Source organism: Phodopus roborovskii, unplaced genomic scaffold, assembly GCF_943737965.1.
Source record: "Phodopus roborovskii unplaced genomic scaffold, PHOROB, whole genome shotgun sequence".
NCBI classification, from domain to species: Eukaryota; Metazoa; Chordata; class Mammalia; order Rodentia; family Cricetidae; genus Phodopus; species Phodopus roborovskii.
The window spans coordinates 37280534-37424712 of record NW_026126433.1 but is presented as its reverse complement, the minus strand read 5'-3'; the positions used below and the strand labels follow the sequence as shown (position 1 = coordinate 37424712).

The 144179-nt window shown below is 41.7% G+C and overlaps 2 protein-coding genes and 1 pseudogene across 2 annotated transcripts; 2 read left to right on the top strand and 1 right to left on the bottom strand.

Annotated features, from left to right (window-relative positions):
• Positions 1–44577: 44577 nt before the first annotated feature.
• Positions 44578–98731, bottom strand: Ildr2 (immunoglobulin like domain containing receptor 2; the record flags this gene model as incomplete). Its single annotated transcript, XM_051185755.1, has 10 exons — positions 44578–45014; positions 46246–46921; positions 47763–47976; positions 52155–52268; positions 60560–60736; positions 61724–61870; positions 64676–64732; positions 81803–81922; positions 82851–83183; positions 98341–98731. Coding segments are annotated over 10 exons (2265 nt in total), but the record flags the coding sequence as incomplete, so codon positions are not given.
• A 2276-nt stretch (positions 98732–101007) lies between these two features.
• LOC127223241 (AKT-interacting protein-like) lies at positions 101008–102028 on the top strand (annotated as a pseudogene).
• A 14793-nt stretch (positions 102029–116821) lies between these two features.
• Positions 116822–143931, top strand: Mael (maelstrom spermatogenic transposon silencer). The gene is made up of 12 exons (XM_051186184.1): positions 116822–117115; positions 117289–117381; positions 118447–118546; positions 119975–120130; positions 121393–121434; positions 128081–128205; positions 128977–129031; positions 129139–129280; positions 139790–139852; positions 140897–141029; positions 143017–143092; positions 143575–143931. Exons 1-12 carry the CDS (start codon positions 116984–116986, stop codon positions 143760–143762), a joined length of 1305 nt encoding a protein of 434 aa, XP_051042141.1. The 5' UTR covers positions 116822–116983; the 3' UTR covers positions 143763–143931.
• The last annotated feature ends 248 nt before the right edge of the window (positions 143932–144179 follow it).

The following is a 144179-nucleotide window of genomic DNA, read 5'->3' as shown; positions in this document are numbered from 1 at the left end:
AAAATTTAAAGTAATCCTACAGTTAGCCAAAAGCAAGTCCCAATTTAAACCCACCAGCCTTTCATGTGCTTGCAAAATTGGTTGGGCTGCCCACTTTTGTTCAGGTGCATTAAATGGCTGCTGCCATGTACCTGTCACATATTCTCTGTCATCAGGATGGGTAATTGGAAGCTGATAATATTATTCTTACATATTTCCACTGACCAATACAATACAAAGTTTACCATGGTTTTGTTTGTTTGTTTGTTTGTTTGTTTGCATGTGTATGTGTATTGGGATTTGAGGGCCACAGCATGTATGAGGTCAAAAGACAACTTGCAGGACTCAGTTCTGCCATTCAACCATGTACATTCCAGCAACTGAACTCATGTGATCAGGCTTGGCGACAAGCACCTTTACCCAGTGAGCCATTTCACTGACCGATTTCTATAGCTATTTTACTTACACAGTCATAAAAGCTTGACCTCTGCTGATTTCTCAGTTTTTGGCATTTTATACAGCATTTTGGTTTGGCCATTGTTTTTATTTTTGTTTTATAAGAATGCAACATGAGATCAACTCTTACAACAAAATTTTTAAGTGTGCGTTACTGACTGTGTGCATAGCAGTGTACAGCAAACCTCTAGAGTCTGTTCATCTTGCTGGATTGAAGCTATGACTACTGCCTCCCTATTTCTCCTTCACTTAGTCCCTACTAACCTTTGACTCTATGAATTTGACTATTTTATATATCTCCCATGAATGGAATTGTGGCATACTTGTGCTTTTTATGATTGTGTCTTTATTTCACATCGTAGATACTCAAGATTCAACTGTGTTGTCATACTTTGTCCTGCTTTTTCAAGGCTAAGTATTTTGATATATATACAGACCTTGTTCACCTGTCAACAAACTCTTAGGTTGGGCCTCATCCCAACTATTGCAACTAGTTACTTTCAGGCTGGTTTACATCCTAACTGTTGTAAGGTGTTTTATCTCTCTTTGAGTTCTCTATCACATCAGTTCTTTTGGATAAATGCCCAGAAGTCAGATCCTTTAACAGGATGCTATTTCTATATTTAAGGTTTTGTGGAATTTCCAGCTTCTCAAGTGGCTACATCATGTTTGTATTCTCACTGAAAGACTGGGATTCCAGTTACTCCATATCCTCACCGACAGACACTTGCCTTGTATTTGCTGTGATGAATTTGTGAGCTGGCCCAGCTGTGAAGTGTGTCAATTATTCTTTCTCCAAGAAAGGCTACATGGTTCCTTAGGCCTCATGAGAAACCATTGCCCCTTTACAGTGCCTGGTAGAGGAGAGGCACCAACTCCCCCACTTCAATATCAGTTTAGTGCACCTGACTGGCCATCTTCTCTGTACATTGTCACTAAGTGTGTGGGTTATTTCCATTTCAGACATCAGCAGCTCTGTTCTGCAGGAGGGACCCTGACCAATCAGTAATGATGTTTCATTTTCCTGGCAAATTCACTGTGTTGTTACTTGTCATTGGAAAGACTTACACAGTATGCTACAGCACATATGGCACATGCACATGTGAACTAAACTTATGATGTTTATATATAAGGCTGCATGGTGTTATCAGTGACTCATACTTAATATAAATGCCCAGTAAAAACCAAATACCTTAGAGCAGTCTGTATAATGTCCTTCCCCATATGACTGTATCAAGCAATAATACTAGTATTTATAGACTTGGGTTACATTGGAGCCTAGTAAAATTTTTGGTTTAAAACAAGTTGTGAGACATACCAACACCACAGAAAGAGGTCAGAGGGGGTTTTTTGTTTTGTTTTTGTCTGGTTTTTTGTTTGGGTTTGCACCATGAACCTTAAGGGCAGTGTGATGATGGTTTTGAAGTCATTCTAAGAATAATGTTTTTAAATGCCTACATACATATGTTTACACTTAACACGGTTTTATTGAAATAAAGTCCTATCTACAGAGCCTTTAGAGGCTGTTTATTCTATAAAGTTTGCAGACCCTTGTCTTGCTCTGCTTAGGCCGCTCGCCAGAATCCCATGTGGCTTCAATACTGAAACTGGCTAGGAGCAGGGAGGGAATGAGGCAAGGACAGACACAACACACAAAAAAGCCTGGATCAGGTTGGGGGTCTCATGCTTTTGAAGGCTCGAAGCCCTAATACTCACCCTGCTAGTAAATTCCCTTCCCCCCTGTGCCCAGCCTTTCCCTAGTGAGCTCTCAAGATGAGAGAAAAACAGAAGTCTCTGGTACTTGCCCTTGTAAGGGCACTGTGCTGGTGGTTGGCTTTTGTCAGCTTACAACACACCTAGACATATCTGGGGAGAGGAACCTCCATTGAGAAAATGTCTTCATCAGATTTCCTGGACAAGTTTTCTAATTAATGGTTGATGTAGGTGGGAGGTCTCAACCCCCTGTGGGCAGTGCCACTCCTGGGCAGGTGGCTCTTGGTAGTATAAGAAAGTGGGCTGACAGCTAAACACTGAGCCAAATGAACTCCTGGAATCTAGTTGCAGAGAGGGAGGAGTGATGAGCAAAAGGATCAAGACCAGGATGGAGAAACCCACAGAAACAGCTGACCTGAACAAGCAGGAGCTTGTGGGCCCCAGACTGATAGCTGGGAAACCAGCATAGGACTGACCCAGACGCCCTGAGTGTGGGTGTTATTTAGGAGGTCTGGGCAGTCTATGGGGCCTCTGGTAGTGGATCAGTATTTATCCCTAGTATACGAATGGACTTTGGGAGCCCATTCCACATAAAGGGATACTCTCTCAGCCTAAACACACAGGAGGGCCTAGGCCCTGCTCCAAATGATGTGACAGACTTTGAAGATCCCCCATGGAAGGCTTCATCCTCCCTGGGGAGCAGAAAAGGAGTGGGATGGGGGTTGGGAGGAGAACAGAGGAGGAGGGGAGGGTGAGGGAACTGAGATTAACATGTAAAAAAAAGCTTGTTTCTAATTTAAATATTAAAAAAAAAAGTTGGGTGGTGGTGGTGGCATACACCTTTAACCCCAGCACTCGGGAGGCAGAAGCAAATGGATCTCTGTAAATTCAAGGCCAGCCTGGTCTACAGAGCTAATTCCAGGACAGGCTCCAAAGCAATACAGAGAAACCCTGTCTCAAATAAATAAATAAATAAATAAATAAATAAATAAATAAATAAGAAAAGAAGTGGGATAAGCAAGCCATGAGAAGCAAGCCAATATGCAGCATTCCTCCATGGCTTCTGCGTCATTTCTTGTAGGAGGCATGGGGTCTTTGGCCTCACAAATAAGCACTAAAAGAACCTATAATATTAAGCACACAAGGTTGCTCCTTCAAAGGAAAGAATGCAATGCCTGTTGCCCACCCAGAAGACTGTACATGTTTACTATCTTAGTAACCTTGGCTCTACTGTGTGATTAGAGACTTTAATAGCACCAGACCCTCCCCAGGATCCTTATCATAACTTTGTTTTTCCGCAGTCAACCCACAGAACCTGCTTTATGGGCTTGACAAAGAGTTACATCACAGTTACATCTGATCTATATTTAGTTTACTTTGTTCCTCTAAGATCCGTACATATATTTTGTTGAGAGCATGGGGTTGAGTTATTTATCAGAAGAATAAGTTTTTTTTATCAAACTGTGCTGTGCTTAAATATGCCTAAAATAGACTCTCAAGATTGCACCAACAACTGAGCTGTGTTGACTGGAACTCACCAAATTGCCTTTTTGCCTCTCCAAAGATTATCCTCTGCAGGCCTTGAAGACAGCATCCCCACCCCACCCCTCCCAGCAAGTTCCTGACTCCAATTCCTGTCTTGAGTTCCTGCCCTGACTTGCCTTCATGATGGACTACAACTTTCTGAAATAAACCCTCTCCTCCCCACTTTGCTTTTGGTCAAGGTGTTTTATCACAGCATTGTAAAGCAAACGAAGACAGACACTAATCCCAACATATTAGAGACCCATCACAATGACCTCAGGTAACCTTACCTACCTTTTTAGAGGCCCCATCTCCAAATATAGCCATGCAGAGGGTTAGAGCTCCAACATCTATGTGGGGAGCATGCATTGAGTCTATGACAAAAATGACTGCAGGTTTGATTTCCTTTTCTCAGACACTCTCGGAGACCAGTTTCTAGTACTGAGAAATGGAAGCCACCTAGGGATTTATAGAATAAAATACTACACAATCCCCAGCACTGAAAAGTAGGCCTGTCTTCCAGATCTGTCTCGTTACTGTTGTGGTTGTAGTTTGATCAAAGCATCTTTTTTCCTGGATTTGTGAGTCTTAAAATAAAGAGAAAGGCATTTAGGGAATCGAAGTCCAAGGTATGATCTTCATGTTGAGATTATTGGAAGTCAACCAAGCAATCCTCATACACTCAAAAAAAAAAAAAAAAAAAAAATGAAAGAACATTACAAATGTTAGGTTAGTCTTTTCTGTGTTCTTTAAGATATCATATGGAGTTTTCCCTTCCAGCTGGTGGAAGGGAAGCTGGTATGCACTGACGTTTTCTCAGCTAATGGGGGAGAATGTGGGTGAGCTGGGAGGCTAAGTATCTGAGGAAAGACTAGCTAACTGCAGCACTTGGGGCTAAGCATCCCCAGGGGGCCCACATGTTGGAGGTTTAGTCCCCAGCTTCATGCTACTGGGAAACAGTAGAACCTCTTAGACAGGAGCCTTGTGAGAAGTATTAGGTCACTGAGTGTGTACCCTTAGAAGGGATTTAGGGTACCCAGCCCCATCTTTATCCTTTTTGTTCTCAACCAAGAACAGTTTTGCTCTACCATGAACCTTGAACCACCCTTCCTGTTAGCCCAAATGTAATGGATCAATTGAGGAAACAGTAAACAATGTCGCACTGCTCACCATGTGGGTGACAGCTACAAGGTGCTCAAACATACTCTGTGTGGTGATAGTGTCAGTCACTGGGAAGATGTCTGGCACTCTGGCAGGGGGATGTCCCAAGCTTTCAAACTGCCATGGAGATTGCTCTCTACGTGGAGAGACTCTGCTGGAAGTGGAATGAGCTTCTAAAATCACCAAGATGAACTGCTACCTTGGGGAAGGAACATGGTAAATGGATTTTACAAGATTTGCTCAAGGCTCATTGGCCCAAATCAGGGAAGTATTTTGCTGCCTGGAATTATAGCTGTGAGTATAAGAACAGCATTACCATCCACCTGCTACAGAGTTCACTGTGTCTGGGAGCTAGGACTTCCCCAAGACAAGAAAGTCTCTTACATATCTGGCTTCCTGCCTAATTTCTTTTTGAAAAATTTGAATATTTCTATAAAGACATCTTGTCTGCTACTTTCCTCCTGGTATGGTGCCCGCTTTATTTTGTTAGAGTACTGGAATGTAATGAGGGAAACCGTACATAGTGTTAAGTTCTTCCTATGTTTACTGCTACTTAATCACTCAATTTCCACATCCACAGAATGGAAATCATAATATTGCTTACCTGAGGGTTGTTGTAAGAAATTATTTTGACAGATAAGCATTTGTGAAAGTCCTGGGTGCTATATCAGGCACAAAATAAGAATCAACCTATGGGACCTGCAAGATGGTTCAGCAAGAAAAGGTGCTTGCCACTAGATCTTTGGACCTAGGTTCGATTCCTGAGTCCCACACGGTGAAAGAAATTAGACTCCCACAAATTGTCCTTTGACCTTCACACAAACACAAGGGCACTCATACACCTACACAGATGCACGTTAAGGCACGCATAAAATAAATAAAATGTAAGTTTTTTAAAAGGAGTCTTTTATCCTAGAAGGTCTTCTGCGATGTTTTATGTGGTTTGTAATATTGTCTGCCAAAAAGAAAAGCCCGTCCTGTAGTGGGAGTTCCGGGTTTGCAACTATTTCTTAGAAGGGAAGGCCAAGACTCAGACCTTGTTTCCTGGCCCACAGTCCAGTGCTGACAGGACACTACAGGCCCCCTGCTCCAATTTGGCTAGCTGGTGTCTCCGAGGCGGCCACCAGAGGGCGCTGCTTCTTCACCTTTGCTCCAGCATGCTCAGATCCTGGTGCGGACCACAGCTTTCCATCCACCTCCAGACCCAGGATGGCCCCAATGGCCTGCAGATGTCTCAGGTGAGACTCCAGGAAGCCCGGATCTTTGGACTGACACACCAGGCAATCCAAAGATGAATTTTTGTCAATCTCTCCAAAAATAACATATCTAGATTTTAAATCAAAACTGAATTCTACAGGAAGAAATTAAGTAATTACTCGTATTTGGGACAACCTGTAAGAGGCTTTTCCCACCTTATGGTGGGAAATAGCAGAAGCCGTTGAGAGCACTCTTTTTCATCCTGCCCTACATATTGAGTGTCTACCTAATGTCAGGGCAACCACATCACTCCCATGAACCCAAACTGTACAACACTGGGGTTTAAACTTCTGTTAACTCCATGTCATAGATGCCCAAGATTGCACATCGAGTGACAGGAGTGAGCTGGGGAAACAGAGTCCAAGTGACACCATAGTCCAAGCGAACAATGGATCATATCTGCCAAGCAGTACACTGAATACAGTCATCCCTCAGATTCCAGGATTCCCACGGAAACCAAAACTGGGAATAATGTCCTTTACATAGGGTGGAGTCATATTCCTATGTAACTTACACACAGTCACCAAATAAACTTTAAATCTGGATTCCTTATAAGATACAATATAATGGAAATACTATGTACATAGTTTTCCTACTATATTGTTTAGGGGATAAAAATAATAAAATGGCTGTTTTTCGTGGCGCCTCCTAGGCGGTCAGCTGTGTTAAGATGAAGCTGAATGTCTTCTTCCCCGCCATCGGCTGGTTGCCAGAAACTCATCGAAGTGGACGATGAACACAAACTTAGTATGTTCTATGAGAAGCGCATGGCCACAGAAGTAGCTGTTGATGCTCTGAGTGAAGAGTGGAAGGGTTATATCGTCGAATCAGTAGAGGGAATGACAAACAAGGCGTTTTGATCCATGGCAGAGTGCACCTGCTGTTGAGTGAGGGGCTTTCTTGTTATAGACCAAAGAGAACTGGAGAGAGGAAGCTCAAGTCTGTTCAAGGATGCATCGTGAGTGTTCTCAACTTGGTCATTGTAAAGAGGTGGGGGGGATATTCCTGGACTGACAGATACTACTGTTCCTTGTCGTTTGGGATGTGAAAGAGCTAGCAGAATCTAAAAGCTTTTAAATCACTCTGAAGAAGATGATATCCGCCCATATGTTGTGCGAAAGCCTTTAAACCACGAAGGTAAAAAGCCCAGGACCAAAGTGCCCAAGATTCAGAGTCTTGTTGCTCCACATGTAAGACTGAGCATGCTTGTCTTCTGAGTCTGTCTCACTTCACTGTACATAGTGATTTTCAGCCCCATTTATCTCCCTGAAAATGTCATGACTTTATTTTTCTTTACAGTGCATAAAATTCCATTGTGTACATGGACCGCATTTCCTTTATTCATTCATCTGTTATCAAAGCTGATTCAATTTCCTGGCTATTGTGGACAATGCAGCAGTAAGCAAGGGGTGTGCAAGTCTCTGTATTGTATTGACATTGAGACCTTCTGGCATGTGCCCCCAAAGAAGTGCAGGTGTGTCACGTGACAGACCTATTTCCAGTTTTCTTCAGGAACCACAATTTCCATGATGACTGTGGTAGTTTACATCCCCCCATCCCCCCCAACCCCCCATTTCCCTACTCCTCCACTTCCCTTTCCCCTACCCCCACCCCCCACCCCCTTCAATAGTAAGTAAGGGTCCCTTTCCCCCTACACCCTCACCAGCATTTGTAGTCAGCTGGTTTGGTTTGGCTTGGGTTTGTTTGGTTTCTGATAGCCTTTCAGACTGGGCTGAGATGGAATCTCACAGCAGTTTGCATTGTGTTTCCCTGATAACAAAGGATGTTGAACACTTTTTAAAGTACATAATTAGCCATTTATATTTATTCTTTCCAGGATTGCCTGTAGTAAGCATTACAGCTCAGATGAAAAGGTATCCTGGCAGCCGGGAGCCAAAGATTGCCATGAAGGCACACTACACAACAAACTTCACACAAGACATTTATTGGGAGGGGGAACAGCAGGGGTGGGGGTGGTTTCCTCTGCTCAGGCAAGAAATAGCAGCAAACTGAACAGGATCCAGGGCTTAGATACAGTTTCTTGGGAATTTCACATCAGAGATTGGGTTTTTTACTCTGCAGTTGTAGGGGCAGGGCCCAATACTTAGGGCAGTTATGTACTGTGAGTGAAACCTGGCACTTAGAGGTCCTGGGGGAGGGGAGGGGCCTCTCTTGTGGATCAAGGAGCTTACTCTGCCCATTCAGATCATTAACCATTCAATGACTGGCTCACTTGCAATTCATTATCTAGGCAGAGCTTTGGATATGTGGTTGGTGAAGACTCCTATCAGGAAACATTTAGACTTGACGACACTACTCTACTGGCTCTCTTGACTCTGGTGACTATTTTCTTCACCGTGCTGAAGCTTTTTAATTTCATGTCACACTGATTGTTAATTCTTGGGTTTGAAGTCCTCACCTATGCCTGTATCTTCAGCTGTTTTTGTGTGTGTTGTCTCCCCTTCAAAGTTCCAGGTCTTCTATTAAGGGTTTTGATCCATTTTGAACTGATTTTTTGGAAGACTGAGAGATGGGTCTTTCACTCTTCTACATATAGAAATGCAGTTTTCCCAGTACAATTTATTCAGTAGATTGTCTTTTCTCAAATAAATGTTTTAATTTTTTTTTTTTTTTTTTTTTTTTTTGGTCAAAAAAAAAATTGCTCAGGGCTGAAGAGATGGCTCAGTGGTTAAGAATAACCAGAGAACTTGGGTTTGATTCCAAGCACCCACATGGTTGGCCCACAACTGTCTGCAACTCCTGGTCCAGGAGATTCAATGCCTTCTTCTGGCCCCCAAGGCCCCAAGCATGAACACGATGCATGGATATGTGTAGGCAAAAAACACACATAAAAGTGATTTTAGAAAATAGGTTGTTATAATTCTGAGTCCTCTGTTCTATTCTCTTGCTCTATGTGCTTTTGTACTAATGCCATGATAGTTCTGTCACTGTGGCTCTGTAATATAATTTGAGATCAGATATTTAAGGGACCAGGCCCCTGCTTTAGCAGCCATGACAGGCTACAGAAAAGACTCATCATGTGCTTGCCTGACCTTGCCCTTACACTGTCCTATAAGTCCCTACCTTTTAGTTTTTCAGGTCCTTCTCCTGCCATCCACTGTGATGAATGGACAAAGGGCCCGAGTTAATGCAGTTAGCTCATTAAACAACAATAAAAGACTCATTGCTTTTGCCTCAGAATGGGTCTCTTGGTGATTTGGGGGTTCAGATATTGGGCACAACAATATAACAGCTGTATTGTCCTTTCTGCTAAGGAATGTGTTGGCTGTCTAGGACACTTAGTGTTTTCATAAGAATATTAGGATTGTCCTCTCTGATTCAGTAAAGAATGCAAATGAGACTTTGATGGTGATTACACCAGATGTGTAAATTGCTTTTGATACTATAGCCATTTTCATGACATTAATTCTGCCTACCATTGAGCATGGAATATCTTTTCCGGTGACTTCTTCAGGTTCATTTTTTAAAGCATCTTGAAGATTTCATTGAACAGATCTTTCACCTCCTTGACTAACTTTACTCCTAGCAATTTATTTTTTAAAGCTATTGTGGATGGAATTTATTTTTTTTTCTGATTTCTTTCTCACATGTTCATTATTGGTGCATAGAAAACCTACTCATTTTGTGTGTATTGTTTTTGTAGCCTGCTACTTAGTTGAAAGTGTTTTGTAGACCTAAGAGTTTTCTGAGTCTTTAGACCAATTTCCCTGGCTGATCTAGACACAAAACTTCTCAGTAAGAATCTGACAAACCAAATTCAAAAACACATTAAGATTATACATACACTAACACCCAGTGGTGAACTGCTACTCTTATTTTGCTAAATGGGAACAATATCAAATTTCCCCTTAAATTTATATTTCTAAACCAATAGCTTAGTGTAGCTCCCAGACCTCACTAGAGACGTGTTTGTGAAGTAGATGAACAGAGAAACTCATGACTGGTCAAAGTGCAGAGAATAGGTGTCTGTGGTATGCTCAGCTACAAATGGGACTTCTATACCATACCTCCTCATTCCAAGACCCAAGGACCATTGTGACAGTAGGGGAAGAAACTGTAAGAGTGAGAGGTCAGAGGTCAGAGGTCAGATACAGTGTCGTCTGGGTATAGCAGGATACTGTACTCATGAACTCAACAGCAGTTGTGGTTGCCCACACAATAGCAAGGCAGTCAGTACCCTAGCAAATAGTGAGGAGGACTCGTGAGCCTCCACCCTAGCTGAGGTGCTATTGACAGCTGGCTTTGCAGGAAGAAGAGTCAGGGCAGGTCTAAGTGTGAGCTTACGAGAGAGGAGCATCGATGGCACCCAGGCTGACACAGCAGCTGGACAGTATGGGGACAGGCCAGCAGTGACCACAGGGACAAGCAGGGAGCAAGGCCTAGAACATGAAGTGCAGAAGTACTGTCTGAGACTGACAGTGCCTGTGTGAATCCCCTCTGTCCTGGAGTTGACCAAACCCCCAGTGACCCCCAAAGTGAGGTTGGAAGTCTTAAGTGAAGGGAGGGGATATGGTAAGGGGCAAAAGATATTATTTGGACGTGACTAATGCGACTTCACTTGTATTTGTAAGAAAAGAAATCTGTCACCTAACAGAATAACCATCTGCATGTGCAGCCTGTAGGCCAGGGGCTGCTGTGACCCAAGGATAACTGTGAATGTGACCCAATAAATTTGTAGGTGGTGATGTGTTTTTGCAATGTCAAAATGTTGACCATTCCCACTAACTCAAATCCTGATCAAATTCACCGTTGAAACCAAACAGTACATGTAAATGTGTCCATTTCCCTTTGGCTTTAAGTGTTGGACAGACATCTTTATGGTTGCTGTAGGAAGAAAATGTGGCACACATCTTTAATCCCAACACATGGGAGGCAGAGGCAGCCAGATGTCAGCAGAGGCCAGCCTGGTCTACAGAGTGAGTTCTAGAATAGCCAGGGCTACACAAGAGAAACCCTGTCTAAACAAACAAACAAAAAGTCCTAGGTTCTCCAATGAGCAGCATAACCCAGGCTTCAGGGCACAAGGACACTACATATGTACTGTTATTGTGTTATAGTGCATGATGATTCCTATTTGCTGTTCCCTAGCTGAGACAATCATGAGAAGCAATGACTTTGTAAAGTTCACACCTGCTTTTAATCTGAATAGTTTGTCTTTAGTTTTCCCAAAAGAAAACACTAAGGAAAGGGGAAATAATAACCCCAGTTTGGCAAATACAAGCATAATTTTGAAGCATCTACAGCATGTCTGTGTACCTCTATCAAAATCCTCAGCAACAATGTCACACTATCTCTCCAGTCATACTTTCAAGCCACTGTACCTCCACAGTGATGGTTCGGGCTCTCGTTGTCATGGTGATTGTTCTGCAGTCTAAAACACTTTCCATCAGTGCTTCTCCGCCTTCTAATTACCATTGTCAGTTCTTGAATCTGGGCTTGTATTATGTCATCAGGACCTAGCACTGGACTTGATAAATTATAGGTGGTCAGTGTACTGAATAGAAACGTCTATTAAAGTAGCCTGCTCTTTCTATCTCCAGACTTCATCTTTTGTGTCATAATGCCTTATTGTCTTTTTTGATTTACTGGAATTTTTAAATCATAGAAGCAAATGCACACCTATTTTAGAAAACTCAGACTATCTATAAAAATGCCTACAAAGTTAAAAGTAAATGTTTCTCTCCCCACTAAAATCGGTGCTTGGCAGATTAATGATTTAAGCTTAAAAGACTTTAAATCACAAAAATTTATCCTCTGTGGTGAAAAAATTGTTTTACATTAAGAACAAAATCAGAAGTCATAAAATTATAATCAATGTATTTGCTCATATTTTACTTTAAAAAGCTGCATAAGAAAATGCCACAAAGCCAAAAGACTAATGACAAACTGGAACATTGTATCTACAAAATAAATGACAAGCTGTTGAACCTTTTCAGTTATCAAAGAACCTTTGCAAGTTACTGTAATAAGGACAGCCAATCCAGGAAGCGCATGTCCTTAAAATTAAATGAAACTATAAAGAGAAGGATTTTTTTTTCTTCCTTCTCAGATTGACAAACACAGCTCCAAGATGCTGCCCAGTGCTGCAAATCCAAAGCAAGTGCTCCCACAAATTGCTGGTGGAAATGTGTTCTGATGTGATCTTTTTGGAGAATTTGGTAATGTGTGTCAGAGTATAAAATGCACATCTCCTTCTACTGATGATCCCTTTGACAGAAGTTTACCTGACACATATAGCTGGATATAATTAGCAATATATATATATACATATATGTATGTATGTATGTATGTATGTATGTATGTATGTATTCACAAGAATGATTTTGCTTTATTGCTTTTGTAAAAGTGAATTCCTGGTAACATCCAATTTTCATTAGTAGGGACAACTCGACTAACAGAAAATTCAAATGGTGGACTCATGATACCTCTGTGAGGACAATAAGGTAACTCAGAATTCTCAAGAGGAAAAGGAATCAGTTCCAACACAGTGAAGAGCGACAGGTGAATAGATTCATATATGAGGTGGCTGTATGCATCGTAAGAGCTTCTGAAATGAACTACAGGAAACAGTTATCAGTGAGATGGAAGCTGGTATGAAGAAAAGGGCAGGGACGTTATTGTCATTTTGTATCTTTCATTCATTAATATCTTATAGAGGTGTCCATGCACAGCATGCTGGGATCTGCCAGCAGAGGGTTCCTTTTCTTTACTGCAATGGCCAGAGATAGTCTTTGCATTCAGCTTTTTCCCTCTGTGTATATAATAAAGATGCAAATATGCATCTTTATGCATAACTATAATTTTCATTTCTGCAAAAATTGAACCATCAATAGTTCTGGAAATTGCTTTTTCTGGTTTACACCATTTATATCTCTCCATGTAAATACATCACAAAAATTCCATAGTAAGAATATGTTATAACTTCATAATTATTCACCTTTCTTTTGGTTTTCTAAATGTTTACCTCTACAATAAATTGTGCAATAACTATATTTTATATAATGTCTTTATAATTTCTTTGTGTAGCTATGTTTCAACCCATGTTAATGTTATGTTGAATACCAGTATGGAACTCTAGTTAAAAACATAGATAATGCAACCCAAGGATGTCAAACCAAACCACAAACAACATCAAAAACTTCAATTCTTACCTCACCTTACATCTTACACTTTTTAATCTCACATTATATAGCACATGTTATTTTACAAACCCAAGGTCAATAGCTTAGGGAATCACATTGTCAGCCATTCATCTATGGCAAGGGCAGGGAAGGAAGGAAGACTTTGGGGTATATAATATAATCTAACTTCTTTTTTCTTTTCTTTCTTTTTTAAACGAAATCCTTAGTTGGATGATTCTTTTCAATAATCTATTTATTTTTATTTTATGTGTGCTGCTGTTTTGCCTGCATGTATATCTATGTGAGGCTGTCAGATTCCCTGGAACTGGAGTTATAGACAATATTGAGCTGTCATGTGGGTGCTGGGAATTGAACCCTGGTCGTCTAGAAGAGCAGTCAGTGCTCTAACCACTGAGTAATCTCTCAAGCCCCAGTTTCCTTTTTCGTTAATGACATTAAACTAATGTTCTTGTTGTCTGTGATAATTTGAATAAGAATGGCTCCCATAGTCTCATATATTTGAATACTTGGTCCCCAGTTAGTGGGTCTGTTTGGGAAGGATTAAGAGGTGTGGCATTGTTGGACTTCTCCAGCACCATGTGTTATGGTCACAGACTAACCTTCTGAAGCTTTAAGCAGGTCCCCAGTTAAATGTTTTACTCTATAAGTTTCCTTGGTCTCTGTGTCTCTTCACAGCAATAGAACAGTAACTAATACAGTGCCTTACTTGTACCCTTATTCTTTTCCTCTACAGGCTATGCTCACCATGAACCCCCATGACTTTCTTCAAGAATTAAAATAACTAGTTGGAGGATGAGCATAACATGCTGGAGAGTCCATGCCCTCAGAAGCAGTTTTTAACCAAACATAGGAGAGAGAAACAGGGGGTACTGGAGAAGTAAGTTCAGATTCCTCCCTTACTTCTCAATCAGGGATTCATTCTCACAGTCTCAAAAACAAACAAGCAAACAATTCCCTGCTGGGATTGAGTTGCAACTGTGAGAAATGGTTTTAATCAGTTGATGACAAACTCTTCCATGCTTCCCTTCTGCTCCTTGATCCACACTCCACTCCCCAGTACCGTCTCTCCCTAAAACATACTTCATCCTCACATTCCTATTTCAGGATATGTGTTGTGGGAAGCTGTGGTAGTTAGAATAAGAAATGCTCTCCCAGAGGCTCATGTGTGAACACCTGGTCCATAGTTGGTACCACTGATTGTGGAGGTTATCGAGGGTCTGGGAGATAGAGACTATCTGCAAGAAATATGCCACTGGTGGCAGGCTTTGAGATTTTATAACCTCATCCCACTCCTCGTTGGCTCTCTGATATCTGAGTACTGATGAAGAAGTGATCTCCCAACTTCCTGCTTCCACAAAGACCCTCAGCTATGCACTCTCTTCTAGAACCATAAGCCCAAATAAACTCTTTTTTTTCTTAGGTTGCATTTGGTCATGGTATCTTACCACATTAATAAAATAATACAGGATCCAAACTAAGACAACCGAAAATATTCATGTTAATCCCTATGTGTTGAGATTTGCTATAAAACCACTCATAACTAAGGGTGGCTAGTTTATTTGAGTACATCAAGAATAGAGAAAAAACTGAGTACCTTTATTTTTTTAAAAAAAATCCCAGATGATTATAATGTACTTGACCTATATTTCCTTTTTAGGGATGATGCAGAATTCAAAAATGTCCTTTTAAAAAATGTTAATAACCCATTTTATTTTCACACAAAACTATAACAAATAAGCTCTAAGGAATGACTTTGTAAAAGTGGACTAAACTTAAGGTGGTCCCTTCCTTGGAGAAAAGCATGAAGTTTATTCATTCCCATGATACCTGGCTTATATTCTTTTTAAATTTTTTGAAGTTATAATATAATTGAATCATTTCCCCTTCTTTTTTCTTCCTCCAAACCCTCTATTATACCTCTCCTTACTTTATTTTTCAAATTATTGTCTTAGGAGCAATGCTGGATAGCTCACCCAGCAACCACTTAGGACCAGAACCAGGGTTATGAGTTGGTCCATCCCAACATCCACTCCATCTGTGATGCACTAGAGTCCATGAAGAGCTCAGTCCTGCAGACCCAAAGCTGCAGGGTCTCCATGACACATGACAACAACAGGATATCCGAGAGAAGTCCCAGTGAGAGTCCAGTCAGTAGTCATAGTGTAGCAGAAACCAGAGGCCTCAAGCCAGCCCAGTGACTCATTGCAGCGAACACTTGCACATAAAGATGTATGGACAAAAGGGCATACTGTGTGACTCACTGTGTTACACTACAGCTTCATGTGAGGTTTTCCTTTTTCTTCTAAATTTTATTTTATTTTGTCTTGGTTGGGGGAGGTTGCAAGGGCAGGAGGTAGAGTGGGGTTGAAATGCATGATGTGAATTTCACAAATAATCAATAAAAAGTTAAGTTAGGGAAAAAAAGTTAGGAAAAGTTTTTAAAAAAAAGAGAGAGAGAGAGAGAGAGAACTGTGACTGGAGAGGAAATTGTGACCCCTGAAAAATGTCTGACATCTGGTGCTTGGTACCTGCAAATATGTGATTATTTAGAAAGAAGGTCTTTTAAATGTATTTAGATCTAAAATGGTATCATCTTGGATTTAAGGTTGACACAGCTAGAGATTTGGATTTTGGTTTTGAGAGGGTTTTGTGTTTGTCTTATGATGGGAATCTCACTACATAAGCAGGTCTTCAAACTCCTGATTTCAAGTGATCCTCCTGCCTCAGCCTCAGTATAGTTTGACCACAACTATACTGTGAATAGGCAGGACTGGTGATCTTATAAGAGAAGGAAAAGGATATTTGATACACTGACGCACACAGGGAAGAGAACTCTGAAAATGAAGGCAGAGATTGATGTCTACCTGCCAAGGACTGCTGGAGGTTACCAACAGCCACCAGGAGCTTAGGGACATGGGATGGAGTCTCCATGAAAGCCTCCAGGAAGAGCCAAAAATCATTAACAGCTTGATCTCCAGTTTCTGATCTCAAGATGTGTTCCTATTGTTTTAAGGCACCTAATTTGTGGTAATTGGGTACGATAGCCCTAGGGGGCCAATATAGTGGGGAAGGCCGGGGAAGACATGCTCTGACTTCTGCTGGACCCCAACAGCAGGGAACACAGAAGCGGCCTAAGAGAAAGGCACACAGTGGTGGTGGGGGGCACACTGAGCACTGTGCTGAAATAAAAATCATTGCCCATGACAATTGGTGTAAACAGGGTGATGAAAGGAAACAGTAGAGATAGCTGATGATGCCTTGTTTCAGAGAAGGTACAGACATTGACATCTGAAAGCAATCCCTTTGCTGTGGGGTTTTACTAAGTCACAATGGCAAGGAGGACACAGATATCACCATGCCAAGTGTGTGCTCATTCTCTTCACAAAGAAGCAGTTTACCTACACTTGCAGATCTGCTCACTTCTACTCATTCCGAGAGTTAAAGAACTAACCCTGATGCAAATCCTCATTGTTTAGTGTAATACTTCATTCTTTCCAGAAAGACTCCCACCAGTCAGGCCACTCTATCCTAGTGTATAATTTCTCCATTCTACACTATCTCTAGGAAAAGGGCTCTCACCCATCATGGAAAAACTCAACACAATCCAGGCATCATGCCCCATCTTCATGATTGAACACATCACCTGGAGAAGAAGGCAGAGGGTGAGCCCTCATGAGTACACTGACCATGGCTTACCAAGTCAGGCTGGAGTCAAGCAACCTACCTGGCAATCAATCAGTTGCCACATGTTGCGATTCACTTATTATAGACATGGGCAGTCAGCACCACCAAATGCCAGGCCTTGTGCCAGGCAATGAGGATTCAATGCTTTTGGGGATGCAGTAAGTGAGCCTGGCTAGGGACTCAGGCAGTTTTCTGGGTGATGGAGATGGCTGCTTTTCCTCACTCACCGCAGATGTTTACAGACAGGTGCTGTTCTCATTACATACTGTTTGCTTCTATTTTTAGTAGTCTTTATGTTTTGAGGAGTTTTTGGAGTTCCCACTTGTCCATATACAAACAACTACCCCACTGCCATTCTCTCGCAGCAGAGTGGCACATTTGTTGCAATAGAACCTACAAACTAAAGTTCATAGTCTATATTAGTGTTCATTCTGTGGACTTGGGCAAATGTGTAATGATAGTATCCACCATCATCTTACAAAATGCCTTCACTGCCTTAAAAGGTCCTCTGTACCTGCCATTCATCCCTCATTCCACTGGTAGCCACTGATATAGGTGGTCTTTGTAGTTTTGCCTTTTTCAAAAATGTTGAATTGTTAGACTCTTACTGTATGTAGCCTTCCAACCTGGCTTCTTTTTCTTACATCATTTATGTGTCCTCTATGTCTTAATCACTTACATACGGAATTGTCTAAATGTACTATGGCTTTCTTATTCATTTACCTACTGACAGCATCCTGGTTGCTTCCAGATTTGGGCAATTATGAATAAAGTCGGTATAAACATCCATGTGCAGGTTTTTGTGTGGATATGTTTTCATCTCATTTTCGTAAATACCAAGGAATGTGATTTCTGGATCATATGGTAAAGTATGTTTAGTTTTGTAAGAAACAGCCAAACCATCTTCCAATGTGGCTATACTATCACACATTTTTTAAATGATTTAATCTTGTACCAAAAAGCACCTATATGAGGTATGCTTTGACTGACTCCAGAAAAGCTCTCTACTCTGCCAAGTTCTTCCCTCTTATCGGACGATAGCTCTTCCGGTAAGCCTTTGAATGCTTGTCAAAGTGAAAGCCTTGTGTGGTTGGTAATCATTCTCGTGATCATCAACTGTGTATATCTCAAAGAGAAATTAACAGTGTAAGAGTACCTGGGGACAAATGGAGGGAAGGCTAATAGGAACACATTGGGTATATAGCTGGTCTATGTACTACTTCCCCCAGAAGTGTCTGCTGCAACCACGGTAAGGTTACGTGTAATACAGTGAGACAAGAGCATCATAGGGGCTGGGGAGAGATGGCTTGGCAGGTACTGTGCTTACTGCTTACATGACAACCTGGGTCCAGATCCCTAGCAACTATGTAAAAAGCCAGACATGACCAAATGCCCTCATACCACAGCACTGGGGATGGAGACAAGCAGATCTCAGGCAGGTGGATTCTGGAGGCTCGTTGGTCAATCAGTCTAGGGGAAATGACAGATTCCAGGCTCAATTAATGACCTTGTCTCAAAACGAGACAGAGAGAGAGAGAGAGAGAGAGAGAGAGAGAGAGAGAGAGAGAGGAATGACTAAGGACAACCTGACACCAATCTCTAGCCTTCACACATGTCCACAAGGAAAGTGCTCCTCTCCCACACCCATGTGCACATGAATGTAGCACACACATATATGTACATGGATATAGCACACACATATGTGCATAAGAATATCGCACACATATGCACATGAATCATATACACATACACAGTCAGTTACAAAACTAAAACATGGGATTTGAAGATGCAGAAGAACAGATTTGTCCTGAAGAAGCTCACCACCCAGGTATGTACAAACACAATTCAATATAACATGCTAAGTACTATAATCACAAGACCACTTTTCTGAGATTCTCAAATAGTCTTTCTAACTGTCATTTATGATGTCAAGTCATGTGTTGCAATCTTTGATGCAGAAAAAGCAGCTTGCTATAACAAGGCACTGAAGTTTGGTGGGAGCTCAGAGGTAACTCTGATGGACATAGCCTGTAGGACTGGGATGTGGTCACAGAATGATAAATCTTGGATTTAATGCCATTCAAGATAGCATTTCCAATTTAGTCTCAGAGTTGAGGGTCCTTTAATGATAGAAAGCAAGAGGGAAAACAGCTAGCTAGGCATGGTAGCATATGTCATTAATCTTAGCCCTGGGAAAGCAGAGATGGGCAGATCTTTGCAAATTTGAGACCAGTCTGGTTTACATAGTAAGCTACAGGCTAGCCAGGACTATATAGTGAGACCCTGTCATGTAGAGAGGATTTTTAATGTAAGTTTTATGGTCATGAAATTTTAGAAATAAAAGAAAGGCTTAAGGAACAAAGTGTACTTTTATGTTTAGATTTGATGACAAGTAGAGAGTTGAGAAATATGATTGGAAAATAAGATGGTATGATCTAATGATGATGAACAAGGAGAGACTTAGCAAGGCCTGTTCAGGTTCTCCTGTACGTGTCTGTATGTGTGTCTGTGGTGTGTGTGTGTGTGTGTGTGTGTGTGTGTGTGTGTGTGTGTGTGTGTGTGTGTGTTGGTCCTCTTTGGATCACTGTGATGTAACACCTGACATAAATAACTTAAAAGAAGAGAAACTTTGGTTAGGTTCATGATTTCAGAACTCTTAGTCCATAGTCAGTGAACCCTGTGGTGTGGTAGCCAGCAGATTTGACAGGTTTCTGTTACTACACATGAATTCCCTCCTGTGGATATGCCTCAAGTCCAATCACAAAACAGTTGGTTGCCCCAATAATCTTCACATCACTATTGTACCAGTGGCCAATGTCACCTGGCAGGTCAGTATTACAGCATGCTGGCTCCAGCACTGTGTAAAAACATTGACAAATTTTCTTCCCCAGTAGCCTTACATGGCACCTTCTGGCACTAGAAAGCTAAATATCAGGGAAGAAGTTCCCCAGTTGGTTCCAGACTGATCTCTCTATATCCTGCAAAATGTGTGGTATCTTCAGCAATAGGGTTTACTATCCAGTTGTGGTGGGCAACTAAGAACGATAGCAAGAACCTGTATCATTTGAGAGCTTCTGGGGTCTTCCTACCCAATAATTCATAGGGAGATATCCCATGTCTGGCCCTGAGATTCTCATTCAGTATCCCATGTGATCCGGGAGCAGCATTGTCTACCCATGCTCATCTACTGAGGATATCATGAGACCAGCTGCCTCAAACTCCCACCACTTCAATTTCCCTAGAATGATGAACTACAACCTTGAATTGTATGCTAAAATAAACCATTTTCCCCCTAAGTTACTTTTTATCACAGCAAAGAAAAGGTCTCTAACTTACCTAAATGCACTGAGTTGTTTGGTGGGTAGTTCTAGGTTACAATCACTCATCTTTAAAATTCCTAAATTCTTTATTTAAAAAAAATTATTTTATTTGGGTGATGGTGGTGCATGCCTTTAATCACAGCACTTGGGAGGCAGAGACTGGTGGACCTCTGTGAGTTTGAGGCCAGCTTGGTCCTCAAGAGCTAGTTCCAGGATGGTTAGGGCTACACAGAGAAACCCTGTCTCAAAAGAACAAACAAAAAAATTATTTTAGCTGGGTGGTGGTGGCACACGCCTTTAATCCTAGCACCTGGGAAGCAGAAGCAGACAGATCTCTGTGAGTTTGAGACCAGCCTTGTCTACAGAATGAGTTCCAGAACAGCCAGGACTGTTATACAGATAAATTCTATCTCAAAACATCATTTTAATTAAATGTATGTGTGTGGATATGGAGACCATGCTGGTCAGAGGTTGCAGTCCACCATGGCCTGACAGCTCTCTCCAAGTCTGATAACATGGAACATTCCCTCCCTCCAGAAGAAGGCGCCCTGTTCACTCCCTGACTTTATTTGGAGACTTTTTTCTAAGTCGGGATGCCTGATTTATCTTTAGTATGACCCTTGATGCAGTTCCCTGCAGAAGCTTTCCCCATGCTGCCTATATGGGTAATTAGACATTGTGCTTTACAAGAGGACTATGCTTCCACATATGATAGATAACTAAGACTTCTACTAGGAGTCTTATCATAGTGGTTTGCCATTTAATGCAAATTAGGTGATAGCCCAGCCACTGCCCCATCCTTTACACCTCCCATCACTCTGGAATAAAGTTGAGCTGACTCACTGAAGCTGTCTCCCAGAGAGCTATCTCTGCCCTGTTCACAGGCTGTGTACAAAGCTCTCTATAACTGTCCTCATGGACTGGTGGCCAACAGACCACAAGGAAAAGAGATCCCCATACTTGTGGCATATGGCATACAAAATGTAGAGGTACAGATGGTTGTGAGCCACCCAACTTGGGTATAGGGAACCGAACTGGGGACCTGTACGAGAGCGTTACCTGGTCTTATCCCTACAGCCATGTCTCCAAATCCATAATTCCCTAGTTATTTTTAAATGATATTTTTTAATTGCCAACTTGCCATTTTCTATTTTCTTTGTTCTATCTTCATAACAATTAACCCTGATGTTTGATTTTATTTTATTTTGTAATGGGAAGGTGCATTTTATAATGCAGGCATAGGACTACTAAAATGTTCTTCAGTGAGAAAGGCCAGGCTGAACTCTTGCTTCTGTCTTTTTTAATTTCAATACTCAACTCTTCCTGAGGGAAGACAAAGCACGCATTTCTTTTTCTGAGCATTTGGCTACTACCCATCTTGGAACTAACAGAAGTTCAGATTCTGCATATCTGATGGAAGCTAATTGAATAGTATCCTAAATGTTCTGTGCCTGAGTTTTCCTGTCAGGAACATCCACAGTGGAATAAACTGCTCCCTTCCTCTTAAGCTAAAACCATAACCGTGACCCATATCAACCTGAAGTCATTTGATGCTCTGAGACCATCATGAAAGATGACTGACCCCTTCATATCTGTGACTCCAACAGTAAACAATTTTGAATAGCTTTCTTATTCATACAATGACAAGCAAGAAAGGTGCCCAGCCGGGGGACCATCCCCCTGGCAGAGCAGTGAGGCTTTTGATGGCCTGTCACATTGCTGGCTATTTCTTCTCACCTCCCTCATCCTGCCTGGACCAATGTTTCCTTTGCCCTCAATGGCACTGTCCCAATTTGGTTTTTATAGCCAAGGTCTGATTTCTCAAAATGTCACAGAGCTGACTTACAAAAGGGAAACAGTTTTAGAAACCTTTGTGATCAGTCTTCGGCACACCAAAGGCCTGCATTTCTATAGCTCAAAGACTAAGACCAGCAAGATTTTTTATTTTCCTACCTTCTGCGCTGGTTCCCTGAAGAGTCACCCAGACTCATCAGTCACAGACAACACACCTGTGTCACCAAACATAGTCACCAGCTCACACTGGCTCACCTAGATTGCACTCTTGCAATTTGGGTCTCCTTATTGTTACCAGTGAAATTGGGGAAGGGTTAGTTTTTCTTCTGACAAAATCTCCCTGTGTTCCTTCACCTCTACCATGTTCATGCATATATCCCTTTCTCAGACTGAGTCAAACATAGATCACTCCAGCGCTGGGAAAATGAAACAGGAAAACTGGTAATCAAGGATCAACCTAGGCTACCAGTGAGAAGCTCCCTCAACAAACATTGTCTTACCTTGGAATCATTCCCAGCATTCTACAAATCAAAAGGAAAACCAGCAAAACCTACATAAACTTATAGTTGAGTGTATGAGTAGAAGTGTCTATGTGTATGTGTGAGTGTGAGAGCATGAGACTGAATGTGTCTGTGTGTGTGTATTGTCTGAGTTTGTGAGTGTGTGGGCATGTGAGTAACTATGGATATGTGTTCATGAGTGTGTCCAAGTGTGTGAGTGTGAATGTGTGTCTGAGGATGAGTCTATGTGAGTGTTTAAATGTGAGTGAGTGTGTGATGTTGTGTATGTGAGTATTTGAGTGTATGAATGTTTGTGTGCAAATGAGTGTGTGTTAATGTGTGATGGTGAGTGTCTGAATGTGGGTACGTGAATATGAGAGTGTTGTGGTATATGTAATTGTGGGTGTGAGTGAGATAATGTATATGTAATGTGTAAATGTGTATATGGTTGAGTCTGAGTGTGAGATTTTGTATGGAAGTGTGAAAACATGTGTAAGTATGATTATAGACATAATCATAAATTTGAGTATGTGTAAGGGTATTCATGTGAGTGCCTGAGAGTTTGCGAGTATGTATGGAACTGTGTTTGAGTGTGGGAGAGTGTGAGTCAGAGTTGGAGACTGTATGAATGTGAGTGTGTCTATGTGTGTTTGAGTTTGTGTGTATATGTCACAGTGTGAATGTGTGAGTTTGAGTGTGAAAGAGTATAAGTCAGAGCTGGTGACTTTATAAGTGTGAGTATATACATTTGTGTGTTTGAATCTGTGAGTGTATATATGTGACAGTGTGAATGTGTGACCTTATATGTGTTTTGGTGTGTATATGAGTGAGTGTGAGGGATTTTGGGTGTGTGAATGTATCTGAGTGTGTGAATATGTATAATTGTTGGAGACTATGATTACAAGTTCAGTGGATGTGAGGTTGTGAGTATGGGGGTTTGTGGAAGTGTGTGTGTTTGTGATGCTGTAAGTCTGCAAGTGTGTTGTTTTATATGTGGGTGTGTGAATGTGTGGAAGTGTAGATAAGTATGAATGTTGGTCAGTGTGGGTGTGTTTGAATAGGAAAGTGTGAGTGTGTTTATATGTGTGAGTTAGAGCTGAGTGAAAGTGTGTCTGGATGTACATAAGTGTGCAAGTGTATGTATCTTCAAGTGTATGAATGTAGGCAAGTGTCTGTGAAAGTGCACACATGAAGGTTTGAACATGGATATGTGAGTATGAGTGTTGGTTTTGTGTGTGTCTGTGAATGTGTGTGTGTAACAGTGCGATGTGAGCACATAGGTGTTTTGTGTGAGCCTGTGAGCATGAGTATGAATGTGTATAAGTGTGATAAACTGAAAGCATGGGAGTTTGAACACCAGCGTGTGTGACATACTGAGACTTTATGTGAATGTGTTACCAAGTAAGTGGTTGCATGTGATTGTGAATCTGATAGTGTCTGATTCAGTGTGTGTGCATGTGTGTTCAAATGTCTGGTGAGTTTTAGTGTGTGAATGTGAGTGAGTGTGAATGGCATGTGTCAGGGTATGGAGTGTGTCTGAGAAGTGTGGAGTGTAAGAATATATATGGAGAAGTTTATATTTGTATTGTGGTGAGATGTGTCAATATGTCTGTATAAGTGTGTCAGTGTGCTTTTGAGCGTGAGTATGTGTGAGTGTTTGAATGTGTAAGAGTGAATGTGAGGTGTGTCTGTGATGGTGTGACTACGTGAGTATGTGTTTACATGTCTGCATGTGTGTGCTAGTACATGAGCATGTGTGTGCACATGAGTGTGAAGACGCAAGGCTGACACCAGGACCCTATTTATTGTTCACTTTATTTGGGTGAGTAGCAGGGTCTCAAGTGAACTTGGAGCTCACAGACAGGGCGAATCCAGCTACCCAGCTTCTCTCCTTACTGTTTGTGCCAGTTTATGCCCAGTTTTAGGAGATTTTTGCAACATCACATTCCCTGTTCTCCTGCACTTGGTTTTCTACACTTCAGAAAATTCCACCACAGTCTCAGCAGTCAAAGTTTTTTTTTCCTTTCCTTTCCCCTCCAAAAATTAATAAATCAGCAAGCCTAGTTGTTCCACTACCAAAAGCACTCATATTCTATCTGGTATCTCCTCCTCTACCTCTACCACCGCATCCCATGCTCTCACACAGCACCCTCCTTCCCCTGCTGGCTTCCTGCAATCTGCTCTCTACACAGGAGTCAGAAGAATCTTTTTTAAAGCACAGGACCCAGCAGTCCTCTTGCTTGAATGTTTCTAGCAGCTTCCAGCTTCAAGAAGGACAAATGTCTCATCAATTTAATTATAGCAAGAGCTACATTGTTGTAATAAAGGCCTCAAAATACCGGAGTTTAAATAAGATAATTTATTTCTCTCTCACCTAACAGCCCCGCCTGGTGTTCTATTTTCATTTCTGTTGCTATGATGAAATACCCTGACAACGAGCAGCTTGGGGGAGGACAAGGTTTATTTGGCTTATGATTCCAAGTTGCAGTCCATCATTTTGGAGAAGTCAAGGCAGGAATTCAAGCAGCTAGTCCCATCACACCCATGGTCAAGAGCAGAGAGTGCACAGGCATCCTTGCTTGCTCACTTGCTGCTAGCTTTCTCTAGTTGTTTACATGTTTAATATATTTTTATTTTATGTGTATGACTGTTTTCCTGCATGTATGTCTGTGAAATATATGCATGCAGTGCCCACAGATGCCAGCAGAGGATATCAGATACTCTGCAACTGGCAATGTAGACAGCTGCGAGCTGCCATGTGGATGCTAGAAATCAAAGCCAAGACCTCTGCAAGGGCAGCGCATGCTCATAAACACTGAGCCATCTCTCCACCCCAGTTTTCTTTACTCTTAGGCGGTTCATGGCCCAGCCCATGAAGTAGTGCTGCCCGTGATAGGTGGGTTTGCCATCTAAACCAGACAATCCTCAAGGCTCTCCTCTCAGACGACTCTAGCTTGTGGCATGCTGACATTTAAAATTAACCACCACACCTGGTGGGATAGTTCTGTACAGTCCTTTGGGCCTGAAGTTCCTCCCATTTTGTCCTCCATCCCTCCAACCAGTACATTTTCTTTATTTGAAAGGTTGTCACTCAAAGAAGGAAGAAGAAAGGAAGTTAAACATAAACAATTGCCCTTCAATCAAACGCAGGGGCTACTACATCCCATCTTTCCTGCTCACACTCCACTGGTAATGACTTTTGTCATGTGCTTTCACCCCACTGCAAGGAACGATGGGAAATTCGGTATGTAAATGCCTCTTCTTTTACTTCGGAAGGAAAGAAGAACTGATTTGGGATGAGTGGCCAGTAGTGTGCCATCACAGCCCAATTACCCAGACTCTGAAATCCCTCTGACACCTATGTCTTTCTTCTGTCACAGATTCTGAGGCACAGTGGCTTCCTTTCTGCTCCGTGCACACTCCGAGGCCGTGCCTACTGTAAGCATCTTGCGCTCACCTTGGAATGCCGCCCAGTGGTCCTTAACAATCCTCATTTTTCTTTCCTTCAGGTAACAGCTTGAAAATGTCTCCTCTTCAGAGAGGTCTTCTCTGATGGCCCTCCTCACATCATCCTATTCCTTGTGAGCCAATGTCTTCAGTGTAACCTCACTTGATTTTTTTATTGGCACTAGCTTTTATGAAAGTATTCATTTATTAGCTAACTCCTCACTGTGGGCTGAGGTCTGTGCAGGGAGTCTTTGTCTAATTCTTATTCACTGCTGTAACTTGATTGCCATGAACATTGCACATATCAACTGTCCAACAAATACTTGTTAAGACAAGTTAAACAAAAGGATTCTGACCAATATATCCCCATCTCGTCCTTGTACAATTTTCTTGTAGATCAAAATATCAGACAGCCTTGATACCCCCAGTTTCACTCTGATCATTGTTCTAGTCTCTAGATCTCTCTTGGATTCGATTCTGGCTTGGTCCACTACCTGTGGACTAGCAGGTCCTCCCCATATCTCTCACTCGTTGGCAGTTTGTGGTGAGTCAAAAGGTGTGCATGGTGCTATGCTTCTTTAATCGCCGCTTCTTGTTTACAGAACAGCCTCTCAAATGAACCTCTATAACCCCTGTATCTGTACATAACACAAATTAAGTGCAAGGCAGTTAAGCAACAAAGGGTCGGGAGATGTAGCACTGAAAATATAATATAATAAACTAAGCTTAAAAACAGCACCACTTGGAGGCTGGAGAAATGGCTCAGTGGTTAAGAGCTGCTCTTCCCAAGGACCCAGGTTCAATTCCCAGCACCCATATGGCAGCTCACAACTGTCTAACTGCCAGATCTGACATCCTCACACAGACATCCATGTAGGCAAAACACCAATGTGAGCTTGCCCACACACACACACACACACACACACACACACACACACACACACTCCTCCTCTGTCTCTCTCTCTCTCACACACACACACACACACACTCACACACACACATACACGCAGACACACACAGGAGCAAGTTACTCTCCTGTTTGTGGTCTTGATGTTCTCATCTGTAAAGCAGAGATGGCCCCTCACTCTGCTTTCCTTGTAGACTGGTCCTGAAGATCAGGTGACAGTGTATGTGAATATTCTGAGGAGTATTGAAATAGGAGGGGTAGTTTCAGACAGAGCCAGGTAGAGCTGGAGGGATGTGGAGAGCACCTGCTGAAGCCTGTTTCCAAAACTAGCAATGCCCATCGCTGTACACAATAGAGCATCCTGGCTCCCTCCCTTGGTTTTGATGCTGAGCACAGACACCTCTTCAGAGAAGCTGTGAAAGGAAAATAAATCCTTTTGAGCTAAATGGGAGGATACAGGCCTTCCCGAGGAAGGGGTGTTTTTAAACGCTGTTACAATCAGTTTAACACAAGTATTTCATCCTGACAGTCTCTCAAAAACGCCTGAGAGTGTGGCATTCACAACAAACAAACCCTTAAAATCCTCTACTATATCTCTCAAAACCCACATACATAAATGATGTTTACGCCTCAAAGATGCCTGTTCTTTTCATCTCCCAAATCTCCTGATCCAGGCCTCACTCTCCTCTCTCCTACACTCTGCTGTCCCCGAGTCGATCAAGTCAGACCAGACACATCTGGTCTGTCCCTTTCCTCTTTACTTAATTTACAGCATGGATAACAAGTGCTGGGCAGGCTACTGCTCATCTTTTCTACTTACCACCTAGATTTGTTGCCTTTCATATGGAAAGAAATTGAGCCTCAGAGATGATGGAGGAAAGAAGTGCAGACTCTATGTCTGCCTGAGGCTGAGTATCATTTATTTATTCTTTCATTCATTTACTTGTTTCTGCAGTGTCTCAGTGCCTCCCCTGTGTCATGATATGTCTCAGATTCTCCTGCGTTGTCTAACCCTGATGTCTTGAGTGAATAGCTTTTACTCTTTTGTGGTTCTCTGGAGATAGGAGATTTAGGGATAGTAGTTACTAGTCTAGGTGCTGATTAAAACACACACACACACACACACACACACACACACACACACAGAGAGAGAGAGAGAGAGAGAGAGAGAGAGAGAGAGAGAGAGAGAGCGAGCTAGCTGGCTATTTGTCTCTGAATTGGTTGTGTGCTCTATACCATCACAGTACAAGATGGTCAGTTTTAATTGTCAGCTTGTCACATTCTAGAGCCATTTGGTCAGGGAGTCTCAGTGAGGGATAGTGCAGATCAGGTAGGCCTGTGGGCATGTGTGGAGTCTTCTTAATTGGGTTAATTGATGTGAGAAGCTGCACCATGAATGTGGGCTAGGCCATAAACTAACTGCATAAGAGTGAAAGGTGGGGCTGTCAGAGAAGTGTGCGTGCATCCATTTCTCTCTGCCCCAGACTGGAGATGGCATGTGACTAGCTGTTTCAGGTTCTCACTGCCTTGACTTCCCTGCTATGATGCGGGACGATCACCTGGCGTTATGAAATTAAACAACCCTTCTCTCTCCTCCCCCCCAAAAGCTTGTTGGGGGGGTAATTTGTGTTTATCACAGCAACAGAAATGAAGCTAAAACAAAATAGGGTTACTTTTGGAACCATGAGTACATAAACAGAAAAAGAGTTTTGAGTTCATGTGTTGAACGTGGTGACAGAACACACACTGATGTGGAAACACGGTGCTGGGACTTTTAGCTGAGTCTTAGTTAGGTTTGCATTGCTGTGAAGAGACGCCAAGCCTATGGCAACTCATAAAAGAAGCCATTTAACAGTTTCCGAGGTTCAGTCCAGTACCATGCCGCCAGGGAGCGTGGCGGCATGGAAGCAGACATGGTCCTGGAGCTGAGAGTGCTACATCTTGATTCAGGAGGCAACAACAAGAAGATGACAGGCTGTCACACCGAGGGAAGCTGCAGCAAAAGAGACCTCAGAGCCCACCCCCACAGTGACACACCTCCTCCAGTAAGGTCACATCTCCTAATAGTGCCATTTTCTTTCAAACCACCACAGCACTCGAGCACGCCAAAGATGGCGCAGAAGGCACAAAAACTATGCAGTGCGTTCAAGTGCTGTAAGAGGCCCCGTGGTGCAGCACAGCCAGGAACTGGGAAAGAAGGATGGATGTAGGAACTGGCACCAAGCTGTGAGCGCAAGCTCAGATCACAGAGAGCCTTGGGTGCACCCTAAGTCACTGGAGTGTTTCCAACAGGCTGAAGAGGCCCAGGAGGCTTGCAGACAGACAGTGACAAATCCAGCTTAGTACTGGCCAGAAAATTTACTGTCAATTGAACTACTGGTTATTTTAGTTTTCAGTTTTGTGTATAGGAAATATTTTCGTGTGTGTGTGTGTGTGTGTGTGTGTGTGTGTGTGTGTGTGTCATGAAAATCAGTTTGTAGACCAGGCTGGTCTCATACTCACATAGATCACCTGCCTCTGCCTGAGATTTTAAGGTGTGTGCTGCCAACGCTGTCTTTTGCATCTTGAGTGTCATCACTGAGGGAAATTACGGTATGACATGGTTGTATGTGACGTTAGGGCATGCCCTCCTGGGTGATGTGTGTGGCCACTACTTTCTCACCAGCATCCAGTGGGCCCAGTTACCCCATCAAGTCAGGGCCATCACCTCCTAAGTGCCCAGAGCTTGAGTCTACTCACTGTGCAAGTGCTGTCCACTGCTGGCCTCACTGGTAAATGCTGTTCACTGCTGGCCTCCTTCTGCTATAATCTATTTCTAAGGAGCTTCTATCCTTCAGCCTCTTACAGTGCTGGTCAAGTCTTCTTTTTTAAAACATGAGGGACACTTGGCAACTTTATCAGAATGCTTTCTCCTTAAATAAAACATGTAAAGCATTCAATTTCATTTTTAACTTCCCCAAGAATCTGGGGAAAGGTATTGATTAAGTGCCTTGGTGCGAGAGATGCATTTACCGTGAGGAAGAGCTGTTTGTCAGTTCTCAGAGCTATTTTCTCTCTGAAGCACTGAAGGTGCACACAGCCCTCAATGTCTAGAGAAGCCGTATCAGTTGAAGACTCCCGGGCCTGCTCTGAGGGCCTTGAGTTTGTCTCATTATGAAAACCCACTTCATTTCTTAGTCATTTAAATCCAAAGAGTCACCAAGGGAAAACGTAGGCTCTCCAGGCTCTTGTGTGGAGATTGCCTTGAGCACAGAATTCACTTCTCTTAATAAATGGCATTTTCCCAGAAGATTTTATTGCTATAGATTTGTTAAAAAATGCCCAAAGTGTTGTTTGAATTTCTATGTCAAATGCTAGAGTGGAAAGAAAATGTAGTTATGGAAAGCATTGGTTAGATTAGTTTGAGGATTTGTTTACGTGGAGAAAATTTAATAGTCACATCTAGTTTAGAAGTCATATAAGTGAAAAGATATATACATGTACAATTCACAAATTAAATCATGTGAGTTCAATTATAATTTGTAAGTTAAGTCACATATGTAAGTTCAGTTATAATTTGTAAGTTAAGTCATACATGTGAGTTCAGTTATAATTTACCAGTTCAATGAGAGGGAGCTCACGGTTGGATAAATCCCTTCCCAATATAAGGTTTCTCATAACCATGTTAGAGAAAGATGCTTTGGTCTAAAGCTGAGACACACAGGAAGAATTCTGCCCAAGCGTGTTCTTCGCATGAGAAAAGGAAACACAAAGGTGTCTTTCATCTCTGAAAATTAAAAATAAAAGGATATGGAGCCAGAGAGGGGAATATGGAGTGCAGGGTCACTTGCTTTGACACTGGAGTGTAGCACAACAAACCTGACACTCTCATGAATTCAGGATGCCTTTCCTATGTGTGCAGAAGACTACATTGGTGGGTAGCTGTATTTGTCATTCAAGGTTGCTGTATCAAAAATGTCACAGATTCTATGTCCTCAACTTTGTAAACTTATTTCCCACACTTTTATAACCTAGAAAATCCAGGGCAAAAAATGTCAGTGCATCCATTTCTGGTGAAGGATCTTTTTCCTGGATTGTAGATGGATGTTCTATTGCTGAGTTCTCCTGTGACAAAGAGACAATAACTTGTCTGTCTCCACCATTGTGACTTAGTTACCTCCTATCCTGGCTAGCTTTAATGGTCAACTTGACCAGACAAGGAATCAGAGTGGTCTGGGAGCAAGTCTGTGGGGAATTGTCTTGGTGGTTAGTTGATGTAGGCGGGCCCACCCACTGTGGGCATCACCACGACTTGGTTGGGTGGTCCTGGGTTGTATAAGAAAGGTAGCATGATCCCGAAAGTAATCCCCCAAAAAACGTGTTACTCCATAGTTTCTATCTCCAAGTTCCTCTTTTGAGTCCCTTCCCTGACTTCCCTCAGGGATGGACTATGATCTGGAAGTATGAGCAAAATAAACCCGTTCCCTCCCCAAGTTGCTTTTGGTCTGAGGGCTTTATCACAATAGCAGAAGGGAACTACAACACCTCTCAAAGGTCTATACATCCAAAGACCATAATCATGGCATCCAGGATTAGAGTTCCAACATATGAACAGAGGACCAGGGCTGGGGTCACAAACCATTCAAAGAAGCAAAGATTCCCGTTTGGAGGACCTGGGAAGGCAGAAGGCACCTTGCCCAACACCCAGCATTTGTCTAAAATTTTCTGGCAACACAATAGAAAATAAATAGGTAGGAAATGGAGCCTGGGGTGGGAGAGGAGAAATGTAAACACCAGAACAATGAAGAGAAGAGACTAAAGGTCTCTCCTGACTAAGGTGGTGCAGACAGGTTTCCAAGGTCAGAGTAAGCTGAGTAGAACCCCAGATGGTGGGTGGATGTGTGGAAGGCTTTGGTGGGATGTGTCACTGAGCTGCAGGGAAAAACAGTCTCCCTGAAGCTCTGGTGTGGATGCCGTTCTTCCTGAGAAGTCTGGCAGCAGGAGTACTTTTTCACGCTTTATGACCACAGGAGAATGTGAATACAGAGTGGACAACTGTTATCACACATGTGTTGTGTCTTTCCCTTTCCTATTAATATCCTTTACCTCCTTTAGACAAGTGTTCATATCCCACTATGCTAGTTAGATTATCATCACTATAATGAAAATGCTAGTAATTATGGACTTATAAAAAGTAAAGGTTTACTAGGCTCATACTTTTGGAAGTTTCAGCCCATAGTTAATTGGTCCCTTTTCTTTGAGGACCAGCACATCATGATAGGAACAAATGGCTGTGCAAAAACTGCCTACATCACGAGCCAGGAAGCAAAGAAATGCTAAGCACCCACAATACCCTTAAAGGAAAGACCCCTAATGATCAAAAGACCTTTCCCAGAAGACACTGTTTCCCAGAGTTCCAGTTCCAAAAGCATTTGATACTGGGGTCTTTGGGTGATGTCCCTGATCGTAAGTGGATTTGCCTCTTTCTGATCACTATAATCAGAATATGAACATATGACTCAGTATGGGTAGATCGATCACAGTTTGGGATTGCTCTCTTAAGTAAAGTTCTTCTGTCTGGTTAAATACATTGGCAAAATGTTTCTCTTGAACTGCTAGTAACCACATTCCTGCCTTGTACAGAAAGACTATCTCCCTGGAGGAAAGCATAGATGCAGAGACAGGCAATGATGACACCCTCTGTAAGAGTCACACCCGGCTCCTACAGACCTTCCATTCCTCAAGTTAGTTCAAGATCTTTCTAATGAGCCGCTTCCCACCCTTCTGTTAAAAAAAAAAATTAGTCTGAATTGGCTTTCTATCCATGTGTAACCAAATGGATTTTTAAAAAATATATCATTCTCTTTTAATTGAAAGTTTTTCATACAATATATCTGGTTATGATTTCCTTTCCCCCAACTCTTCCTAGATTCTCTCTACTACCTCACCTAACAAAATCAACCCCCCTCCTCTCTTATTAGAAAACAAACAGGCATCTAAGAAAATAATAAAATAAAAAACAAACCAGAAGTGGACACGACAAACAAACAGAAAAAAAGAAGCAAAGAAAAAGCACAAGAAATGTATAGAGATGCAGAACCACACACACTCATACACAGAGAAATTTCATATAAGACAGAACCAGACTTTGATCCCAACCCTCGGGAGCAGAGGCAGGCAGATCTCTGTGAGTTCGAGGTCAGCCTGGTTTACAAAGCAAGTTCCAGGACAGCCAGAGCTGCTACATGGAGAAATCCTGTCTTATAAAAACAACAAACAAAAAAAATAATGTGTGTGTGTGTGTGTGTGTGTGTGCGTGCAAAGACTGTATAGTTTAAAAATAAACCTCTCAGACAAAGCATTATTAGACCAAAAAAAAAAAAAAAAAGCCCACACAATTCCACTGACTTTGTTTGCATTGGCCATCTACTGCAGGGTGTGGGGCCTGACCTTCAGTGTGGGAATACCCAGTGAGATCTCAGATTCCACAGAAGAATATTCATTTTCCCCTGGAGAGCGGTTGCTAGTTGGAGCTAGCTTCTGGGTTAGGGATGGGGCTTCTGTCCACATCCCCTCTCAGCATGGGGACCCCATCTGGCTCAGACCTGTGCAGGTCCTGTGCATCATCAGCCCTGTTGTGTCTCGAAGGCCTCGTTTCTTTCCATGTCTTCCATCACCACTGGGTCTCACAATATTTAGTGGCCTGATCCCGGAGGGGAGGGATTTACAGGGAACATCCCATTTAAGACTGGGTGCTCCAGGTTCTCTCATTTTCTGCACATTGTCCAGGCTGGTCTCTGCTCTGTTCCCATCTGATTGGGCAGGAGTGGGGGTGTGGGGGTGGGGGGGAGCTTTTCTGATGATCACCCAGCAAGGCACTAATCTGTGAGCATAGCAGAATGTCTTTAGTCATTTTGTTGATGTGTTTCTTTAGCAGAAAAGTAGTATTTGATTTTCCTCTTGGTCCTTGGCCTTTCTAGTCTCAGGTTCTTGGTCACCTGAGCAGTCAGTGTCAGAGTTAGCAAAGACTTTCTGAACAGAACACCAATAGCACAGGCACTAAAACCAGCAATTAATAAATAGAACCTCATGGAACTGAGAAGCTTCTGCATGGCAAAGGACACCATAATTTGGATAAAGTGGCAGCCTACAGAATGGGAAATGATTTCTACCAACTACATATAGGATAGAGGGCTAATATCTAAAACATATATAAAGATCTAAAAAATGGGCATCAAGAAGACAAATAACCCAATTTAAAATAGGGTACAGACCTAAACCAAGAATTCTAAAAGGATGAAACATAAATAGCAGAGAAATACGTAATGTTCAACATCCTTAGTCATCAGGGAAATGCAAATCAAAAACTACTTTGAGATTTTACCTTATACCAGTCAGAATGGCTAAGGTCAATATGGCATCTCATGCTGGTGAGGATGCAGAGTAAGGGATACATTCATCCACTACTCGTAAAATGAAAACTTATATAGCCATTATAAGAAGCAGTGTGGCAGTTCCTTGGGAAGCTGGAAATAGACCTACCTCAAGATTTGGCTATACCACTCTTGGGAATATACCGTGAAGATTCTACATCTTACCACAGAGACATTTGTTTGCCTGTGTTCATTGCTGGTGTATTCATAATAGCCAGAAATTGGAAACAGCCTAGATGCCTGTCAATGGATGACTATATTTTTTAAAATGTGGTACATTTACACAGAATATTTACACAGAAGAGAATATTACTTGGCCACTGAAAGGAAAGAAGAAAGGAAGGAGGAAAGGAAGAAGGAACAAATGAATGAATAAATGAATGAATGAATGAATGAATGAATGAAATTCTCAGGCAAATAAATGGAGCTAGGGAAAAAACATCCTGAGTGAGGTAACCCACATCCCAAAAGACAAATATGGTATTGCCTTAGTCAGTGTTCTATTGCTGTTAAGAGACACCATGACCACAGTAACACTTATAAAGGAAAACATTTAATTGAGAATTGCTTACAGTTTCAGAGATTTAGTTCATTATCATCATAGTGGAAGCATGACAGCATGCAGACAGACAGGATGCAGGAGAAGGAGCTAAGAATTCTACATCTGGATCCACAGGCAGAAGGAAGAGATACTTCGAAACCTCAAAGCCCATCCCCAGTGGCACATTTCCCCCAACAAGACTGCAGCAGCCCAATATGGCCACATTTCCTAATCCCTTCCAAGTAGTGCCACTTCCTAATGACTAAGCTTTCAAACATATGAACCTGTGGGGGGCATTTATATTCAAATTAACACACACACACACACACACACACACACACATTGGAGACTGGACTGGGAGAATCAAGTGAGGAGGAGAAGAAAGAAAGGAGTAGGGAGGAAGACAGCTAAAACTAAGGACTATCCAAAGAGCCAATTGGAAACATATATATATATATATATATATATATATATATATATATATATATGAAATAATATATACATACGTGAAATAAATCTAAATGGAAACACTAAATAGGGGCTATGGATTCCCAACTGGATGTCTCTCATCACCAAATGAAGCTTCCAGTACTGCGAAGATGTAACTAGTGTTACAACTAATCAAATTGTTGGCCATGGAAACCCCAAACAACCCAGGCTATTGCTAAGGCTATTGGTTGCACTTCACAAACTGAAGGTAAGGCTCTATTGCTGAAGACAATACTTATATAATATGGTTATTGAATATGGAGAAGAAGTCGAGCTGGTGCCTACCTAGAACCTTGAGTTCTACAGTCTAGTAGTATTCATGGTACTGGAAGATGCTCCTCATGCTTCAAGAGAAGGGTAAAAGCCAACCCAACTACAAACCCTGCAATCTATAAATGATGCTCTGCCTGCAGGATGTGCTGTGGTACCTGGATGCATGTGAATATGCGCAATGCCAAATGGGCTCGGTAGTTTTATATACCTGTGTGCATGTGTGTGTATGACAACAGTAATTGGAGATCATGAATTTGGGAGAGGGGAAGGGAACATGGGAGGAGGGAGGAGGAGGAGGAGTGATGTATGTACAATGCTCATGTATGAAGTTCTTAAATTTTTTAAATAAAATTTTAAGGAACACATGTGAATTAACTTTTGGCAATCATTTTGTGTGTACCAGGAGCTATCCATGTGGAGGTGGTAAGCTTTGTTGTGTGGTTTCTGGGTTCAGAATTTTCCATATTATGTTTTTAAAGTACTCTTCAAGGTGTGAGGGAAAACTAAGCTCTTGTGATTAGACATCCCATGTGGGAGCCTGTACCTGGTGGAAACCAATTCTCCCTCTCCCAGTAGCCACTGGGGACTTGTAGCTCTTCATCTAAGGATGGTTCATGTACAGCTTTTTGAGAACATACCTCTTGAGTAGCATCATTGCCTCTGTCCAGCACATTGACTCCTGGAAAGTTAAGAGATTCGGGCTTTTTGGTGAATGTATGCCACTAGATGGCGAGTCAACCTAACTCAACTCCCTTGTCTGGACTTCCCAGCTCTTCTACTCCTGCCATATTGGGTGAGTTTTCTAAGACCACCTGAAAGGCATTCAGGAAATCCTTAAAACCAATTCAGCAAAGAATGGAAATTTCACCTACATGGTATGATAAGAATTAGAATGTCTCTGCCAGGAGAATCTGAAATCAGCCTACTTTTTATTTCTTTGAATTCAAAGTACATAAAAATTTGGAATGGATTTAGCCAAAGTAAAGTAAAATAGATGATTGTGTCTCCCTTCATTCTATCTCATATGATAGGTCTACGATAAGTCAACTCTTTCCTTACTTTGTTGCTGTTATTGTTGTCGTTGTTTTGAAGACAGGGTTTCTCTGTGTAACAGTTCTGGCTGTCCTGGAACTTGCTTTGTAGATCAGTCTGGCTTTGAACTCAGAGATCTGCCTGTCTCTGCCTCCAAAGTGCTAGGATTAAAGGCATGTTCCTATTTAAGTAACCATTCTCTTACAAAGATTCAATTCTGAACCACATGTCAAGTTTCTTTATTGGCTTAACAGAAATATGAATACTTTATTTTTTTTCTGCCTGGCATGTCTTTACTTAGTTGTCCCTTAGTTTTAGGCTTCCTGGTTGCTGTGTATATATAGAAAGGTCTTCCTTGATTGATACTAACATATTATGATATTTCATCACATATGTTCACAAATAAAAAGAAAAACACAGGAAATCATGAGCAACAGTTAAAATCAAAATCACAAACATTGCAGGTATTGAAATATGAGCTGTACAATGTAGATGGATAGTTGCAAAGAAATAAAAGGGAACTATGCATAAGAATAAGATATGACACTATGAAAATGACCATGTAGATTTGTAAAAAGAACGAAGTTGAACACCCAAAACTGGAAAGCCCATTAGAATTGCAACTAAATCAGCCAATGAGAAAATCAGTGAATTGTAATATAAACACGAAGAAATGACCCAGAATAGAGAGCAGAAGACAAAGAAAGAGAAAACACACGAACTATATTAAGAAATACAGAGAGTAGAACAAAAAGATGTTATCATTTAATTGGATTTGTCAAAAGAGAGTTTGAAGATGAAATATTTGATGTGTTAATAGCTTAAAGTTTTCTATATTTGACAAAAAACCATCCCACAGACTGGAGGAGCACAAGTCCCAATGTGAATAAATAAGAAATCCACAGTGATGCGTTCATTAAAACCTAAGAACGCTACAGACTAAGGGGAAAGTTTAAAAGCGGCCGGAAGCAGGAAGCAGGAAGGCTCCCAGTGAGGGCCCAGCATCGATGGTGCCTGGTGCCGCAGAACCTGGCGGGGAGGGGGGAGGAGAGATGGGGAGCTCAAACCAGACAAGTGACTCACTGTGATGGACATGTGCACGTAGAGACTATGGATAAAGGCGGTTACTACGTGACTCACCCCATCACACTGCAGCTTCCATGATGAGAGTTTCCCTTTCTTCCACTTACTCCCTTTTTTTCTCTTAAATTTTACTTTGTTTTATTTGGGGTTGGGGAAGGGAGATGGGTGGGATTGGGAGACATGAGGAAGAAGAGGAGAAGAATAAATAAGAAAGTTTATTTGTTTTGTTTTGTTTTTAATAGCCAGAAGAACAAGGTAGGTTGCTGACAAAGGAAGAAAAACTGAGTGGGTGAGTGGTCCCTGAAAAGCCACTGTGGGAGTCAGGAGGAAGATGGTGATGGAAAGTAACTCATAAGTGAGATTCTCTGTCAGGCAGGATAACAAAACACTTTGACGGAGATCAACAAAGACCAACAGCATATCCTACCAAGGGACCAGCACAAAAAGAAAACTCCCTTCAGGAAGAAAAACAGTTCACGATGAAATCTAAAATGCAGCCAGAAAAGATGTGTGGGGCAAAGGCGGAGGGGTGATTCTAAACATACTGGAGACATTAAACACACACACACACACACACACACACACACACACACACACATTTTACAAGGGCTGGAAAAATCAAGATGGAGTTAAAACATTAACCAAATAGCAAGGAAGTCCAGAAGAGGTATAAGAGCTTAACTGCTTTAGAATCTAATTTTAAATTACATCTACATGGAAATATTTTTAACAGAATTACTAAAAGAAAAGAGTTAAGCCCAAATGTTTTAATCAAGGATGGGTTTTCTGAAATCCCTTGACAGATCCTGGCCATCAAAAGGATTAATAGCTCCCCAAGGTACTTACCCTTATGTATGTTCACAAAGGGTTTTAATTGCCTTCCCTTAATTATGGTGCTGTGGCATTTCTCCAATCTCATTATACATGAAAATGTCCTTCCACAAATGGGTTCCCTCCTCCCTTCCCCAAAGGTTAAGTTCTATCAGGCAAATGCTGACTCTCTTGAAAATGAGTCAGATATTGTCCAACTACCACGTCTACTCTGTGTCCTGAATATTACGGCAGTGAGTGTCAATAGTTAACCTGGCCCATAGCTCATTGGAATCTATTAGAACACACAGTAGCTGCCTGTGTCCACCTCTACAGAATAGTACTTAGACCATTCTCTGGAGAGTGGGTACTGTATTACTATTAGGTTATCAGTAATGAGTACCTAGCTTCATAATTCCATTTCCACACATTGTGACTTTGTATGATTCTTTATCTTGGAGAGAAAACTTACTATGAGATTACAGCAAACCATAATTACGTTGAGTATAACAAAAGTAGATGAAAATGCTTTATTAACTTTAAAACATTACAATCGAATGCACTTTGTATGTTTGACATAGGGGGAAAATCATGAGCAACGGTGACACAAACATTTCAGTTTTGATGTCACAGACAAGGCACAGAAACAACTGGGCAGGTGACTCTCGTGGAGTAGGTGTCTTCTCTTCATCTCACTGATTTAATGGCACGTTCTTTATTTTCACAAGGAAATGTCTCATGGAGTGGTGTCTAACACCTTTGTTAATATATGTGGCAGGAGACAAGATAAGGGCATCTTTCTCAGCCTTCTAGGTAAAAAGAACAAGACCACATATACCCCCTGTCCAGTCAGCCCCACCAAAAACTCTAAACAAGACTTTTAGCTTAACTGCTACAACTCTCTCCTCTCTCTCCTTCTTTGTCTTCCTCTAGATATGGACCTCAGTTTCACCTTTAAAAACCCTAAAAATATAGTGAAGATGATGGCTCCTGCCCTCAACCCTGGAATTCTGAGCTGGAATGAACCTGTAGCTTGGCTTAGAAATTCATCAGAGCCTTATCCCCATTAAAGCACGGTGCTCAGCATGAAACTCTCCCAGCAAAGATGCCTCCCCCCATCAGGGCAGACTTCTAGGAGCAGCATGCCCATATATGAAGTGGCAAATGCCTGTCATCATGGCTCCTCTTCACCACTGAATCCAGGACTCTCCTCACCACACATCGGGTTGCAAGTACTATACTTGTTAGGAAGAACCCTAGACAGTCAGAAGGCCATCTAAAGAGTCTAAAAGCCTTTATTAGTCAATAGGAGAGTCACTTGGCATAGCCAGCTTCAGCTCCACATTTTGAACAATGGGGAACACTTGCCCTGCCTCTATCACAGGGCTCTCTGTGATGAACAAATGAGAATGCTTGTGGAAGTGGTCTGTAAACTGCAATGTATCATAAAAGTAATGCACATAGCATTAAAAACCAACCTCGGTGCTAACCTCAGTTGCTTGAAGCAACTCAACTTCTCCCTACTTTAGGGAAGTAGGGTCCTGGCAAGGAAAACTAGGCACTATTTTGCTTCTAGGACCTTGGATGGTTTCTAAACTCTACACATCACTTCTAAACTCCCATAAGATTCTGGCAACAATTAAGCCTGACTTTGGAAGGGGTACTGTTGTATATTTTATTATTTTTCTCCATCCCGCTTTTGATCCTAACATGAAAATTATGTTATTAGGGAGGCTGTTAATTTGTACCTTTTAAAAATGATTTACATTTGCCATTTTCCCTGATGTTTCCTTTCTTTCTATTCAGGATCCAAGTTTTATTCAGGATGGCATCAAGGGAATAAGAAAATTACCTGTAATTCCTGTTGTCTGATCTGAGCCTGTCACAACAGATCACTATTGTGGGGGTTGGAACTTTTCAAGCAGATTCCTGGGGAGGGCTTCCAACTCTCTCCCTGCTGGACTGTGGTGAGCCAGTCTCCATTGTCATAGCCAGACTGCTGGGTGCCTTATCAGTGCCAGTCCCAAGGGAGTCAGAGGAACCTCACCTTAATATTTGAAAATATCACAGCCCAAACAAAACTTACAGCCAGGAGTTAGAGGCGCAGCTGAGGTACGATTCAGGATAATATTACCCAAAGGCATCTATTACAAGGCTCTCAGAAAGTACATGTTCAGAGTACAAATCTTTACTCCAGATCCACCCATCCATCCTCCAAAGCATAGCCCTACAACAGTTTTTGACAGTGGCAGTGAAGTCATCTTTGTGTTTTTTGTTTGTTTGTTTTTATTTATTATTGTTTGGTTCTTTAAGTACTATGTGGCCCAGGCTGGCCTTGAACTCACTATGTAGCCAAGGATAACCTTGAATTTCTAACCTCCTGCCTCTATCTCCCAACTGTTGGGATTACAGACATGCATTGCTGCTCCTAGTTCATAGTGTTGGGTATTGAACCCTGGCTTCATGCATACTAAGTAAGTACTACCAACTATGATCACATTCCCAGCTCTCCAGGCAAGTCATTATTTTACCAAGTATTTTTAAATGCTTTACTTCTTTTTTATGGGTGTATTTTACCTGCATGTGTCTGTGTGCACCATGTGTGTGCAGTACCTGTGGAAACCAGAAGAGGGTATTGGATCCCCTAGAACTGGAGCTGGGAGGCACCAGGTGCTGGGAAATGAATGTGGGTCCTCTGGAAGAGCAGCCAGTACTCTTAACCACAGATTCATCTCTCCAGCCCCCTTTCTTAATTTTTAAGAATGTATTTATTTTTATGTTGCAAGTATTTTGCCTACATGTACATGCACCATGTGAATATAGTGCTCCCAGATGCTCTAAGAGATCATTTGGTCCCCTGGAATTGGGGTTACAGACAGCTGGGAGCCGTCATGAAGGTGCTGGGAACCAAACTCGAGTTCTCTGCTAATTCAAGTAATTCTTATAGCCAGATAATTTTGAGGAACACAGGTCCAGCAGGAAAAACCTAAAGATTGGGAATCTAAAGGTTGAACAGGTTTGTGAGTTCATTTATGGGAGTGATGGTTTATCTGTCTATTTGAAAAGGGATAGGGTGTGAATAAACTAAAGCATCATTGGTTGCCTCATTCCTCACAAAGACTGCTTAGGATCTAACCAGATTTTATATTTAGTGCCAGCCCCTGCTCATCCTGGTGTGCCTAGCCCCACACCAAGCACAAAGTGGGAATCTTAAGAAGTGAGGCAAGATGCCAGGCCCGTGTGAGACTTCTTGCATTTGTGAAAGTACTGCACCTCCAGCTGTAGATAGGAGGGCCTGGAGAACCAGATGCTGAGCTCCCTTTGGGCTTGGCTTGGATGGAAAAACTGTCCTCAGTCTCCTAATGAGTCGATACATGGCCTAGAGAAGAACTCAGAGTGCATCACGACACCTCCCGCCACCTGCTTCCACACGCCCTCCTCCAGCCTGGGCCTGACTCAGCTGTGACTCATAGGCAAAGACAGGAGCCCTAGCACCAGCCCTCCAGGGCCCTTGCCATTCTCCCTCTCCATTCTCCTTCACCTCTTTTCAGTTTAGATATTTACAGCCTGGCTTTGCAGATCACTGAGTATGTCCCCCCAAAACTGGGATGGATAGACAAATACAACACTTAAATATCAAAATATTCCCATTTAAGTTTTTAAAAAATTTAAATCTCTGGGTTTATTATAATTTTTTCCATAGCACTATTTCCTATCATATGCATAAAATATCCTATCCTTTCTTGGGCATGTCTTAGCTTCCTTATTAAATTGTAGGGACTCAAGTGGATGGAGATTGCATCTTATACCAGACTTGCTTTATGCCCTAGAAAGACAGAAAAAGAACCAATATATATATAGGCACTTCCTATGCAGGATACACTATTTGGAGAAAAAACCTAAGAGATGTGTAAAGAAAAGTCAAGGGCACAGAGGACAGCCAGATTTGCTTCTCCATTCAGCATTATCTCCTATCCACATACCCAGAAACAACTGCTTTCTCTCTCAACTGAAGGCCTGGAAGCCCAAATGATTCATGCAAACCCACAAAGAGCAACCTGTGCCCTTGCTCCCCACTTATTTCAAAAGCCTGTTATCATCTTTGATTTGACTTTTTTTTTTTTTTAAATTGTCATCCTATAGTCTTGTTGCCTTTGGAACTTCATGTTCCCCTCAGTTTTCACCAAGCTCATACATGCCTCTGGCTTTACAAAGCAATATATTTGGTCTCTGTAGCCTGTGCTATGGGGCTCTTTGGTGGTAAGAAGCCTGACACAGTGCTCAGTATAACAATAGCTACAGCAGCTACCAAATATTCTTCAAAAGGCCTGAGCAAGTTGAAATCAAAAGCTGGTGATTAAGAAATGATGTTTCTGTCATATTGTTTTACAGTCCAAACAGACAGACCAGACCTAGGCTTTCTGAGGCCAGGGACACTAGCAAGTTTAAAACTCAGCACCAGGGTTATGGCTTCTTCTTCCAGCCCTTGGAAGTGCCAGCACTGGTCTGAAGTATCTTCCTGTTCCATCTAAGGGCAGGCCGAAGCAACTGTGACATCCTTTGGCAGGCCAGTTCTTCTTCAGGCAATGATATTAGCGTATCCCTCCAACCTTCACCCAGCAGCTTCCTACATTACACACATGAGACAATGGGACAGTTTTGGAAATGTCATGAAGAACAATGGATGCTAGTAGAACAGACTCCGGAATTCCAGTCAAGTGACCCTGGAAATTCTGGTCAACCTTCTTCAGAGGCTACACATAGATCAGTAAGTAGAGAATAGACTACCACTGGACTATGGGGTGGCAAGCATCATCTTCCTTCAGTCATTTCACCCAATTATATCTTGCCACAATAAGGCAGACTGCAAAGTCTGTCAAAGAAAGTGAAGGCTGTAAGACACCTAAGGTTGGGTGAGTTCTGACAAGAGAGAGGTTTATCCTTGATGATAAATGGACACATAGGAGTACCAAACTTCTCTCAAGGGGGAACCCCCAGTTTGGGCTCGGCTCAGCTAGGCAGTTCTTTTGTTGGTTGTGGCTAGATGCTCTTCTGTGTCTGCTGAGTTGACAATAGTGGCCAGGCTCTACTCTCACCATTTAGGATAGATAGTTCAGGTACATTTGATAGGGTCAGTGAGCAGCAAGAAAGGACAAACTCCATGCACAGGAACTTGAGAAGGGAAGAACTCGTGGCCACTTTGGCAGTTTACCCACATTACAAAGTCCAGAGCCTTCTCAATTTGGGATTTAGGCAAAACCAATTATTTTTGCAAGGGTAGGAAGAGGAAGTGCTTTGTGCCGAGAAATCAGTGTCCTTCTTATCTCCAAAGCATCTATGGTGGCAGACCAGTGAGGCCAAGGGAAGGGGACACCATATCCCTGGTGCCCTGCAGTGGCAGAATCAGGATGGCAGAAATAATCTTTAAATGTAGTACAAATTAAAAAAACTGAGTGTTTGTGGGAAAACAACCCACAGTCAAGACATAATGGAACTATATGTTATTTTTCTCAGATGCTTTCCCAGTTTCTATCTGGCGTCACTGCCTTCTCCTTTTGTCCTCCTCTTTCATGTGTGTGTTTTAAACAACTGTCAAGGGCACCCGATGACAAGCTATTCACCCTGCAGAGTGGAGTGGGACATTCTCAGATGCACCTGCCCCTGAAAAGTTCAGTGGAGGAGAGGGAGAGAAAGAGGCCTTAGGGGTTCAAGGCTTGGATTTCACCGTGCACAACAGAAAGATGAAAGGCAGCCAATGTCTTCCAAATGGAAAAGGAAAGACCACTTAGACAGAGTTTCAAAGTACTAGCCTCTGTTTGTCCTAGCCACTTAAGAATTGTGAGTCAGAGCAGCAAATTGAAGTCATTTCAGTGATTGCCCAGGAGGTCACTGCCACTCAGCTCACCAAAGGCCTTCTGATTTTAGCATAGCAAGACTCATTGACCAATGATTGGAAGTGATGGGGATAAAAGGTACATTTTACCTTTAAGTTATCTCTTTTGTGAGCAGAAGGGCTTCTAATGATATAATAAATTCTTCTGCCTCTAAGCACAGAACAAACAGCACTTGTAGAAAAACAACCACAGGCATAGGTAATTTCTAGAAGTCAGGGGTCCAAAACTACCTGTTTCAGAACTGGACACAGAGTCTTGATTCTGCTAAGGAAATGGGGGGGGGTTAGGCAAGGTTATTATGTGGTATATTCTCACACATCATTGTTTTCTCGGTAAGTTTCTCAAGCTAGATGAGCACTAGGATTTGGAATTAGCCTCCTTACAGGGTGCCTCCTATTCCTTGCCAGAGCAGAGATCAGCAAATCTTCCAAGGTGGTTGCTGGCCAGAGAAGGTCCTAGGCTTGCTGGCTCTCAGATTTGTGTCTCTTCCCGAAGTCTGTGTCTGATTTCTAGTGATCCAGAGATGTGTCTTGAAACCATCAGACCACAAGGGACATCCTGGTTGGAAAGTCATTCTAGGGAAAAGCAGAGAGAGCCCCACATTAAACCACTGACCCATAGAGCAACAGACACAACTGATGGCTAACTGGGAGAGTGGGGCACCTGCTCAAACCCAGGCACACCTTAACTTTGTTAGACATGTGACAGTTATTCCAAAGCCCAGAAAATGCCAAAGCCAATATACCTCAGACGGAACTTGGTTCCATGGCCAATAAGTAACTTTCCATTGTCTGAAGAATAATGACAGTGAGAACTCTACAATACTAGGTGTGGGTGGTGTACCATTAACCTGAAGTCACCTGAAAGTTTCTTCCTCGATCATAGTGCCTTGGTTATGGCATTTCTGTAGTTCAAGAACAGCAAAAGACACTTAGTTTCTTGGGGGTTAATAATAATGCCAAACACCTTTTTCCTGTACATTGTCCTCTCCATATTGCATACTCAAAAAAGACCCCTGAGCTGAGGATAGTGGTAGAATGTTTGTCTAGGGCAGGCAGAGCCCTGGGTTTGAGATGAAGGTGGGTAGGCAGGGCAGCCCAGCTTAGGATGGAGAAAACAAAATGCCAAGGAGGCAGGTTACCTGATGAACAGAAATTCTTGGACATGGAGAGTGATATCCAAAGCACAGTGTGTGTGTGTGTGTGTGTGTGTGTGTGTGTGTGTGTGTGTGTGTGTGTGTGTGTGTTGGGAGTGGCAGGTGGGGGAGGGTGGGGGTATGGGGTAGGGATAGGTGGGGATCAGAAGTACTTTGGTGTCCCACTGTGACTATTTCCCAATGTTTCTGAAGTCCACAGCCCACTTTCAGGGGCTGAAGGAAGTGCAGACTGCTCTATGTAAGTCCATTTACAAGAGAACCGAGTGGAGGAAAAGGCTTCCATCACATATGCAAGGCACTTAGGGTACCCTGCAGACACTATCAAAGGTATCCTTTGTCTCTGGGAAAGAAGAATGCCCGCATAAGCATGCATGGGATATTTTGCAAGAAGACCACAAAAACCTAGGTAAAGGGCAGTGGGGACAATTTTGAAGGTCTTTCCTACAATAACCTACTCATTATCTACTTTTAAATAATAAGTTTTTTTGCTGCTGTTGTCTCTTGAGGGTCCCACCCTTATTTCCTCTACCTGATTCTGGATAGAGTGAAGTTGATGACTTGGTGCCTCTCCTGGGCTTCCAACACCGTATTTCCCGCCCTGCACCCCACAACCTCCTCCCAGTTCCGTAGGATTTTGGGTGCACTCTCACGGTTTTCTTGGCGGGCTCCTTTTTCCTCCTCTTTTCTGAGTTGCTGTGGAAGGGCAGGTCGCGGCTGCGGTAGGAAGGTCCCCGGCTCAGCTCCAGCTCGCTGTAGGGTGGCAGTGCATCATCATCTGCGGCTTCGTCATCATCTTCACCCTCGCTGGTCCCCGGCTTGTAAGTGGCAGGCGGCGACCAAGCATAGTAGGACGCACTGCGCGGACCGAGCTGAGCCCCCAACTTGGATGGTGTCTCCAGGCTGCCACCGCGGCTGGTGTTCTCGGCTCGCCCCTGACGCTCCAGCATGCTGCTCAGGTACGAATGGTCGTACTTGGGCGCGGTGCCCGGGGTCCGGCTCACCAGGCGCGGCAACGGAGCATCCTCGGGCGGCCGGCGACGCGCAGGACTGTAAGCCCAGCCGCGTTCCCCGTCTCCCGGAGGTTCGCGACTCCGCCCGCGCCCGTAGTACTCGTCCAGCGAACCATCTTGGTAGAAGGTGCCATGGGCCCGCGACTCCGAGCGCTCGAAGCGGCTGCCCGCCCGCGCCTCGTGGTTGTTGCCATTGGCACGTCGCGACCGCTGGCCGTAGGAGTCTGCGAAGGCTGCCAACTCGTCCATTGACACAGCTGGCACGCCTGTGGCAAAGTTCTTCCGTGACAGCATCTCGGATTTGGAGCGCGGCTGGCTGCAGGCAGATGGTCACTGGTTACTATGTCTGCAGGGAAACCTTGCAGGATACCCACAGCGTTCCAGAGGCCCAGTTTCTGTCCTCCAGCCAGGATGAGTCAGTCACCAGGCACCTTTCACACCGCATGTCCCGCAAGAGCATAGATCAGACTAGAGTGTTATATTTGAAAATACTTGTGATCTGTGTAGTGCTAAAACAGATCACTTTTTGATCAGGATGAGACCCTTGGTTGACAGCCACGCACTTCACCCACCCTCAACAGCCCACAGCAAATAGTAACACATGGCTCTGGTCCCAGGAGACAGGAATATTTGATGACATAGAGGACATAGAGAGGACTGTTCCTCTCTCAGAGCCAAGGACCAAGTTACCTATTAAGCCAGGAAGTCAAAGAGACCTCTGCAGTGGGTAAAAGAAAGATGTTGTCTACTCTCCTTCAATGGCAAATGATGGGTAAAGGTGCCAGTTAGGGAGGAAGGTGTCACACAAATTGTTAAAGGTTGACTGGGCTTATCACCCTGGGCAAATTCCTTAGTGCCTGGATTAATTACAAGGATGTTAATAGGATGGGTGACAATGGAGACAATGGGTGGGAATCTTTAAAGGTCATAGGATAAAACTATGAACAAAGCAATGTCTGAATTCATTAAGGGGCCTAAGTCACACAGTTCAAAAAGCATTAAATGATTACTTCTCACACAGTTCACAAGGATATATATATATATATATATATATATATATATATATATATATGAAAGAGATATTCTATATCCATAGACAGAGATGTGGGAGAATAATATAGGACAGAAGGTGGACCCTGCCCACTGCCGGACATCACCTGTGCCTGAAGCTCTCTCGGTCCTCTTTGTTATATTCCAGGGCTGGCCCCCGGTTGGTCCCACTGTTGCCTCCCATGACACCTGACCAATAATCAGGGTTGCTCTCCAAGTCCCCGGATATGGGGAACTGCTTGCTCCGCATCTGGTGGTAAGACTGACGGAAATTGTTGTCATCATCATGCAGGGAGCTGAGTTCTGAGATGGTGTTGTTATCTGCAGGGACAGAAGCAAGCATTACAGTTTTCTACATGTTAGAAAGGGAATGCTGTTAAGGGCTGAGATTGAACACTCCAGAAACTCCTGCCTGGGGCCTTGGTCCTTACTAGTATGTGCTGTAGATCTGCAGGGGTGGTATTTGTGTTCCTAGCTCAGCAGGAATTGGCTGCAGCTCAACACCAACTTGCTTACAGAGAGGGAGGCTTCCTACATGCAGTTCTTGGAACAGGAGGACAATTGTCTCTGTTGCACCTAAGGCAGGCTTCCCAGAACTCAGGCTGTCTGCAGCTGGCCTCCTAGTACATCATCCTTGTTCAAATGTTTTCCTCTGTCCTATATAATTTCTGTGATGAACTTTGATGGTCCCAGCCATGTTGGCTCAAAAGAGACAAAAAGGGAGAAAACGCTATCATTCATAGCATCTTCCCTACTGCTGATCCAGTCCCAAGAAAGGGGCTTAGTATCACCACCATACTTTAGAAGAAGCCCTGTTCTACTCTCCTTCCACCATTCCATTCCCCAAAGAGCTCAAAGTATGCCTGATTTCAGTAAGCTTGCCTTTTAGACCATGCTCATGCAGAAACCTATAATATCATGCCCAAGTAGCATCAGATCTACTTCTAAGGTCTGTTTCCCTCCCTTCCATGTGCATGTGGTCACGAGTGGCCTGGCTACAAGTTTGGAGATAAGGAGAATGGACTTCACCTTTCTGTCCACTGGGCTGTAGCTTGAACTCTGGCCCCAGCCTAAAAATGTAAGAAAGGTGCCTAGTCACAGCTTTTTTGCTTCCTAAGTGGCTTTGTGCAAAAACATTTATAAACAAGGACCACAATTTTATGAACTAGGCTGAAAAAAAAAACCCTGAGAAGCTGATTATTTATAGAACTTAGAAATATATTGAATTTCATTTTATCTAAAAAACAAATCTAGTGAACCTATTTGCAGTGTAACTGGATCCACTTGTTTTTTAAATCTTTTCATTGAGACTTCAAAAATATTATTTAAAACAACATTTACTGGTTTAAAGTCCTTGCTGCCAAGTGAAAGGTAAGCCAAGATTAGATTCGGGAATGCAGCAATGTGTATCTCAGGTTCCCTCTGCTTTCCCTCCATCCCAAGTGATACTGGGAGAAGAGGAATTCTGCACAATAGCAGGACCTCCTACTCTTGTTTTACCAACAACACACAGGAATAGAATTTACTCATGGAACCATTTTGAATTATAATAAAATTTAAACTTATCTACATCTCAAAGAAATAAAGTGTGTGTGTGTGTGTGTGTGTGTGTGTGTGTGTGTGTGTGTGTGTGTGTGTGTGTGTGGTGCATGCCTATGTGTATGTATATGGAAGCCAGAGGACTTTTTGTGTTCACCTTATTTTCACACCAAATCTGGAGCTAGGCTGGTGGCCACCAAGCCCCAATGACCCTCTTGCCTCTGCCTCCTTAGAGCTGGAGTTACTGGAAACTGCAACCATATCCACCTTTTGATATAGATATCTGGATCCAAACTGAGGTCCTCATGCCTGCACAGCAAGCACTCTTACCCTCTTGGGCCATCTCTCCAGCCATTATGCCTATTTTAAAAGTAAACAGCAAACAGCTCATGGATCACTGGCTAAAATCTAGAACATTCCCTCACAATTCCATGAATTCCAATTCCCTCAGAAACATACAAAAAAAGAAAAAAAAAAAAAAAAGCTTTAGAACACATTTGATGCAAAACAATGTTGTTGGCTCAGAACGTCCTGCAAATTTCAGGTAATACTTGACATTTTCATTTCTCCAGACTGTAAGTGCTATCATTACCTCACTACCCCTAGTAACAAGCTGTCCAGGTTATATGCTACACTAAAATTTTTGCCAAGGTGGACACAAACATCAATGTACCCTTTGACAGACATCTAATAATGCCAGTTTAGGACAAGGGCACACATTTTCAGTAAAGGACCAAGCAGGGAATTTTAGGCTTTTTGAGCCATACCAGCTATAACCATTCAGTTCCACCATTCAACAAGAAGTTATAGAAGATACATAAGCGAATTAGCCTGGCTGTATTCCAATAAAACTTTTAAAAAACAGAAATTGAAATGCCTGTGCCCAGGAGATACTGTTTACAGACTCCTGCTCTAGACATTCCAAGAATGTAAACATCCATGAGCAACTACCACTTACAAGGGTAACACAAAGGAGAATCACAGTGGCCAACAAATTCATGAACCTGGACCTCAAACCCCCAATTCTTACCGAATCTGTGAAACCAAGATACCTATTTTATAATGAGATTTTCTAGACTAACCATTCCATGACCTGCTCTGGGGCTTTCTCAGATCTTCAGGATAGAACCAACCTCTAAAATGAACTATATTTTGAGTCATTCAACAACAGTTGTAGTGACAATCTGGAGGCAGTAGGTGATCTGGGTTCTAGTCTTGGCACTGGTTATTTTCTCTCCCTGGATCATTTCCTCGTCCATAGGAAATGAAGTCAATAATCACCTCAAGGTCTCAACATTCAACCACCATAGTCTCAACATGTATCATGCTAGCAGGCCAATCTTGGCTTAGCTCAAAAGTTTTTATATATAAGTCACAAGACTGGGAACCATCTAAATTCTTCTAAATCCATTACTACACTCCAACCCCTCTGCTGCCTCAGCTGGGCAGTGCACAGGTTGGCATGGACCTTTTCTAAGGCCTCTTTCAACTCTAAGATTCCACTATGTTGAGACCAGCCAGTTTTTGAACACCATTTGGATTCAGGTGGTCAAGCCCAGAGACATCACCACATATACTCAAGTCCATCTTTTACTTTTGATCCTAGTTATTTACTTTTTGTCTAAGCCATGATACAGGTAAATTTCTTGCCCCAGCTTCTCCTTGATCTAGGATCTCTCTCACTGTCCGCTTACAGAGATCTATGACAACACTGTTACAATGAGCTTGTCAAGTGCAGTGACATCTGCATTCTTGACATTCCAATCTGGAGATGGTCTTTTTATAGTCAGTTTGGTGGGAGGACGCAGCAATGGCTGCAACACAGACAGGATGAATTTAGAATTGTAAACTGGGTGGAATATGTTGTCCTTAATCTGAATAAAGTTCCTCTAGTCTGGGACTGTTTTCCCAACAGCTCCATCAAGTCTGTTGTTGGTTCCAAGAAGAAGAGGGTTCAAAGAAAGTGCCTAGTGACCTCACTGCCAGGGTTGCCAGCATCCTCTTGATAATTAGCCCATCCAAGTCAGACCTGCACTGTTCTGCCTTCCCTGACAGACAGTAATTTGGAACCCACTCTAAAGAATCAGCAGTGTCAGCTGCAGTCTCCAGGGCTGTGGATAAGTTAAGGGTTGGGGCCCTGCCACCAACAGACTTAGTAATTAAAACGTTCTTTGACAAGAGGCACAGACTCTTGCTCACTCCACAATCTTTGTGGTTGGGTGTCTCAGAGGACTGCCAGCCTCTTTCTCCTAGATTTATTTACCAGAGTTCATTGCAGCCTCCACATGGCAAGTCGGCATGTGGGTTGTTCCATACTAGGGTCCCTCGGGCTGGAGATAGAAGATGCTGAATATTCACATCTTGCATGTGCATGCGTGTCTGTGCAGATGTGCGTGGGAGGATGCTCGCCTATGTAAATGAATGAAGTCGACACAATAGCTTCTGTGATACTCTCCACCTTACTTTTTGGAAAGGTTCTTTTACTGAACCTGGAGTTCAGTGACTGGCTAGAATGGGTGCCCATTGAGCTCCAGGGATTGGCTTGTCTCTGCCAGCTTGGGGTTAGGGTTATAGATGTGATCTGTTTACTCAGCTTTTTGACATGGGTGCTGGAAATCTGAGCATGGGTCCTCACACTTGCTCAAGCAATGAGTTCACTGACTGAGCCATCCCTTATCTTAAGTGACCATTTTCAGTATTACTTAAAGGGGGCTGTAAGGGGGACTATTCTAACAAAGCACTTTAAACCCAGGGTCACAAAAGCACAGCAATCAACACACAACATGAACCACATGTGACTGTCCCATCCTTCCCACAGAAGCCCTCCTATTCCCTTTTGTGTACGTAGAGGTATTTTCTGTGGTGGTGTCACAGAGCTTCAAATCTGGTGGCCCCCATGTCCTCTTTAGCTACCAAATCCTGAATGAAGCACAGGCCACATGAAGCTAACAGATGCTCACATCTGCCTCTCATCCTTCTGGCTGGGTCAAACTGAGCCAGCTCCTTCTCGACATAGTACAGGACCTTCATGGAGTCTCTCTCTTTGTCAGCTTGGATCCGGTAACCTTTGCGAACTGTTGAGGGAAGCACAGGACAGTGAGCTAAAACAGAACAGCAAGAAAGGGGGGGTCTCCATTCATCTCACCAAGCAGAAAACATGGTTCACAATTAGAACAACGCTTTTGGAATCACCCAGAAATGATAAACTACAATTTGTACAAGGAAGGCACACTTGAGAGGTCTACCAGAAGGTGTCACTGGAACGCAGGACCTGGAACTCAACAACCAAACCCCATACAGTGTCCTCTTAGTCAGTTGTTACACTTTCCTTCCAGTGGCCTGACCTCCTACAGCTATACTGAGGGCTCACCTCTGCATAGCTTCTGAATTCCACTGGAGGAGTAAGCCCACACTAAAAAAAGAGAAAAATATCCCTTTTCCAGTTTAGAGCACATGTTACTCTCCAGCATGAGGGTCACACTGTCACTTGGTAGAAGTGCACATAACTTTAAGGCAGATTCCCAAGCATCACAGACCTTCACAAAGGCAGACTGAAAGCTTCTAGTTGCCTGGGAGATGGGAAAAAATCCCTTAAGCTGGGTGGTGCATGCCTGAGAGCTAATATTAGATTCTAGACTACATACACTGTAGCATAAAGCAAGCTGCACAACACATGGATTTCTAATCACACTTCCATTTTATTTCCTTAGCATTTTCCTTTTAGGAAAAGGAGTGCCATATTTTAGATGTGACTAATTTAATTCAACCTGCTGCTTTGTGGTTAGAGACAGGTGTTATTTTCAGAGCTTAATAAAAAACAAAACTAAATCAGAGGAAATAATACCATCTCCATCACTCACATTGTCAGAGACAAAGGCTGTTCACGCCCCATATCCCTTAGTCTATCCCCACATCAGCCCAAAAGGTGATAGGACAACAAGAGGCACAATGGACAGATGGCGGTGGGGGAAATGAAGATGAGAAAGGGACACTGGGGACAATAGACATTACTTACTGGACACTGACAATCTGCCAGGCACGATGCTGAATGTTTACAAGCATGTTTATTCCTCACAGCCATGCACGTAAGGACTGCTGTCAGTCACATTTTGTGGTTGAAAAACTTTGGCTAAGGAGGATTTTGGAACAAGACCAGAAATATTTGGCTAGGCAGCACCAGGCATGGAATCATGTGGTCTCATTGACTGAAGCTTAACTGGATTAGAGCATCATAGCTCTCTAAAGTATAGAAGGAGATACAGGGTTCGGTTTTGTTTGTTTTCAAAGGGACAGATGAAGAAGACAAGATAGTAAAACCCAAAGTGGGCAGCAGTCTTGGGTATCCCAGTCTTGGGTATCCCAGAGAGTGTACGGTCTGAAGTACGGCCCTACCTTCTAGCCAGTAGGAATGTAAAATGGTAGCAAACCAACATTCCTGGTTCCCAAAGTGGGTGCACATAACAAAAATAAGGAAACCACAGAAATGTGTATACATCCAATAAAAGTGATGCTTTATGTCTCTGGATGCATTACTCTGTGGACAAAGCCCACCCCCCTCCAGCTATTTACATGGAAAATTAAAATATAAAATTCTACAGGGCTCCAATCACAACCCAGGCACTGAAGAAGAAGGCCACCCACACACCCATTTGCAGGTGCACAGATTTTTCTGTGTGAGAAAACACTGGGCAGGCCATGTCCATCTCAAATTGTAAAATGACTTAGAAAACGATTAATAAGTCCTCAGCACATATTTGCAGTGGCAAGGTGAGGTACGTTCATAAGCCCTATGCAGAAGGAATTTCTAGCATAAATGATTTTATTTATCAAGCCAAACACACTCTTCCATTTCTGCAGAGGCGTTTACAGAGAAGTACAGACTGTTCAATTAAAATGCAATTATCCCACAGAACTGTTATGTCTGTACCAAGGCAGTTATGTCTGATGGATGAGGTGCAGGGCTGAAAAACAGGGGTCTAGTCATCTTACAGGCATGCTGACACTGGTTTACTGAGGGACCTCCAGAGAATGAAGACCCATCAGGTCTTCAAGAGAAGACAACTAAAAGCTAATTAGTGGAGCACTTGGGTGCTCTGTAATGAATCGGGGTATCTTAAATGCCACCTCATCTGAAGAGTTTCCTTTGGTTCTTATAATTCTCCCTCTTTATGTTTCAGTCTTTTTCCTAACTTAAAAATCATTTGATTTGAATTTGTATTATAGGCCTTAATATATTCTAATTCATTCCATATTCTTTATATAGATAAGTATAATATTCTTAAAAATTTCTGAAGGTGTTATGATTTAAGATTTACATGTGCCTAAGACTGTGTTTTACATATATAGAGTACTAAATGTTGAATTATTACCAGCCTAGGAATGGAAAGGGTTCATGTCTTCTTTGGAAAGTGTATTCTTTGTAAGCATTAATCCAGAGGTCATAACCTCCCAGAAGACAATCACTGGATTTCTCTGGTCACCTATGTATCTCCAGCATCTAGCACAGAGCCTGGCACATTTTAGACACTCAAAGCATGCACATTCAAATGAATGAATGAAGGCATGAATAAACTGGGACTAGCAAGTAGATTTTGTGGGTTACAAAGTGTGGCATAGGAAGATATGTGGGTGATTTACTGGAGAATTTTCCATGAAGGGAAGAGCTTGAATGGTAGCCCAAGGCAGCAAGAAGGTTTTGTGGTTCTCATTACTGATGATCATTTTCTAAAGAAAGAACATCAGCATGGCTGTGGGCATTAGGAAGGGGTTCGCGCTACCTGCAGCCCTGGCTCTGCCCACGTCTTCTTCATATGGGAAGCACTTTTATGGCAAATCTTCATTGTCACCAAAATAAAGGCCACCAATTATGGAGGGCTGTTGCTATTTGTAACTTAGGTACCAGCTGTCCCCCAACAGAGAGGAGGGAGAGAGAGAGAGACAGGCAGAGAGAAAAAGACAGAGACAGAGAACAGCTATGCTTAGCAACAGCTGGAGGAACTTGGACTAGAGCTTAGATTGTCTTTGGTGTCATTAGAAAAAGTTGCACTGCTCATTATGATACAGATTAGATTGTGCACATGAGTTATCAGTCTCTGAGAAGTTACAATAACTATAGCCTTGGGGGAAGACGATAGTTTGAGCTTTCAATATTGCATCATAAAGAGATGCAGCAGAATTCACTGCAGCAGAATACTTCCGCTTTGACTTCTCCATCACAGCAGCCCGGAGCCTTCAGATTTCAGTTCTTCTAATTTGTCAAAACCAGAGGCTAACTACTGCTCGTCAGACTTTAGAAGCACCATCCGTTTGGTTTTAGTTGCTAAAAATCAAGACAATTCTCTCTTTAAAGGGTGTGGGTATTTTTATATAAGATTATAAGCTGCAAGTTTGATTGTATGGCACACTAAATTCTTCCCTCATTTCCATAGAATCTGGCTCTGTGTCACATATGTGCTCAAGAGCTATGAATCACCAGAGAACCTTTTCTGATCCTCTCCAACAGCATGATTTGCTTTCTGACTGCATTACAGTCTTTCTATATACTGTTCTGTATTTCTTACCCATTTCATTTCCATCACCAAGCCTCCAGCAACCATGTTGTTAGGCTATAACTTTCTAATTTCTTTGAGAGCAGGGGAAATTTGTAAATTTTTTGAGATGGTGGGCTTTGAACTCGCTATGCAGTCCAGGTTGGTCTCAAATTTGTGGTTCTTCTTGCCTATATCTCCTGAGTGGTGGGGTTGTAAGTGTGTGCCACCAGTCCCAGTTACAAATTATCCCCTGATTTGAAAACACGTAGAGTCACATGTGGGACACATGCCTATGATCCCAGAATATGTGAAACCGAGGCCACAGGATTGCCCTGAGTTGGAGCTAGCCTGAACTAAATAACACATTTGAAGGCATCCAAGGTCTTATAGAGAAAAAAATATATTTACTTAATATACTATATTTTATACTTTTTATAGAGTAAGAGTATGCATGCATGTATGTATGTATGTATGTATATATGATGCCCCAAACCAACCAACCAAAAACCCACATGAAATGGTGTCAGGTTGGTTTTTGTCTATAATTTAAAGGCAAGAAATCTGTTTGAAGTGTGGTGATATTTTAGCAAGAAATGTCCTAGACTGTGGGCCAAAGTCCAGCATATTTGGAAAATGGCTTTCCCTAGAGATGTTTCAGCTCAGGGTCACTGGTGATTTATTCTGTTTTCCAGTTCAGCCTGGTCCAAGTCCTTTGGTTTGCATGGTTCTTCATACTTCAGCCCCTCTCTTATTTGTCTTCTAACTTTAACTTTACTAGAGATAGAACATGGAAAACTCCCAGTATATAATCTAAACAAACAAAGAAATAAACAAAAACAAAAAAACTTATTATTATTTTGACCTAAATAAAACTGTGTTATTTTTCAATCAACTTCCCCATTTATAGCCAAAATCCAACTTAGAAAACCTGCACAAGCTATCTCCACAGTGTACTTCCATGTCTTCTTCCTGTCTATCCTAATGAGCTCAGTAAGGCTGTTTGTGGATGAGGGAACAACTGCCAAATTCCACCCCCAAGGTGACAGCAGCTCAATTGTGGGAGAAATTATTCTTAAAATTTGTATATTCTGTGTACATACAATGGAGTATATATATACAATATATATATATATATATTATATATATATATATATTATATATATATATATATATGCACACATCTCCATTAATTGTAAAGTGACATTTCGAAAGTCTACTCGTCTACTTTCTGCCAGAATGGTGAATGCAGTCCAGGTATATTGAGATAAAATGGACTAAAGCAAGGCAACAAACAGTAGGGGTAGAAGCCAGTTTCCCTAAGCAAGGTCATGCAGTAAGGACTGAGATAGTTACAGCAGAGATGGAGGAAAACAAAAACAGTTCAAGGCTAAAGTATAATCTAAAGGCCTTGGTGACCAATAGACAAAAGAAGTGAAGAATAAGGGAGAAGAGTGGCATTCCTGCTTCTGACTTGAGCTGCTAGGCAGGCAACGATGCCACCCACTAAAATAAGTTATATAGACTCCAGTTTGAAGCAGAAAGCAAAAAATATTTTTGGAAACAGTAGACTGGATTCCTAGAGGCTAAGGTTTAAATGCCTGTAAGACATCCAGCTGGGGATATTTAGAAACAGTTGGCTATATGGTACTTAGCAGCAGAAGAGAAGTCAGAACAAATCATGCCTGGGAAGCATCAGCATATGGATGATGGATGAAGCCATAAGAGTAGATAGGATTTGCCAGAGAATGGACAGCAGACCACAGACAAAGCAGGAACACCAATGTCGGGAAGATGTACACAGGGAGAAAGCAGCATAGGGCAGAACAGCTAGGGAAACAAGCAAGGAAGAATGATTGGGTTAGGGATAGCCAGCATTTTAGAGAAGTCAAGGATTGTGATGTAGCATCAGGTTTAGCAATCAGGCAATTGGTAGGAGTGAGACGGCAATTAGTTGAGTTAAAAGCACATTCAAGAAGTTTGGCTGCAAGGAGCAGAGACCAAATGGAGAAGCAAAACCAGGGTGTCCTACTAAAATGGCTGCATTTCAATGGGAGAGTTCTGACCGTGTTCTGAGTGCTAAAAGGAAAGGGTCACTAAGACAGAAGGTTAGGGCTGTGAGTTGGAAAACGAATGAAGTATGGATATTCAGCATAGACTCAAAGGAGATGGATCCAGAGCCCAGGAGAAGCCCATTTTTTTTTTGTCATGGTAACAGAGAAGGGCTTGAGTAGCCCTATAAATGATGGAAAAACGAATCAGGGTACCCCTTTATCTTCTCCCATTTGGTAACTAACAGACTCTTTTTTACATATCTCATCACAGATGCCTTTCCTAACTAATGTTCAAAAAAGTGTTTTGTACAAATACAACCTGAAAATTACTGTGGCTAGATGATTACAGTAATATGTATGAAGCAGCATATAGATATATAAAGGTGGAATTCATAACTTTATAAATTGACATTTATTAACATTTTTAGTGTTCCTTAAAGAATAATCTATATTGGCCCAATCTACCTTCATTCAATGGAAACTGCCCAAACATCATCACTAATGCTGCCCATGACTTTAGGAACGTGCTCCTGGGAACTATAAAGAACTCTGTCCAGATGCCACAATACACATATGCCATGATGTGCCAGAAACATGGTTTCTGACTAGCTCTGGTCAGTGTTGGTTGCCACCTTTCCTCTGTTTCCTAGATAACAGAATGGAGTCTGAATTTTCTCACTTCCAAAACAGATAGTTGTTTAGGCCTGACAGGTGGGTCTTTGTGAGCTCAAGCACATCTGGCTTAGGAATGGGCATGTGTCAATTTGTTTTCATATGAAACTGCTGGAAAAGGGCTTTCTAGAAGAGGGAAGAGTTCCTGGGAAACATTTTCTCACTTTGAGGAAAGTGGCACAAAGAAAAAACACACCTTTTTATCTCTCCAAAGTTATCTAATGCCCAGAACTACTGCTGTCATCAAGGGAGCCACCCAATAGGGACAAAGCCTGTGCTAAAGAGGACACCATGAAAGACTGAACTCTATCCTGCATGAATGCCACCAACTGTGAGCAGCCAAATCAGCAACTACAGTGCCCTGGGATGTGTGTCAATTCATTTTCCTGCTTCTAATTTCAGCTGGTTAATATAAGGGGACAAATAATTAAAACTACAGCAAGCAGTAATGGAGAAAAGATGAAGGCCAGCCTGATCTACATAGCAAGTTCCAGGCTACCCAGAGCTACACAGTGAGCCCCTGAGTCCCTGTCTCAAAAGTGGGGGGAATACTTTAATACTTGCTAGTTTATTAATAAAACTTATTTTATTGTGCTAATCCATTAAATAAAGAGTAAGGCGAAGGAGTTCTGGTCAGACAGGAAAAAGAAACAGGGGCACAAAGAGAAACTAGCAACTGAAAGCATGTGTGAAGTTCCACTGGGTTTCTTTTGCCCACTCCTTCCTTCAGGGAAATGGACTATGCTTCCCTTATCTCTTGCTTTCCCTGCACATCCTTTATCATTAGCTTTTCCTTCTCAGTTTGTGACTCATTTTCAGCCTCAGACGTCAGAATTCTACTAATAGTTCCAGGGAAGAGATAAACATAAATACCAAGTACTCACTGAGGATATCCACTCCTGCCACAGCCAAGTATTGGGGGTTCATTACATGAGCTGGGTACCCCATCTCACCTCCCACATATACAGATTGAAGTCATTTAAATCAACAATGCTTACAGTGTTAACCTTCATAGCTTGCAATCCTGTTCAAAGGCCTCCAGGAAAGCTGTGTTTCAACATCTCTCTACCCCCCCCCACACACACACACTTTTCACCTTGGCTTCTACTTGCACAGACTCATCTTACCCTGAATAAAGCTGATTGCCCCTCTAATCAGCCCTCTTTGTCAGTCATCTAATGTCTGGCAACTTGGGCTCATCCTGAAGTCTTCCTTTGCTTCGTTGCTCGTTGCTTGCCATCTCATTTCTTTCAAAATATTTCTCAGATTTAACTTGGCATTTAACTCCCACTGTCTCCAACATAAACCAGATGCTCATATAACATACCTGCACACTGTAGCCAGAGCTTTGTTCTCTGCCTCTGAGCTCCTCTCTCCCACCTTACCACCTGCTATCTCTCCACTTAGCAATCTGCCATGGTGGTTCTCACTTGTTTGCCTCACTAAGCCCCAGCTCTTTCAGAGAGGTTATCACGGCCTTCTCTAATTGCCATTGAATCCTTCTATCTTCTTCCAGGCAGCCCGACCAGCAAGACACGGGCATGTTCACATCTGTGCTCTGGGGTTTGACTGTACTACCAACCAACCTTCCTCCTCAGCAGCCCCACAGTTTTCCTGAATCTTCCTCCTCCTTCTTGGCCCAATTCAGAACTTCATCTCCTCCATGAAGACTGTAATAGCTCCAGCTCCTTCATCTTTGGACTCTGAGAACCATGTTCTTTAGCATCTAATTGCCTTAATAATAGCACTTTCCCTCATTTGATAAGCTATATTCTACAGTCTGCTGTCCCTCACAGTGCCTAGTATACACCTGAACCAAGGGGGATGAGGTCACTATTTAACCACGTGACCACAGTTTAAGTAGCAAACTCCTTTCCGTTGTAGTTTCAGTTAAAAATGAAAGTGGGGGTCAGAGGTCTGTCCTGTAGCCCTTGGAAACCCTGATATGCACTCCAAAAGACACCTGCCTCAGCTGGAAGGGTCCTATATTTGGAATGGAGATCACTGTTTCCCAAGGCTACAATCACCGAAGAACTGACTGTGCCTATCAGCAAGGAATGAGGGAGGGGCCCAAGCCAAGCATGGGGTAGGGCAGTCTGGAACTACATTTACCACTGTGGCTTCCTCCAGTGGGGTCACTTGGTGCCAAGGGAGGTGGATGCGGCTTGTCCATCAGCATGCCAGAAGAGGGGGCTCCTCCCAAAGGGACAGAGGGGATGGAGTAAGGGCCTGGGACACCGGAGACAGAGGGAGGGTACCCGGACTTGGCAGCTTTCCCTGCTTCATACACTGCGGAGGGAGATGAAGAGCAAGAGAAATTATGTAGTCCCACCCTCCACAACCCTCAATATCCCAAATCCCTGAGGTTCTTTGAAAGGTGTGCCTAGACAGTGAAAATTCATTCTTCCAAGACTGAACTAGTTCACTAGACTCACCAAAACCATTTTCCCTTGGATTCCTCTGGCTCCATGAAAAGGGCAGAAAGATGAAGAACTACAGTGTTTAGAATATGGCAACTGAGCAACCCTGAAATGGATCTCAGAGCCGTCACAGCAGCATCCCCACTTGGAACCATCCTGTCTATAAGATAAGCTACCACGGTCCCTCCAGAGGGGGCTAGCAAAGGGTCATTCAGGGATGCTTCCAGGGGGAACAAAGAACACTGTGTTTGTACATGACCCCGTCTGTGTTTGCAAAAGCAAAGTCAGTAACTGAATTCTTTCCAACACTGTTTCATGGAGTATACCTCTCTTTCAAGATGTATTTAATTTAGTTTATGGTTGGATGTCAAACTCAATGCCTTCATGGGCTTGGCTAGTAGGCTAAACCTGTGAATCTTCAAATGAGAACTGGTCTCTATTGTGCCATTTTCATCATATGAGTAAAGGAAACATGTGGGCGCCTACCGGATGGTACCCAAAAGTCAGTTTTTACACTCTACTTATAAAAAGAGGGTGTTCCCCACATCAAAGGAGAAGAACCAGTGCAGGTTTTCTCTGCTTGCACGCTCTGTGGATGGGGTGCAGCTTAACCCCACAGTTCAACCATTCTGATCCTGCCCTTCCTTTAGTCTACAGTGTCCATGAGCATTAGGAATGCATGATAGGTATGGATAAACAGCATGCAGATATGCATGGAGGCGAGCAGGGAAACAAGAATGGTCTTCCGTGAACCCAGAGGCAAGAGGCAGAGGAGGAACTCGGGGTACACGGCTGTCAGATGGAGAGATGACATTTCTTCCGATCACTCCACATCTCCCCACAGATCCATACTCACAGGCCTGAGGGCAGCAGCAGGAATCTGGGCAGCACGGGCATCGGACATAGCAGCAGCAGCTGTGAGGGCAGCATTGACACCAGCAGATCCCCACCAGCACGAAGAAGAGGAAGATCCCCAGGATCACCAGGCCGACAAACACCCACTCTGGAAGGATGCACAAAGAAATCTGCTCGAGGTAGCCCCCTTTCAGGCCACGGCATACACAGATGGGTGTCTCCCTGCAAAAGAGGTGAGTGGAAAGGACCTGGGGAAGAAAGGACATCTAACCAGGATGGAGGGGCCCCAGACTCACAAAGAACTCACAGTGAGAAATGCCCTAGCACAGAGAAAAGAGAGTCAGGTGACCTGTATCTCTTGAGGCACACCTTGTAGCCAGCCTGAGACTGGAGATTTTGGGGTTCCTGACTGGAGAAAAAGGTTCAACCACTGACTGAATAAAGGTGGGACAAAAGCTGGGGATGGGGTCTCATGTGATGAGCTCCTAACTGGTGGAGTCTGTAAATGCTTATCTTTTATAAGTTTTGTTTACAAGCTAAACGTTCTTGCCTTACATGATGCTTATAGTTCAGCATTCAGAAGGCTGAGACAGAAAAATAAAATCAGCCTGCACTACAATGTGAGACCTCAAACAAACAAAATCTGTAAATCTAAGTCTTGAGGGGCAGGGAGGCTATGGGCCTCCATGGCCTGGGTAGATCATCTTTATGTGGTCCAGGTTCAGTGTGTATTCATCTGTTTCCCTGGGACACCTTTCCTGTCACTAACACCAGGGCAGAGATCCAAATCTCTTGTACCTCAATATCGATCCACAGTTAATGAGAAAGAGTGTGGGGGGGGGGTTATAGTTTTAGATAGGAAGACACAACTCCCATCCCCAAGGTATGGGTTTGGTTTGATCACACTCAAGATAACTATGCCAGCCAGCCAGCATAGCCAAGAATTAAGTGGCTTAGGGTGCAGATGAATGGCAAAGCTGATACACAGCTAATGTGTTTGTCAACTTCTATAATTTCCACAGCTCTGTCTGAGGCTGAACATGAATTTTCTTTAATTTGCTCATCCAAAAGATTTAAAAGGAAGTGAATTCTATCTGGCTTACATAAAAGTGACTGTTACTCTCAGGTGACTTGTCTCAATGTTATGCTATTCGGCTTGGGAAGAGTCCACCTTGTCCCTGGAGATCCGGACAAACTGGTGTGACCCATGCTTTTCTTTAAAAGCTTTTAGCATTTAGGTCTTTTAGACCTAAATGACTGAAAGCCATCCATCCAAAATCCCTTTATAATGAATTTTGGTATACAATGTCTTCATTAAAGTGGGTTATTAACTATCCCTTCCATTAAATGAATTGTTCATTTGGGAACTTGAGAATGTGACTTTTACATGTAAAGACTTTTATGACAGTGGTTGAATCATTTGACCTTTGGTTGGGACATCACCTCCTCAGAGAGAAAACCAACAGCTCATGTTTTCTGAGTGTCCCCCACTTATCCATCAGAAAGTCCAGGCTAAGTTTGATTCAGCTATGGACTGAGAAGGCTTTGTGTCTGACTTCAACTGTGTGGAGAATGTTCTTGCTGAGGATAACAGATAACATGAGGCTTCAGACAGGGCCTTATAAGCAATGTAACTTAAGAAGGTGGGTGTTTATCTCTCAGGTGATTTAGGTCAACTGCAGGGAATAGAAGCAGTTAAGGATAAAAGGCCAGCAGGTTATATTTCAGAAACAAAGGAATGCTATCTGAGCCTGGTTTGGTAGAGCATGCCTATAATCCCGACACTTGGAAGGCTGATGAAAGATGATTAATACGAATTAAAGGCTAGCCTGAGACACACAGTAGATACCTGATGAGCCAAGCCTATAGCAGCAAGAGCCCATCTCAATAAATGAATAGGTAAATAAATAAATCAGTGAGAGTGTTCTTGGAGTCAACCAGAAGGAAACTGACGTGAACAGGACTGGATGTAAAATACAGAAAATCTTTTACATTGAAACATTACATGCAACATTTTTATCTGTGTAAATACATGCTTACAAATTGAGGGAACTTTTGATAAGGGTGGTTACAAAGAGTATCTCTCTGTGTCCTTGAGGGCAACATCAACAAGGAAAAAGTCTTGAGATTTGTTGGCCAGCTAAAGGTAAAGGGCTGGATGAATTAATAGAAAACAATGAGAATGTGCTTTGAAGTCTCTGGACATTTCTTAAAATTCAATCAAGCCAAAACCAATGGCCAGGGATATTTTATATCTCTCTGTTGCTATTAGGAAGACCTTAAAGATCTGGCAGAAATCAAGGCTAAGGGTACAAACCTTTCTATAGTTCATTTTTAGCTCTCCCTGAACCTCCTTCAGTTACAAGCTACAGTGCAGCATCAGACTGGTTTGTATGGCTGGCGCCTTCACCCAAAGCTATATGAAAAGATGTATATATGTATTTGGGGCAAGTGGTCTTGACATATGGTCTGTGGATGCCTAAGTATTTCCAGTGTTTAAATATAAAAGTAATACAGGTCTGTGGATGCATGCTTGCTTTGGCAGGAAGAAGGAGGACATATCCAAAAGGCACTTCCGTGTAACATGATTGCACAACAGTGAATGGGTAAGTAAATAATTTAGGAACATAAATAAATAATACTTAAGGACACATAACTATCTGGGCACGGGTGAAATACTGAGATGGGTCTCAAGATAACCAATGATGTTGCATGCCTGACACAGAGGGTCTGGGTCCCTGTCTCCACTTATTCTTAATTCCCATTATTCTTTTAGGGGCTAGGACAGAAGGAATACAAAAGACTTATCCAAGGAGCTTAGTTCATCCTGGAAAAAGACAACAGACATTATACAGATAAATGTATTCCCCCCCAAAATCAAACAATGATTAGTGACTAATGCAGAAGCAGGCAGATGGAGTGATAGCAAACAAAGAGTTAAATGATTGAATACCTGGCATAATCTCCACAGCAAAACTGGGCAAGAGATCAGCAAGCAGCCCTGTCCTGCCTAGAAGAAGTAGACAGAAAAGAAGAAGGAAAGAGGTTACTCCAAAGAAAATGCAGCCCAATTCCTGGAACCCACCAGTGCCATGACCTCATGGGGCCATTGCTCTATATGCTCTGTGATAGAAAAGGTGCATTAGGGCAGGGTTCAGTCAAAGGGGATGACTATAGTCAGCATTTCTGGCAGCCATCCAAAGGAAGGGTGCACCCAGCCTAGGAGGAAGCAGAAAAGGAACCTTATCTCTGACAGTTTATGGGAGGAGGGCATCTCTGCCTCCATATAAGAAACCCTGCTTGAGCAGACTGACACACACCATCTCCATCTCCATGCATTCACACAGCCTTTTCCACACACTTCAGTAGCAAATCAAACCCATCTGTATCGAAACATTCCATCTACATTTTCATACAATCCATACACAGCCCCATGTCCACATAAAAACAAAAGTACATATTTGGTTCTATTTATGGCTTAAAGATATTTCAATGATTAAAATGTTCAAAGGCAATGAAGAGATAACGCTAGACTGGTTCCACACTCCTCTACCCTCCTTCTGGCTTCAGAAATACTCTGTACATATGTATATGGTATGGTTTTTCCATATGGCGCCCACAGCTGGCGTTGTATGTACCCAAGTGCCTTCTGTGTGATATTGCATAGACACTTCAAAGCTGGTGTCAGAACAGGTGCTTCTCAGGGGCTCTGTGAAGCAATGAGCTGTACAGGAAATAAGATGCTAGAAGGTGTGAGGGAGGAGGCTAACCTGCCTTATAGAAGCTACGCTGCATGTTTTCACCTTATTAGCAAACTTCTTTTGCCTCTGACTTGTGATGGTAAAAGGCCACTGTGATACATTTAAAGCATACAACCAAATCCTTCATCTCCAGAAGAGCACTGTTCAATGACAGGATGATGCCAACAACATTTTAGCTTTTCTAGCAACCACATTAAGAATGTACAAACAAACAGAAACAATCAACTCACTACCTTTTTTTTTTTTTTTTTTTTTTTTTTTTTACTTACACCAGTATCCTCAACATATTGTCATTTCAAGGGCTCAATAACCTCAGGTAACTGTTGAACATCATACTTTATGGGTCTGCAGGGTTGTAGCTTATACGAATGACTTTCGATTATGAATGTAATTAATGTCTTGGACTACAACATATCTAGAAATGTTTAAAACATTGGCAGTCTTGAATTCTAAATGATATACACAAATGAATCTTTTCATTTAACTAGATGCAACAAGAAGTATAGTTAGAAATACCACTAGTCCAGATTGAACACACACAGTTACATACACACACACACACACACACACACACACACACACACACACACACACACACTGCACACTATACATTTCCATCCTTCTATCCACAGTCCTATTTCCATACAAAAACATAACTTGTGCCCATGTATTTTGCTCATTGAGAAACAACTGTACTGCTTCCCAGCCTTTTAGCTAAGATCAAGTATAGAAAACCAAATGTGTGGTTTACATTTTGAATCTAGAAGTCATTGACTTCCTTCTTTTATAAGGAAGTCCATCAAAAAGCAGCTGTGACAAAGATCAAAGGGGGAAAGTCATCCCTGGGACACTAGGGAAGGATCCAGCAGCTGGAGAAAGCAATCTGCTTGCTCTGTTCCCTTGACTCTCCATAGTAGCAGGAGGGTACTATGGTAATATGCATCCTGGTCAAGCCTCCTGCAAGGAAGACAGGTTCACATTTGGAAAAGTGCATGCATATTCCAATGCAATATTCTCATTGGCTGATGCTTTAGGCCAGAGACAAGAAGAACTCTCTTCCTGAACCTCCTCCATCTTTGTACAGTTGGCATGGGAAGATGGCTCTGAGGCTTGCAAGGTCTCTTAGAAGGAGAGCCAAATGGGAATTAAGAAAGGTGTCTTGATAGGGAGTTCTCATGCTAGACTTTGGCCCATGCCTTCACAAAGCACTAAGAAGTGCCCCTAAGGATTATATAACTCCCTAGGTAAGGGATGAGATGGAGTTTGGGACCAAAATCTGAGCAAGTGATTAAAATCACACACTGGTCTCATCCGGAATGTTCTCTAAAAATATGCCTTGGAAGCTCAACAAGGGAAATAAACAGATGGTCAAGGATTTGAGAAATTTGGATCTTAGACATCTCTTTCACACATACTTAGTATTCATTACCATACAATAGGCAATGATCAAGAGAGAAATATACAAGTTTTGTTAACAAAACAATTATCAGATGCTTAATGATAGTTTTTGTTATGTTTTCCTCCCCAGACAATTGGTGTGTGAGTGTGTGTGTGTGTATGTGTGTGTGTGTGTGTGTGTGTGTATCTTGTATCTAGTTAAATGAGAAACTTGTGTTTACCCTGCAGATCTCAAGTCTATCAGTGTTTAAAGCATCTCCAGGTATGCTATGGATCGTATTTATTCTTTCTGTAAGCTACCAATTTGTAGGCTGTTTCATTATATTAGTAATATGATTTATAGATGTTAAATAGGTGTATATATACATACATATGCATGTATAATTTTATTTATTTATTTATTCGTTCATATATTTTGGGTTTCCTGAGACAGAGTCTTGCTTTGTAGCCCAGCCTAGCTTGCAACTTACAATCCTCCTGCCTCTGCCTTTTGAGTGATTAGATTACAACTGTGTGGCCACCACATCTGGCTATGATAGCTATCAACTATAAAACATTCATATGGCCAAAGAGGATTTGGTTGCCATACTTACTCCAGTTGTTATGTCAGAAAAAATACCGGAATAGGAGTCAAAGTGGCTGGAGATGCTTTGCCATTGATTTACTTGGTAACCACTTCCCTCTCTTTCCTGGCTCAGTTTTCTCATAGTAGTTGAAGGACTGGGACAAAATGGTGCACATATATCTCGGGGTTTTTTTTCTGAGAGAGTCCTGACTTATGCCCATGGCCTTGATGTAATTATTAACAGGCATTGATTTTTACTTGCAAAAACATCCTCTCTTGGACAATTAATAATATGGTTGCCATATTTAGTTCTCAAATCTGATTCTCAGTAGGAGTTCAAACCCAAATATCCATAGGAACAGGCTGGTGATGCAAGTGAGCACAGCTGGCTATGTGTGAGACAACTGAGAACAATGTGGGGGGGGGTGACAAATGGCCGTGTCATTAGGGGGCCACTACTGTTCAGCTCTAGCCAACTGCTGTCCGATGGGATGTATTGGGTGATCCTCTACTCAAGTTCACCAGACCCCAGATTTGATCAAGAAATATTCTAATTTTTAAAACATTAAGCTGATTAATTAATATATTTTTAAAATAGTGGATAAGCCAAACAAAATATATCTATGGGCTGTACAGAAGCCTGGAATCATGAGTTTACAACCTCCAAAGGGTACACACACAGAGAAAAGGCTGCATTCCCATAGGCTGTTTGGATTACTTTACAGTGGTCTAACATTGCTTTCACAGGCAGAATCACAGTTCTTGTTCCCAGTGTTCAAATTAAGTACTAACACACTGCTTCCTTAGCCTTTCTTACTTCTGGGGCACTAGAAGGAGCATTGGAGGAGACCACTGAAGAGACCTTTATTCTGCACTTTTGACTTTTTCATTTTTGTAATTGAAAACTCTAAACTAAACAGGAAATGTATCAGAAATATGTATAGGAAACTCACAAACTTTGGCATTCCAACAGGGAAACCTACATCAAGTTTCTCATTTTTCCCTGAAGAAACAGTTGGTATCTGATGCTTCCAGAGGTAAAGGCTTCCCATAATGCACTTGAGTAGAGTTAGCCCCAGGGAGGCGTGGGTGAGAGAGTCTTGCAGAAAAGTGGGTGAAATTAAATGTCTTTAGAATTGAAGACATAGAAGGAGTTAGGGGATAGCAGACAACACCGCTATATCAACAACATGGGCATACAGAGCTCTCTAGCATTTGCACCATGACTTTGAGTTTATTGGAGTGAAAAGCATTTTAAAAATTGAATTTATACTGGAATCTTTATATTTCTGAAAACCATTTTGCTTCCAGTTCCTTCCCTAACAGTTCCTAAAAAATGCTGCTGTCAGTTAGAAATGTGCTATCATTTCTTCTATTCTGTCGCTTCCAGTGAAGGTCTGATCTTAAGAGTATGGAAACAATAGCAGTAAAATACACCCTGGGTTTCAGCAGTGCTTTACCATGCTTGTGAATCACTGTTATTCTTCCAGGATTCAGCTTAAGAGAGGTAATTACAAGTCACTTTAATGTCTGAGGGAAAGATGGGAAGCAGACCCTGTGGGTAGAAGGCCATATTTATTTTTCAAATCAAAGCACATGCTATCAGTAGAAAATACGGTTTTCATGTAAGCACTCAGTTTTCTGCAAAGCTTGCAAAACCCATCCCTTTAAGGAAATTTCCACATGAATAAGCCAAATGCATCAAGAACCCTAACAGCTTCTGTATGCACACACACAAGCACCAGTTTCATACCATGCTGGTCTACACTCCAGACACACGTGCTCCTTGAGTTGAATGCTCAGAGTAGAAACATGCACTGTGAGTGCACGATTTGCATATCTTACCTCCTAATTGTCATATCCAGCTGTTCCCTCACACTGCCACTTTCAAGCTATCCCCAGTTAAGCTGTTGGTACATATTCCTGGAAAACAAGCTCACTTCCAAATGTCTCCAGCTCACTCATTCATTCATTCACTCAAACAAAGATGTGTATATTTTGTCAGGTGAAGACAGAAGCAGCAACAGAACACAGTTGCTTGTGAGGCTCATTTTAGCCACACCTGTGCTGCTCAAACACCAACATAGAACTCCAATTTAGTTACTTGCTTCTTTGTCATAAGACTTACTAATCTCAAAGGACCTCCTTCCTGTTATGGCTGTTTATGTCAACCCCCTTTGGTTGTGTGTATGTGTGGTGTGTATGCACATATACAGGTTCAGATGTGCTTGGACACATATGTGTGTGCAGGCATCTGTGTGTCTGTGCACACACGCATGGAGGCCAAAGGTTAACATCAGGTGTCTTCCTCAATTATTCTCTACCTTATTTTTTGAGGTGGGGTTCTCACTTGAACCTAGAGCTCGCCTAGCTAGCCAGGTTCCTCTAGCATCCTCTATCTCTGCTGTCTGTGTGCTGGAATTATAGACAGTCTGTTCAGCTGGTGTTAACAAAAATTCTAGGTCCTCCTGTTTGCTCAGCAAGTGTCTTGACCCAGTAACCATCTTCTTTGCTTTTTGAAAATGCAAATCCATCCTTGTCACACTTCCTACTTCTCTATTTCATAGCTTTGCCTTTGTAGATTTCATAATTCACTTCCTACTGGAATTTCTCCCAGGGTGCTAATTTCTTTTCTTGGTAGCCAGGGCCCTCAAGGTAAAAGTCCATTGCTTTCTTTAGCAAAATAAGTGTTTGAACTGCTTTGGTCAAGTACTTATTGCTCAGTCTAAAAGACTCCAAAATATGTTCGGACTGAGCCCTATATGGCTGCTACAAGAAGGTGTTTCCTCCTCCAAGCTTGCAGGAACACTGTACACACCTTCAGCAGAACATTTATCTTTCAGCAGCGATTCCTTTACCTGTGCCTCCACTAGCTGGCTGGAAGACTCTAGAACAAGGACTGTTATGGCTGTTATGTCAACCCCCTTTGATTGTGTGTATGTGCATCTCAGTAGCTGGGTACCAGGAGCCCCTCCATCCACCCAATGGATTGGTTGAGGCTTTCCAATAGCAAATCCCACAGTTTACTAGGCTGGGCTTTTAGCTAGGCTTCTGATGTGCTGCTCAATATAGTACCTTCTACCCAAACCAGTAGGCTCTTAATAGGAAGCATGAAGGAACTGCTTGGTTGCCAATTCATCCATGCAGCACTTTTCAATGTACAGCAAACCATTTAACATGCTGGAGTCAGTGTTCGATGCCAAGAATGTACTCTGGGCAATAGAACATCTTGCCATGTAAGATACTGGAAGCACCATCCCACTCCACACCAATGAAAATAAACCAGGCTAGTGTATTTTCAAAGAATTCATTATAGAGATGTAATCTGAATATAAGTTTTACTCCCCAAGAAATTGCATTTCTCTATACCCTTCATACTCCTGTTCAAGTTCTGATAGTTCAAGCCTTCAAGGTGTAAAGGAAGGTGAAGTTCTAGATTTCATACAAGCTTGTTTTCAGAAACTAAATCTGGCTCCTTGGCAAAGATTTGGGGGGGGTTGTTGAGAGAGTCATGTAAGGGTTGGGTAACAGCTCTTCTTCGATCCTTGTGATGTCCAGAACACAGTCATCTCTATCCGTTTCTTTGAGTAAAATAACTAGAGACACTCTCACGTGTGACAATACACTGTGTAAGTGAACTTTCTCTTTAGGGCAGCAGCAAAAGCCTTTGCAGTTCCTTGCAACTCTCTGCTTCCCCTTCTGTTTATGCACATCCTGGATTCATCAGCTTCCAGGCTTCCTTAGATGCCCTGCATCCATCTTCAGGGCTCTACTGTATCCACCCCCTGTGCTCTCTGCTCCAAATCCTCCAAAATGTTGCTTTCCTGCATCTCCAAGCACAGCAGAAGCCTTTCTCTGGCCCTAGTATGTATGTGTACAGATGTTTCTATGGCTATGCTTTCAGGGTTGTTTCTATGGCTATTTAAAATAGCAAATATATTGGAAATTTCCCAGGGCACACGCATGCCTGATTTTATTCTATATTCCCATGGCAACCATGCGTCCGATAAATATAGTTTATGACTATCTGTACAAGTGTGGATAGAGCTTCCCTTTACATATACTTATAAACTATGTATTTAAGCATTTGTGTGTTTAATTTTTTCTTTTGTGTCTATTATATTTTAGTTCACTTTAAATTACAGGTTTAGAGAAGAATAATTCTGATGATGAATTCTCTCTATAAAATGACCACTATTGGATCATTTGCTATTAACTGGTAATAAATGCTTCCAGATTATTGGCAGTGGACTGCAAGCTTGGTCAAAGGCATTGACTTCTTCTATTTGCATATTTAAAGTCATATTTTATGCCTAAGAAAAGGACCACAGAGGTTAGTGCATACCACAGGCCCGCCTGATGTTTCAAAAAAATATAGAGAGGTTAAGAGTCTGAAAGTGATGTTAACTGCCTAAAAATCAAGCTAGGATTAGAACCACTTACTATACCCGTGCCCCTCACCCCCATTTGTGCCACTGAGCATCAGCCTTGGCTTATCCTTATTGTAGAAATAGATAGTAAGCTCCTCTTAGTCTACTGGCATTTGAGCCGAATGGCTGAAATCCGCTTGTGCTTCTGGAATTCCTCTACTTACATGATGAAAGTATATGTTCGGATGTAGAAAATGTTGGAGATTGTTGAAAACTCCCAGCAACTCTTACAGTGGCAACTAGAAAAATGATTATTGGATACATCGTAACACAGTGTGATCTAATTAAAAGGCATTCACCGCTGCCGAAAACTAATAAACAATAATAAAAATGATTGCAAAGGTACTTTAGTCTGTGCAAAGTGCTGTAGTGATCCAACCTCCCACCCTGTGAGAGTGAATGGATGGAAAATACCATTAGTAATATAACATGCTTGATTTGGTCTGAGGTGAAATACAAAAGAGAACTAGACTGACTTAAAACTGGCCAGGAGGGTGAGATGCCACTGGAGGAGGAAATTGAGTTTTGGGGGGGTCAGTATGATTGCTTGCACTTAATTGTGCTGGAAACAGACTAGCACAAAGACATCGCCCAGACTAGATCCAATATTCAGGGACACTACTTTCCTTGGGGACCAGGACGGGGGGGAGGGTGAGGTAGGGGAGGGACCAGAGGCCACAGGCAGGCCCAGAGGGTACATAGTTTGAGAGGTCATGGAAGGCCACAGTTCCTGCCCTTTCCTTGGTGGCAAGCCCTCTCTTAGTATAGGGGCTTCCATCACGGACCCTTTCCCAGAGCCCTCTCTGGGAAGACAATTTAACAAAATCCGAGGCCCAGTCCTCATCTGAACCAAACGTGCATGCTTGAATAGCGGCAGCTGGCTTTGGAGAAAAAGGAACTGTCTCCTGACCAGCTTTGAGGGGCTTCCATTCTTTCCTCCCCGGGCTGAGCCGATTTCCCAGTACCACCCACTCCAGCGCGGGGCCCCCGCATCTCCGCCCCCGCGCAGGCAGGCTCAGCAGACCACAAAGAGATCGCTCAGGTTGACCCAGCTGCTCCTGCGCCACCCAGGGTAACCAAGGCAACTGCTGTGGTCAGGAACGCACACTAATTGAAGGGCCGGTTCCTCCCACAGGGATGAGCAACAAGTGAGGCAAAAATAGTGGGGGCTGCCTGTGAGGAGGGAGGGGAAGCAGGGCTCAGCCCCAGCCTTGGCCCTGGTGGCTGAGGGACTGGGGGAGATGAGCCTGCCAGGCCTCATTTGTTTTCTTAAACGACACAGGGCAGTGAAAAGCTGTAACAGATCAGAAATAGGATCTATTTTATAGTCAACTACCATTTTGTGTAGGCAACATGTTTACACTGGGCCGCGTTGCCTGATTCATGTAGATAAGGGAGACAGGCATACACATCCCTAAGTCCTCATAAAAGAAATGCCAGTGAGCAGTGAGGGCTGGGCTGGCCAAAGGGGGCAGACAGGATTCTGTTTTGTTCAAACCACAGCAGATGCTTGGGATGGGCGACCACCATTACCAGTTTGCCTGGAAAACACCAGTGTTTACGCCTGGACTTGCCATAAAGTACTTTTGACACCCTCACCCTTCACTCTTAAGAGTATTCTAGTTTAGACTATAAATTTTGTCACTGTCTTCCCAGGCCCACTCAGACAGATCTTAATTCAGGTCATTGGTCTCCTCCAAATGCCACTGAATGTCACTGAATAAACTCAACAATTGAATCCTTGAAGTTAGCTAAGGGCCTCTCCGAAAATGGGGGCTTCCAAATAGCAACCAAAGTGAGCAGACCCAAAGTCAAGAAGAGTTCTGGGTCAAACTGCCCCAAGTCTACCATTCTGAAAATTTCAACAGGACTCAGGTGTTAGTGAGAAAATGAGTCTGTTCTTAATGGGATCTTAATGAGTCTGTACACACGGGGTCCATTAAATCTCTAAGTGCCCAAGACTCTGCTTAAGGAAAACCAACAGTTTAGCAGAGTCCTCAGTATAGATGTCCCTAAAGAGGGTTCCCTCAGATTGGATGGCACTCTGGTGGGAGATGTAGAGAATGGTAGGGGTAGGAGAAGAAACTAACATCTGCTGGGTTTTCCAATTTTAACAACATGTCTTCAGGGTAACTTTTATGACCCCTTTCCAGCTTCTACAGATTGGGGAAACTGAGTTCATAGTAGCACACCACGGGCTGTCTGGCCTGAAAGCCTCTGGTGTTCACATAGGACCATGTCTGTGTCCAAAGGGACATTTATCCACCACCACTGGCATTAGAGTCCAGATGAAATGGCTTGGCCTATATGTCAGAAGGTCCCAAAGCTTCTGGAACCTCTACTCCCTGGGTTTGTGACTCCCTGTGAGTGTGGCAAGCAGAACCAGACATTGCCAAACATTACCAAACATCTCCTGGAGGCGAAGCATTCTCTATGGAGAATCAGCGGCCTAGGCATTTTACTATCCTAGCACATCGTTCATCTTTTTATGCTGTTCTTTCATCACTGCCAAAATGTAACTTTTATCTTCACAAAAGACACAAACTTTTAATAGGGACAAGATGGCTATTTATGCATTTTGTATCTTTGTTGTGTGGGATCCCAGTACAGCTAAAAATACTCATTAAATTTTTTTTATCATAATTTTAAACAGAAACCATAATCGAAGCAATACTGACCCACTCTGTGGTGCCTCTCAATGTGCAAGACTGGGATTGTGCAATGAATTCTTGAAGTTAAGAGAAGCTCTTGCAGAGTGTAAAAGGCTTGGCCCCATATCTTTAAAGGAACCATAGCTCTTCTCCTAGTTGCAGTCACTAAGGGGAGTTAGACTTCTCTTGATGCCTGAATAACTCCTCTGGCTCTCTTCTTTCTCCTTTATCCTTTCAACACATTCTCTCATTCTTTATAAAAACAAGGACAACAGAGACATCTAAGTAAGTTTAGGGCAGAGCCGGCCAGAGCTAGGGGAAAGAGGTTGGAGGAGAGACATCAGGGTATTGCCTAGAAAAACCCATTCCTAATTTTCTGTCCCTCTATTGATGGGAGTCTGTGGGGTTTTCTCAGCCCCTCTAGATCCTGAAGGTGCAGCTGAGTGCTGAAGCAGGATGTTCCCACCTTGCTAGGGGTGAGTCCAAAACACTGAAACACAGTCAAATCTGCAAATGAAGTGAGGGCACAGCCCAGAACCTAACATGTTCCAAAGGTTCTCTCCAGACTATGGCCAGAGTGTGGCTCTGTAATTCATTTCTCTCCCTTCTGCCAGGAGTAAACTTTTTTCTTCCCCAATTCTTTTTGCTCTTCTTCCTCTGTTTGTAAATCTTCCAGAGAGAAACAGCAGCAGCCACTCTCTGAGATCAAAGTTTTAGCAAGCAACAAAGACCTCCAAGGAGGCTGTTGCCATGGGAACTCTGGGAGCTGAGGCCCTTGTAATAGGCAAATCTCCCTGGTTAGCTGCACCAGGCTGTGGCTGGCAAAGAGGGAGAGAAGGGGGAGGGGAGTCTTGGCAACAAGTAGCCTTTCTGAACAATCTGAACTGAAATCACTGGGATGCGGGACAGAATTCAAACTGGAACTGCAGGAATGCAGGGTTAGCACTAACAGGGGTGGGAGCCAAGACAGTCCTGCACAGTCTTAGGAAATCTTCCAATAAATATCCCTAGAGTCACACCTCGTGGGAGATGTCTCCTCCCAAAATTTCATTGATTACTTATTCAGTTTGTAATGACTTTTTAAAATAACAGTGAACAGAGACACTTATTTATACCAGATAGAGGACTGTGAATAGCTTGAATTAAAAAAAAAAAATCCATGCCCACCCATTCCTTCACTTGTCTAGGTAATAGATGCATACTGTTGGGTAAGTCACAGGAGGCGATGGAAGAAAAAAAATAGGACCATGACAGGTAAACAATGGTAATTCTGCAGCGTTGCATTCATGAGAAAGAATCAAACCCAAATTAGTGCCTGCTCACAAGGACCTGCTGAGAGCACACCTATTTCTGGTCTCCTCAGCTAGCACTACATTTGGCCCATGAAGAAGCAGAAACTGATGATGAATTCCACAAAATGTTAACAGTGTGTGTTTTTGCCTGCCTGGCATTCCTTTCGTCTTCATTTGGAAACAACTGCCTAGTTTCCTTTAGGAAACTGCTTCTCTTTCCCTCTGCAGCCCCAAGAGGGGGTTGACTGCATCCCTTCAAACACAGGGCTTTTGCAGAGACGGGAGCTCTATCCTCCTGGGGTAGACGAAGCAGGGGCCTGTCCAGGTCTTCTTTGCTTCATGTGAGGAGAGCCTCCCTGAAAACAAAGCCTAGGAGCAGAGTGGGAGTTGGAGCAAGGAGAGACCCTGTGACACACTGATCAGCAGCTGCCAGAACTCACTGACTGAAGCTGGGAACACCACTGGGGTTTACTTGTTACTGAAGTTAGTTGTTGCCTCCATCCCTTGCAATCAAAATAATTGTGGAAAACGTAACAGTTTAAAAGAGTTGGTTTTTCGGGGATAATTTCTTCTTCTGTACTTTACTCTTTGCTTTGAAGTATGATCCATAAGTATAATCATCTCTTTTTTTCTGAGACAGAAACAGTATTAAAAACAAAGCAGTGAATGGTATTTGAGGAGTTATCTTCTATGGAGAATTAATTTTGAAATCAGGGGTTTTTGAAATGGAGGAAAAAAGTCATTGAAAAGCCTCTGGGATGCCACCTTGTTTATTCTTGGATTCAGGCAACCTGGACTGAACTTGATCTATGTGTTGCAGCTCATCAGAGGTGGAGCTTCTGTGATTTCTCCCCACCATTATAATAATCTGAAAAACCTGTTATTTACCATCGGGAATGTCCTCCTTCGTTTGACCCTAAGCACCCTTTTTTCTCGTGTCCTCTTATTCTGATGCTGTGTTAGAGGCAGGAGTGTTCACTCAGCCTCATTTCCACAGAGGCTCTGTCCCCCTTTTTAAAATTAAAGGCCTTTAAACACCAAGCTACCACAAGGGACATCAGAAAGAAAAGGTCAAGCCCTTATATTGCACATAGAAAGAGTAAGAACAAGGCAAGCTGCTTTTAGGTTTTAAAATAATAACTTCCCTGCATGAGCCTTCCTGAAATGGTGAAGTCCTTTTCCTGCCAGCTGGAGCTGCCCCAGGGAACTTTATTCCTAACCAAACAGTGCCATTGTTCCAGGTTATAAACAGCCAATCCTTGCCACCAATCCCAGACCAATGTCTAATCTCAGGTGGCTTCTTTCTGGACACCCTTGCCTTCTATGACTATCTGCTGGGACAGCCCCACCATCATCCACTCTGTCTAAATATTTCTAAGGTATCTGTCACCGTCATCTCAAAGCACCAAAACACTGTGTGCTTTTCCAACAAGAGAGTGACTTTACCTTCTGAATCATCAAAAAGACAGCAAAGGGTGTTTGGGATAGTTTTCCTGTTTAATGTTGAAGCAGTGGTTGTCCTCCCGTTTCCATGAATCACATGTCTTTGGATAGTTCTGAAACCTCTGAAGCTTCGAAGCATCCGTAGCCACTGATGGAGATTCGGATGAATTGGGTGGGAAGAGTGGTGAGTCATGCTCACAGGGGAGGTGTGCAATCTAGACCAGACCAACTGTGCCTTTGAAGTGAAGGCCCAAGCCAATGGTTACAGAGTGTTAAGGAAAAAATGGTGAGAATCAAGGAAGTAAGTAGAATTCATGGCCTAAGCCCCTAGCAGCAACCACATTTTCTAGTACACAGCTTAATCTATGGTGTCTCAGTATACACAGGCCTTGTGGCATTGTGAAAGCAGATAAAGTTAGGGATCAAAGCAATGGTGCTTGGTCATTGACACCTTCTAAAAACTACTATGCAGTCATAAAAGCACGGTGTCTATTTTCTTTAACTTGGAAAATGAGGGGAATAATTGCTACTCTCCTATCCCATAAAAGCATTACAGGGAAGTACTGTGAGTTCATTTCAGTGTACAGAAACAATAGTGGTGGACACAGTGCTGCTGTCACTTCAGCTGACATTTATGTGGCCAGAAGGAGAGAGGTGATAGGAAGTATGCATGTATTCCTTCTCTTTATATTGGGGGACAGTGCCCAAGAAGCTCTGATCTCCCAGTGCTAAGCAGTGGACAACTGACCTAATTGGGCCAATTGTACTTTCTCTCTTAAGGCACATTTTGCATTTGGAAAATTTTAAATTTGTTTGCTTGGGAATTTTTGTTGTTGTTTTTGTTTTTTCTCTCTCTCCCAAGGGAGCCCTAAAGACACTTTTCAACAATTTCTGCAACATAAACCTAGGAGCTCTAGAGATCTCTGACAGTGCTGAGAATAGCTACTATGTTAACAACTGTTATTTTCTTCTAGGGAATTTTCAAAATGACTAAAGAAATACTCCAAGTCACTATCAAATCTAGATCCTAAAAAGCTGCAGGTGACCAGTTATATGTTTATGCATTCTCATGCTCATCAGCTATCCCTTTATCTGGGAGCCAGAGTCTTCAACACAGCAGAGCCAAACAAAAGAGAAACCTAGAACCACATGCTACCACTTAGAGGGGAACTGCTCATCTGACTACAACAAATGTAGAAATAAATTTTGGAGCAGAAAGTTGCTGCGGTTTGGGGGATGTTTGTGTAGAAGCTAATAAATTATTTCCCCAAAAGGTATATTCTTTAGCTCTCCTTTCAATTTTGATATCTTCCAAAGCATTCTTTTTTTTTCTTACATTCACTAGAACTAGTGCTTTCAACCATGATATCTATCTGACAGATCTATCACTAATAATTGCTTAAATACCCAGATGAAAATTGTGACCAATGAAGTTAAACCTATTATCTCACTCAAAACGGTAGCTGTCTCTTGTGTGGTATGAGGTATTCCGTAACATTTAGGAGGCACAAAGTAAGAACTAGCTGTAGATTCTGCCCTTTGTCATTTTAAAGCATGCTTATGGTAGAGTCCTCCTTAACAGGGCAGATGCAAGCATTACAAACATGGAGAGGCACTGGTCCTTGGCTCTGCAAAGCCTATCATTCAATGCTACTAAGGAACTCTCAGTTTTGTGAGGAATCAAAGAAAAGTACACATATAGTATCAATGTTACCACTCTTATGAGGTAAAACCAGAACACACCGCCAAAGAGTTCTATTCTTGGCCTCCTTCATTTTATAGCAGTATCTAGGGGTGATTCATCTACTTTCACGTGGCTCTGCCTGTCTGTTGGTCATGATTCTTAAACCCACTGTCTCCTGTCTTCACTTCCCTTTGATATCCAGACTTACATTTGCAATTGTCAGCAAGCAATTTGCCATGTGCAACTTTGGTTAACACTACTTACTTACATTACTTACTTAAAGAAACTGGGTCCAATCTCCTAATGAGACACAGACCCTGGAGCTCTGCTGGTATTCCATGGGCATCTTAAATTATATATGCCCAAAGCTAAACTCATCCCTCTGCTCCATACCTACATTTCCAACCGTATCCTCTTTCTTAGTTAATGGGATGGCTGGTTGCCCACCTAGTTAAATAATCCTTGTATCCTGTTTGACTCATCTCTCTCTCACTGCCCTCTCTACACATCCCCAAGACTGATTGTTTTGTCCTCAGAACAGTTGTTAGGGTGTCTCCATTTCCGATCCTGGTTCAGAAGCTCACACTTTTATTCTGTGCTTCGGCAGGTGGCAGTCTCCATACCCAACCCTGCATTGCTCTCCTACCTCTAATAAACCGCCTGCCAGGCATACACAGTATGTTTCCAATGCCTCTTGTACAAAACTTCACTTCAAATATTTGAAAACACATCCTTTGATCTTTAAGTCCTTTTTTGTTTGTTTGTATATTTGTTACTAGAATGAACTATCTAGCAATTCCTCACAGGAAATTCAATAACCATTAGTTTGTGATGTTGTAATTAGCAAACTGTGAACCCCAGAAATCATTGCAGGAGACTCCATTCTTTGATAGAGAACCCAAAAATCAGGTTGCTTTCCTGGTCTCACAGAAGTAAAGACTGTCAAACAAAATAGCCCACAGAATATAACAACCAAACAACTCTAATTTTTTTGAATGTGACAGTATTTTGAAATTCTTTATAGAGGGGTGTCAACAATACTCAGAATTTTTCATTTAGTACTTTAGTGCAGTCAAAAATGTTCATAGACTGAAATCAAGTCCTTTAAATGATTGATATAAGTAGTATTGCCCAAAATTGTCCATGGCAAAACTATGATGTTTTGGACATTTCTAATCAGTGTAGAGCAGAACAGGGCTATACACGTCCCTCGGGTGCATCGTACTAGAAGCCCTGACTTTATGCAGAGCTCTGATGCAGTGTTCCTCATTTCCATTCACAGTTCTTCTCAGAGCAATGCTAATTTCTGCTCCTCAGTCTCTCCTCCATCATTGGTGACCACTGTCATCCGAGCTTGAACCCAAGAAAGGCATCCTCAACCCATAGTTAGCTGAGATTTGATCCAGAGGGATGTCCACATCCTCAGATGGCAAAACTTTCCCTCCATTCATTTCCCCCCACATCTGGAACCAAATTATCTAGAGTGTTTTTTTTTTTTTTAACCTGGCCTCCTTTTCCTGCACACACAATTACTTCTCTGCAGATGGCTGCCTCACAATTATCTAACTGCAGGCTCCAACAAACTTCTTTCTGCAAACCTAGGTATTAGAATTCTGAGATTAGGCAAAAATTATCTCTTAGATTCTGTCTGATTTAAAAAGCCACAGCAGATCTCAAGTCTTACCTCATTATATTCTTGACATTATCAATAAGTCTTTCACTCCTTTAATTTCCATTTTCCTACAAGCCACAGCAGTTATAGTTTATGTGTTGACCTTAAGGATAATGTTTAAGTCAACACTCTGACAAGAAAGGCCAATATCACCTCAGTATCATTTGTAAAATGTAAGGCTAAGACATGGGAGCAATTGCTCTGTCAAAGTCATGGCAAAAATTAAAAGTTCTAAATCCAAAATACAACTTTATCCTTGGGTATTGAGTTTCTCACAGTGGGTAAAAATCAGTCTTAAACATCAGTTTCCTTTCAAACAAGGAACTCTTAGTGTCAGCTACCTTTTAGAGGCTACAAGAAAAACAACCTAATGTCTTCTGAAGCATGGCTTAAAGGGTACATCATCAATGATCGTCACCCCCCACAGCTGATATGGAGTTGTTTCTTGTTTTCTGTGTTGGTTTTATTTGGTTGTTTCATCTAACCAACATTTATAAAATACAAAAATATGCATTCCATTTTCAAGTACAGCATTTCCCACTAACATTCCTCCAATCCACAAGAGGGAAAGTAGCCAAAGTAAGGAGCCTCCAGGTATGAAGCAGTCAATATTAATAAGGATTAGAAGTATTTGCTTGAGCATAACTCAGATGCTTCCCCTTCCAGTTAAACCAGCACACATCTAAATGGTTCGTCTCATGGGATGTATTTTATTACTAGACTCTCCAGTTTACAGCCATCTTGTCTGGTGATTTTCTTAAGTAGAGACAATTGAGTGTGAAAAGACTCCTGGGGTCTTCGGAAATGCTTGCACACCAATGGGTTCTCATCTCTCTTTAGACTTTACAGTACTTCAAAGGCCTCTGGTATTTTCTTGAACAATTAATTACCACATAAAAAGACCAGAAAAGGATAAGGGAAATTAGGGTTAAAGGTGACAGTAGAAAAGTAAGGGGCACTGAGGAATTGAGAAACATTTCTGAAGATGCTCCAAAAAGAGTCATAGCCTTCCAGAAGCAAGACTCCATAAATACAGCTACTATCCATGAAGAGAATATCCTGCAACAGGCCTGTCTGTGCACAAAAGCTAAGACCATGTATGTAGTCTGCTAATATTTGCAGGGAGAAAAGGAACGTAATGCAAGCAGCCTAAGATGAAAACGTGGCCCCTGGTTTTCACTTACCCAACACCAGAAGTTCCACGGAGTCCTCATTTTTGCCTTCCAGGTCATCTGGGGTGGTGATGATGCAGTAATAGAGGCCACTGTCTCCCCACATGAGCTTTCCAATCTGAAGATCTGCATCTGTTATCACAAAGAGGAGGACCCACTCCTGAACAATGGGGCCTGGGACAGGAGTGCCCTTCTGAAACATCTACACAGTTCTGTTGCTTTGCCTAGATAGTGGTTGGGAAAATGTTCACTTTATTTCAAACAAAATAATACAAAGTAACATTCTTAGGGCAAGAGAATTAGAGTACAGCCACAGATAGATCTAGTTCTAGTCCACTTTCAGGAACAGTTGAGAGTTTTAAACCAGGCCTACAATGGCTCCTAAGAATCGGGAAATTTCCCAAATAATTTTGGTTCCTAAAAATAAACTGATTTCTTCAAATAATTTAATGATCAAATAGGTCATGAGACATGTGGCCTTTTCTTATCTAAAGCTTAAGGGAACTAGAGAGAGGGTGAAATTGATTCATCTACCTGGCTCTCTAGCTTATATTCACACACCCTTTTTCCAGAAAAAAATGAATTTTAGGGAAGTCCACTTTTCAGGTTCAGTAAAGGGCTAAAAGAACAATGTCCAGGTATAGAATGTCTCCCCTAAGTTCTTCCACTAAATAGTTCTGAAAAAGAAAAAAGAAGGAAAAAAACTATTTCAAATAGTATTTTCAAACTATTTCAAAAAAAAATGATTCAAATTGTTCTGAAAAAAAAAATCTCTGAGATTGGAGGTCAGGCTCTGAAAGGCTATTTGCACAGCTTATTTATGTGTTGCCTACATACAACACTGTCTACACTCCCAACTCAGCCATTCAAAACTATATGTCTGGGCTCATGATGCTCTCATCTCCCAGAAAATTAGATCCTGAAGGAACTGAAATGGAACTTCCCTTTCTGTCCGGGCTCTCGTACGCAGGTCAAGGGAAGGGGGGGAGCGGGCTTAGGAGGGGGAACGGGGACAGAACCTCCTTCCCACTCCCTAGATTCAGAGTAAGAGCACCAGTACCATGAACTATCGTGATCTCTCTGCCCCTGTAGAAGTCTCCCAAGGTAACAGTCGATCCCTGTTTGGAGGCTACCACTCGAACGGTCCTTCTGCTGTCTAAACAGTCCACGTAGGGGTCCCATTCCAGGTTCCTCTTGCTGAGGGCTTGGGCCCTGGGAGAGGACATGCCCAAGGATTCTCCCATACGATCCTGGCAGTAGGATTTGAATTTCCACTGAACCACGGCAGGCTGATGGGAAGATGTGGAGAAGTGGCATCTAAGCACAGTGGGCTGGAAGAGCATGGCCACCTTCTTCTTGTCAGGCACCGAGACCTGGAGGCCTTCCACCACGGCTGCAAAACAGAATGAACACATTCAAGCCACACGGATCCCTATCATGGGCCTCACCACACGATCGCATCATCCCTCCCTACACCTTTACTCTGCATTTACCTGGGCTCACAGTCCCAGGTTACAGCCTATCATGGTAAGGAAGGTAGAACAGCAAGAGCTTGAGGCAGCCAGTCATTGTATCCACAGTCCAGAAACAGCATTATGAATGTGTGCCCTTAGCTCGAGTTCTTTTTTATACAGTGCAGATTCCTAACTCAGGCAATGATGCACCCACACCCTAACCCAGATAACCCTCACAGGCATGTCCAGAGGCTGTATCCCATGTCATTCTAGGTCAGAGAGTTCAAAACTATCCCTAGTAAGTCATAAGAACTAAAAGTCTAAGACGTGGCTAGAGTAGGATGTTTGATCTTGGCCTTGGGTGTTATATCTCAATAACAACAGATTTGGTATGAAGTGTGGTTACTTTTGATCCTCAAGGCCAGATAACAAGACATTGACTCTAAGGTGTGGTTACTGAACCCTTGGACAACTGAGGAAGAAAGTCTGTTTGACTTGATACCATGCCCCCCCCCTTTTTTTTTTTTTGTTAAGGTATTAAGAATGGTGAAGAATAAACTCAGGGCATTCAGTATTCACTGAATTGCCCTGCTGACTCTATCCTGTGTCTCTGTCTTTCTCTTAACATCTTTACCTAGCCTTTCTCGATCCACACTCCCCCTCTCAGATACAAACCAGGGGCAAGTGGGCTGGTTCTGACAGTAGCCAGCTTTGTGAAAAGTTGAGTTCTACAGACATTCTAACACCCACCAGCTAGTTTCTTGCCTTCAGTTTCACCCCTTTGACCTAACTATTGGAGCACCAAGCCTCACAAACACCAAGCACCTTAATGTGAGCCATGCCATTCCACATCTCAGTCTTTGCACATGATAACCCTTGTTTCTGGGATGCTTTGCCTCACTCCCTTGCAAAGCTCATCTCAAAGTCCTCTGAGGATGCATTCTTTGACCAGTTTGTCCCTTCCTTCTTTGTATCATCGACATCTAATGTTCTTGTGTATACAGTTCTTGTGACAATGCTGTGAGTTTTTCTTTTCATGCCCTTTCAGGAAAGGACAGTATATTGTCTTGCCAACCTTGATTATGAAGCCCAGAGGTGCTGAACGAATATTTGATAAATAACAGTGAAATTGGGAAGTATGACTTCAAGAGAAGTTGACTTCCTTTCCAGACTATGACACAAGTGAAGGGAAGAAATAAAGGAGAAAAGAAGTCTTTTCTCAACAGGGGGAGCTCAGATCCAAAGCAGAAGGCTAGGATGAACAGCTTTGAAGAATAATCAACAGCAGAAAAGACACAAAAATCAGATGAGAAGAGATGCCAAAAGAACAGGGTAATCACAGTGAGAGGCCAAGGGAGTTTGAGAACAAAGAGCCTGTGAGAACTCATTAGTAATTGCTAGAAAATCTAAGCAATGAGAACACAACTTCCTAAGTGAATGGGAGAATCTAGAGTTTCCAGCCTAGAAACTTCTTTATTTTTTTTTTCTTTCTTAATTTTTCAAAATATCTTTTATTTATTTTTTTCTTATTTTACATATCAATCCCAGTTACTTCTCCCTCCCTCTCTCATCCTCTCCCTCCCATGTCCCCACCACCACCCTCCCATCCCATCCCCACCCCACGCCACAGGGAGGGTGGTGCGTTCCAGGAGGGGTCAACAAAATCTGTCATTTGGAGTAGGGAATAGGCCCTCCCTCCTGCCTCTAGGCTAAGGGAGTATCCCTCCATGGGAAATGTGCTTCCAAAGTCCTTTTGTGCACCAGGGATACATCCTGGTCCACTGTCCGAGGTCCCTTAGACTGCCCAGTCCTTCTAACTGAGACCCATGTTCAGGGGGTCTGAGTCAGTCCAATGCTGGATTCCCAGCTATCAGTCCGGGGACCCATTAGCTCCTCCTTGTTCAGGTCAGCTGTCTCTGTGGGTTTCTGTAGCCTGGTCTTGTCCTCCCTCTCTGCATCTGGATTCCAGTTCGGCTCAGTATTTAGCTGTAGGTGTCTCCTTCTGTTTCCATCAGCTACTAGTTGAGGGCTCCATGATGGTGGATAAGTTAGTCATCAATCTCATTATCAGGGAAGGGCCTTTCTACTATTGTTCAAACTGTTAATTGGGGGCCAGTCTTGTAGGTCTCTGGACATTTTAGAAGAAAAAGGAAGGAAGGAAGGAAGGAAGGAAGGAAGGAAGGAAGGAAGGAAGGAAGGAAGGGATTGTGATGAGAAACAGAAAACACAAATATAAAGATATGTGGAAGAGGTTCTGAGCTGAATACAAGAATTGCCAAGTTGACTTCCAGTACCTTTCCTCCCTTGTTTTGGTTTTGGTTTTTTGAGACAGGATTTCTCTGTGTAGCCCTGGTTACCCGGAACTCTCTCTGTAGACCAGGCTGGCCTCATACTCAGAGATCCATATGCCTCTGCCTCTTAAGTGTTGTGATTAAAAGCATGTTCCACCATATGGGCCCAACAAGGGGAAGAAGGTTTTGTCCAAGAACTGCAGCTTAGATTTGAGACAGGTGAGGAAGGGTACCTTTCCTTTGAGAACCTTCTCCTCTGTGACTATGGTACAGAGCACTCACCCCACAGCTCAAACACACTTCTTAGGAACATGCCTCCTTAGCAAAGCAGCCTTGACAAGGATAAGATATACTCATGTCTCCCACTTTCCAGACATGTGTTCCCTCCCCAATGAAAGGCACAGTGGGAAGCATGGACCCTAATTCTCCTTATGAGAAAATGATTTCTCCATTCCATGAAACTTGGTAGTAAACACAAGAGAGTGTTTTGGACCAGCATGTTCTTGCAGGCTACCCATGAATAAATGAAGGAATGGATGAGCAAATATATGACTATTAGTATGAGAATTTAGAGGGCTTTGCAGAGGAAAGTAGTGAGTCATAGATCGCATAGTATTTTAAAATAGTATTGGCACCAAACAGGAAGGGCTTGGAATATAATCTGGCAACATACTAGTGGCAAGGCCTTAAAAGCTGTGTAGCAATCTGAGACACATTTTCCTCACCTACCCAGGAAATGTCATAATGCTTCCATACAGGGACACAACACAAACATGATATCTCATTGGGCACCTTCAAGGAGCAGACTTAATAGAGGTTTGCTGACAGGTAGATCTCACATGACAATGTCCCCTCACCATCTTCACCTTTGTCCTCACTTCCTGTTCTGATGCTATCACATCTCAAGGACCATCTCCTACCACCATGTTTGATCATACCCATATTATGTAGATCAGTCCCATCCAGGGGCAAGTAACAATTCCATCTGGAAGCTCAGTTGATGTAGCTAATTCCACTCTCCCTGATTCATATGGCTGCAATGGCAACATACATTACTTTACTCCTTAAATTATACAGCACCAATCTTTGGCCCTGTAGTACTTCCAATCTTTATTCATATCCCAGTTTTCCAGGAGACATAAATGGAACAGAGAGGTGACATGGACTCAATTAATAATAGCTGTGTTGGGATGAGACACAGGCACTATTGCCAGGACACACCATGCACTTGACCTTGCCAGTTCTCTGCTCTAGGCCCTGCTGAGACTCTACTTGGGAAAATCACAGTTCCCGGCCTCTCCAGGGTAAATAAAACCAGGAGGAAGAGTGCAGAATAAAAGCATTGTTTGTTGAGGTTTTAAATGTTTCTCTCTCTCTCTCTCATTTTTTTTGTTTGTTTTTTGTTAAAGAAGAGTCAAGTTTGGGGTTTTGTTCATTAGATGATTGCTGAGAATAACATCCTCAGCAACTCTGCTCTCTGTTAATGAGATTAGTCACTTGAGCAAGCCAAGCCATTGAACTCTCTTAATCAATTATTAATAGAGGTTAGTCAGCTCTCAGCTTCTTCTGTGATAGACACACAAACTCATGCTCTGAAGACTCAGAAATGCATTCTCAGAGACATTTGCCTTGTAGCAGCATGGTGGTTAAAGGCCTGGATTTGGGAATCAGTTCTAAATTAGAATCCAGCTACATAGTCTTAGGCAAGGTACTCAACTCATGTGCTTCAGATTTCTCATGAGTAAAAGCATTACAATAGTTAACAGTTTTATAGGGTTGTTTAAAGGTTAAATGACATTTTATCCTAAATACTGATGGTAACAGGTGAAATACATTAAGCACTGAAGATAAGCAACTGCTGCTGGTGGTGCTAGATTATTGAGAAGTATCTGTTGGCTTCTGTGGAGCTGAGGTCCCCAAGCTAGGTAAATGCAGACAGCCATGTATAAGATGCTGAGTGTGAACAGAGCAGAATGAGCAGAAAATGCATAAGCGTGCTGGAATATACCATTCAGAGCTCCATGGTGATAGTGTCTGGCTATGCTCATCACTTCACTAGTACATGTCCTTGAAGTCAGAATTGATAGTGGAGAGAGAGACAGAGACAGAGAGACAGAGACAGAGAGACAGAGACAGAGAACAGAGCTGAGCTGTTTGAGAGGACAGAATCAGGAGTTCTGACAGTCAGTTTACTAGACTTTTGAGGACCACAAGTGTTAAGATTGAAAGCTAAAAATGATAATCCCTATCTCCACTTTGTAGGTTTCCTATGATAAGAACCATTAAACTCTCCACATTTTTTTCTAGAGCAATCTTTTTTAAACACATCATCATCCATATCAGTTTCATTACCAAACATTTTGGTTTCTTGCTTTAAAGACTATTCATTCCTCCTTCTCTCCAGGATAAAAATCCCCAAGTCCCAATGCCTTGGTATGATATAAGATCTTATTCCCAGGTCTCAAGAGATGGCTCAACAGTCAAAAGCACTTGCTGCTCTTGCAAAGGACCTGAGTTCAGTTCCCAACACCTACCTTGGGCAGCTCACAACCACCTATAGATACAGCTCCAGGGGATCCAATGCTCTTTTATGGCCTTTAGAGGCACCCATGGCAGACACACACACACGCACACGCGCGTGCGCGCACACACACACACACAAATTTAAAGACAAATCTTATGCATGATTGGCCCCATGTACACTCCGTTCTACATCCTTTACCTATAACGTAAGGACACATAGCTGAAAGGTGTTCCTGGACCCAGAGAGACGCACAGAGGGGAGGTGTGGCAAACACAGGGGCAAGCACTGGTTGGGACACAGAGGGAAAGCAGGCTTTTTGAGCTCAGGCTCTGACACACAGTGGGAAGGCTGGTGCCCTCAACATGGGCAGTGGCAGTAGGAAAGCTCAGGTGCTTGTATCAATTTGAGGAACTCGAGTTGTGAAGTTTTCTTAATCGTTTTAGAGATACAGAAAGAACTGTTCCACCCTCCAAACTAAGGTGTCGGGGAGATCTGAAGAGAGGCAGAGGAAGGTGAGGAAAGCAAGCGCAAGAGGTAAATGAAGGAGAGCAGGGGACTGTGTGGTACAGGGCACACCTGTAAAACTAAGAACCCTTTAAAACATTCAACCCTGACTGAAGGGAGCATTACATGGCTATCAAAGATCATAGGCAGCACATTTGCAGAAGAAAGAGCCATCACTCTAGACTATCTATTCTTGCACGTACTTTGTCTCCTGGTCTCCAGAAAGAAAAAAAAAAAAGAGTATTTTAATCCTGTCAAATTATTTAAAATACTTCATTAAGCTCTAAAAACACCAAAAAAAGACAAATTCCAGATCTTAGTATGTTTAATCCAACCTTGTTTATTTTGTTACTCTAAGTTCAGTTGCCAGAATTTAGTTGTATCTGTATCTCCAACACTTAGCATAGCCATAGAATATAATTGAGGTCTAAAAGCATGTGGAGTGGATGAACAAATGAATTCACACATGAACCTGTGGGTCTGAATAGCTTTCTCAGCAGGTGGGGCCTCTGTGCAGAGCATGGATTCCAGCCAATACCTAGGAAGCAGCCTGGAAGTAGAGGTGAGTAATGACAGCTCAGAACAACAGCTACCCTCTTGGCTTATTTTCAGACTTGGGAAAGTCAGCTCCAAGTACAGACAGTGCCAGCAAAATAGGGTCCTACCCCAATTCTCGTGTGAAGGAAAGCATTCTATATCTGTCAAACTGTGTTCTTATGGAAATAATAAAAGCAAATCCTAAAGCAAAGCTGTTCCTATTTTAGCACCCTCATTTTTTCCAAGTTCCTTTTCCCCACTTGTTGTTAGCTATTCCTCCAGCATCCTCGAGAGGCAGTTCTGTAAGTATACCCCCATTTCAGAGAAGCAAAATTGCTGCTAAAGGTCACAGAGCAGTATCCTTGGAGACAGGCATCTTTAGAAGTTTTGTATAGAGCTTACCTATCACTTAACTTCAAGTCTCCAAAGCAGATTTGGCAAATTTCTCATTCCCCTGAGTATCCCACAGATGACTAAGGTGTGTCTCTATTCAGTAGGACATTTCAAACCTTCCTGCTCTCAAGTTGTCCTAAGAAAATTATCATTTGTTTTCACATTTTAAACAGTTGTCTCAATCTCCCAAAGACATTTTAAAGAAACAATTAGTGGGCAGGCTTTCTAAATGTAGGCAATGAATAGAACTGGACATGTGTCCAGTAGGGTTAGCTCATAGTCCAGCCAAGTAAAGGAAGACTGCATCTCTGAGTATTCAGGATGGGAGCATTTGCCTAGTGCCCACCTGCAAACAAAGAAAATAAAGCTTGATAGTTTTCTTCTAGAAGTAGAAACCATCTTCTTGATCAACTAAGGTTAAAAAGCAAAATAAAGTCTTTACTAGGAGTAGTAGACATGACCTCAGTACCTGCCTGTTTTCTGAGCTTTGCTCTGCAAGTTTCCCAACTGACTCCCCCAAGTTAATCAGATTCTTTCCAAAAGAAAAAATGTCTTCCCTGATTAAACTGGCTAGAACCCGTGTCTCTGCTTTGCTACCTCAGTACCTGAATCCTGCATCTACATTAGTCATGGGGTAACCAAATCATTTGAAGATTTTTTTTAATGCTTGCATTCTAGTATGTTTTCCTTCTAAGAATCCCAAAGGTCAACAGCATGTCCCCATTTCAGACAGGACTGTGGTCATTGCCACTCAGGTGTGCTTTACTCATGTCCTAGTTATCATTTGCTACCAATAGTTCCGATGCCCGTGCACACAGAGCTTGCCACTCATTAAGCATACTTCCTATATCTCCAGCTGAGCCATTCTTTCCCATTCTGCCACCACCATGCAGATAAAAGCCAGATGCATATCTTCTTCCTATCCGATTCGTTTCATCATCCACAGATCCAAAGTGAACGATGGGTGATGACTAGCTGGTTTATGAGCTGTTCCAATGGGACCAAAGTAGTGCTGAAAGGGGACAGTCTTTACCCTGCAGTGCCGAGGAACTTTAGAAGTCACCCTGGTTCTTTCAGGTGGGTCAGACTTCAGCCATTTAGAAAGGGCAGAAAACATACAAGGAAATTCCTATCAACTTTGTCAACTTGTTGTCTGTATTTCTTGTCTAGGTCTCCTCTGAGCTCCAGACCCAAATACACAGCTTTGGTCCCTATTTTAATGTTACATAAGCACATTCACACTCATTCTGCTAGAGGGAGACACAACCATTTCCTCCTTTTTGGTAACAGAACATTCTGGGTTTTCATTTGGCCAGACAAGCCACCAAGAATTACACATTTCCTGGACTATCTTGCAGCTAGCTGTGGCCATGTGACTAGGTTTAAGAAGTGAGAAATAAGGTGTACAGCTTCTAGGTCATCTCACTGACAGCAAGCTGTTTGCCTTCAACTCTACTTTCCTTGTTACTTCTGCTGAGAAAAGCCTATAGCTAGGAGCTACATGTCAGAAATGGTATAGATTCAAACTGTAATTAGAGAAATAAAGTATATTAGTCATTATGTGTGAGAGTTAAGATCATCAACTTTATAGGACCTAAACTAACTGAGGAGGCAAGCAAGACTCCAGACATGTCTGGAAGTAATGACTGAGATGAGATTAAGTAAGGTGGGAAGACCCAATCTAAATAAGACTGTATTATGCCATGAGCTGTAGCTCTAGACTACATAAAAAGTAGAAAGGGTTGAGCCCAAGCATTTCTTTCCCTCTGCTTCAGACTGCAGACACAATGTTTTCAGTACCTGAAGCTCATGCCACCATAACTCTCCTACTATGGTAACTGTGGCCTTGAACCATGAGCCAAACAAACTCTTCCTTAAGTTGCTTTTATCATGTATTTTGTCCCAGCATTGCACAAAGTAGCTAATGTACTATGTTTTGGGGTACCTTAATTATAGAAGCCTAAGCTATAATACAATTATGAGAAAGAGGGAGGTTTCCATGCCCCTCCTTCCTTTATGTTTCCCCTTTCATAATAATTCATGGCCAAGGATGGTATCCCAAGAAATTCCAAGACACAAATCTGGAGGAGTCTTTAACATTCCTTCCCCTTTGACCTCTGTATTCAGCCAGTCCTACTCCCACCGTCCGGTTGGTCTGTGCATGTATGTCTCCCATGTCACTATACCATGTATATGGGTAAGAAACCTTCTCCTACAAGGTTTCTTACCCATGTCTAATCTACTCCCCACCTTGACCACAAATGTTCTTTCTAAAATGCACATTTGATGGTGGCACTCCCCTACCTCTGACTCCTTTAACAAGATCCCTTCTAACTCTCTAGAGGACAATGGAGCTTCTCTTTTCTTTGCTCCTAGAGCACTAAATGCTTTGACCATAGATAAATATTTGTAGTTTTCAGAAAATACCATGTCCTCCCTTGATTCTCAGCCTTAACAAAACCTGTTCCCTTTGTACATTTCTTTCTCCCCATAGCACCCATTCCCTTCTAACTCCTACTTATTCTCCAGGACTTCCTTGAGTATCTGCTTCATTCTCTTCTTGCAATCACTGTATCCCGCAAAATCACAGCTCATTGCCTGAGAATTTCCTATTCAGGCATCTGGGGCTTTTGTGAACAACAGTTCCATTCTGCAGTTTTCTAAAGAGTCTGCTACACAGTAACGACAAGATTACTGTCTTAGATGACTTAGTCCAGCTGATAGACTGAACTGTTTGTTCCTTCTCCAATCGTGCATCTGTGCTCTACAGGCAAGGGTGTACCACAGACTATGTATTGGTCCACAGGATTTCCTTTGCCCAGTGCTTATAAACCTATAAGTCATAAGCCATGTCTAAGTACAAATTTTGAAGGCACTTGTGTGGTTTGGCTCTACACAATGCCTCTATACTCCCATCCAATGCCCTCCACTTGAGAAAAAAATAACCATTTAGTGTCTGTTCTTTTATACTGGGTATTGGAATTAAAAGGCAACTGGTATTGAGTCAAGTCCACCAAGTCTAGCCATCAGCCAGCTTCCCACAGCAGACTGCAGTTTCCATGTGACATAATTAAGAAATAAGTATCAACTACAGTATGTTACTGAGATTTATTTCTTGATGTTGCATCAAAATGCTAATGCATATACCTAGTTCGGTTCATGAGAAGAACTAAGTGCTAAACATTATTTCTGAGAGTTTTTTCATGGTTTAATTTTAATTATGTGACTAGCACTGTGAAATGAGTTAGCTTTCCATGTCAAAGTCAATGAACATAAGATAAAATACTATGATAGCATTCAAATCCAAGTACACACATACAAACATACACACACAAACACAGAGACGCACACACGCATACAGACACACACATACACACACATATACACACATACATACACACACATGCATATACACATACACACACACAAACACACACATGCATACACACACACACACACACACACACACACACACACACACACAGCTGCCTCTGGCCTGCTTCTTCTCTACATCAGCACCTTGGCAAGCCCCAGTACAGAAGGAGTAATAATGTGAGGACCCTGCTCCTAAGCCAGAGCACAGCATCCTGGAAGCTCCAGACACGGAAGGAGAACAGAGGAAGTAGCGTGTTCTTCTGAGCTCTTTCTTGTTTCTTGGCCCATAAAGAACTCCAGTCATCCAAAATGCTTTCTTTCATTTTCAGAGAGCCAAAAACCTATCTCAACCACCATAGTTTGAAGCCTGCATATAGCACAGTCACATCTTGCATTCCTCCTGGGTATATAGCACCAACGCCTAATCCCAAATGCTCAGCAGTGTCTGCTGTCCCCGAGACATAGCCTCTGCCTTTCCAGAGTATTCTCCACCCCCCCCCCCACCTCAGGACTTGATTTAGGGAAAGCCACCAACCAATCTTCCTCACTTTCCTCTCCACTATTTTCCTGAATTCCATAAACTCTAAGCTGCAATACCCAAGATGCCACAATAGTCATCATGTATATTCACTCAAGTCCAGAGTTAAAGTTTGGTCCACTTTAACCAAAATAAAATTATTTCCTTGGATTATGGCACTTGAAACAGCCAATTTACGATAAAGGGGTGACATACTGTTATCTCATGCATTTTTCAATAAATAAAACCCCATAAACAGATAAGTCCCTTACTTCCTCTGGGCCTTGATCTTCTTTGTTTGTTTGTTTGTTTGTTTGTTTGTTTGTTGAGACAGGGTTTCTCTGTATTGCTTTGGATCCTGTCCTAGAACTAGCTCTGTAGACCAGGCTGGCCTCGAACTCACTGAGATCTGCCTGCCTCTGCCTCCAGAGTGCTGGGATTAAAGGCATGTGCCACCACCACCTGGCTTCCTTGGTCTTCTTGAGCATAAGTTTCACTGAGATAATGCATATGAAAACCACCCAACACAGAGAAAAACATCATAGCACAAAATAAGAACAACCACCACAAACCATTACTTTTCTGTTTGTTTCTGACTAAAGCAAAAAAAGGATAAATGCCAAAAAGAGTAAAAAACATAAGTAGGTCCTTGAAAATGAAGGGTTATTCCAGGGCCAGGGATGTAGGAGGATTCAGCCCACCTAGTCCAATATATTTGTCTTGCTCTACAAGTCCCCATGGTGACCACCCAATCCTATCTTCCAGAAACTTAATGCTATAATCTACTTGTTCTTCTGAAAATCTCAGCAACAGATCTCCCTTCCTAGTTGATGTTTTTCATTCTAATCAATAATTAGAATGAAAATATTGAAGAAAACTGAGATTGCCTTCATTTCCTTCACTGGGTGACTTTATAAAAGGACAAATGGACCAGTCGTGCTTGAGCTTTGATATCCAAGTCAACAAGGTTTAATAGAGAAAAAGTTCAGATTTATAATCACATAGCCAAAAGTAACCCTAGAAACCATCCCATCTAAGAGATATAAACCTCCCCAGGACTACACAGTTATTTGTGGAAGAGCTAGTCCTTGAACTCAACCTTCAACTCCCAGGATCTTTCCATCCACCAAGTTCCCGTACTAAGACAGCTATCATTAGACCAAGCATTAAGTACTTGTAGTAAAGCTCCTAGTACATAGTTGCATGGTAGTACCAATACTGAGACTTCTGCAAATCATCCACTCAGCAAATTCATCTGTCTGATAAGGGTTCTAAAGCAGCCACCTTCTTCTAATCCATTGAGAAGCATCTAGGCTGGGGATGGTGAGCACGGGGACCACTCTGATAAAGTAGTGGGGGAAAGTTTTATATAAACAATGTCACTTCCGTGGGAGAAGGCAGAACTGGGCTTTGAAGAGTGTAGGATGTAAAAGAAGATGATGAAAGTTGAGGTATCAGCAATCTCTCAAAGAGAGTCTTCCCTTCCTAGAATTAATAACCCTCTACAATCTCCATATTCACTGTCTTTCCATAGTCATCAGAGAGCAAAGTGGCCTGGAGAACAGCCATGCCTCAATACCTCCCTATGGCCTCCAGGTAGGTTAGGAGGATTTCTGAAGCACCTTACACGGCTTAGGGAAGATTTCTCTTACTGCTTTTACACAGTGCTAGTACTGTTGTCCATAGTCATAGAGACACCACAGCTGGTGTCTCTGCCTCCAGACTGGGCTCCATGCAGGCAGAGGCTTCATCTTACTCATTTTTATTAATCCCAGCACAACGCCTAGGACATGGCAGTAACTCACTGACTGCATGAAAAAAAGTCTCAATTCAATCATTACCAATTCAGGAACTTCAGTTCAGAGTCAGTTTGGGTTGGAATCCCCTGGTTTGGGTTGACTATGCCTATTCCATATGCCATAGCACTAGAGTAGCACTTACAGAACCATCAACCATCCTAACAAATTACCTGAGTGCTTGCCTGAATCACCAACTAGATTGACCCTTCTCTGAGGGTAAGAATTGTCTCTTACCATCCCACTTAGACATCACAAGAATTGAGCACATGCCTTCAGATGGGTTAAGTGAATGAAAGAGGGACAACGGAAACTTGATGGGGCGCCTCCATTGCAGAGACACTCTAGAGTCTCCAGGAAAACCTATAGCTAGCTCATGCATTGAAGTCTTTCAGAGTAGAATCACAGGCATTTCTCGCAGCTTCTGCTGCCAGGGAAGACAAACAAACATCACCCATATTGGGGAACAAAGACTGAATGAGCCCTCCTTCAAGTCTCTTGCTAGGTGGCACCTGTTGCTAAAATAGCAGCTGGTAAGCATTTTGTTTTGTTCAAAACAACAACAACAAAACCAATCTATTGCAGAAAGGAGCACCACAATGACAATGAGAAATCATGAGGCTAAATATACAGCAGGAAGTACAGAATTTTAGCAATGAAAGAGAAGGAAGGAGCTGTTACAGCCTCAGGAAAGGAACCGAAGTGTTGATTAGAAATTGCTCAGCCTGCCTTAAAGGAAACCAGGGGTGTAGAATGGTGGAAAGAGAGGGGGGAGAGAGAGAGAGAGCATGGGAGAGGGGGAGGGGAGGGCGGGAGAGAATGAATGTGGTTTGTTCTTGGCTCTCTGTCTCATTTTTAATCTGGTTCTCTCCCCCCCCCCCCCGCCTCTCCCTTTTCACCATGTCTCAAGAGAGAATCCATTGATTGGGCTGGACCGGAATTTCTTACCTTTCCTTGTTTGGTTCCTGTGTGAGGAATGAGTCTAAATTCCTCTCAGCCTGCTCCTCTCCTCAGGCACCCTCTCTGGCAGCCATTGTTAGCTTCTCACATTTTGCAGGGGCTGAGAGGCGCCTTGTCCATCAGCACCTCTGACAACAGGGAAGGGTTAGGGCTCGTGGGATGTCAGGGGGAAGTCAATGGCATCACAGGAAGCAGCCTCATCCCCCCTACCATCTGACAGCTGAGATACCCTGCTAAGTAACCTGTTGCCTGTTTCCGGGCACAAACAGCTCTGCAGGTGCAGACAGCAGAAGGTACAGACAATGCAGCACCTCCCTCCAAACAAAAATAAAGCAACAGAGCCCCCCACGAGAAACCCAGTGAAGCAGGTGGACCTGGGGCAAATAAAACTGGCTAGGGGCGGGGCAGGACTGGCATCCAACCCCAGCCACAAATATGTGCATCTTTTCTCTGGACCTCTATCTCTATGAACCAGGGGGCTGAACTAGAGTTCCTGTGGTCCTTCCACCAATGGGATTCCATTTCATAAGAAACTGTTAGCCATCTAGAGAGACCATATGTTCTTCTCCCACTCTCTGTGAGTCCCCAGAGCACATCTTCTCTTGGGCAGACCCAGTAAGGAGCAGGGCCCAGAAAAGCACCTCTGACTCATGGCCCCTCCTAAGGTGCCTGGCTGACTTCAGAAAAGCCCAATGAGACAGGCTTCAGGCCTAAGTTCCCCCTTGAAGATGGCACTGAACAATAGCAACAACTCTGAGAGCTAGAGTCTGTGAGGGTGGCACGGGGAGACCAGGGGAGGGGAAGCACGGATCAGCCAAACCCTGGAATTAGATGATTCATATCTGAATAACGTGGGAGGGATGAACTCAGAGCAGCCAAGATAAGAGGCTAACTCTGCAGAGGGTGCTCCCCCACCTCATCCCAGCTGGGGGCAGGAATAGTGTCAGGGCCTATCATCTGCAATAGGAAAAGAACTCAGACAAATGGATAATTTCATTCTGAAGCTAAAGACGACAGAAGCATTTGCCCTTCTTCCTCCATAATGTATTTTCTCCTGTTTCTGTAATTTGCTTTGGTTGTTTTAAGCTGGTTCACACTCCTGGTGTCTTGATTCTTGAGCCACCCCCTCACACCCCCTCCCTGCCCCCACAACCTAGTGGACGCCCTAAAGGATACAAACTTTTTTTCTTCTTGCTGCTATTTGCTCTTTTCTCTTCCGCCCACCACTGTCCCCATCCTGTCCGTGTGACCTTTTGACACTTTGTTGTGTTTCCTTGACTATCTCTGGTTGCCTCCGACCCACCCCAAGCCACCCAAACCATCCTGGCTCTGTTCCATCTAACCTCCAGCAGCGCTGCTCTGGAAATCTGAGGTAGCCATCCCATGGCCACCTTGTTCCTTAGCCCAGAGTTAACACATTGGGCAAAGTGTTACAAACAAGGGCCTCTCCCAGCACCAGAAGACAGGAAGAAAGTTCACCAAGGGGGTTAGGAGTGCACCAGAGGTGCCAGCGAAGTTCAGTGCCTCTGAACCTCCATAGGAATTAACCCTACTGGGGGGGAGGGGAGTTGATCTACTATCTTCTCCACAATGGTTCCAGTGAGACTGATCAGTCAGGTCTTAAATTCCAGGACCAATCAAGCCTGTTTTCATCTTCCCAAACTCCTTTGCCTATGGCCACAGAATCACAGAGAATGCCCCTGGGTCTCCCTCCTTCTCTAGGGAAGTAGCTACCTGCGCCTCTAGAAAATGAGTCCTCTTCATGAATCAGCCCCTTCAGAGCTTTCCCCAGGCATTGCCCAGGACTCGTAGCCTTTACAAACTCAGGGAAAAAGAAAGGAAGAACCATTGTCTGGAGGGGAAATGTACATCCTAAGAACAACCTCACAGCGCTAGTGAGCCTAACACCTGCATCTCCATCCAGCTCCTTTGCAATCTGGCTTCTCCCGTCTCCCTCACCAACCAACCAACCACACAACCACAGACACACAGACACACAGACACACACACAGAGAGAGAGGGGGGGGGGCACATGCGCGCGCGCGCACACACACACACACACACACACACACACACACACACACACCAGCAGCAGCAGCTTTAACATGGTCAAAAAGGAGGAAAATGAAGGTAGAGTGGAACACCACCACTGTGGGAATACATGTAAAGTTACCCGTCGCCATGGCAAACGACTCTTACCTGTTAACCAGAAAACAGCGGTCCACCCCAACACGACCCTGTCCATCTTGTCCATCTTCCCCAACTTCCCATCCAGATGGGGAGTGGGGAAAGTCCGCAGCGGCTGGCACGCGAGGATCCAAATGACCTCGCGGCAGCAGGCGGCGGCGGGGCGCTGGCCCCGCGCGTCCCTGGCGCCGCAGCCCTCGGGGCTGGCCGCGCAGCCCGGCCCGGGCGCTGGACGCCGCCGCCTGCGAGACGCGCGCTGCCGCCCGCTCCAGAGTCCGCTTGGGATGCGGGGGCTGTTCCCGCACGCACAGGCAGCGCTGCGCGGGGCGAGCGCCTCCCCGCAGCAGAGCTCGCCGCGCGGGGGAGCTCGGCAGCCGCGCCGCCGCCCGCCAAAGTTTCTCGGTCACGTGCCGCCTCTCGGGGGCTGGGAGGTCAGAGCTCAGAAGTCCACCCAGGAGCTGTGGACCATGTTGCAGGGGCTGCCGTCCGCGCTCTATCCAGACCACTACTCTTGTCTCTAGATACCATTTGAACCTGAACTGGGTGACAGGGACAGAGAGACTGGCATAACTTTTCATGGGGCTTAGACTAGCAGCTCCTTAAAACAAAACAATGTGGGTTTTTTTTTTTGTTTGTTTGTTTGTTTGCTTGTTTTGTTTTGTTTTTTGTTTTTGCTATGCCTGGCCAGTGGATCTGGTTCAAAGAACCAAGAAGCAAGGCCCCAGACAAATGGGAATCCACAGGGGACAAATCCACTATGCAACACTTTTCTGTAGTGTGGTGTGGTTTAAGGCCTTTTTAATGGAAAAATAAGTAAAAAACAAGACTGAAATGGCCTATACCTATACATTCGCCAATTTCAGAGCACATTTATATGGGTTGTGCCTACTTTTTAAATGGAGTTATCTCCTGTTTGTTGGAAAGGAGTCGTAATATGTTGAAAGATGAGGGCTAGGTGCTAAGAACTAAGGTCACAGGATATAAGTAATAGTATCACCTTCCTGTCCTTGAGGAGCCTGATCTTGGGCCCAGGAGAGGAAGAAGGCCAGATTATTAGGGGCATTATGCATATGCATTGTAAAAATTTGGCCAATGTCATCTTGGGAGACATAGGGAAAGGGCCTGGTGGACAGAGAAAAGAGCAAGTTAGTCATGGGGTGGGGCTGAGGACCACGATAAAAGATATGTCTGTGTTAGCACTTAAAAGATGGGGCTGTTCAGGGTTGGTGGTGGTAAAGAACCAGGCAACCATATTCTGGCTAGAGGAAGGGAGAAAAAGCTCTGAATGACCTAAAATAGCCCTGAATTCCTGAAGTGGAAAAACCTTTACCCTAAGAATAGATAAACGTGAAAGCAGGGGTGATGTGTGCCAGGACACATGGAGGTGGTGGCAATCTTTCACCACAACTTGCCCTCTGAGTTCTTCTTGGCATATCTGAATGGCTCCAAACACAGACAGTCTAAGCACCTCCTGACCACCAAAGCTGGAGTGTAGTAGAGGTGACCTCCACCTCAGTTTCCTGAATGTGGATTAGGAAGTATAAAAAGCAGGGACACTGGAGAATCGGTTTTGCCACCAGGGAACGGCAGCAGCTGTCCAGAGACTGTGGGGGTCAGGGGGCCACACTGCTCAGGATCGAGATCTGAGCTACAGCCTGGAACAGCCTCCCCAGGTTCCAACTTGTTTCCCGCATCTGGCTCTTCAGGAATCTTAGACACTCTCTACATTTTCAGAAATGGTCATTTTTTTAAAATTTGGCCTGGATTATTTCTAATTTATGCCATCAAGAACCCTGAATAAGCAACTCTATGAGAGAAATTAAAAACTATTCCCTTTAACACCCAGATTAACACCCAGAAAATTAACAATAAAGGTGGTGTGTAACTTCTGTAGACTGCTTATTAGAGTCTAAGCATGATTATAAATGTTTTTACAAGATTCCTCATTTAATCCTAAAGAGGAAACTTGGGCATAAAAATCTTAACTAGCACCTTTATGATCAAGTAGCCAGTAAATGGTAGAGCTAGAATTTGACCTTGTCTTCTGACTCCAAAATGTATGCTTTCCACTACAAAAAAAAAAGTCTACATCAAAGGGTTGAAATAGCAATGTATTTGTATTATGTTCTGCAATTTACTGCATGTTTATATATGTACATACAATGTCTGCTGAGCATTTCATGCAAAACTTAGACATCTGAACAAGTTTATACAGAGGGGGAATATGGGAGATGGACTGAATTGAAAAGTGAATGCTCACAGATGTGAACTTCAAATATGTGCTTGGAGTATGTCCCTATATGTGTGTCAACAGGAATCAGGAGTCTTGCAGAAGAGCTATATCATAGCAAATCATAGAATGCAGTTACTCTATCATCCTAGGAACTATTTTCAGTGTATGATATTGTATGTTTACTTTACAACTAAAGAGATACAGTAACCTATCCCAAATGTTCCTGAGTGGGTGGGATGCCAAGCTACATTCTAAACTAAACTATGTGCCCCTCCCAAATGCACATCGTTATCAAGGTGACAAATGGTTAATATGAGAACACTAAGGCTACCCCTAGTGATACAAAACATACAACTTGGGCAGGGTACCACCTGTGCTGTAGCCAGAGAAGCTGTCAGGCCCTGGTGGTGTTCGGCCTTTGGAGCTCTGTCCAGCGTGAATGCTGAGGACAGGAAAGTTTGATGCCACAACACTGAAGTTCTTTGTTTGGAGTACATGTTATGAACCCTTTGTGGAGCATGTCTGCAAGCTCTGTGCACAAAGGAACTGAAGGTGAAGAGAAGATGTTAGCAGGAGATGTGAAAAACAGTCCTCCATGAACTGTACCAAAAAAGCAGCTGCCATCTATCCCCAAAAGTGCTTTGCCCAGAAAAAAAGGCTACATTTCCAGTCCCAGAGGCACAGTCAACAAATGGCACCCATGCTTCTTATAGACCCTTCAACCTGGAATATTCACTACTTGCAGAATTTACATTGGTAGTGAAGCAGAAGCTACCAGGTGTCTACGTACAGCCATCGTATTGCTGTGTGCATTAGTGTGGTTTGGTGTGATATTCATATGATATGGGCTATATCAGGATGGCGTGTTGAAGTTTATGGTCTATATTCACAATAACTATCCAGATGGCAACTGTCCACGCTTGCTGTTTGACACTCCCGTCTTTCACCCACTAATTAATTCCACTTGAGGTGAAATGGATGTGAAGAGGGCATTTGCAAAGAGGAGGCAGAACCATAATCATATGTGACAGGTCTTAATGTACACAAGAAGAGTCTTTTACAAGATCAACACAATAAGACCCCTAAACCCAGAGGCTGCGGTACTGTATGAAAAAGACATTAAGCTTTTTAAGAGTAAAATGGTTGACAGAGTTAAAGTATGTACTGCTCGTTTGTTTGACCAAATGGAAATAGAAGACCCCTATGCAATTAGCTTTTCTCCATAGAACCCTTCTGTACATGATGAGGCCAGAGAGAAGATGCTGACTCAGAAAAAGCCTGATGAACAGCACAATAAAAGTGTTCATGTTGCTGGCCTGTCATGGGTAAAGCCTGGCTCAGTACAACCTTTCAATAAAGAAGAGAAAACAGTAGCAACCTAAGAGATGGTGGATCTGGTGCACCATGCACTTTCCTGCTGGACTCTGGCCTAGTTAAAGCTGACTAATGGCAAAGGACTGCCTGAAGAGTAAATTGAGGACAGTGACTGGCTATCGGTGTTATGCATGCATAGGTTCTAGCGGCAGGTTGTGGAGACCTCTTATTAAGTAATGTGTTACTTCTGTCAGGAGTGTCAAGGTGGATCTAGTTCAGTACTCCAAATTATTGGGGACTTTGAGACTTAAGTATTTTTCTGAATATGTTAGAGGTAAGTTGTGTTTACTTTAACAGAGCAGGGAGAAATGAGCACTGTGTAGTCGCTCAAAGTTGTGGTTTCAGCTGCACATATGGTAGATCATGAAGAAGGGTATAGAGATGAGATTCCAGAGTGCAGCACTTTCAAGTAGAAGCCTGGCTTTCTGGCTTCAGCCTGCTGACTTGCTGTAAACGTCTATCTCAAAAGCATTAGGAAAGTAGGCAGAACCAGGATGCTTTTTCAGAGGGTTTTTTTTTAAAGCAAATCACTGTATTTTTATGGCAGGAGGAAGAAAAAAGTGTTCGAATGTTTTTTTAATGACATCAGGTATTTAAATGGTGAATGACCAATGTGTTAGTAGAGATGAAATAAGCCAATAAATGAGTGATTGTCATTTATGCAGAAAAAACATGCAACCTAAAAGAGCCAGAAGGATGCTGGGACAATGGCATTATTTTTGTCATATTAATGATGGATAATAAAATACAGGACACCCAGAATCTCAATTAAAAATAATAAAATCAAAATGAATGTGCAGCCTGGAAATCTGCATTTTAACTGCCTTCCTTTCAATAAACTTCCTTTCAATAAACTTTAGTTTATGAGAAAGAATACTTTTTCTTTTCCTAGAGAGCCTGTTCAGTTAGTATTTGCAAATGACCCCATGATGTGACTAAGTTTCCATTGTCCATTTGTATTAGCCAAGCAGAGCAACAAAAGGAGAGGCTTGATCCCCAATAAGTCACACTTCCTCCTACAATGAGCCCAACTTGTCAGAACAAGCATCTTCGTTGGACCGGAGTCTCAGAAAGTCATGGCTAGGGTTGCATTTGGTGAGGAGAGAGAATGGACGGTCTACTTTCTTCAAAGCTGCATACTTTAGAACAGAAATCAGGACACAGAGAATAGAGACGTGAGCAACCACAAGGAGACACGCTGAGAGCTGGGAGCTGGGAGCAACACATAGTTATAAATATAATGCAGCTGAATCCTCTTTAAAACATGATTTCATTGCAGACACAGAGGCATGCATGCACATGAATCCTGCTTAACATGGTCTTTTTAAAGCACACAGATAAAAATCGTATTTCTGCTTCTTTTTGCTCTTTGTTCCAGGAGGAATAGATGAGGTAGGACTTTAAAGCAAGTATCACATATTTTAAAAAACCTAAGTTTGGTTTGCTCTTTTTTTTTTTTTTTTTTTGTCCTACCTACTGTGTTTGTTATCCTCCCCAACCTCAGACAGTAAAACTCACCCTTGGTGATTCTGAGTTTAAAAACAAAACAAAAAAACCTAAACCAAGGACTCTACTGGAAATGGAAACATTTTCCATCTGGAAACTCTCTTGTAAATCATTTCACTTTTTAAGCTTTAAAGACTAGCAAAGTGAATATAAAGTTCATGATGCCCTGAATGCCAACTGCCAAGAGCAGTGGTAAGTATCCCATAAGCAAAAGACTGGGAGAACACGCTATAGTATTTATGCTATCTCAGACTCCCAATTTGGATAGTGTAGGATGCTGAATTAAGTAGTGCTTTTGTGCTCTACCTGAGGTCAGACAAAAGAACAGAGCAACATAACCTCAAATATGGAAAAGGCACCTTTTAAAAAGACGGAGGAAACAACAACAACAATCTCTAGGCAAGATTTTCATTCATTTATACTTTCTTTATAATTTTCTATACACTGTAATTTCTACAATGTACAAAAGTTCCTGACTAAAGATATGCTCCTCTCAAATTTTATTGAGTGTCTAGGACTTCCCTGGAGAAAGGAGAAAGGCAGAGAGGAGTGGCAGGTGTTTAGTCAGGCCTATATTTTTAGCCAGATACAAAGCTCCCAAATGTACACCTGCTCTCATTATGTCTCAATTGTGATCCACTAATCAAGTTAATTGTGAGGATTTGAAGCCATGGGAACCCTTACCGGCTGACACTTCAGCTTGTAAATTGTTTGTAATTTACAGGGCTAGAGATGAAGTAAGGCTATTTCTCTGTTATGAGCCCTAATTCTGATTTTGGCTTATACTCTTGTTTCTGTTCCAATATTAGCATCTTTTGGAAACCTGAGTAACACTGGAAACTCCCATTGTGGGGAACAGATCCCAGTGATCCAGCAGTGTCTGACAGCCCAAGAGAGAAAAAAAGAAGGGGTGGCTAGCCAAATGGGTTTCACAAGCCCCAAATGCCTTGAGCACTAGATCTTGACAATTAGGCTGAAAGGTTCTTGCTCAGAGGCCTACGCATTTTTTCCAGAGGCTTTCCTTCACTGCAGTCACAGAGAGAACCCAAGGGATAGAAGTGAGCTACGAAAGTATATATCATCTGATGACCTCGCTCCCAGAATATGGGTAGGTGACTCATCTAACACAGCTCCAAAGTGGGACTGGCTGGGGCCATGAGGAAATGGACAAAAGACAGACACACAAAGACACATACACAGATATCTTGGATGGGCTGGATTGGGCTGTCTGGAGGAGCTCAGCACACTGGAAACTCGGTGTTTATTATATACAGTTGAACATGGAGGCTGGGTTCTTAAATATAGATAAACAAGGATGTTTATGGCTTACTACTGGATCAAGAAGACAGGTTTAGCTCAAACAAGCAAGATTGGGGCTTGCTTCCCAATGCATGTGCTCACACAGGCAGAGGGGCAATAGTGGAGTGGTGGAGATAAGCGGAAATCAGACTGGGGAAACTGAGCTACAAGGTTTGGACTTGGTAGGAGTAGTGTCTGCAGGGGAGCAGTCTTTAGGCCATAAGTGTCCAGCATCCCTCCAAGCCTCAACTTAGGGTGCTGAGGGAAGGCTTTGCCACTTTCCATTGGTGTAAGGCTATGGTACTTGATGTAGCCATGCCAATGTCAACAACACACATTCTCTCGGGGCTTCATTCACGAGGGCTTCTTCTATTCCCCACAAAGGGATGGCGAGATGGAACATGAGGGCACAACACTGAGCATCCTGAAAGGAAGTAGCCCAAATGGGCAAAGGGCAGGTGAACTGTCGATGGCAGGATTAGAGAGCATCTACCTTGACCTTCATGTTGGAATTGTGAGGAGAAGGTGTCTCATACAAGTGTTGATTCACTGTACCCCTCTTCCCCAATTATAGATGCCTTACACACAGAGAAGCAATATGTATTACCACCCACTCTGGGATATTCACCTTCCCTTTACCTTCTCCTCTCTTCTGTGAAGTCATTCACTTATTGAGTGTCTACAATATCTAGAAATTCAAGATGAATAAGAACTCAAAGATAAATGAATCATAGCCCACCAAAGAGCATAAAGTTGCATGACAGCCATGTGTGGGGGGAGGGAGGCAAACCAAAGGTGTGACAGGGACTGTGTTGAGAAATGTATCAGGTATGATGTGGGAATGAAAACAGAGGGAATGGGTCACTCGTGCTGCTCAGAAATGTCCTCATTGAAAGGTGATCCCTGATCTAAATCTTCAGCATCTTTGGGACAGAAGCTCTGAGGGTAGAAAAGAAGCTAGAAGTACAGAAATGTAAGCATTAAGCAGAAGCAGGAGTGGGGCTTGCTTCCCAAAGCATGTGCTCACATGGGCAGAGGAGCAATAATGCTGAGATCACACAGGGGAAATTGGGTTACCAGGTCTGGACTTCAAGGCAAAGGAACTAACTCATGAAAACTTGTAAGCAGAAGAGCATCATCAGACCTGTGTTTCAGCAAATTGTGTTTCTGGCCACAGAACATAGGATAAGTTGAAGAGAGCAAGAAGAGATAGAGGCCTTTTTCATGAAGGGAGTTTATTTCAAGAGTCCAGGAAGGAACAAACTGCCCAAAGCAGGCCATGGCACACCATGAGCAGGAATTGAGAGAAATATTACAGGACAATGCAAGAAGCAACATCCATGTGACCCAATACATGGTTGTAGGTATACAGACTCAGCCAGCACAAGGAACAAACAGTTAGGGTTGATTTACTCAAAATGTAGGAACATGCCAGGCAGTGGTGGCACATACCTTTAATCTCAGCACTCGGGAGGCAGGCGGATCTTTGTGAGTTCAAGACCATCTTGTCTGGAGCTAGTTCCAGGACAGGTTCCAAAGCACAGAGAAACCCTGTCTATATATATATGGAACTCAGAAATTCCTGCTTTGGTAGATTTTCAGATCCTCAAACTCCTAACACATCTATGATAAACATGATTTCTTTGAGAGTGTTAAAGTGTCATGGATGTTGGAAAATGGGCAGTGTCAGTTGGGGAAGTCAATTTTCTACTCTAGGCTCCAATTTCGTGGTCTACAAACAGGGCTAATCAAAGAATCTGTTTCTTACAGTTGTGAGGGGGAGATGAAACACCTCTCATGGGGTTTTTAGCAGAGGCCAATGTAGTCCCTACAAAGAACACTGGCTGCCATTATTTATCTGAACAGGATGGAAGTAATACACAAAGAGCATCGGGCATTTAACACAAACCAGCACTGGGAAAAACTCAGCTACACTTTCAAGAACACACTGTGTTGCTCTTGGGTGCTTTGCAGCACACTTGGGGATAGAGTACACCTTCTATGTTCACATGAGAGAGAGAGCCCGCCCACCCAAATTTCCAGTGGCTTTCCCTCATTTAGACAAAATTCTAAGTCTTTATGGTGGCCTTGTAAGTCCTATGTGGCTTGACTCTTGCTCACCATCTAATACCCCATTTCCATACCATCCACCTTATTCTAGTTGTAGGAGTGGCTCTGCTGTTATTCAAACACACCTAACACCAGGCTGCTGTTCCTGCCTGGAATGGTATTTAGGCCTTTCTTGGTTTGGCTTTTCAGTTGCTTCTAGTCTATTGTCTTACCCAGGGGCTTTTCTGACCACCCTGAATTTCAAGCTTTGTCCATTACTATTCCCTTATTCTGTTTTTCTTCATTGGACTTGTGCAATACAATATTCTGACATCTAATTAGACACAAAATTGTGTATTTCTTTATTGCTCATTTTCCTCATTTAACCTTTGCTTTATCTAATCTATTCCTTTGACTATAAAAGAACGGGGACTCAGGAGGCTCTTATTAAACCCCAGTAAGTGTACTGGGGTCTCTCGTCCCTTGGTTTTCCTCTATTCTTTCTAATTCTCCCTATATTCCTTCTTAGTCACCTTTACTTGGTCTTATTTCTATGACTTTGAAATGCTTGTGTTCCCCAGCACTCCATCTTGGGTCCCTTTTCTCTCTTTTTGCCTCTCCACTCTTTCCTTAGGTTATCTCATCCGTTTCCATGAATTTAAATACCATCTTTTTGTGCCTTACTTCCAAATTCTATTTCAAGACCAGAACTTCAAACTTATATGGCCTCTTGCCCACTTTATATCCTCACTTGAATATATAATAGGCATCTAGAAATTAACATGTCCATAATGGATCCCTTAATCACCAGATTACCCCAACCAAAATCTGCCATCCTCTAAAATTTCTGAATGGCGTAATTGATCTGGTTGAAAAAATAGATAAAGTTGTGTGTTTATTTAGAATTTAAGAATGAAAAAAATATATCAAAGAATGAGATGAACAGATTCTAGAAGTTCTGCAGTGCTTTAGACCCTCCTTGGCACTAGCACTGTCTCCCTCTACCCTAGATCCACAGTAAAAGACCACTTGCCACTTGATTACTCAAGTACCTACCTTTAGGTTACTCCATTTCTCTTGTTTTTACATGGGGTCTATAAGTTCTACTCCCCCCTGAGATACGTCCTAGCCTTTCTTGCTCTCTACCTCTGTCAGTGCATTTCTATTCTAGGCTGCCATCTAGGTTCACTTACACCTAGACTTTCTTAAGTCCCCCAGGTCCTGAGGATTAAATCCTAAGGATGCTAAGACCTTGTGCATGCTAGGGAAGAGCTTTGCCATTCAGCTACATCCCCAGGCATTTTCAGTTTTTATATTTTGAGTCTAGGTCTCAATAAGTTATTACAGTTGGCCTTGAGCTTGTGATGCTCTTGTCTCATGCAGTATTCACCTAGACTCTTTCCTCAGCTTGTGATACGAGGGTAAGTACTCTACCACTCAGACACACCCATGGCTTTCATCACCTTGACTTTCAAAGGAGCCTCTTCACAGATCTTACCCTGCCAATTCTTACTGCTTTTAAAAACATTTATTTTGGGGGTAGGGGTGTGGCTCACATGTGGGGGTGAGATGACAGCTTGTAAGAGTCTGTTCTTTTCTACCACCATGTAGGTTCTGAGAGCTCCAGCTGTCCAATTTCTCTGCATCCTTAACCAAGGAGCCATGTCACCAGTCTCTACTCTTACCACCTTGAGTCATTCTCCAAACAGCAGTAACACTGATGTGAACCTATAAATCATATTATGACATGTTTTTAAAAGCATTTACGTAATAATAGATTTCTGGCTCAGAGAGATGGCACAGCAGGTAAAGGTGTTGGCCACCAAACCTGGAGACCTGTATTTGGGCCTCAGAACCCACATGATAAAAGGAGAGAATGGATTCCCACAAGCTGTCCTCTGATTTCCCTTATGTACCATAGCATGTGCACATTTCCCCAAAATAAATGCAATTTTAAAAAGGGACATAAGGTGTTCTCATTAAAAAAAAAAAGTACAAAAGGTAATACATTAATTAGCTCAATTTAGCCATTTAATGATGTGTGCACATATAAAAATATCATGTGTATATACAATAAATGCATGTGTTCTGTCAATTAAAATAATATAAACCCCTTAAATGGCCATTTTATTGAGATTACAATTTGAATTCTTCATAATGGCCACACCCAAGTCCCTGTTTGCCTGTTCATTATTCCAACCTCAACACACCCCATTCTCTGTCTGAACAGAATCATGACAGCACTACCAAAGCAGGCTTTCTTCTGTACTGAGGACATGTCTAGATCTTAACCATCTGGGCCTTTGTGTAGCCCATTCCCATGTCTGGAATTATTTTCTTTCTGTTCCTTTCTATTGTTTTACCCCACATTTTAAAAGTCACCTACTCTTCACTCTTCAGGGTGATCTGTCCTGACCACCTACTTATCCAAAAAGTTAGTAATTGAGTATAATGTTGATTTTTAAGTGTTAAAATAAGAGAAAGTTATTTGAATCAAGGTGGAGTAACAGGGAACATAGATTCGCCCAACAGCCTGAAGCATCTAAAAATCTTGACCAAATATGAAGAATAATGAATTTAGACACTGGACATCAGGGAGCCAAGATAACTAATTATTACTGGAAGAACAGAAACAAAGCAAGCTCTGTGACTACATCAATTGCTGCAAGGCAGGGGACCCAGAATGCAGCATCAAGAAGGACAAGCACTCAGAGCCCTGGAGTCTCCTTGGGTTGAGCAAATGGGCCCAAGTGTCCAGGATAGCCAGAGGGAGAAGAGCTTGCAGGCAGAGGACCAGGGAGGAGGAAGCAGCATAAAGAAGAGAAAGCCAAAAGCACCCTGGAACTCTGGTGAGGATCTCCCTTGAAGCTCTAGCTGAATACTGATCAGTGTGTGTGTGGGAGGAAACTACACAGTGCCAGGGAAAGAACAACTTGAAAGGACTGAAAGAAGGAACAATCCTTGGAATTCACACAGGGCTAGAAATAGTTTGTGTTCATGTCAGCCAAAATGGAAAAGCTATCAGGTGGAGTGCTCAGAAGGGTGCCACATCAGTAGTGGAGAAAATTAGTCTTAGTGGTTGCTCTGCTCTCAGATAACAAAGCATAAGAGAAAGGAGCAAAAGCAAGCATTCCCAATAATAAACCATATCCTAAAGAAAAGCACAAGAAAATAGAAATATATAGCATTTAACAAAGTAAAATGACCAATCAAATATTACCAAGCAAAGACATAGGATATTAACTCATGATTAAAAAAAAAATCAACCTGTTGAGCCAGAAGTGACTCAGATGACAAAATGAGTAGACAAGGACAATTAATTGTTACTATGACTTTTATATATTATAACTCAATTATGTGTGGAGGAGAGAAAAGAAAGGCTATGTTGGGTAGAGAAATAGAAGATATTTTTAAGAGATTCAATTAACTCCTGCTGATAGAAGCAGAATAATCTGGTATGAAAATATACTGGTAGGATTAACTTCGGATATAGAAGAAAATATGAGTGAACCTGAGGACACAGCAATGGAAGACAAGTATGCACGATGAGACACTGAGAAAGGCTGAAGGGAAAATGAGTCGAGAAATGTAGAAACTCCATGCAGTGCAAGGGGTGATGAGGAATGGGGATGTATGTGTTATTATCTTGTTTGCAGGCTGAGTTTTACAGGTATACAGATGTCAAAACTCATCAAACATTCTATTTCAGATATGTTCAGTTTGTTGTATGCTGATTATTTATCAACATTGGTTTAAAAACACACATACACAATGCCCTGAAACTGTCACAAGCGGTTGGGTAAGGGCTCTTTTTGCTTTATCCAAACACACCTGCAAGTAGCAGGGAGCCTCTCTCTTAATGTTGCAGGCCCCAAGTTCTGAAAGCTTACAGATGGGGTTTCTAATGTAGAGATGGATAGCTCTATGCCCTGAGTCAGAGGGTTACAGCTCCATGCTTTTGAGGGCAAAGATGTTATTGCTCAAAATGAGCCATTTTCTGGGCTAGAGGATCACCATTTAGAGGCTGCAGATACAGTTTGACTCTTTAAACTTTAGTGAATTTTCAGACTTTAGTGACCAAGTCTTGCTGTACCAATAGCCTTGGCTTACAGCAATCTCATCATGCAGAGACTTTGCCACAATAACATTCTTCCTAGTGTTCGCTTATTGTAGCTTCATCCCTTGGTGATTGTCTGGAATACTCAGCTACCTCTTAATAACCTATCTCAGAGCTTGGATGCCAGGGCTCTTAGCTCACAGTGGCTGGTCTGGACCTCTTCATGGCCTCATTTCTGTTGTTGCTATTGTTGAGGCTGCTCCTCATGAAACCTGTCCAGCCCATTATACCAATGAACAAGATGGCATCTCAGCCAAAGGCCATTCAGAGAAGCCCTTATTGGGCTCAACGCTGCAGTCCTTGGGACACACACAGAGAAAATCCTCCTAAATGAACTTCAAATGTATGGAAATCATCCTGCTTATATCACTAATGATAGGTGTAACATGCCTATGCATAGATTCTACCAATCATAGCCTTACACAGACAGCTTCTAGTTCCACCTAGGCTTTACCTAAGTACCAATTGCAAGCCTTTTTTTTTTTTCCCCGAGTCACTGATAACCCTCCAAACCCTGAGTGAGAACAGCTACAGAAAGAGAAGCCCTGTAGTGGCTGGTTGATGTTCCTTTACTGATGTAAGCAGCTGGTGTGGCTGCAGTGGAGAAAGAGCTCCTGAAGTAGAAACTGTGGCTTCAGCAGCAGCCATGGTTGCAGCTGGCGGGCAGTCTCCTCAAGACATCTGTGAAGTGTTCTGCAATGGGAGGACCATGATGACACTCCATCCGGTCACCACATACCACAGGTAAGGCTGCTTTCTAAATAGTTCCCTCCAACAACTGGGCATAAGAAAAGAGCCTCTGAGCTGTCTTGCAAGAATGGAGGATGGAGAGGTGGCTCAGAAAGTAGAGATGTTTGTACAGGCCTGATGACCTGCTAATGATCAAGCTCCAGATCCCACATGGTAAACTGACTCCCTGAAAGTTGTTCTCTGGCCCCCACACCCTATCTGTGGAATGAAGAAAAACAAAATGGGTAACTTTGAAGTTAGCTGAAAAGTAAGTAGAACAGAAATACTGATCGATCCAACTAAAGCAGAAACAAGAGATGTAAACCTATAAAAATAGACATTGAAAAGAATAAAATATTTTATTCCAGAGACCAGAAAAAGAAATGCAAAACAGGCTCAAGTAGGAAGGATGAATACATTTAAGGCAGAAAGGGGTGAAAAGAAAAACATTAAAGTTTCTCAATAGAACAAAATTAAGATTACTTAAAATGATCAATAAAACACTTAACAATTATTAAGAAAAGGCTTGGAAGGTTTAAATAGTATTAGGAAGATAAGGACGGAGATGGTATGTAATTTAAAAAGGTATAAACAAGTGTTACAATCATTTTTATGTCAATGTAATCTTTAAAATCAATTTCATTAAACACAATTTGGGGCTGAAGAGATGACTCAGGGGTTAGGAGTTGTTACTCCTCTTCCAGAGGTCCTGAGTTCAATTCCAAGCACCCACATGGCACTTCACAAACCATCTGTAACTCCATTGCCAGGTGATCCAATGCCCTTCAAGGGTGCTAGGCATGCATATGGTACATAGACTTACATGCAAGAAATACATGCATATACATAAAATAATAACTTTTGAAAATATAATTGGATGAATTTTGACATGTCCTGCTTGTCACCACTAACACTACAAAGCACAAAACAATTTGCCACCTCCAAGGTTTTCTATGTTCTATTCTTTCCCCTACCTCCAGGACTCAAGCTACTATTGATCTGATTTCTCTAACAATGTGTCTTACCTTTCTCAAGGGTTGTATCCACCGTGTCTCATAAAATGGGCATTGTTAAGTATGCTTTCTTCTACTCAGCAACATTACAGAATTCCTGTTGAGTATCAAGACTAGTTCATTTCCTTTTATTCCCCAGAAATCTACTATATTATACACCATGATTTACCAATTTAACTATTGATGAATTTGGGTCATTAAGTGTGGGGCTTTTAAAGAACAGAGCTGTTGTAAAATTCATCTACAAGCCTTTGTGTAAGCTAGTTCTTCCTGAAAGACTGAATTTGCTGAGTCACTCTGCTAAGTAAGATAAGATTTGGTCAAGTTGCTGTCTCATCAATATTTACAATAGTTTCAGTAGCCTATCTCTTCACCCAATGTTATACCAATATACTTGCAATCTCAAATATAACATGAGTTTCTAAGAGGAATAAATGACTGAAGACAAACCATGCCAGATACCTGCAAGGTTCAGCCCCCTGCTGCCCTCCAAGGGTTGTCAGTATCAGAGCTTAAACAACAAAATCTATCAAATTTCCAAAGAATCAGTAAGTCTCATCTCTTATTCAATTCTGAGAAGTGAAAAAGTGTATTCATTTTATGAAGTGATGATAACCTTGATACCAATATTTAGTAAGGAAAGTTGCCCAGTCATGCATGGCGTGGGTCGTGGAACCCTCCCTAACTAGGGGCAGAGAGGGTACGAAGGAAGGGCAGACACACAGACACACTTGCAGTGAAGCTGAGATTGGGTGAGAGTTTTCTTACCTGCTGAAATCTGGAACCTCAGTGTGTCTATTAGATACAGAAGAGGGGGAGGAGTTATTGAGGCTCCATGACCTCTACAGAGATTTCCTCTGGAGGCCAGCAGTCTCCACTGTAAACATCCTGCAAAAGGAAGTCACAATAGTTGCTCATCTTTGCACACACTGATCAGCCACTCACAAACACTCATTCTTGTCCTCTCCAGGAAAGCTGCATTATTTCTCTTGAGCCTGCAGAACAGCTTTGTTGTTTTCTCACCAGTTGGAGATCTTGGGACATGACCCTCCCCCTGTCAACATGTCAACATAGAACACTCTTTCAGGGTCCCACTCACTCAGACCTTCCTTAGATCCCTACAAAAAGCACCACAAAAGTAATCTTAATGTCTATTAAGAAAACAAACATTTTTTTTAAGTATCAGCAATTCCTCATGATCAAGAAGAGTGTGAACTTATAAATGTTAGGCTGGTTTAATACCAGAGGAGTCTAGCAACATTATTAGCACACAAGAAAGAATGTGGTTCTCCACATTAGCACAGGAAACAACTTCCTGAACAGAAAGAACACCAATAGTGCAAACACTAAAATTGGCGTTAATAAATGGGACCTCATGACACTGAAAGCTTCTGTAAGGCAAAGGACAAAATGGCAATCTACAGAATGGGAAAAGATCTTCACCAACTCCACAAATAACAAAGGGCTGATTTCCAAAAATATATAAAGAACTTGAGGAACTAGACATCAAAAACCAATGATACAATTAAAAAATGGGGTGCAGATCTAAACAGAGAATTCTCAACAGAAGAATCTTAAATGTTGAGAAACTCTTAAAGAACTGTTCAACACTGATCCTTAGACATCAGGGAAGTGTAAATCAAAACGACTCTGAGATTTCATCTTGTCAGAATGGCTAAGATCAAAAACACACGTGACAGTTCATATTAGAGAAGATGTGAAGCAAAGGGAACACTTCCCCATTGCTGGTAGGAGTGCAAACTTGTACAGCCCGTGCAGTTTCTCAGAAAATTGTGAATCAATCTACCTTAAGACATAGCTATACTACTCTTGGGCATATACCCCAAAGGATGCTCAATCATATCACAAAGATATGCTTGACTATATTCATAGCAGCTTTCTTCATAATAGCCAGAACCTAGATGTCCCTTAGCTGACTAATAGATAAAGAAAATATTGTATATTTACACAATGGAATATTAACCAGCTTTTAAGAAACAGGGACATCATGAAATTCAAAGGCAAATGGGTGGAACTAGAAAAAAAAATCATTCTGAGTAAGGTAATCCAGACCCAGAAATACAAACATGGTATGTACTCACTCGGAAGGGGATATCAGTCATGAAATAAAGCATAATCATGATATAATCCACAGACCCAGAGAAGCTAAGTAACCAGGAATACTCAAGAGGGTATGTATGAATTTACCTGGGAAGGGAAAACAGACTGGGGGCAGGTGGGAATGGGAACATGAAAGATCAGGTGAGGAAGATGGATGGGGTTATTGAAAGAGACAACTGGAAAAGAGGGGCATTTTGAGGTTTGTCAGAAACCTAGTGCAAAGGAAACTCTAGGAGTCAACAAGGATATCTCCACTAAGCCTCCTAGCAATAGGAGATATGTGACTTGAACTGGCCATCTCATGTAACCCAAGACTTCCAGTAGAAGGACTGAACACCAACCCAGCCATACAACAGTCAACCTATGATCTGCTCTATCTGCAAGATGTGCTGGGGTAAATGTGGTACAGAAATTGTGGGAGTGGCCAACCAATGACTGGTCGGTTCACCCTGAGACACATGCTACAAGAGTGGGCCCACCCCTGACAGTGCCTGGAGTGCCAGACAGCCCAGAGACCTAGGATACAACCAAACACAAGTGGAGAAAAACAACCTCAATGTACTGATGCTTAACTATATTCTGCTATACTCATAGATTGGTGCCTAGCACAGTTGTCATCAGAGATGCTTCGTCCAGTAACTGATGGAAACATGCAGATCCACAGGCAAACATTAGGAGGAATCGTGTTGAAGAGAGGAAGGAAAAATAGTGGGAGCCAGAGGGACCAACGACTCCACAAGAAAACCCACAGAATCAACTAACCTCAGCTCATAGGGGCTCATAGGGACTGAACTAACAACCACAAGATGGACTGACCTAGGCCCTCTGCATAAATGTTAACAGTTGTGCAGCTTGGTCTTCTTGTGGGACTCCTAACAGCAGGGGCTGTCTCTGACCCTTGCCTGCCCCCGGAACCCTACTCCTCATACTGGGTTGCCTTGCCCAGCCTTAATACAAGGCGAGGTGCTTGCTTAGTCTTGTTGCAACTTCATATGCCATGTTTTGTTGATATCCTCCGGCCTGTTCTTTTCTTAATAGAAACAGAAAAGGAGTGGATGGGGTGGAATGGTGTGCTGGGAGGAGAGGAGGAAGGGGAAACTGAGGTCAGGATGGAGAAAGAGGGGGTTATCTGAAAATAAACTTTTAAATAAAATTTCAACTGCCTTTTAAAAAGGCATACTCTACCTAGAAAAAGGAATTTCATTGGGAAATATGAGAAAACCCAAGTGAATCAACAAGCACTAATTTGAACCAGTACGAGAACTCAGTAAATACACAGTCTCAATCTTCAGTCAGCAGTAAACTAGGTAGACAAGATGAGAAAAACATTTCATAACTCCCAAAATGCCACCTAGTAATAAAATGGACCAGACCTTATGAGAAAGCCTATAAAATTTTATTCACAGACATTATTTGAAATCTTAGCCTCTTGTGTTTCATTCCTTCTTCAAATCGGGGGGCCTGGCGGTGGTGGCTCACACCTTTAATCATAGCACTCAGGAGGCAGAGACAGGAGGATCTCTGTGAGTTCAAGGCCAGCCTAGTCTACAGATTGAGTTCCAGGACAGACTCCAAAGCATAGAAGACCTGTCTTGAAAAACCAAAAAAGAAAAACCAAAAAAAAAAAAAAAAAAAAAAAAACACGGGGGAAGGATTGAGAACACCTGTCAATCCTCACCTCCCCAAATGCTAACAAATAACAGAAGTTTGAAAATATGTTGGGTTTCTTGCGGTTGTGTTGAAAACATCCCAGCGTCCCCAGCTTTCCCCTCAGCGCTTTGCACACACTCGCTACCTCCAGCTGGAAAACACCTGGGGACAGAAAGCACCGGGGACAGAAAGCACCTGTGCATCCTCTGCCTACTAGCTGGGCACATTACGCAACAATGTACAGAAAAGGCACCAGGCTCTCCGCGTGACAATCCCCGCCCACCAAGCATGCCAGCCAGCCAATCACATCGCTCTCCACCTGCGCCTCACTCCTCCTTCCTCCCCGCCCCCTCGGCCTCCGCACGAGGTGGAATCTTCCAGTTTCGGGCTGTTTTTTTGCCCCCCCACACACGGGGGCCAATGCGGCTGCGCGCTGCGCGCTGATTGGTCCAGCGCAGGGCAGGAGCGCGCGCAGGCGCCGAGCTCGGTTACTAAGGGCGGGAGCCCGCCGAGGGCGCCGGCTGCTTGCTGTGCCTCTGGAGGGCGTCGAGGCCCGACGACGCCATGCCCAACCGCAGGGCCAGCCGCAATGCCTACTATTTCTTCGTGCAGGAGAAGATTCCCGAACTGCGCCGGCGAGGCCTGCCCGTGGCCCGTGTGGCTGATGCCATCCCCTACTGCTCGGCCGACTGGGCGGTGAGGCCTCGGGCAGTTGGGCTGCGGGGAGGGCGGTGGGGACCCAGCCTGCGGGCGTCTGTGGAGGGGACCGGCCCTTCCTCCGGCCGGACCAACCGACAGAACCTTCGAGAACCGGGGCGTGGAACGGACGCCTCACCGCCTCCCTCTCTTGTCTCCCTCTTCTCCCAAAGCTCCTGAGGGAGGATGAGAAGGAGAAATACTCAGAAATGGCTCGGGAATGGAGAGCAGCCCAGGGAAAGGATTCTGGGCCTTCAGAGAAGCAGGTAAGGCCAGCCCCCCTTTCTGCCCACCCTGGGCTCCCACCGCGGAGGAGCCCGAGAACCGTCGGGAAGCTTCGAGGCAGTGCAGAAACCCCAGATGATAGGAGGGGATCGTGTTCAGGACTCCCAGAGTCCCTTTCTATTCTTAACGGTTAGACAGCTTTTCAAACACTTTTCGTACTTAGAAGTAGTTCAGCTTCATTTCATTCTTGAACTGTTGGCATTGGATTGAAATTCCAAAGTCTGGCAAATTATTTTTAATATAGTAGGTTTCTGTTTTAAGTCGGGTGGATTTGTGATGTTCTTGTGATTGTAAACTTAGATTTTACTTGTCATTATAATTTCTTAAAAAATATTTCTCCTCAAGGGGCTGGAGATGGCTCAGGGATTAGGAGCACAGACTAACTCTTACAAAGGACCCAGGTTTGAGTCCCAGCACTCATGTGGTGGCTCTCACAATCATCAATAACTCCAGTTCCAGGGAATTCTGATGCCCTCTTCTGGCCTACACTGGTGCTACACACATGTGACATACATGCTGGCAAACAAGGTGCTACACACACGTGACATACATGCTGGCAAACACCTGTACATGTAAAAAAAGAAAGAAAGAAAGAAAAGAATAATTTTTAAAGCATTCTCCTTAGAACTTGGTGTGGGGGGGGGGGTCTTGTTACTTGGAGGAGCAAGGTGCTCTGGCTTTTACTTTGAAGTAAAAACCAGGCAGTATTACAGGATTGGAGGTTTGGTTTGCTTTTCTTTCAAAAATACTACTTTGACCACTGGCCTGGCATTGGGTAGAAAGTGACTCGGGGATTTGAGATGATCAGTGGTGAACAAATGGCTTTCAGCTGTAGTTCATTTACCACCCACCTTATTTGTAGTATTTGTAGGTTTGCGGCTGTCTGCCATTGACTGCTGCTGTTGCTGATAAATGTCTTTTCGTTGACTGTGAGAGAATGCTGAAGTAGTCCACGAGCAATTTTGAAGTGACTTTGTTAAATTTAAGTATGTGAAGTATTCAGCAGTAGATCTGTTTAAAGTATTTGATTGCAAATTCTCTTTCAGAAATTCATATCTACACCACTGAGGAGGCCAGGCATGCTTGTACCAAAACCAAGTGTTTCTCCCCCTGATATGTCAAATTTGTCTATAAAAAGTGATCAAGGTAGAGTATTCCTAAAATACCAGTTATGCTTGGATTTGGGTGGCATATTGAACAATTAAAAAAAAGTCATCTGGGCGGTGGGGGAAGATGGCTCAATTAGGACAGCGTTGGCCATGCAAACATGGAGGGCAACATGTATATAAAAAGTGAGGTGTGGTGGTGGTTTGAGGGAGGTGGAGATGGGTAGGATGCCTAGGCAGCCTAGTCTAATTGGCAAGCCGCAAGTCCCATCTCAGACAAATATGGACATCTAAACAATGACACTAGAGGTTGACTTTTGATTGCCTCAAAGACATACCTGGGTATGTGCATCCCACCCCCAAAATGTGTTTTATTCATTTTGATCTTACATTTCAAAATAATTGACTATAATGGTTTAGATATTATAGCACTAGTGTTATACAGGATGAACTGATTTGCACTTGTGGAAATAATACTGGAACTTGTTTTTAACAAGTCTCTCTTGGCTTCTACCAGTTCATACATTATTAAACATAATTCTTAGGTGTCTTTGTAGCTTCCACACTTAGGTTATAGGTAGACAGAAAGAGTTAGGCTTTTGACCTATTACACAGCCTTGTAAGAGAAGAGACTTTAAATTTTGAACTACAAGAATAAAAGGTTATGGATTGATGGATATGCTAACCAGCCTGAATTAATCATCCCACATTTTATAAATTTGTTGAAGCCCTTATGGTAACTCATAAAGGTGTCCTAATATTATTTACCAATTAAGAATAAAGAATGTTGGCTGGGTATGGTGGCATATGCGGGAGGATCTATGTGAGTTGCAGGCCAGTCTGGTCTACAGAGTGAGTTTCAGGACAGCTAGGGCTGCACAGAGACACCCTGTCTCAAAAAAGGGGAGGAGGCTAAGAATTTTTAAATATTCTGGGGTGGGCAGACTTGAAGCAAGGATAAATTATTTTCCTACCCTAGAAGAGAACATAGCTAATAAAGGGCTTTTGCTGTTCCTCTTGGCTGTTTTTATTGTGTTCTTTGTTTAATACAGACTTTTAACATTGGTCTTGAGTGGACTGTACCAATCCACATAGTTCTCTTGTTTTATAGGTGGTCTTCTGTATACTGGCAGAAAGTACAAAAGCAGAGAAATAAATTTTTCACAGCTAGTTTTACTTGTTCTGTTGGACTTTATTTCCAAAATCTATGTGTTGCAAAGATGTCACAACTTTTATTATGTTGTTGAAATTCAGTGCTACTCTGTAGTTGAATTATGTAGAAGCAAGACTGAATGATTCTGTTGCTTTATAAAGAAATGGTTACTACTTAAATTCTTGATAAATGTGATTGTAAAGTTTTTACTTGGTATAATTGAATTTTCTATAATGCACTAAGAAATATGGGAACACATACCTGTGTAAAAGTGTTTCTAACAGTCTTGGGTTTTTGTTTTGTTTTGTTTTTCAGCTCTCCTTGGAGGCATTTTTTATTTTCTGAACATTTTTAGCCATGGTGAGCTACCTCCTCATTGTGAGCAACGCTTCCTCCCTTGTGAAATTGGCTGTGTTAAATACTCCCTCCAGGAAGGTATTATGGCAGACTTCCACAGCTTTATCCATCCAGGTTAGTAGCCAGTATTTGATAGAGCCTAAAAATACATGATTTTTTTTAACTGACTTCATTTATTAGTTGTTTTTTTAAAAGCTGAAGTACAGCTGAATTTTTAAGATGTGTGTAGATATAATGCCTGTTAAACTATTGGGAATTAGGTGGTGTTGTGGCTGGTTAATTGAATCTTTTCCTCTTCAGTGACCCTTAGAATTCAGAGGATCGAGTACCTCAAAAATGCACAGCCTGCCATTTGTTTACCCAGGGCCTTACATCTTGGGATTTTTCTGTTTTATGCCTTGTTCTTTTCTTTCATTATCCTATCCTTCACCTTAGTGGTGGTTAGTTTAAAGCTGATACTGCTTTGTAACCTTGAGAAAACCTTTTTCTGAACAAGCTAGATCATTTGTAAGGTGTCTGTAGAAACTATTTGAAACAGTGTGGAGATAGCACAGCTCTCTAAACATCCTTAGCCATCTCCTTTTCCACTATTATATCTCCACTAAAAGCAAGACAATAGCCCAGGGGAGACTCAAGCCTGTGATCCCAGCACTCATTCAGGAAGAAGGATGAGGCAAGAAGATTAGGCTACATTGATTCCCTGTCTGAAAAAAAAAAAGCAAATGAAAAACAGGTAGTTACAAGGATGTCAGATCTATCCAGTTCCCAAGAGAAAAGAGAGCAGTTAAAGGAACCACCATATCCTTGAACTCAGAAAAGGAGAAATGTATCAAGATAGGAAAGTGCTTTAAAATTAATTTGGACATCTTTATTCTCAGAGGGTGGCAAAGTTAATTATTATTGTGGACGTTTCTGCATAGGACAAGTCATACAGTTTTTATATTTTGTGGTGTGTGGATTATGAAACACTGAAAAGATAAAATTTTGATATTCTTCATTCTGAAAAATGTGTGTATGCTTGAGGTATAACAGGCTTTACCACCCTCAAGCCCTTCATGGACCCCTAACTAGAAGTCCTTTTGCATGAATTTTCTTTCCCTAGTATAATTTCCCTGGAAGGAACAACTTTCCATAAAGAGGTATTTTGAAAAATATGTAGAAATTATTTAGTCATCCTACCTTTTATTTAAGCAACAACAATCAAGACAAAAGGAAATGACAAAAAATAGAAAAGACTATATCAAGTTTTAATCTTGTATTTTAACATAATAAAGATTACCCACATTGAAACTTGGCTATCATGTGAAGTAATTACTTTAGCACAAGTAAGAGAACTTCCACATTTTTGGTTCTTAACAGAACACTTTGTATTGTAGGTGAAATTCCACGAGGATTTCGATTCCATTGCCAGGCTGCAAGTAAGTATAGTATAAAATAATTGGGATAAGAGGGGCTGAGTGTGTGCAGCCCTATTAAGACTCACTCTTTTAACCTAGAACATGTAAGCTATAGGGAATGATAAGCAGGATGATCTTTAAAACTTTAAACCTACACAGGCACACTCCTGCTACTGGGAGCTGAACAGGGGCCTCACACATGCTAGGCAACTATTTTGTCATAGAGCTGAACTCAAAATGTTTAAAACTTTGCTGACTTATATGTATGTATGTATGAACTCTGTTCTAAGGAAGTAAGCATATTGCTATATATCCATGGAGTTCCAAGGTCAGCTGTTGGTATAGCAGCCAGGCTCTTAGGAAAATCATGGGAAGTTTTAGATTCTCTGAAACTTAGATCCATTTATGAGCAATGTCTGTTTTATTTTTTTTTAAATTTTTTTTTTTTTTTGCAATGTCTGTTTTAAAACTTTATTTTAGAATTCATGCTTCAAGCTCAGAGTGGAGCAATTTTGAGTATGGAATGAGGAAATCATGCTTTTAAGTATTTTGTAACCAAAAAGCTTGACTATGACTAAATTTATCTAAGATTAGAGCTAAATTCTTACTATCTGTTTTAGCAGTTTCCTATTTCATTAAAATGAAAATCATGGTAGTTTTATATTAAATTGAGATTCATTCAGTATATTGTTTAAGGAACCATTTAATTCTTGCATGTATAGTTTAACTTAAAATGTGGTTAACTAGCCTACTAGAAGCATTAAAAACAAACGTTTGTCAGGTCTACTGTAACAGGCATATGGTAACTTTTATAATGCTAGCTGTGTGAGGGGGGCCACCATACACATGTGCAGATCAGAGGACAACCTTAGGGAGTCAGGTCTTGCCTTCCACCTTGTTGAGACATGATCCCTCTTGTTTCTGCCAACTGGATTATGAGTTTCTGGCAGATTATATTAACTCTGTCCTCCATCTCAGTGCTAAGATTACAGATGATCTCCATGTCCAGTTTTTTTTTTTTTTTTTTTTTTTTTTTTTTTTTTGTGAGTTTTAAGGATTGAACTCAGGTTGTCGTACAAGACAAATACTTTTACCTGTTGAGCTGTCTTTGGCTCTATCATGCTGTTTTTACTGCATGTATTTTATACTTTCCCTTTATATTATTGAATTTGTGTGGCTTAGGAAAAAAAGAAAAGTATGAATTTATTATTTGTGCCGCAACTAAAGTTGTAGACTGTGGGCTAAAGAGTTTAAGATATTTTTCTTTTTTAGTTATGCTTCCTTATATATATATAAAATAGAAAATGAAGCTTATACAGAAAAATACTTCATGATATCCCAAAGTTACATTATTTAAGGGCATTGTGCTACTAAATAGATGGTAGTTAAAACAAATGGAAGGGCTTCAGAGGTGGCTCAGCCATTGGAGGATGCTATACTCTCCTAGAGGACAGGAGTTCAGTTTTGAGCGCTACATCAGGCAGCTCACAGCTGAGGGATCCCTTGCCTCTTCTGACCTCTATACACACCTACACTCAATGTTCACAGGCATACACACATAGACATAAATAAAAATAAGGTAAATCTAATTCCAGAGCTTAGAAGACTTAAGGCAGAGGTGGATCACCCATTGTTTGAGGCTAGCATGGGCTACAGGGCAAGACTTTCTCAAAACTCAAAACAAAAGCCCAAACACAATTTTACGAAACCTAGTTTCTGACTTAATTTTCATGTTTGTGCTTGAAAACATGATTTTGGTTCATTCATCATTTGAATGAATACGTTGCCTTCCTGCTATGTGTCACTTATTTGTTTATAGTTATCACTAAAACCATTTCTTTGCTATCTTGATGTTGATAAACCTTTAAATATTTCATTGCATGTTTTTGCAGTATTTTCCTATTAAATAAATGAACACAAAGTATCCTTCCTTTCTTTAAAAGCTGTCTCTATCTTATCTATATCTATAAAGGCCAGAAACATTTTCTTTTTTCTCATGCTGAGGACCAAACCTAGGCAGTCCTTGTGCAGCCAGGCAAAGGCCCTCCTGCTGAGCTGCATCCACAGCTGGAAATGACTCTTAATTTATTATTCCAGCTAATTGAAACAAGATAGTGTTTCTCATTCAAACTTAAAATGTTTGGAGCTTGCCAATTTAAGCATGTCTTAAGTTGCCAATTAAATAATCCTGGGAAATCTGCCAATTGAATAAGATAAATGATGGTTAGAGTGACAGCTGTGTTGACATAGTACCTAAAAATTCCTGTGCTAATGTATCTGCACTGATTTGGAGAAGACCAGGGTGCATAGAATAATATACCAAGCCAAATTTACATGTTGATGTGATCTGTTTAAGCAGTAGCCAACGGATATGCACAAAGATTTCTTAGGGCTAGTGAGATGGCTCAGTGGGAAAAAGTGCTTGTCACCAAACAAGATGACCTGAGTTCGATCCCCAGGACCCACATGTGCTTCTTGCCTAAATAAATAAACATCTTTCAAAGACATTGTGCTGCCTGGTGTTTCAGAAGAGCTCAACCTATGTTCATTTCACAATGGTTTTTCTTTAGAGAAGTACTGCTTTAAAAGAAGCAGAGCTTTGAATCCTGATTGCAGCCTTCTATATGAAAGATCCATTGACTTTTCAGATGCATTAAATACAAAGACTGTAACAGTGACTTACAGTGTAGACTATTAATCAGCAGCCATCTCCCCACCAGCCAACTGAAAACAGCACATCCCCAGCACCATGCAGTCTCCCTGCACTCTCCCTTTTTCTTTATAAAACAAGGGTTCTGAATTTTGTTAGTCGTCATCTTTTCTGAATAATGTTACTATATACATATTTTAAGTATTTTGTTTTAATAGACATGTACCTATATTTTAAGTACATTTTTTCTTACATTGTATTTATTATAGAACTTACTCATTTATTGTGAAAATGGCTTTCTCAGCCTGAGCCTTACATTGTTCACTCTATATGAGCTCTCTTAAGTTTCAGGATTGGGTACTGAACCCCAAGTCTTATGCTTGCTAAGCAAGTACTCTACCACTGAGCTACATCTTTTGTCCTGTGCAGTGCCCTTTGATAAGCACAAGTGTTGTGTGTTAGTTTAGCAAGTCAGCCAATTTTTTTTTTTTTTTTATCAACTGCTGAAGGTTAGTCTCCTGTTTTCTTCTAAAATTTGCCAAGTTTGTTTTTTGTATTTGAGAATTATTCCACCTGGAATTGACTTGTATATGCTATGAGATGACAATTTCATTGTTTTCTCCTGCAGACAATCAGTTGTCTTGGCATCATTTATTGAATAACCCATTCCCCCAATAGGTAGTGTCCATTAGGTCAAATCTTACTTCTGCTTGTTTTCTATTTTTGATCTACTAGCATTTTGTTTTGGGGGGAGTGGCTTGACTATTATATTCTTAATTAAGCATAACAGTTTTAAAATCTTTAGATAGCTCCCCTGACCTTATTCTGTAATATCATAGCTATTTTTGACTCCTATTTTTCATCCACAGTTTGGAATCAGTTTTTTATACTTCACCAAAAAAAAGCCTTGTTGATAGATTGGGACCACCTGTAAATATTTAGGTCATTTTGGAGAAAAAGATAACTTTCATCATGTTGCCTTTCCATTTGTGAACATGAACACTTGTTTCTTCAGGTCTACATTTTTTAAATAAAGTTGTTAATAATCTTAGTAGCTTTTTATTTGAGATGGGGATCTCACTTGGCTGACCTAGAACTCCCTATTTAAAATAGATATAATATTTGGAGCAGTCCTTGTGCCTCTGCCTCCTGAGTTGCCTAAATCACCATGCCGATTTTTGTTACAAGTGCCATGTTTTGAATTGCATCTTCTGGTTATTTACTTGGTTTTGCATTGTATGAAGGCTAGGATCTTTAGTTTCCAGTTTTTCACCAACAGGTTCTTTGCCCAGACTGCCCTTATTTTTGCTGTGCACACTTCCTTAAGTGTGCTGTGAACACTTTATATATAGGTACATGTCTATTAAAACAAAATACTTAAAATATGTATATAGTAAAATTATTCAGTAAAGATAATGACTAACAAAATTCAGAACCCTTCTTTTATAAAGAACCAGGGAGAGTGCAGAGAGACTGCATGGTGCTGGGGATGTGCTGTTTTCAGTTGGCTGGTGGGGAGATGGCTGCTGATTAATAGTCTACACTGTAAGTCACTGTTACAGTCTTTGTATTTAATGCATCTGAAAAGAAGAACTTCCTTCTGTTTCCAACTTGATGATGGATGACAATATTTTAATAAGGATGCTCTTTCAAATCTCCAGTATTTTATTTATATGGTGATTTACCAGTGTAAACTGTTTTTGCACTTGAGAGCAACTCAACATGGTAACCAGAGGTGCCTTAATTGTTGAGTTTGGCTTGCTCATTCATCATTGTCTTAGAGTAGTGCATTTGTGTTGCTATTGACAACCCTGATTCGGTTGTTAGGATTATTTTGCTATTATAAAAGGTGAGGGAAAATGGGTTATGGGGTTTATTTTAATTGCGTTTAAATTTGGTTTCTAGGTGTTTGAAAAGTATAAATAAATTTATTTCTTTGAACAGAAGATACCTGGTTGTTTTTACAGTCTTGTGTCAGTAATCTTATTACAATTATCTTTGTTGATCTGTTTTCATAGTCTCTTGGCTATCATGTTTATCAGATATAGCCCTCCTGTGCACTGTGTGAGTAAATGGTCATATTATTCTTATCCAAAGAATGTTTATATTGTGTCTGGCAGAAAACAAGTCAGGAGGCATCTAAGATTATCTTAATGCATGGGCAGGGATTGAGGTAATTTAAATTATGCTTTAAACATTACAAGGACTAATCCATCTCTCTTTAATGAAGAAAGAGAGAGAGAGAGAGAGTAGACAGATTACCACCAAAGGATTTGGTGCATAATCAGTGGAATTTGTAGCATAATCAGTGAACAATAGATTTTATTACTACTTTTTATATAAGGTCTCTAGTAACCCACTCTGGCCTCAGATTGTGTAGAGATGACAGTGAGGTGTTGATCTTTGACTACGAATATGTACCACTATGTTTAACATTTTATTTACACAATAGTAATAGAAAGTCTTAAATTTTTACTGAGTATGCTAAAAAACTCTGTGTCTGAGCCTTTAAATCTTTGCTTCCTCAGCTCTCCAGCATTTATTCCTTCCCAAGACTCCAGGCTCCCAATTCTTCATTACATTGTTCTCTGTAGTACTCTGAATTAGACTTTCCACTTGTTGAGCTTTTCCTCTTGTCATTATGCAAAGCTGAACTTCATTTTTTATAGTCTGCAATTTTATATCTACATATTAAATTTGCATAATTTGATAGGAATTTTGTTCAAACATAAGCATAATATTTTTCTTCTTTTTAAATCTGTCTATTAACTTCTACACCAAAGAAAATTTTGGGTACCTTTCTATGAATTTTGTTTTGGTTCTCCTTCCTGTCTCTGTGTACCTTCATCAGAGGTGTATTTGCTCTTTTGAGACAGTGGACTTAGGAATTGTAATTATAGGTTCTAAAAGCACTTTGCTCAACCATCAGCTATTTGTAGAATTGACAAGTGATCTAAAACTAGCCTTTAGAGTTTCCTAACGTTTTACTCGTTTATCAGTAAGTCTTAAGTGCTGTCATGTTTGTGCTGCTAATATCTACGTCAGTGTGTGTGTGTGTGTGTGTGTGTGTGTGTGTGTGTGTGTGTGTGTTCATCTGAATTTACTTGGTCCTTTGTTTTTCCCCCCAGAGGTGTGGAGTTCTTCATATTGTTTTTTTTTTTTAAGGATTATTATTTTTAATGTGTATGGGTATCCACTGAGGCTAGAAGTAGGGGGCTGGGTCCCCTGGAACTGGAGTTACAAAATGTTAGTGCTGTATAGATGCTGAGATTAGCAACTTGGCTCTCTGGAAAAGTAGCCAGTGCTTCTAACCACAGACCCATCTCTTCAGCCACATAACTTCTTTTTAAAAAGCAGTCATGGATCATGCTAAGCCTAAATATTTGAGTTTAATCCTGGAACCCACATGGAAAGGAATCAACTCCTGTAGGTTGCCCTCTGAACTCCACATGCTTGTTCTCACACACATGCACGCACGTATGTATGTGAATATTTCTTTTAGTGAAAACAGGCTAGAGCAATTTGCTCACCGATTATAAAGTGCTTGCTGTACAAGTGTGGGGCCAAGCATTTAGATAGCCAGAACCTACCCTAAAAGCCTGGTGCCTGTCATTCCAGCCCCAGGCAGAGACAGCAGATCCCTAGAGATTAGTCATATCAGCAGGCTTTGGTTGGAAAGACCCCACCTCACTGAGTAAGGTAGAAGAGATCAGGGTGATTCCTGATAGCACTCTCAGGCCTCCACATGCTTTTGCACCCCCATTCAGACCAGCATGCATGCATTATGGGAACAATGCAAACACTTGGTCATTAAGAAACATGTGGGTTCAGTAATGACTTCATTATTCGTTGTATTCCCCACCTGCATGAGACACTGAGTTAAAGTATTTAAGGTCCCTAAAGAGAGCCAGAAGCTTGAGTGGGTAGATTACCCACTGTTCTCCTCCTGCATTCCTATACCCAACCTGATAATATTTGTCTTGCTCAGTGGCTGAACTACCTCTTTATTTCCCTCAGGTGATTCTAGTCACAAGATTCCTATTTCAAACTTTGAATTCGGGCATGACCAAGCAACTGTGTTAAAAAACCTTTATAAATTTATTCATCCAAACCCAGGGAATTGGCCACCTATTTACTGCAAGGTAATGTCTAGTAAAAAGTTTAAGATACCATTTAAACACCAGAAGAATTGAAAAGATAATAAAAGAATTTCAGTTTCATGTTAGTTATGTTTTAAAACATGCTCATTCTGAATTGATTTGTGTGCATTTAGTATGGCCTTTAAATTCCTAACTTTGGAGGCAACAAAAGCTGAGTATAGTATTCAGATTCCTTCTGAAAGACCTTCAATATCTTTTTAGCCCAATAAATGGATACTCATTCTCTTAATCCTTGTTTGTGATGTTTAGAAAAAACTTTTTGCTTTATCCATATTCTCCAGGATAGTAGTGAAGAATTGAGTCCTAAACTTTCTTTGTGTATTATAAATATTACCATGACCATATCACATGATCTGAACATTGACTTTGTCATTGGTCTACTTGCTTTTCATAAACTGTATTAAAATTTATATATATGAGTCAGGCGTTGGTGGCACACACCTTAAATCCCAGGACTTGGGATGCAGAGGCAGGTGATCTCTGTGAGTTTGAGGCCAGCCTGGTCTACAGAGCTCGTTCCAGGACAGGCTCGAAAGCAATACAGAGAAACCCTGTCTCAAAAAAAAAAAAAAAATTATATGTATGTATATATGACCAGTTGATTATAGCACTAATGTTTTCTAATATTTGCTATTTTTATATACTTTTCAATTAGTGTCTGTCTTTTCTATACACACTCAAATTTGAAAGGACAGTGTTAATTAAAATAATTCAAAAAAGGAGAAAATACAAGTAATGATTTTCCCTCTGCAGTCTGATGATAGAGCCAGAGTCAACTGGTGTTTGAAGCGTATGGAGCGGGCATCAGGTGAGTAGAGTCTGAGTTATACAAGAAGTGTAGTCTATAGTTTCTTTTGACATATGTGTTCTGCATACCCAAATTCACTAATTATGTTTTCTATTTACTAATGGAAGAAATCAGGCAAGATCTAGAACTTCTCACTGTAGAGGATCTTGTCGTGGGAATCTACCAGCAAAAATTCCTCAAGGAGCCCTCTAAGACCTGGGTTAGAAGCCTCCTAGATGTGGCCATGTGGGACTATTCTAGCAACACAAGGTATTTGATTTTGCAATTCACTGATGTTGGTTTCTTTTCTGAACTACATTCTGAGAATATAGGCTTGGACTAGGTTTTGGGTTTGAAGTTTTTGGTTTTGTTTGCCTTCTGTGAATCACTTTTCAGTTAAATCTTATAACTTATAAAAAGTTTTTTTCATGTATAGTCTTTACATATATCTTACATATATTTGCCTATGTGCACATTTACATGAGTTCCTGGTGACCCCTGGAGACCAGACAGAGTGTTAGATCCTCTGTTGCTGGGAACCAAACCCGGGTCTCTGCAGGTGCTCTCCAAACTGGGGAAATTTAATTTTAGATAGATTTAATATATTTTTTAGCTTATGATAATTGATGGAAAAGATACATTGCTACTTTATACTAAAAACAAGAACAAAAACCCGTGCCAAATACACTATTCTTTATCAGTTAGTAAAAGAATGCTTCTTGATTTATTTAGACTTTATTTTTAATTTTATCAAATTGTTTTCATCATATATATAATTTATACAAAGTGATAAGTAAATTAAACTGGCAAAATGTTTATTTTGAAAAAATCCTAGATATACTGAAAAATAAAAGATTAATTAAAAGTATAATACTCTTGGCTTCCTTAATTGTTAATATATTAACACATTTTCATTATAATTTATCTCTAAATACATACATAACCTTTTCTAAGTTACTTGAGAGTAAATTGAAGTCACCCTGCTTCTTTGTGTCTAGGTACACCAATATTTCCTTAGAATAACATTTCTCTTACAGTAATGCGCACCAAAGTCAGAATATTGCCATTTGACACACAGTACTATTATGTAAACTGAAGTTCGTAGACTGCCAGTTCTTTTGTGGTGTCTTTTATAGATCAGACAGTATTAGTAGTCCAGTTCTGGATGACGTTTTGTTGGTCGTGTGTGCATATGTTTTGCTTGGGCTTACCTGGAATTCATGATCCTTCTGCTTCAGACTCCCAAGTGCTACAGGGTTGCACTCCTGGGGTTCTTAGTCTCTTATAATCTTTATTTCTTTGAAAAGTGAAATCCACTTAGTTTATGAAGTGTTTCTCAGTTTGAGTTGGTTTGTATTTCCTGATGACTAGGTTAAGATTACACATTTTAGAAGGAATACCAAAAAAAAATACTACATATTCTCAATATGTCACACTTGGAAGCATATTATATCAGTGTGTACTATTCCTGATATTGAGAACTTGGACACTTGTCTAAGATAGATCTGTTAGTCACCTTTGAACAGTTACTATTGTGCACATGGGTTGACATGTGCTCAGCAGTAGAGTGCTACCTAGATAATAACATAAGGCCCTGGGTTCTGTAATGAGATATCCACCCTGCCCTCCTCACCTGTTGCACTTACCACGCCCATTGGGGAGTGTGGGCACAGGTGTAGGCGTGACTTGTGGGATCTATGTCTGGGATCCTGGACCTGAGCTCAGGCTCTTCCTGGTCAGAGACAGAGAGCATCCAGGGGGCGTCCTTGTAGCGGGAACCCTCGCCAGTCATCTGTTTCTGGTGTAAGTAATTTCTCCCTGTATAAACATCAGTCAGCCTATATTGTGTCCCAGAATCTTATTATCCCACGCAATAGGGTTCAGTCTCCCAAAAAGTAAAGTATTTTTGCAGAACAATTTAATTCCTTAAATGGTCAAATACTAGTCTGGCATTCAGTGATGATTTAGTTGGAATGGTTCCTTCCAAGCTTGTGAAGGTAGTGAGTGCTTTTCTTAATGATTCCTTCAGTATTTATTAGTTAGAATTCTATAATAAAATGCTTTTCTCCTTCATTTTTCCTATGTGTAGATTTATGAGTTCTTATTTGGTAAATTAAGTGCTTTTACTTTCTGGTACATTCTAGCTTCATCTATTGTTCAGCTTCAACCTTGGATTAGCAGTTTTTCCAATAGGTCCTTGTTCTTTCAAAGGTGGATGGTATTGAGTGAGAACCCATGTAGTATGTGTCTTACTGTTTGAGTTTTTGGATGCACTGAATGAAGTTTAAGTGTTGGTGGAACCATGATAGTTCAGGACTCATTTCTAGTTGACTTTAGTCTGAGGATAGAGTCACAGTAATTTTCTCAAAAGTCTCTTGGGTTATTTCTTTTTCATACTTTCACAATAGCTAAATTGCTGTTTGCTTATGTTCCATGTTGGCTTAATTAGCTTTTGGTTGTATAAAACACTAGCATTGTTAAGCAGTGTGTATTCACAAGTGTCACTCACTTGATTGAAACTGTATAAAAGCTTAAAAATGACCTTGGGGAGAGAACTAAATCTTTATCTTGAGTTGTGTCCAGGGACACAGGTTGTTTTTCTGTTGATCAGATGAACACTATTCTTTGTGATATCTTTATTTTTCATATGTTTGAAGGCCTATTACTGGTGTGTTATTGAGGGGCAGTTCCTTATGAAATTTTGTACTTCTGTGGAAACTGGTTTAATTAAGCTTCATAATTCTGATGGGTAAATTTAGTGATTGGTATTTTTTGGGGAAAGTACACATGGTAAAATATATTTTTAGATGCCTGTAAGGTAGATAGCCTCAAAAATTTTTGGTAGTAAAGTTTCACTGTTTCATTATATCCTATAGATTCTGAAATGTCATTTTGAATAAATATTGTTTAATTTCTTCTCTAACAAATTAAAATGATCTTAAATGAGCAGATGGAAAGGCCCTGTATTTTGTTTATTTTAGTAAATTATGAGTATTTGTATTAAGACCAAACAATGTCAATTGCTATACCAAAAACTCTGTGAGAGAGATTTAATGTTTAGGGTATTTTTGATAACTTAATATATAATCGATTTTATGAACTATTCTGTGAGCACATGAGAATATTTTGTACCCATTCTTTTGGGTTGTAGGATTTGATTCTGTCAACAAGATCTACACTGCCTGTTGGGTAGTCAGTTTTTTTGTTGCTTCAGTCAACACCCAAGATAATAATCAGCCAATAAAGAAAAAGGGATTTTGATTTTAGAGGTTCAAATTCATAATCAGTTGGCCTCTTTGCTTTTGTGGCTATGTTCAGACAATGCCTTGCAGTGGGAAATGTATGTGGTAAAGCAAACTGCCTCGCATCATTACTGGAAAAGTAATACAGAGGAGGAAGGAGACTGGTATTCTATAGTAGTCTTCATGGACACACTAGCCTCAGCTACCTGAGGGTCTCCCACTCACACCCACTTCTTTTTAAGATAAGGCCTCACTGTGTCAATCAGACTGGCCTCAAATTTAAGAGATCTGCCTGCCTCTGCCTCCTGAGTGTTAGAATCAAAGATTTGTGCCTCCACATCCTACACTACACCTTGTTTCTTACATAAATTTCTGGCACCTCCTGATAGCACTAAGCATGGGCCTACAGGATCAGTTTGCACCTTGAGCTCATGATCATTCTGCCTCACGCTCCTGAGTATTGGGAGTAGAAAGGTTACCATGTCTGCAGATTTTCTTCTTCAGTTAACTCTTTGTCCTCTTGATAGATCATCTATTCACAGTAGAGATTTACTGTTTCCATACCTCCTTATACATCTCTAATTTTAAGCTGGTTGCTCTATTTGGTGTCTGTTCATTTTTCTCCCCTCGTGGTTAAATTTCCACAGTCTGACTTTGTGTTCACAATTCCTAAAAAAATACAACTCCATTGTGTTGTGTATTCCTTTTACAAAGTTTAAAATTTTCTTAACTCTGACTCTTGTAGCCTGGAAACTTTACTACTTTGCCATCCTTTGTGTTGGTAGCTCCTCTCGGTTTTTGCTATTTAAGGTTCACTTTCTGAGGTGTCTGATGAACAATTTCAGTGTGCAGAAATTGACTTCTGTTCCTAGAACTTTTTCACGGGTGATAATTTTTCTCCCACTCTTAAGGAAATGTATAATACATGCTGCTATATTCTTTCATTTTATTTTCTCTTTTTACTTTTTAATTATTTGCTAATGTTCTGGGGGTTTTTTTGTTTTTAGTTTCTTTTGCAGAATAAATCAGTATTTCTTTGGGCAATTCATAATCTATTTAGATTATTTTCTGTTTTTGATTTGAGTCTAGTCATTTATATTTATTTTAAAAATTGTTTACTTCTGATTTTTTCTTATTGAGAGTATGTTTCCATATTCTTACTCACTTGTGAGAATTTAATTCTATGTGGAATATTATAATAGAATTCCCCATGATGTTTTTGAAGTTCCAGGTGCTTTTATGTTTCTTAATGTCCTAATATCTTTCTATGAATGAGGCCTTCTCTTCCTTTGTCTCTTGGGTGGCAATTTTTGACATATTTGTGAGTTTAGTTCAAGAGCCCCCCCCTTCTGTCAGTGTATTAGCCAACATATAGGTTCACACTAACATTTGCTAGTGACTTGAGTAGAACATGGCTGATTTGGGGGGGAGGGTAATAGGCATCAGGGGCCCTACAGGATCCTAAATTTATTCTTTGGCTTTTCCTCCCCATCATCCAGTGAAGCAGTTTTCCCCTGTGAGTCACAGTCCCTTTGGGGTTAAATGATCCTTTCACAGGGATTGTTTACATGGCAGATATTTACACTGTAACTCATAACAGTAGCAAAATTACAGTTATGAGGTAGTGTGGTAGTGTAGTGGGTGGTTTTGTGTCAGCTTGACACAAGCTAGAGTCATCAGAGAAAGGAGCCTCAGCTGAGGAAATGCTTCCATAAGATTCAGCTATAAGGCATTTTCTCACTTAGTGATCAATGGGGGAGGGCCCAGCCCATGGTGGATGGTGCCATCCTTGGGCTGGTGGTTCTATAAGAAAGCAGGTTGAGCAAGCCATAGGGAGCAAGCCAGTAAGCAACTCGCCTCTATGCCCTCTGAATTAATTCCTGCCTCTGAGCTCCTGCCCTGATTGAGTTCCTGTCCTGGCTTCCTTCAGTGAAGAACATCAATGTGGAAATATAAGCCAAATAAACTATTTAATCTCCAACCTGCCTTTTGGTCTGGTGTTTGGTTGCAGCAATAGAAATCCTCAGATAAATAGTAGTAAAAATAATGTTATAGTTGGAGTCACCACAACACGAGGAATTGTATTAAAGGGTTGTACCATTGGAAGGTTGAGAACCACTGATCCAGTATATAAAGAGTGCTTCTCCATCCAATCTCCACCAACATAGGCACTTTCTTATAGATAAGAGCTTTCCAAGTCTCTACTTCAGTTTTTATGTGGAGTGGGGATGATTTACATTTAGTCTTGGGCACTCTTGTTTCCATTTTCTTTTGTCCCTACAGTTTTGTGAACTCTGAAGTTGACATAAAGACTTAGAGTGAAGGAGTGAACAATTTGCCCATTGCAATATTAAGTTTTCTCTTTATATTTGAGTATTTAGTGTTTTGTCCTCTGTAGAATCTTGTCTATTTTTGTTGTTGTTGTTGTCATTGTTGTTGGTCTGTGAAGTATGTGATATTAGTATATTTAGATTCAATACAGTTACTTTGGTTACTGACTAAAGAATTTCTAAAAGTTTATAAAGAATTTCTAAAAGTTTATATTTAGAAGTATTTGGTGTCTGTATTTATATTCTGTATTATCCCCTGTGCCATTAGCAGTATTGGGGTAGGTGGGTGGGTATACACACACACACACAGAGAGAGAGAGAGAGAGAGAGAGAGAGAGAGGAGAGAGAGAGAGGAGAGAGAGACCATACAGTTACAGCCTTTCAACACTTTGGACAATATTTAAGAATTTTAGGAATTTTAGGTAAGTGGCACTTTGTTTTAAAAGAATCCCCAATATTGTCTGGAATTTTCTTCCTAACAACTGTTTTGGCCTTTTCCTCACCTTACCAGCATAGATTAGTGTTTTCAGAGACAAATAGTTCCTAAAATTCTTAAATATTGCCCAACATGTTGAAAGGCTGCAACTGTATGATTACTGTGTATACATATGTATACACACATACACACACAAAATGTAAGCTTAGGCCATGGTAATTATTTCCATACACTTTAAATGGCAACTGTAGAATAGTTTTGTATAATATGGATTATTAAAAGAAGAATTACAATGTTCAGTAAATGCAGGCTCAACAAGACTAAGATAGCTTTCCTGTTGTAATTTTAAAAGGCAGCTCTAGAAAAAGACTTCATGTGACAGAGCTTGGGTGGAGGGTTTTTTAATTGGGGGAAAGTGAATGGGAAAAGAAGGGAGGAGAGAGGAGAGAAAAGGGGGGAGACTGGCCTGGGGGGGCAGCAGAAGAGGAAAGAGAGGCAGAGAGAGAGGTAGAGAGAGAGGAGGGAAGAGAGAGAGAGAGAGATGGGAGGTGGACAGAGCCGTTTTAAAAGGGAATGTAATGACTGTGCACAGGTGGTGCTCTTAGTGGCTGCAGCTGAGGTAGGGTGTATCCTGTCAACCCAAGGACAGGCCAGTGCAGACACCTGCGTACTAACATTCCTGTAAGGCATTTCTTGAGACCTGTGCCATGGGATGGGTTCAGAGAGACTGATGACAGTGCTGCAGCCACCATGTGAAGCGTGTGGACCAGATGCCTCTGCCTTTCACTGAGCACTTAGAATGTCATAAGATTTCGAGGGAATTTGCGTTTAATAAGCTATAGAAACTAATTATAAAGTTTTAATATAGGTCAATAGAACACATTTTAAACAGTGCTCTGAAGTACCTACTAAAAGACTTAGTAGTAAATGGCTGATAGCCATTATCTTAAGGTCTAGGAGAAATGGCAAAATTTTATATTGATGTAGTTTAGTACTTAAGTAATAAGGTAGTAGCTATCATACTGTTGTGGAGGCTCAAATATTTGAATTGTAATAACTGTCCTGTTCTTCTAACTAGTTGTCTTTGGGTTAACTTATAAGTCTTTGGCCTGCTAACTAAAGCAATACAGCCTTTAATCAACAAATAGTGACCCAGGCATAGTCTATGGCACACACCTCTAACCCCAGCATTCAGAATCAGGGGCTGGAGGATTATTACAAGTGCAAGGCTATCCTGATCTACATAGGCATTCCAGGCCAGCCAGGACCCTGTCAAAACAAAACTTATTACACATCATTTCCTATGCCAGGCACTTATGCTGAAGTCAAACAGCAAAATTGATGTTCTCCATGAGTTCATAAAGCTAACATAGGGAAGATACTGCAATAACTAAAAAAAAACGACATTTTAACTTGTAATAAGTGCTTTTAAAAGTCAACCAAGAAGTGTGTGGAAGGGGAGAGTACAAAATGAATGGTCCAGAATACCATTTAAATTGTAATATGAAAGCTAAGAAGAAAGATAAAAAAATGAAGAGAGCCATGTTAGAAATAGGATTTTACCAAGCAGGAAATAGATTGGGTTTCTTAAAGATCTCTGAGGTTCTTTTTACAGAAGTATTGAAAGGAAATAAGAAAGTATAGAGCCTATGATTATTAAATTAGCTAGCAATAAATGATTTGGAACTAGGGTGTGGTAACAGAGAGGATTAGGTTTTAGATTGGTAAAGAGCAATAGACCTTGCTTAAGGACTAGAGCTAGGGACTGAGAATGGAAACAATAACACATGATTGGCTAGATGGGTTGAAAGAATTAAGTTTAGAATATTCGGAGAGACTGGTGCAGTGTCTGATGAACCCATTGTATGTAGATGAGATCATTAGAGGACTCATGCACAACTCTTAGTAATAGGCTTTGCCATTATCATAAAGCTCGGGCAGAGGCTGTGGCTGTGGAGATATCAGCACTCAAAGCCTATAGTTGCTATGTGACACAAATTACAGCCATGACACAAATTATAGTCATTGTCAGTGTTCATATGAAGACTGGAAGCTGGAAGGTGAGAATCAAAGCCATGGTGAGTGCAATAACTTCACAGACTGCCATGAACTTCTTACTTCCTGGGTTAGGTCTGTTTCTTCACTTTTGTTCCTCATTTATCTTATTCTTTGGGAATGTAAATTGTCTTTCTGTGGCCTTTTTCACATTGTGTGTTTTCTTTGAATATTTTATTTTCCTTGGTTATGTTTATATTTAGAAATGAGGCTTCAAAACCAAATAACTGGTCCTCTTGTGTAGTGGGAACTATCAGCTTTACTGCAGGGGAAACCAACAAAAGAGGTTAGCAAATTGGAGGCAGAATCCTAAATTCAAGAGCTTATTCCCTCATGTGGTGTTAGCTCTTTGAACAGAAATTCAGCCTCATAGCCTGCATCATCCCTTCTTAAATATACTATATTTATATGTGTGCATATATGGTGTGGGTGTGCCTGTGCCTGTGTATGGATATGAAAGGATAGAGGAAATGACGTCTTTTCCTACCACCATTGGCTCCAGGGATTGAGCTCAGGTCATCAAGTGTACATGGTAAATGCTTCATCCCATATCTGCTTTTGGTATGAACATGTCCATGAATGAGCCTAGCACCTTACTAAAGTTCTGATGGGCAGATCCTCTGGAGATCTTGTCTTTCGTGCCTATTCTGTGAGCCACAAAGGCAGTGACTTCCTAAGTCACTGTTCTTCATTTATTTCCATAATTTTGTTAAATTATCTTTTATAGAGAAACCTGCTTGTATTTTTCTCCTTTATTGTGTGCATCTAGTTGACTGATTTTCAAAAGACTTTGGGGACAAGAAATAAATATATGCATGTATTTAATTCACCATCTGAACAGAAGAAACCTTGACTATAGTAGTATTAAGAGGTGAGGTTTTATATTGTATAATAATACATGAGGCACTAGAGGAATAGGTTCTGTAAGAAATGTGGGAAAGAGTGACATGGTGGTCCTTACCCTTAGTCTCCTGTCTGATAACAGCAGTAAGATGTGTGAAGACACTAGACTTCTTATCTAAGAAGCCTTTAAAACTGTGAGAGTAATGTCTAATGAGATTATAGACAAGTTACTTCAGATTACTTCAGTGTGAGGGTTTTCAAACTACAAAATTTATGGAGTGAGTATTTTGTCTGTTTCTTTGGAAAGATGGAATTTCTATGGGCAGAGAAGTGGACAGTAGAGAGGACATTTGCCAGTAGACAGCAGCCTTGGTGGTTCAGGAAAGGGGGATGTGATACATGAACAGTAACAAAAGCCAGTGAGTCTCTAGAAATACTGCTATAGGGTGATGGAGAGTTTTCCTTGAAGGAGGAATTCTAACCTGAAATAGGGACAGAAGCAATCACCAGGACTTTTTGGAATAAAAAGTGTGAATAGCCTTTATGCTGCATATACATGGATGAGGTAGCATTAGGAGTTTGGGGAGTAGATGGTAGATAAATTGACTACAGTCTACAGAGGGCCTGGAGAGATGGTTTATACTGCTCTTCCAGAGGACCAGAGTTCAGTTCTGGGCAGGTCCTCTTATCTTGAATTCTAGACAAGGAACAAAACTAGTAACCAAAACTAAAACTAATTCCATATGGTTGTATACAAACTTAGTTTAGTTCTTCAGTCCTCAATTTAGATTGTCCTCATATTTATTGGATCACTAGTCTTTGAAAATACAGGGGGAGTTTTTAGATTGATGTTAGATCAGTTAACTGTCACTTGGCATAAATAACTTTTATAGTTACTGTATGGCATTTTTGTGGTTTTAAATGAAGATTCTTGCTAAGTTTAGGTAAGCTTTATAGTTAGCAATACTGTTCTCAGTCTTAGTAGATGGTACTTAGTGGAAAAGCACATTTGTATTGGCTCTCATGAAAGTGTGTTATTCCTGTGTCTGTAACTGGGTTGAATCATTTGACTTTGGTCATTTCCTTTCCAACTTTTCCTCTTGTCTCCATTCAAACACCACTTTCTCAGTGGTACCTTGCTGACCATTCCATCTAAACTGTTTGTTTCTGCTTCACAGTGTTGTTGTTGTCAACATTTTTTAGGATTTTTCATTAAGCACATCTGTATGTCTTTTTGATCTGCCTTCCCCACTAGGAAAATATGTGTTGTCAGAGATGATTTCATTCAGTAAAGTACTTTCATGCCTAGATCAATGCCTGGCAAAGTGCGTGCAATTCATTTAGTGGTTGAGTATATGTTAACATTAATTGTTACTGTGCTTCTATAGAACCCTCATTTTAAGGTAAAATATAACTGTATAGGTATGTGTAGTTTGCAAATTAAGAATTTTCACTGGAGAAGAGTTAACATACTATTTTTAAATGTGTATTAAATTAGTCTTTGAGGGCCAGCAAAATAGCTGAGTGAATAGTGGTGCTTGCCCATCAGAGTTTGATCCTGGAAACCCACTTGGCAGAGAAAAGAACCAACTCTGCAAGTTTCCCTCTGGCTGCCACATAAGCACATGCACAAACCATATAAAAAGTGTATGAAATTTTGAATAATGGTGTCAGCTTTTATTAAATGATCTCAGCTAGGTGAGTTGGAAATTTGGCATATAAAAACCCTAAACAGTTCATTTAGTTCAACTACTTCAGTTAGTGCTGCCTTTCTCTCTGTACTGGGGATGGTACCAGGGACTTACAAGCTCCATCCTCAACCACTTGTTAGTACATTAAATTCCTTTTATTTATATTTTTTTCTTTTGTACAGGTGCAAGTGGCATGAAGAAAATGATATTCTCTTCTGTGCTTTAGCTGTTTGCAAGAAAATTGCGTAAGTATGGGGAGAAGGTCCCCCCCCCATCCCTTCCCCTCCAGCTGTGCTCTGCAGGGAGTCCTTTGTGTCAGCTTCTTACTGAAGCCCAGGGAAAACAAAAGTAGTTTTCTCTTTGTTACTTTTACTGTTCTGTCCACATCACTACTACTGAACAGTTTGTGTGACTCTTCAGAAGCATTTGAGGTTTTCCTTCTTGGGCCCCTTAAGGAGAGAGAATTTCCTGCAAGCATTAAGGATTATCACTTTCTTGTAATGGTGCCCTAAAATTGTAAACTGGTTTTGTTGTGAAAGTGCCTATAGTCTTGTTCTAGTTTGTGGTATGACAAACACCATGACCAAAAGCAACTTAAGAGAGAAAAGGATTTATTATCTTACACTTCTAGGTCACAGCCCATTATTGAGGGATGTTAGGGCAGGAACTCAGGCAGGAAATGGGAACCATGGAGGAATGCTACTTGCTGGATCACTCTAGGCTTATGTTTAACTAGGTTTCTTATGCAGCCTAGAGTTGGTACTGCCAATGTAGCCTGGCCTCTGGGTTTATTAACAACAAAGACAGTGTCCACAGACCAGTCTAGACTAGGCAATTCCTCAACTTAGGCTTTCTTCTCAGGTGACTCCAGGCTATTATATCAAGTTGACAGTTGAAGCCAACTAAAACAAGCCTCAAGTCTCTGGGTATTTACTCTTCTAGCACTTCTCCATGCAAATGCTTCTTAACTCTGAGGATTAACTGTTCATGGTTGTAGTTTTATTTCTTCTGCCTTCTTTCCTTAAACATTGGAGAACCCTACTTACCCTTGCCCTCATTCCCATTCCCTGTAGCAACCTGAAATTTTATCTAGTGTGATCAGAAGATTGCTTACCAGTAATAATGTTCATGGTTTGAATGCTGCCTGTTCCCATCTCTCCTCTCTGAATCTTTAGATTTTTCTCAAAATTAGAATAATACCTCTGAGGTGCTTCCTTTGTTGGAAAACTTGAATACTTTTAGAGAACTGGATGAAGTTGCTCTAGTGAGATATGTCTTCTTTTTTAAAGGTACTGCATCAGTAATTCTCTAGCCACTCTCTTTGGAATCCAGCTCACTGGAGCTCATGTACCACTACAAGACTATGAAGCCAGCAATAGTGTGACCCCCAAAATGGTTGTATTGGATGCAGGGCGTTACCAGGTGAGGAGACCTCTGTTGGCAGCAGAAGCTTAGATATATGTAACCTCTTTGAGGGAAAATTTGTTTGTTTCTTGCTTGCTTCTAATTTGATTCTAAGAACAGTTTCTCTGTTGACATTTTCAAATGAAGGTGTATTTTCTTCTCTCGTTTTAAAGGTTGTGTCTTTGTTTTTTGGTTCTTGGGGTTTTTTTGTTTGTTTTGTGTTTCTTTTTTAGCTTCTAGACTTCTTTAGACTGTGTTCCTAAAATCCCTAAGTTTTAAAACTCATGCTGTCTGTGCTACAGTACCTGGTAACCTGACTAGGGAATCAATGGGCACTTCAGTTGGGTCTCCCATTAATGTGACACTGAACCATGAACAAACAGTTTTCCAATATTTTTATTTTCACTTTCCCACAAAGTAATCTTTCCAGCTCCTGGTTCTGTGTCTTTCTGTCCTGCCTTCTCCCATACCATATAAGACCCCAACCTATGATCATATCCTATACCCAGTGCTATTGCTTCCAGTCTCAACTGCAAATAGCCTTGTCTGTGACTCCCACCATCTTCCTTTAGCAACCCAGTACCAGCAATTTATTGACCTCTGCTATGACCTAAAGCTCACTTAAAGCTCTACTATCTTAGGCTCCTTTATAGAGCTACTGCATTAAACAATCCCAGAACACTATTTGTGTGTAAAAAGCTGTGGCCTCATGTTCATTTTTTTTTATTACCGCCTCTATTCCCGCCTTTACTGCCTTCCATTCCAAATTAGAAGGTTTTAGTCTATCTTTACTGCTTTACCTAAACTCAATTTACCCTCTTTATCATGCTTGGTTGACAGACTAATACTGATTTTTAATCTAATTCTTTACATCCACTCCTCCTATTGTGAATTGAAATGAATCTAGAATGAAACAGCAATGCTGCCAAGTATGGCAGCAAACAACTATAATCCCAGCACTCTAGAGTCTAAGAAAAGAAGTATACAAGTTCAGAGTCAGCCTGGGCAGCTAAGGGAGACCATTTGGTCTCAAACTAAAATAATGGAGGGGAGTACTTGCCTGATATGTACAGGTCCCTGAGTTTAGTCAACACATGTGCATGCATACACACACACACACACACACACACACACACACACACACACACACACACACACACACGAAAGAAACTTCCATACCACCATAATGACTAATGTCTTTATGATCAGCTTCATCAATTCATTGGCATTGCCTACAGTCATCATTTCTCTAGTCTAATTTCTCATTTATTATCTTTCAATTTCTATCACCTTTTCCCCCCACTTTTGCTCTAGCCAATACTGATGATGGTGCCTCCAGGAAAGCAATCAATCACAGATTTTCATATTCTACCAATTCACCTGTTTGCTTCCACTTTATTCTCTGCTTTTACTCTGATATTACTAAGTACTCTCCGCTCCAATTTAAAATTTATGTATTAGATCTTGTTCTTTCATTAACCAAAGACACAGCTGCAATGATTTTACTTTTTTGAATCTTTAGGGCTCCCTCTACTGAGTCATTCTTTTTTGCACCTCTTCCTCACCTCTCTGTGTGTGTGTGTGTGTGTGTGTGTGTGTGTGTGTGTGTGTGTGTGTGTGTGTGTGTGTGTAGGCATGCTTGCCCATGTGTGCCATAGTGCACATATGGATATCAGAGAACAGGACTTGGTTCTCTCCTATCATATGGGTTCCAGGGATCAAACTCAGGTCATCAAGCTTGACACAAGCACCTTTGCCCATTTTGCCAGCCCTATTCTATAATCATTCTTACCAAAGAAGCATGTCATAATCTTTAAAAAAAAAATAAGCAATAATCTCTCTTAAGCCTGAGACCCTAAAAACTCTGCAGAGTCACCATGTCTCCTTTATAGAAACATGACTAAACACTGGGGAAATACTTATGGTAGTTTGCATTTTTAATTTAGAATTAAAGTAGGCCATTTAATAATTGATAAGGATTAAACATTTTTCCTGTTCTTTACAGAAGCTAAGAGTTGAGAGTCCAGGATTCTGTCATTTCAACTCTTATAATCAGGAACAAAGGTCAAACACATCCACTGGTGAGCACCTTTAGTTTTTATAAAATTGGGGTTATACCTTAAACCTTACAAAGATCTGGGAGGCCATAGAGCATTTTGTTTGGAATTAGCAGTTAAAACAAATGACTTAAATTTATATATTTTTGTCACTAGGGGAATGTAACATTCCTCAGACTTTTGTGCAGGACATTTCTTTAAAAAGTTTTTCTTATAGCGACTACAGTTTCATGGTTTTGATGTGATAGATGATATGTTTTGGGAGATAAGAAATTTCTAAAGCTAGTTACATGGAATTTCAAGTGATACCTAAAGAACTTCAGTTGGGGTTTCTTGTTCTAGAAACAAAAGGAAACATTTTTTTCTTCATCTACTTGCCTTCTGCTCATGGTTTTCAGTTATGACTTAGTGAGAGTCCTACAGTGTGATGAAGTTAACTGAAATGCCTCTTTATAAACCAAATGTAAAGTTGCTGTGCCTGTTTAATTATCTTTTCAACACTCTAGGTTATTACCCATCTGGGGTGAAAATTTCTGGCCCCAACAGCAGTGTTCGAGGAAGAGGGATTACCCGCTTACTAGAGAGCATCTCCAGCAACTCCAACAACATCCACAGATTCTCCAACTGTGAGACTTCACTCTCACCTTACATGTCCCAAAAAGATGGGTACAAATCTTTCTCTTCCTTTTCTTAATGATGGTACTTTTTGCAATTTCTGGAAAAATAACAGGCCCAACTTCCTTTCTGACTACAGTCATATTAAACAAACAGATCACATCAATAGTAAATGTCACTCCTCTAAAAACTACTTAATTTGTAAGGAAACTATTTCATAGATTAAACATAATTGTGGTTGGAGAAGATTTTGGCATTCTTGCTTGTTTGGGTGTGTGGGTGTCTTGTGTTTCCTTTATTTTCTTCTAAGACTTATATTTCCTGGTGGTGTGATGGGGTATGTTTTGAATTCTAGAACAAAACTGGCAATTTCAGAGCATTTGAAATTTTATACAGTTCTTTCCCCTGAAGTAAAGGTATTGAGTATCTGTTACAAAAGACTCTAAAATAATATTAACTTAATTCTCCCCATTATGAAATGTAAACCTTAAAGACC

Bases quoted from the DNA above. Each gene is read 5' to 3' on its own strand.
- Mael (XM_051186184.1), top strand. From the start codon at position 116,984: ATGCCCAACCGCAGGGCCAGCCGCAATGCCTACTATTTCTTCGTGCAG. The intron at 139,853-140,896 runs GTAAGTATGGGG...TCTTTTTTAAAG, and splicing joins GCTGTTTGCAAGAAAATTGC to GTACTGCATCAGTAATTCTC. The intron at 143,093-143,574 runs GTGAGCACCTTT...TCAACACTCTAG, and splicing joins AAGGTCAAACACATCCACTG to GTTATTACCCATCTGGGGTG.